General features: G+C 46.9%; 7 protein-coding genes across 23 annotated transcripts; 5 read left to right on the top strand and 2 right to left on the bottom strand.

The window, feature by feature from the left end:
* The first annotated feature begins 3,743 nt into the window (after nucleotides 1–3,743).
* Nucleotides 3,744–7,028, top strand: CLP1 (cleavage factor polyribonucleotide kinase subunit 1). 5 transcript variants are annotated; one of them, XM_043913909.1, is made up of 3 exons: nucleotides 3,744–3,913; nucleotides 4,672–5,319; nucleotides 5,942–7,028. In XM_043913909.1, exons 2-3 carry the CDS (start codon nucleotides 4,714–4,716, stop codon nucleotides 6,611–6,613), a joined length of 1,278 nt encoding a protein of 425 aa, XP_043769844.1. In that variant the 5' UTR covers nucleotides 3,744–3,913; nucleotides 4,672–4,713; the 3' UTR covers nucleotides 6,614–7,028. The 5 variants fall into 5 exon arrangements, with proteins under 5 accessions (XP_043769844.1, XP_043769859.1, XP_043769851.1 ...); XM_043913924.1 differs by having other exon boundaries at nucleotides 3,817–4,091; XM_043913916.1 differs by having other exon boundaries at nucleotides 3,818–4,126.
* Nucleotides 7,029–12,036: 5,008 nt separating this feature from the next.
* On the top strand, nucleotides 12,037–34,564 carry ZDHHC5 (zinc finger DHHC-type palmitoyltransferase 5). Of its 2 annotated transcripts, none has more exons than XM_043913968.1 (12): nucleotides 12,037–12,185; nucleotides 15,143–16,332; nucleotides 23,629–23,750; nucleotides 27,063–27,220; nucleotides 28,306–28,478; nucleotides 28,623–28,725; nucleotides 29,278–29,369; nucleotides 30,132–30,264; nucleotides 30,928–31,051; nucleotides 31,445–31,554; nucleotides 32,019–32,875; nucleotides 33,282–34,564. In XM_043913968.1, exons 2-12 carry the CDS (start codon nucleotides 16,229–16,231, stop codon nucleotides 33,445–33,447), a joined length of 2,142 nt encoding a protein of 713 aa, XP_043769903.1. In that variant the 5' UTR covers nucleotides 12,037–12,185; nucleotides 15,143–16,228; the 3' UTR covers nucleotides 33,448–34,564. The 2 variants fall into 2 exon arrangements, with proteins under 2 accessions (XP_043769903.1, XP_043769910.1); XM_043913975.1 differs by lacking the exon at nucleotides 12,037–12,185 and adding an exon at nucleotides 12,465–12,846.
* A 970-nt stretch (nucleotides 34,565–35,534) lies between these two features.
* Nucleotides 35,535–42,606, bottom strand: MED19 (mediator complex subunit 19). The gene is made up of 5 exons (XM_043913997.1): nucleotides 42,203–42,606; nucleotides 37,030–37,286; nucleotides 36,754–36,850; nucleotides 36,350–36,444; nucleotides 35,535–36,252 (listed from the first exon to the last, which is right to left on the bottom strand). Exons 1-5 carry the CDS (start codon nucleotides 42,468–42,470, stop codon nucleotides 36,184–36,186), a joined length of 786 nt encoding a protein of 261 aa, XP_043769932.1. The 5' UTR covers nucleotides 42,471–42,606; the 3' UTR covers nucleotides 35,535–36,183.
* A 170-nt stretch (nucleotides 42,607–42,776) lies between these two features.
* On the top strand, nucleotides 42,777–51,047 carry TMX2 (thioredoxin related transmembrane protein 2). Its single transcript, XM_043913985.1, has 8 exons — nucleotides 42,777–43,061; nucleotides 47,383–47,443; nucleotides 47,688–47,801; nucleotides 48,554–48,630; nucleotides 48,893–48,999; nucleotides 49,172–49,237; nucleotides 49,317–49,446; nucleotides 50,183–51,047. Exons 1-8 carry the CDS (start codon nucleotides 42,789–42,791, stop codon nucleotides 50,327–50,329), a joined length of 975 nt encoding a protein of 324 aa, XP_043769920.1. The 5' UTR covers nucleotides 42,777–42,788; the 3' UTR covers nucleotides 50,330–51,047.
* An 804-nt stretch (nucleotides 51,048–51,851) lies between these two features.
* On the top strand, nucleotides 51,852–53,625 carry SELENOH (selenoprotein H). Of its 3 annotated transcripts, XR_006342890.1 has the most exons (5): nucleotides 51,856–52,182; nucleotides 52,270–52,415; nucleotides 52,551–52,680; nucleotides 53,068–53,163; nucleotides 53,440–53,625. XR_006342890.1 is itself a non-coding variant. In XM_043914016.1 (4 exons), the coding sequence occupies exons 1-3, from the start codon at nucleotides 52,058–52,060 to the stop codon at nucleotides 52,649–52,651; spliced, it is 372 nt and encodes a 123-aa protein (XP_043769951.1). In that variant the 5' UTR covers nucleotides 51,852–52,057; the 3' UTR covers nucleotides 52,652–52,655; nucleotides 53,440–53,625. The 3 variants fall into 3 exon arrangements, 2 of the variants coding, with proteins under 2 accessions (XP_043769951.1, XP_043769939.1); XM_043914016.1 differs by lacking the exon at nucleotides 53,068–53,163 and having other exon boundaries at nucleotides 51,852–52,182; nucleotides 52,551–52,655; XM_043914004.1 differs by lacking the exon at nucleotides 53,068–53,163 and having other exon boundaries at nucleotides 51,881–52,182.
* Nucleotides 53,626–54,240: 615 nt separating this feature from the next.
* On the bottom strand, nucleotides 54,241–62,174 carry BTBD18 (BTB domain containing 18). 2 transcript variants are annotated; one of them, XM_043913959.1, is made up of 6 exons: nucleotides 62,090–62,174; nucleotides 61,611–61,744; nucleotides 61,329–61,441; nucleotides 61,074–61,194; nucleotides 60,276–60,443; nucleotides 54,241–56,303 (listed from the first exon to the last, which is right to left on the bottom strand). In XM_043913959.1, exons 5-6 carry the CDS (start codon nucleotides 60,397–60,399, stop codon nucleotides 54,241–54,243), a joined length of 2,187 nt encoding a protein of 728 aa, XP_043769894.1. In that variant the 5' UTR covers nucleotides 60,400–60,443; nucleotides 61,074–61,194; nucleotides 61,329–61,441; nucleotides 61,611–61,744; nucleotides 62,090–62,174. The 2 variants fall into 2 exon arrangements, with proteins under 2 accessions (XP_043769894.1, XP_043769890.1); XM_043913955.1 differs by having other exon boundaries at nucleotides 61,869–62,109.
* Nucleotides 62,175–67,826: 5,652 nt separating this feature from the next.
* Nucleotides 67,827–113,605, top strand: CTNND1 (catenin delta 1). 9 transcript variants are annotated; one of them, XM_043914024.1, is made up of 21 exons: nucleotides 67,838–68,058; nucleotides 90,685–90,801; nucleotides 91,962–92,224; nucleotides 94,215–94,286; nucleotides 95,020–95,172; nucleotides 95,570–96,105; nucleotides 99,826–100,289; nucleotides 101,175–101,358; nucleotides 102,167–102,284; nucleotides 102,706–102,859; nucleotides 103,243–103,260; nucleotides 103,711–103,779; nucleotides 104,526–104,653; nucleotides 104,756–104,906; nucleotides 105,619–105,811; nucleotides 106,142–106,256; nucleotides 106,802–106,889; nucleotides 109,418–109,480; nucleotides 110,253–110,356; nucleotides 110,782–110,868; nucleotides 111,130–113,605. In XM_043914024.1, the coding sequence occupies exons 3-21, from the start codon at nucleotides 92,030–92,032 to the stop codon at nucleotides 111,139–111,141; spliced, it is 2,904 nt and encodes a 967-aa protein (XP_043769959.1). In that variant the 5' UTR covers nucleotides 67,838–68,058; nucleotides 90,685–90,801; nucleotides 91,962–92,029; the 3' UTR covers nucleotides 111,142–113,605. The 9 variants fall into 9 exon arrangements, with proteins under 9 accessions (XP_043769979.1, XP_043769991.1, XP_043769959.1 ...); XM_043914036.1 differs by having other exon boundaries at nucleotides 111,133–113,605; XM_043914031.1 differs by lacking the exon at nucleotides 67,838–68,058 and adding an exon at nucleotides 69,933–70,334.
* The last annotated feature ends 25,094 nt before the right edge of the window (nucleotides 113,606–138,699 follow it).

Genomic DNA, 138,699 nt, shown 5'->3' on the forward strand with positions numbered 1-138,699 from the left:
GTGCTTCACGCACAGAGACACCCATGTTACATAAGATTCTCTGCTGGGCTCTAAACTTTGAGGCAGGTCCTCTGGGAAACTCTTCTCTGCATCCCAGGACTGCAATGCCAAGTGCAGAGCTTTGCCTACAGAAGATGCTCAAAAAAACAGCAGTTGAGTTGCATCTTCAGACGTTGTCCAAGTGTCTGGCTTTGGTCTCAAAGAGACCTGAGTTGGAATCCCAGCTCTGCCAATACACTTACCAGGAACCACTGGGCCAGTTACTGATAACCTGTGTGCCCCTGTTTTCTCCATCTGCTAAATGAAGCTAATGTTTACCACATGGAGTGTGAAGTAAAGTGAGATAATATGTAAACATCTAAAAAAAAAAAAAAAAGCCTGGCATGTGATAAGCAGCTAGTAAACAGTAGTTACTGGCATTTCAAAACAGTATTCTCAACTTGAATACCCCTCAACCCAGAGTGGATTTACTCTTAAATTCTGATAGCTCAAGAGGCACATGCCAAATTTGTGTCTTACAAAGAACTTCACATCTTTCTTGCTATTTTTCTGTCAGTTTCCAGTTATACTTCATTTGAGCCAAAATATTTCTCATAAAGTTTTGCCCTCTGCAAGTTGATAAAGTATGCAGACACAAACATACCCTCTAAGGTTAAAACCTAGATTTCTAACTGAGGTGAACGTTCAGAAAATGAAGTACTTTTTCACAAGGGGAGTGAAAAGTTAGGGTAGGGAAAAGAGGTTAATGGGAGGCAGTGCTAGCTGGGTATGAAAAATTAAAAGGAATTCTGAATATTTCCATCAGGGAAGATTCTTCGGTTTAAGGTACATTCTGAAAACACAAAGTGGGTATCTTGAGTGATGTTACCAGAGGTTTGGAACTGACAGGTAGCACCGAGTAAAGAAAGAAGAGGGAAATGCTCTCACCTGGACAGCAGATGAAGAAGGAAATGTAAGTGGAGGAGGAATTTGTTGAGGAAAATAGAAGGAAGTGAGAAAAAGGAAGGTGAGTAGTTTTTTAGGGCAAGGCTTGAAAGTGTAGAAGCAAAAAATTAAATGACCTCAGGAAGATGATGATCACAGATTCAGCTGGAGAGGAGAATGAAAAAGCCACGTGAGGGCAGTGTTATTTGAGGGTAGGTGGAGAGGAGTGCCTGGTGAAAGACAGCGAGGAAAGAGTGTGGGCAAGCACAGATGTTTCAGCGGGGTACCCTGACCCTTTCTGTGTTTAAGAAGCAAAAGGCAGAGCAGTCTCTAAATGAGGGGGAGGGGTTTCTTCTCCCTAAATTCAGCTTGAGGTGGCTATGTAATATCTAAATTAAGATGACCTTGGGACTTACCTGGCAGTCCAGCGGTTAAAATGCCACACTCCCAAGGCAGGGGGCATGGGTTCTGTCCCTGGTTAGGGAACTAAGATCCTGCCCACCACATAGTGCGTGGCATGGCCAAGGAAAACAAAGAAATAGAAGAAAGAAAAAAAAAAAAAAGATGACTTTTAGATAATTGGGAGAAACTGCCTCAAGGGAGAGAATGTGGAGGCAAAGAAACAGATTTGGGAGGTGGACTGCATGTAAACAGGAGAGGATGAGCTCACAGAGAGAGAATTTTGCAAATGGAAGACTAGAACTGGATTCTTTTTGTGTATGTGTGAAAATCGCTCAGTCGTGTCTGACTCATTGCTACCCCAAGGACTATATAGTCCATGGAATTCTCTAGGCCAGAATACTGGAGTGGGTAGCCGTTCCCTTCTCCAGGGGGATCTTCCCAACCCACGGACTGAACCCAGGTCTCCCACATTGCAGGTGGATTCTTTACCAGCTGAGCCACAAGGGAAGCCCTAGAACTGGATTTTTGAAGAATGGTGAGCAATTAGAGGATACTTGGTAGTTCACTAGAGAACTGATACATGCACCGTGAATGAATGAATGAATTAAAGCAAACCATCCAAGACAGATGGGCTTCCCAGGTGGTGCTCGTGGTAAAGAACCCGCCTGCCAATGCAGGAGGAATAAGAGATGTGGGTTCGATCTCTGGGTTGGGAAGATCCCCTGAAGGAGGGCATGGCAACCCACTGCAGTATTCTTGCCTGGAGAATCCCATGGACAGATGGGCCTGGTGGGCTACAGTCCATAGAGTTGCAAAGAGTCAGACAGGACTGAGGTGTCTCAGCACGCCACACACGCATCCAAGAAAGAACCGTGAGAAGTGAGGATGGCACTCTTAGAAAGTGAGGGCTAAGGTGGGGCCAGCGGGAAAAAGGCAACCCAGAAAATCTTCCTAGGCTTTTCCGCTGGGATTAACCATGTGAGCTGCACTGAAGGGAGTATTCATCTCTCCCTTTTTTTTTGTATTCATCTCTAAAGTAGGGATGACAGTTACAGCGTGTCCTTCACAGGATTCTCATGAGGATTAAATGGATTTATACCCTTAAAGCCCATAGAACAGTATGTGGCATCTAGTACTATGTGTTTGCTGTTAGAATAACTGAATTCAAACTCCAAAATCTTGGGTTTGGATACTAGCTTGCGCAAATCCCTCCACCTGTCTTAGTGTCCTCTCTCACGTGAAATGTAATAAAGCTGACTTTACAGGTGGCTGTGAAAGAGGACACCTGAAAGGACTTTGAAAAATGTAAACTACAAATAGATGGCCTTGTTATAGCTCCCCCTTCTCAATTTATAATAATACCTTAAGAGCTCACATCAGATGCATTCTATGTTACAGGCATTGGGTTTAGTGCTTTATATGCATTATCCTATTCATGCTTCAAAACAACTTGAAGATAAATTGTTATCCCTATTTTACAGTTAAAAAAACAAACAACTGCGTCTAAGCCTGTGATTTGCCCAAAGTCACACAGGAAGCAAGTGGCAAAGAAGATTCCCAAGTCCAAACGCATCAGAAGTGTATGAAGTGAAAGTGAAGTCGCTCAGTCGTGTCTGACTCTTGTGACCCCGTGGAATGTAGCCCTCCAGGCTCCTCCGTTCTTGGGATTCTCCAGGACATAATACTGGAGTGGGTAGCCTTTCCCTTCTCCAGGGGATCTTCCGACCCAGGGATCGAACCCGCGGCTCCCACCTTGCAGAGATTCTTTACCGTCTGAACGTATAGATGTGGCCCAACCTGTTGCTTGTGGGGTGAATGATTGCCCTTGTATAACCGTCAGAGATTTGGGGAGGGAAAGAGTCCCCAGCAAAGCTCCCCGCTTAACAGGAGAGAGGTTGTTGGGTAATGACTGCCTTGCAGAGTAACGGGAAGAAATTTATTTTTTATTCTTTAAGTAAAATGCTCTGTAATGCTCTCCAGGGGTCAAACACTGTGTCAGGACGGGGATGGCAGTCCAGTTAGTCTCTGATGAGCGGCTTGGCTCCCCTCTCTCCACCCCTAGGTCTCCTCATATCCACACAGGGCTCCGCGCCCCGCTTCCAGGCGACTGTGGGGCCTACATGGTGAGCCCCCTTCCCGGCCTTCCGCCCTTCCCCTTCTCCTTCCCGGGCCGCAGGTGAGCGGGAGCGACGGGGAGAGAGCCCGCAGCCACGGCGTCTCAGCGGCCGTCGTCCTCTCAGCCGGCCTGTCCCCGCCGCGCTCGGGGGCGTAACCACTACGCCTCCAGCTTCCCTCCCCCGCTGCTTGACGAACAATGACGGCAGAGGCCCCGCCCGCCTTTGACGTCATGGTCGGGAAAAAAAAAAATTGACTACAAGTCCCAGAGGGCCGAGCGGCGGCGCGAGCGCTCGCGCTCGCGACAGCTCTGGTACAACTACATCTCCCAGGGGCCCCCGTGAGGCCGCTCCTTCCCCACTGCGCAAGTGCGGAAACGCTTGTTTCCGGCGTGGGTCTCGGTGAGCCCGGGTCGGTGCTGGGCTTAGGTCCTGTCTCCTTGGTTTGCAGGTTTGAACTCGTGGCCGTACAGGTGAGGTAGTAGGTTCAGAATCGCAGCCGCCGCCTCCTTAGAGCCTGCGCAGATTTCAGTGCCTGGGGAGACTGGGCCGGATGCTAGACCTGGAGCTGCGATCTGGATCGGAGATAACTCTGCCGTTCCTTGGCGCATTCTGGTTTACTAATTTCTTTCTTTCCCTCCGACCATCCCGGTTAGTCCCCAGAACAGCACTTTGTGTGGGGAACGGTAAGCGCCTCCAGTTGACAGCGAAGGAGAAGGTTTAGAGGAGCTAAGTGATTTGTTTAAAGACACTGTTAGTGGTCGCTGAGCTGTTTCCTTGATGCTCTTTACTTCTGAGTGCCAACTCGGTGTTCTCTGCTCTGCCTCCAGATGGCTGACTCCCTTTTTTGTTGACCCCATGTTAGGGACTTGACATCTGTAGCTTTTTCAAGGCTAGAGTACCCGAAAGAGTGACAGTGATGAAGGGAGCAACAAAGGTGCTGTAATCAAGTCTGTCAGTATATAGGTATCTTTTTTTCCGCCGACGTCTGAGCCAGTTACTCACTCGGTGTTTTTACAGAGGTGCCTTTTGGTTGTCAAGCTCTATTTTAGGTACTGGAGTTACAGCAGCAAACCAAAATGCCCAACCCATACCTTCTAGTGAGGGTGGACAGACAATAATCAGATGTATAGTGGGACAGGTGGTGATGAGAGATAAGGGGGAAGAATAAAGCAAAGTAAGGAGAAACATCCTCTGGAGGATTTTCAACCGAGTCCTAACTTCTGTTTAGATCTGATATTGGTGTTCCAGACAAAGCAGCCACACAGGAAAGATGGGAGAGGAGGCCAATGATGACAAGAAGCCAACAACTAAATTTGAACTGGAGCGGGAGACAGAGCTTCGCTTTGAGGTGGAGGCGTCGCAGTCAGTTCAGTTGGAGCTGCTGGCTGGCATGGCGGAAATCTTCGGCACAGAGCTGACCCGAAACAAGAAGTTCACCTTTGATGCCGGCGCCAAGGTGGCTGTCTTCACTTGGCACGGCTGTTCGCTGCAGCTCAGTGGCCGCACCGAGGTGGCTTACGTCTCCAAGGACACCCCGATGTTGCTTTATCTCAACACGCATACGGCCTTGGAGCAGATGAGGAGGCAGGCAGAGAAGGAGGAGGAGCGAGGCCCCCGGGTGATGGTGGTGGGCCCCACCGACGTGGGCAAGTCCACCGTGTGCCGTCTGTTGCTCAACTACGCGGTGCGTTTGGGCCGCCGTCCCACGTACGTGGAGCTGGATGTGGGCCAGGGCTCTGTGTCCATCCCCGGCACCATGGGGGCCCTCTACATTGAGCGGCCGGCGGACGTGGAGGAGGGCTTCTCCATCCAGGCCCCGCTGGTGTACCACTTCGGCTCCACCACGCCCGGCACCAACATCAAGCTTTATAATAAGGTCAGCGGCCGGGGCAAGGCAGGGTGGACGGAGGGGGCTGGAAGCTGTGCAGGCGTTTGCTAGTTAAAACGCTCTGCCCCCTCTCAGTGGCTGTCGTTTCCATGGTGATAGGTTTTGGAAAAGACAGTTTCAAAAATAGTTCAACCTCAGATGGTAAATCGTTTCTACGGACCTATTCTTAAGTAGGTCCTATTCTTCCCTGGTGGCTCAGATGGTAAAGCGTCTGCCTACAATGTGGGAGACCCGGGTTCAATCCCTGGGTCGGGAAGATCCCCTGGAGAAGGAAATGGCTACCCACTCCAGTATTCTTGCCTGGAAAATTCCATGGACGGAGGAACCTGGTAGGCTGTAGTCCATGGGATCGCAAAGAGTCGGACACCACTGAGCGACTTCACTTCACTTCATTCTTAAGTAATTTATTACATTTCAACTTGGGCCATGAAACACCAGAGACAGGATAAACAACATAAATTGAAAACTAAAACCATGTTTTGTGGCCAAAACCGCAACCATTAGGAATGTCCTTTTTCTTGAACCCGATACCACTTAGGCTGACGAAGGATCATGTAGCCTGGGTTCGTTTTATGCCTTTTCTCCCTCACCTGGACCCTTTCTTCTGCAGATTACATCTCGTTTAGCCGATGTGTTCAACCAGAGGTGTGAAGTGAACCGCAGGGCCTCGGTGAGCGGATGTGTCATTAACACCTGTGGCTGGGTCAAGGGCTCTGGTTACCAGGCGCTGGTCCATGCAGCCTCAGCCTTTGAGGTGGATGTAGTCGTGGTTCTGGATCAAGAACGGCTGTACAATGAGCTGAAGCGCGACCTGCCTCACTTCGTCCGCACCGTGCTGCTCCCCAAGTCGGGGGGTGTGGTGGAGCGCTCCAAGGACTTCCGGCGGGAGTGCCGGGATGAGCGCATCCGTGAGTATTTCTATGGATTCCGGGGCTGTTTCTATCCCCATGCCTTCAACGTCAAATTTTCCGATGTGAAAATCTACAAAGTCGGGGCACCCACCATCCCAGACTCCTGCCTGCCTCTGGGCATGTCTCAGGAAGACAATCAGCTCAAGCTCGTGCCTGTCACCCCCGGCCGAGATATGGTGCACCACCTGCTGAGCGTCAGCACCGCGGAGGGCACGGAGGAGAACCTCTCTGAGACCAGCGTGGCCGGCTTCATCGTGGTGACCAGTGTGGACCTGGAGCACCAGGTGTTCACTGTTCTCTCTCCAGCCCCCCGCCCGCTGCCCAAGAACTTCCTGCTCATCATGGATATCCGGTTCATGGATCTTAAGTAGACATCAGCAGGCAGCCTTGCTGCCTGGAGCCTGGCGGCCTTCTGGCCATCACCAAGGGCAGCCGGGCTGAGGTATGAGACCCTCTTGGCGGCCAGGCTGCTCAGTAAATGGTGGACTACCAGAAAGCATATGTTCTACCTCTTAAAAACAGGTGGTGATCCCCTAACTCTTCCAATTGTGAACCAAAAGTTTCTTAGGTCACCTAAGGTGCCACTTGGAATGATCTCAGTTCCAGAGAAGTCCCCTTTCTTTCACTGTGCTACTACGTGGACTCATTTATTACCATTTTATACTCTGCATATACTACTTGTTATCTCGTTTGTCTGGGATGAAAGAGTGAATTCGAAGGACTCCTCCCAATAAAGTTCATACTTGGGAAAAAAAAAACTATTTTAATAAATATTTTTGGATATCACAGGAGTTGGTATAATTTTTTAAAGCTTGGTTTTTTTTCCCCTAAGCCTTATAGAAACATTATTCGAATGATTTATTACTGAATGCCTAGAGAAGAAAGCCAAGAGCCCACCTGTGAGCTAAGCAGGTGAATTTTTATGATGGTTTCCTTTTCCTCTGCAGTTGGGTAAATAGATCCTAAATCTGTTGGTCAGTGATGGGTTTACTATGAGGAACTAAACAGGTGGTGGTAAACTTGGGGTGAGAGTTCAGATTTACTATTATCCAGAGACAGTTCATTTTCTGTCAGCTGCAGCTCTCTGCTCTCTTTCCTGTTGTCTGTTTAATTGGAATCAGATCCCAAGTCAAAAAATAAATTTGAGCCTTCAGGTGATAAGCTGGGACAGCCCATTCTCTTTGATCTCTTGGAAATAATTGGTTTCCCTAGTTTGGACTTGTATTATTGAATAAGTATCATGATGACCTTATCCATTGATTCTTTCCACAAATTTTTATCATGTACCTACTATGTGACAGGGACCTTTCCAGATGGGGGAACAAGATGGACAGAGGCTTACAGAGCATACAGTAAACATAAAAAGTGAGGTGCTGTGCAGAGAGGCTTAAGATTGGGTGATAGGAGGTGGAGTGGACAGGAGGCTTTTTAAATCAGGTGGTCAGGAAAGGCCTCTTCTGAGCACATGTTTCGAGTTAAGACCTGAATGACTGTGTGCAATTGGGACAGAATCTTCCTGGTGAAGGAAGCAGTGCAAAACCCTAAGAAAGGAGCAAGCTGAGTGTGTTGGATGAAGTGAAAGGCCAGCATGGTGGGAGTGATATAGTGAGTCAAGGGGAGAGGGAAAAACTTGCGCTGGGTTGGGAGGCAGCAAAGACCAAATAGTGTAGGGCTTTTGTAATCCAAGAGCAGTGGGAGATGATGGGAGAGGGGTAAGAAGCTCCAATACTTTGGCCATCTGACGCGAAGAGCCGACTCATTGGAAAGACCTTGATGCTGGGAAGGATTGAAGGAAAAGGAAGAAGGGGGTGGCAGGATGAGATGGTCAGATACCATCACCTACCCACTCACTTGATGGACATGAATTTGAGCATACTCTTGGGAGACAGTCAAGGACAGAGGAGCCTGGCCTGCTGCAGGCCATGGGATTGTGAGAGTCAGACACGACTTGGGGACTGAACAACAACAACAAAAACACACACTGAGTAACTTACAAACATCAGAAAACGTTCATATTTCTGAAGGCTGGGAAGGCCAAATTCAAGGCACCAAGCGTAGTCAAGTTCTGCCGAGGGCTCTCTTCCAAGTTGCAGATGACCTGTTTCAACTGTGTCCTCACAGAGTGAGAGAGGCAGGCAACTCTCTGGAGCCTTGTTTATAAAAGCACTAATCCCATTCATAAAGGTCTACATTCATGATCTAGGCATCTTTCAAAGGTTTCATCTTCCTAATACTGGGGATTTCGGCATAAGAATTGGGTGGGGGCACAAAAATTCATACCATTGCAGGTGGTTGAACACAGGAATGGCATGTTTTAATTTACATTGAAAAGATTACTGCCAGGCAGAAAAATGGATTCTAGAGGCAAGAAAAGAAGCAAGAACACAATTTGGACTTTTGAGGTAGGGTCAGTGTGAGAATTAATGATTCAGAAGAGGGCAACAGAGTTGAGTAGATTGCCTCAGGAGATTTCAGAGGTAAAATTGATAGGACTTGCTGATAAGAGTGGTAAGGAAAAGCACATGGAATCAAAGGTGATACCCACATTTTTTACTTGAGCATCTAGATTGGATCTGAGATTGAGGAAACTTTGGGAGAGAGGATAAAAAAGTATAGATACTTTGAAAAAGTACCGATAAACTACACCAGAAAAAACTATGAGGTATTACTTGACATACATAGCAAAGTAACTTATTTGAAGTTTGGTGGTCTGGATATCTCATTGTTTTAGTCTAGATTTTACTTTGCAATACTTTTCAGAAGTGACTATCAGTTTAAATCTTGTGTTCTATTAAACATCCTTTCCAGGAAATATCTTGCACAATCCTAAGGAAAATTGGAAAAGAAAATGGAATCTCTCTAAACCCTGGGATAGTGATTATGCCACTGTCAGCACTCATCCAGCTAACAGCTTGGCATTCAGTAATCACCTTTGATTCCACGTGCTTTTCCTTGGCATTCAGTAATCCTAGGGGAGTGTCCTAGGGGAGTTTAGTACATGTGGTTGGTCAGTGGAATATCCAATGCTCATCCCCATTTAGCACTGTCTAACTAAGACACAAAACAATTTATAGGTTCTTAGACTGTTGAAAGTGGGAAAAGGAAAATGCCTAATTTGTGAACTTGGAGAAATGAAGTCTTAAAAGTCCAAGAAAAGGGACTTCCCTGGTGGTTCAGTGGTCAAGACTCCATACTTCCGGTGCAGGGGGTGCAGGTTCGATCCCTGACTGGGGAACCAGAATTCTGCAAGGTGTGCCATGTAGCCAAAAAATAATAACCACAAACCCAAGAAAAATATAGATAAATGAAATTTTATCTTTCCCTAAGGTAACAAGTTGGTTTACAAATAGAAAAGCCTCTACAAATATTTTATCTCCAATAATACCTTAACTTTACCTACCATAAGGTAGAAAGTTTAAAAAATTTTCATTTTTAAAATATACACAGTCATTAAGAGAACTCTACAGTGTGCTGCAAAAAATGGTAGATGAAGCCTTTAGCAAGAATGAACTACAGCCTGTTAACACATGCCATGCCAGAAAAGGAACTAGACTAGACCTCAGAAAACAGAAGGCAGACCTTCTCCTTTCCCTGGCCGCTTAACTGCTAAACATCAGAGCAGTTAAACCAGCAACATTTGACACCAAAGCCGAGGACAGACAGCAGGATTTAGAATCACACTTCACAGGTGAGAAACCTTGGCTTCAGAGAACTGGCTGGTGGAACACTTTTTTGAAAGACTATTATGTAATAGCCAGAGCAGAAAATGGCCTTGGTCTAAATCAGGAGAGAACATGGGGCCTTGCTCTTGGGTTCACAGCTGTGTAGGACTAATTAGGGCAAAATGTGGCGCTGAGATCTAGGTAGAACTGGCCAGCAGCTCCCCATGGACAGGACCTTCTGGAGAACCTTTTCCTTCCTGCCTGTATTTCCAGACTGCCCAAGATTAGGCAAGGGGGCTCCAGCCCCTGTGCTATAGCGAAACACTAAGGGAATTAAGCGAGGCTCAACCAGTCCATCCTAAAGATCAGTCCTGAATATTCATTGGAAGGGCTGATGCTGAAGCTGAAACTCCAATACTTTGGCCGTCTGATGCGAAGAACTGACTCATTGGAAAAGACCCTGATGCTGGGAAAGATTGAAGGCAGGAGGAGAAGGGGATGACACAGGATGAGATGATTGGATGGCATCACTGACTTGATGGACATGAGTTTGAGCAGGCTCCCGTAGTTGGTGATGGACAGGGAGGCCTGGAGTGCTGCCACCCATGGGGTCGCAGAGTCGGACACGACTGAGCGACTGAACTGAACTGAGTTTTAGGTGTACAGCAAAGTGACTGAGTTATACACATATCTCTGGTGGGTCAGATGGTAAAGAATGTGCCTGCAATGCGGGAGACCTGGGTTTGATTCCTGGGTCAGGAAGATCCCCTGGAGAAGGGAAGGGCTTACTCACTCCAGTATTCTTGCCTGGAGAATTCCATGGACAGAGGAGCCTGGTGGGCTATAGTCCATGGGGTGGCAAAGAGTCGGACACGACTGAGTGAGTGAACTGAACTGAAACTCTTACTCCAGGGGCCGCTGCTGCCTGCGCGCGCACTCCCGGAGCCTTCCTCCCATGGGTGGCCCTGGGGCCCCAAGGCTGGTGCCCGCTCTCCTCTCTCTTCTTCCCGGGCCTTTGGCTGGAGCTTCGCCCTTCCTGGTGGCTCAGCTTAAGAATCCGCCTGCAATGCAGGAGACCCCGGTTCGATTCCTGGGTCAGAAGAGCCGTTGGAGAAGCGATAGGCTACCCACTCCAGTATTCTTGGGTTTCCCTGGTGGCTTAGTTGGTAAAGAATCCGTGGGAGACCTGGGTTCGATCCCTGGGAGGGGAAGATCCCCTGGAGAAGGGAACGGCTGCCCACTCCAGTATTCTGGCCTGGAGAATCCCATGCACAGGGGAGCCTGGCGGGTCCACGGGGGTCACAAAGAGTCGGACACGACTGAGTGACTAACACTAACTCGTTCTCTAAACTGATTCTTCCCGTCGCGGCAGACCCTTCAGGCGGAAGCGACAGCCTAAGCCTAGCCATCATCCTGGACCTCTGCTGGTACCGGGGGACTCTCAGACTGGGGACGGCTCCGTCAAGATTGTTTTAAATAAAGTTTTCGCCGTCAAAAAGGGGCGGGGTGGCCGGGGGTTGGCCAATGCACGGAGGGGCTGAAACAGGAATACGCCGGGGCCCGAGGGTGATTGGTTACCTCAGAAGCCTGTCTGGCTGGTACCACAGTTATTGGGGGGGGGGGGGGGTTGGCGAATTCGGGAGGGTGACGGCTTGTTCTTGAGAACTTTCAGCAGACACATATAACTATATTTTGCTTCTGAGGATTTCTGTGTCTATACAGGAGGGGCGGAAAGCGGGACGCAGGAAAGGGGGATTACTCGCCCGGCCATTCCCCCATTTCTGACTCTCCCCAAGTACGCCCACCCTCCCCGGGCGGTCGCCGGCGGAGCCCGACGGCCCTGCGCGCGCGCGCTCTCGTGTGTTCTCGCGTGGCGCGGCGCTGTGCTCCCGCAGCCAATCAGGCCGCGAGGTCGCCGCGGTCGCCGGGGTGCGCGCGCACGCCCTAAGGCGGCGTGGGGGTGGGGGCCGCACGGTGAATGGGAGCGCGCGCGGGGGCGGGCGCGGCGGCGTGAGCCGCATGAATGAGAGAAAAGCGCCCTGCGCGAGACGCAACGCGCGCGCCCGGCGCCGGGAGCCAATGGGAGCGCGGGGAGGGCGGGCGACCCGGCCCTGAGGGCAACGGCCGCGCGCCGGCTGGTAGGCGAGCGACGCCGGGCGGGCGCGCGCGTCGAGGGGCGGGCGCGGAGCGTGCGGGGGCCGCGCGCTGCCTCTCAGAGGCCGGACGGCACTGCCGGGAGGCGGCGGCGGCGGCGGCGGCGGCGACGCGGAGCTGGCCGCGGGTGAGTGCCGGGGCCGGCGGCCCCTGCGGAAGCGGAAGTGCGGGGCTTGGGGGTGGGAGGGGAGCGTGACCTCCAGGGAAGGGGGACCGGCGAGGGGAGGCGGTGGGAGGCCCCGCTCCGTGTCCGGGCCGGGTTCTCCGCCCGCGGCCGGACCCTCGGGCCCCGGAGAAGGGCGACCGGCAGAGGCCGGGCCTCCCCTCGGCCGGGTCGTGAGGGGACCCCGGCCCCCGCCGCCCCCGGCCCGCGTCCCGCGGGCCCCCTCAGCCCCTGGGGGCACTGCGGCCGCCGACCGCGTCCTCTCTGTGTGGGCCGGCCCTGCCCCGAACGGCGACCCTCGGCGCCCTGGGCCCGGGATGGGGACTGGGCGCCGCTCTCTCTCTGCGTCTCAACTCTCTCGCCCCGCTCTGCTGTCCCTTGTTCTGGCCCAAGCCTCATCCTGTTACCTGTCCCCTCGCATCCGCCCGCTTCCATCCCTACCCCCACCAGCCCGGAGCTCCCTGCTTCCAGTACTTTGTACTTTTCACAAGTGGGAGCTCCACTGCGCTGGCCATTATTTTGCCTATAGGAATCCTGTGGGGCAGGAAGGTTGAAAGTGTTTCACCGACCTGGCCAAATGGAGACGTCGAAATGAGAAGTAAAAGTGACAAAGTTCTGGAAGGAGGTGTGGGATCAGATATATGTTATCCTCTAGACAGTGTCTGTGCCTTGGAGTTTTCACTTCTTGGTTAATGCCATCTTGTCTAGGTTGACCTTATATTCGTCTCCCTTATGATTATTATTTTTAATCCCAGGATCCCTTTGTACAATATTAAATCTCTTAAGAGTAGTCATTATCACCTAGTCTTTATAAAACCCACCTAATACTTGCAAGATTTGTATTGCCACGTACTTTGCTACCTCGGTTTATAACGATCACGCCCATATTAAACCTCTCTTTGACTGTTCAGCGGGTATCTTGACATGTGGATTATTCTTCATATACCGATAACTTTGCATTCGGATTTACAGTATTATACCACTTTATCTTAGCAAACAGGACTTGTGCTCTCAGTCATGCTGCCCAATCCATTCACCCCTTTAAGGAGGTACTTGTGTTAAGCCTTCCTTAAAGCCGTGAGACAACACATTCCATAGTTTCTTTTCTATATACGTGGTCACCTTCTATAGAGTACTCTGTGCCTGACGGTGTCATCCACGTGCTTGTCCACCTTTGTCTACTGGTATGGGTCCAGACTGCTGGTTCTGCTGAACCACACTCACCCTGCAGTCTCTTCTCGGTTACTCACAGAACATCCTTCTGTTCTGACCTGGTGCGACTTTAGTAGACCCAGTGCTTCCTTAGGTTTTGTCATGTCATTTCTAATATATATTCTCTAAATATCTTAGGCTGATCACTTTTGTTTCCCAGTACTGTCCTCCCCAAATGACCTGGCCTTTTATGACTCTGAATTACTTTGGCAATATTAGCCCATGTGACTTTTTTCCTGTCAGAAAAATATAATCTGAAATAACATATGGTATCTAAATGATATCGTACCCTAGATAAAATATAAGCAGCACAATTTTTCATCTTCTCTAATCTTTGAGGCTTTGAGAGGAAAGTTTAATAGTACTGTCTGCAAACTAAGAATTTGCTCCTCACTGTTAACAAAGTTACTGAGGCCTAAATTCAGAAAGTTGGGCTTTGATTCCTCTAGGAATCAATCTATTCTAATAATGCTGTGTGGCCCTCTAAAACTACATTTTGTGTGTGTGAGTGAGAGAGAGTGCGAGTGCATCTTGAAGGAAGATTTGTCTCCCATGCCACAGAAAGGAGGAAGTGATTGATTCCAGGGTACGTTCATATTTCACTATTCAAAACTTCTGATATTTTCATCTCTGTCCTTGGTATTAGGGAGATACCACACCTCTTGGATGGAAAAAAAAAAACCTTAAGTAAAATGTTTGGTCTGCAGATTCCAAGTTGTCTTCAGTGGACAGGTAGTATATTAGATGAGAAAGGTAGGAAGAGTTTGCTTTGGCAGAGGGGCCTGTGAACTGTGAGTTCTGAACCTGACTGCTTAGTAGATGGCTTCAGGCGTTCTCCAACCTTCAGTTTTATGGAGTGGGATAAGGAACTGTGTCATCAGATAATGTGAGTTAAGTGCTTTGACATCACTAGATGAAAAGCATCCCATACAATCCACAGTGTTATTTTGCTACTACCATCAACAGAAATAATTGCTATTCTTAATCATACCAGGGAAGGTGGGGTCCCTTGACTTCCTACTCGGCCAATATCAGCCAATATCGGAGCAGAAACTTGTTGACTTGGGAAGAGAAAGACCCGCCCCTGTGGTTGACTCAGTTCCTCTTAGAGGGCATCGCACCTTTCAGTGCAGGGACATTTCTCATCCAGGTCCTTTCACGAGTTATTTCAGAAGACGAAAAATTCAGCCTTTGCCTCTCTTAAGGTTGTAACTAAAAAGCATAGAAGGATAAGAGCGCGAGAGACATATGCAGAAAGGAAATGAGACTGACTGTCCTAATTTTGTCCTCCTTTTTTCATTGTAGCAATAAATATTCTCTTTGTTCAAAGGGAAATCTCTTTCCTAGGACTGCCCTTCTCTGCTGTGCCTTTGTTTGTTTTCAGATTTTGATATTCTTGGTATTTGTTACTGCCCATCGGTGTCAGGTGGGACAGGCCCCATCTGTGTCGAGAGCTAGTTCTCTGATGATCTGAGGCCAGGTGAAGCCATGTTTTTTTTTCTTCAAAATGAAGAGCACTTGGAAGAGGGAGGAATTCTGAGCCCACTGTCTTCCCAGTTCAGAGTCCTTCCCACATAAACATAGTGAAGTAGAAAATCATCTTCTTTCAGAGGGCACATTTTAATAGACTACCTTGTGGGGTTTTAGCCTCAATGTTCTGAGAAATGCCGTGAAAAAATTCTCTGATCAAGGTATTTGTTTTTCTCCAGGTGAGGCATCCTAACCCAGTTGAACTCTGTATCCAGAAAGCCCAAGATTAAAGAAGATCAGAGACACTGACTAACCTGGAAACAGGGACCTCTTGGGAATTTTGCTTTCATCCACAGTGACCTTTCAAAAGTATCATCAAGTGGAATTGCTTTTCTTCATCTTATTTTGCTAATTGGGAAGAACATGGCTTTGGGAATTTTGTGTTTCCCTTCAGTTTTGCATGAACTCTGCAGGAAATGGAGCCCTTGAAGGGTTTGGGAGTAACAAGAAGAGACTGAAGACAGACAAGCTTGCGCTCGTACACTCTCTCGGGTCTGTTTTCCCTCCCCCTTCAAAGAAAAGGATTTACAACTCAACCTTGTAACAGCTGCTGCCCAGCTTTAGCCATCAAGAGAAAGTAAATAAAATTAAACCACCACTGCCAGACGACAAGCCCTGAAGTCAAGGTGTGGGAGTGGTGGCGTTGAGAAAACTGCCTGAGAGGGACGAGGAGCGCAGTGAAGCCGGTTTCTCTTTAAAGCTGGCAGGGGCCCCAGGCCCCTCCTTGGATTGAACTAGAAATACAGGCCCCCCGAGCGCCGCTCGCCTCTGGTGGGAGTGAGGTGGTCGTGGCGCTGCAGTGTCTCCTCCGAAGACATTCTCCTCGCCAGAGGCGCCCTGTGCTCCCCCGTCCCCCCCTCTTCGCTTCGGAGGACCTGCCTCCCTCCATGTGCCGTCCCCTGGCCTGTCCAGCTGCCCGTGTTCCCCACCTGCGGCCGTCTGCATGTGTGCGGCCTCCTGTGTGTCCCCGGTTTTTAAACTGTACCGCTTGTGTTTCTTAATCGCTCCTTCTGCCTTGTTCTGGGGAGGTGGTGGTTCGTCATCTGGAGTCACCTTTCCCCCTCCCATGTGCTTTCCTTCCTGGGAGATCTCTTGACCTTTGGTTTTATTTGGGAGGGGGAAGGGTGGTGATTCTAAATTTTCTGTGTCCCTGGTCTCCTTCGGTCCTCCTCTCCGTGGTCGCCCTCGTCCCGTTTTCTTGTCTGTTCTGCCTCTGTGTGGGCCTGTGCTATGCGGCAGGGCAGATCTCCCAGCAGAGCTCCAACATGCCCGCAGAGTCTGCAAAGAGGTTCAAACCCAGCAAGTATGTTCCCGTCTCAGCAGCCGCCATCTTCTTAGTGGGAGCCACGACCCTCTTCTTTGCCTTTACGTGAGTTTCCTCCTGGCAGTGGTATCGGGCGGGGTGGGGAGGGGAGGGGGTATGTTTCCTCTTGAGTTTGGCTCCTTACTTGCAAAGCCAAGTGACTGGGAGTGTTTGAGGTCTAATACAGGTAAATGGAAACTGCAGAGGTGTGGTGAGAAGAGTTAAGGCCAGGCCCACCCTCTGCCTTCCCCGCCTCCCTTCCTCTGGAATCACAGATGTCTTCCTATTTTCCTACCCATTTTCATCATTAGATGATTCTGAACTAGAAAGGAAGTGGGAGGGAGTCACCAGAGAGGATGAAGCAGCCTCAGCAGTCAGTTCTGTGAGAACTGGACTCGACGGAAGGTTCGTCGAGTAGTCATGGCTTTTCCCCAGGTTCACTGAAGCTTAGATTTGCAATTGCGGGAACTCAGTCCTGGAGAATCTCAAACTCGATTTAGAAGGTCTGCCAATGAGGCGGTTTTGGCCTTTAGTGTTGCTCAGATGGTTTTCGTGGTGGTGGTGGTGGTGGTTTTAACTGCTGTGCGACATGCAGGATGGTTCCTGACCGGGGATGAACTCAGGCCCCCACAGTGAAGGCAGAGTCCTCCGCCCTCGGCCCCCGGGGAAGCTCTGGTTTTCTCTGTATTCTTCAGGGCCAAAGCTGAAGACGTGAAGGCCGCTGGGAAAGAGCAGGTTTCATTGAAGAAGAGAGTCCTAGGAGGCTTCCTTTAGTGCTTCCTGCTGAAGGGAATGGCAGGCATTTCTCCTATTCCATGGTCCTTTTAGGAAAAGCAGTTGAGTTGGCATTGAAAGACTTCCCACTTAGGATATTCAGCCTTTCTTAATCTGCTTGTTACTGGAGGGGATCTGAGTGATTTATCTTCATTCTTTTCCCTGTTACTTCAGCTGTCGACCACCTGGCGAGCATCTTTACTGTTACCTGTTTATAATTTAACATATACCAGGCTTCTGAGCCTTAAACTGTTGAGTCATTGAGTTGGTGTTCTAGTTGTAGCTCTTGGAACAATCAGAGCATGCTAGATATGCTGGGGGGCTGACTCTGCTGTGATTCAGGCCAAACCTAATTGTGGGGTGCTGGTTAGAGCCAGTGTGAGGTGGCTGGCAAGAAGAAGATGAATTGGAGTGATCGGGAATAAAAGCAGTTTGGACTCATTGAAGGATGACTGAAGCGGGCAGTTACTGTTATGGGGAGAAAGTAGAACAGAAATTAAGTCTGTGTTAGGAGGGAAGGAACCACCTCCCTCCAAATAGAGCTTCTGACGCCAAAAGGAATTCTCAAAACTGTGGGTTGTTTGACCAAAAGAGTAATAATGCAGATGTAAAGTAAATGCAGTGTTTTTCTATTTGGTTTTTAAACAAGGGAAGAATGAACCTGTTATCTAAGGTATGAGCATCATCCTGCTTCCCACCTCCCCCTCGGAAGAGCAGACTAGGTCACAGACTCTTTGGGCCTGAGCACACCTGTGGAGTCCCTCGGGGTTCAGCCCCGCCTTCCAAAAAGGAGGAGTGAGTCTTTGGTGTCCGGCTTGCTTTTGGTTTCTGCTGTTATGACCTCGAGGTAGAATTAGCGTTTTAACCGAGGGATGTTTACCTGGGATCTTAGTACCTTTATGGGATTTGTGGTGCTGTCAGGAGGGACAGGTTCAAGACTCATCTGACACCCTTTGACCCACCTAGTAGGGGAGGGAGTCTTTTCCTTTAAGAGGCAAAGCCTTTGGGAAGTGAAGAGACTGGGGACTGGCTCCGTGGTTTCTTTGAACCCATCCATTCCTGAGTTGGGGCGAGCAGAATCCTAGTTCTTAATTTGCTCCTTTGGAGCCATTGAAGTGTTTGGCTGGTTCTACCAGTTTTGCCACAGAGTTGTCCTGACATAGGCATTTTCTCAACTGATAGTTGAAGCTGTTTAACCTACTTTCCTGTTGCCTGGTGCCACAAAGTCAGGGGCCCTCCTTATTCCCTGCGCTCTCAGCTCTAGGAGAAAGGATTTTGGAGGACAGGGTTGACTCTTACTTGCCGTTGTTACCTCTAATCCGAAGTGAGAAGTGCCTTAAGGCTTCGCTCTAGTCCCCCCGGCAGGCTCCTTGAGCCACGGGTTCGCCCTGCCCACTTGGTGGGGACACGATGGCCACCCTGTCTCACGCCCCTGGCGCGCGTGGCTTCTGAAGCGCTCGTCTCTTCCCCTCCAGCTGACTGGAGCAGCGCCTGTGCAGGCAGATACCTGGCTTGAGGTAGCACTCTTTGCCCACACCGCCCTGTCCCTTCTGAGGTTCAGTTCTCCATTTAAAACCATAGACAGTCTAAAAAAGACTGCTTTCAGGTAGACGAGAGGAAGGCGCTTTTGGAACCAGCTCCTGCTGGGGTCCTGAGTCGGCCCCTGCTGCCGCCCTGCTCTCCTCACCAGGCTGCAGCTGTTCTCACACCGGGGCAGGCCCCAGGTGAGAGCTCCTTTGGGGCCTCCAGGCCTGGGAGGAGGAGGACGAGCCCTCCCGACTGGCAGGTGTAGTTCGTGGAGGCTTCCAGTAACTAGGCGCGGTTCACTCTCCGTGTTTCTTTGTCCAGCAGGGAAAGCGCGGAGCAGAAATTAGCAGCTGGGTGTGGTCAGCAAGACGTGAGTTCTGCTCCAGAGGAGCTCGCCTAGAACTGCTGAGGTCTTCCCCGTGACCCGGGTGCCTCTCATTTACAGCCTTTGTCCAGTACTGAAACTAAGCAGGAGCGATCGGGGACCCTGTAGTTCTTTACTCTCTCCACTGTTTGGGAAGTTGGGGGCCTGCTAAAGGAACCTCCCGGTCCCCATTAGGTAATAGACCCTGCATTTAAGGTCACCGGCCTGGACCCCACCTGGCTTCGCTGAGTCTCCTTTTGTGATGAGCAGCGGGCAATTCCAGGGGAGAGGAATAAGCCCTGTTTGGGGAAGCTGGTTCTGGTAAAGTCGGTTAGCTGTTGCGGGCCTCTGTCTTCTCTGTATAATGAGGAAGTTGACCTAGAGAGTTTATTTAAGCAATATGCCCCTTCCCCCCCCCCCCCCCCCCCCCCCCCCCCGCCTTCCCGCACTGAGCTCTTCTGTGGAACCCAGTATATAAAGTATAAGGGTAGGACTGCTCTGGTTCAAGAGAGGCTGGCGCCTAGAGGCCCAGACCCTGGGTATCTCCTCTTTTCCTTCCTGGGGACCCTGACCCTCCTCAGGGCTCCTAGCAATACCATTAGAAATAAGTCACTGAATCGTATCCTCTGAAGTCTCCTTGAGCTGTGGAGTTATGTCAGCTAGTGTCTGAGGAGTCTGTTTCTAAAACTGGCGGGGCAGGCCTGGGGGTAAAGTCTGGGCCGCGAGTCATCCTCTGCAGGAAGGGAAGTCAGGATTGTCCAGAAACCCGTGCTGGTCCTGCCAGGGCCCCAGCCGTGGAGGCGCTTCCGCCTTTCCCATCTCTGCTGCTCGCCCCTCCAGCGTCTCACCCGCTGAGTTGGGCAGCCTCGGTGACTCTCCCTGTGGGTTTCTTTTTCATGACTGCAGAGGTGCTGGCACCTGATTTGAGTGGGAGCAGCCTCGTGATCTAGGGCATTAATTGAGCAGTGGTGGTTCTTTTCCTTCCCACGTTGTTTTCTCATCCAGGAATACGTGCCCAAGTCCTCAGTCTTGTACTCGGCTGCTTGACAGTCTGGAGAAGACAGGACAAATCCAGTGTTTCATGAGAAATTTACCCACCTAGAAGGGAAGGGGTTGTTTTTCCGTGGAATCTTGAGGATCCCCCGGGGCAATAAGTGGGACGTTCTTTCTAGGCTTGCCTCATCGCCAAGGAACACTCCCGCATAACACTCAGAGTAGATGCTATGCGTGGCAGGAATGCATAGACCTGTCCTTTAGGAGCAAATACTTCTGTTGTGTTCTTGAATCTGGTACCGAGGAAGTGCAGTTAGGGAGGGAGGTGGGGCTGGAATGATAATTGATGATGATGGAGATGGTTAATAATGTTTTTTTGTTTGTTTCTTCTATCTTGTGAATGCTCCTATTAAACCAGCTAGTTTAAAAGGAATCGTAAGCTCTTCTCAGACATTGTCTCTTTCATTCTCTTATCTGTGTGATGTAGCTGACGTAACAAGCTTGCAGTTTCCTGTAAATTACCTAAGGCTACAATAGCAAAGCACTGATGAAGACAGGATTGAAATCCAAAGCTTCTTGACTCCTACTTTAGTTTTCTCACCAGGAATTTAATTTTACACACATATATAGATATATAATAGGAAGAGTTAGGGCTGGGGGACAGATTTTCAGTACTGTGAGTATTGAAACCCCCTCTTCCAATTTTGGAGAAGGAAATGGCAACCCACTCTAGTATTCTTGCCTGGAGAATCCCAGGGACGGAGGAGCCTGGTGGGCTGCCGTCTACGGGGTCGCACAGAGTCGGACATGACTGAAGTGACTTAGCAGCAGCTCCCAATTTCATTTGGCTTTGGAAACAGGAGTGCTGGAGCGGCGGGCAGAAGAACCTGTTCTCCCTGGGGTGGTGTAGGTCTGGGAGTCTCACCCATGAGTCAGCCAGCCTTCTGAGCGACGCCACTCCCTGCGCTCGGAGCTCTTTGATTACCGCCTTTGGCGGAGGACGAGCCTCAACAGCTCCTCGGCTCAGGCCTCGCCTCCTCCCATCCAAGGCAGCAGATTGAGACAGGCCACTTGGGGGGGTCACCTAGGAATCTGGCAAAGTACTGTAGCAATGGCAAGCCCCCCCTGGAGCCAGGCAGGATGTGGGATATGGCAGGGGCAGGCCCCGCTCTCAAGGCCTCTCCTTGGTGGGATGTACCCAACTTGGAGTGCTCAGGTTGGAAGCAGTAGTCTTTGATTTGAATCTAGGAGCAAGGCTCGCCCATGCCGTGGAGTTATTTGCATCTTTTCTAGATACTTGCCACAGTGGGGATTGGCTTTATTTTGGAACTTTTAGTTTTTATTTTGGAACAGAGATGGGAACTTTATTCTAGAGTCACACACTTCAGTTGGAAGGGGTTGATATTCAGAAGGTTGTAAGGGGTAAAGTTCATTATCCAGGGGCAGGTCGTTGGCAGGATATCCAAGAAATGGAGTGATTTGCTTTGTTTGGAAATGGAGAAACTGAGGACCGGATGGGGTCGGAAAGGTTGACATTAGTGATGGGGCCGATTTGTCCTTCTTGGTCAGCATAGTTTCACTCAGAGACGGAGGGACCCTTGCTTTTCCTGAAGCTCCAGAGGCCACAGTAGCCAGTTCTAGGAATGAGACTTTAAATCACAGGGACCTCAGTGTTCTAAGGATTTAATTCCTTTTTCCCTTCTAATTATCTTCCCAGGCTGTAGGAGTCAAGTGAGTCACCCTTTCTCCTCTTCCCTGGGCGGAAATTGAAGTGACAGCTCAGAAGCGGGGAGGGGCTCTGACCTGGTTGACTGGTTTTCAGTTTCTCTCTCTCCCTCCCTCCGTGGACCTAGGAGGTCACGCTTTGGGTGGGGCTGGGTGAAGACTCTGCCTTCTTGCTTGTATATTCCACCCCAAACCCTGCCAAGGTGTGGGGTCAGCTTTTTTGAATCAGCCCCCAGAGGAAGAGGCTTCCGTAGGAGACTGACAGAATAAAACTAGAGCCATGACTGGAGGTCTGTTTTTCCTTGAAATCAGTGCCTTTGCCCTAGCTTCATGGTTTTGTCTCCCAGTTAGGTACTGGCCCATCAAGAGAGGCGGAGTTAACTGATAGTTACTGTGCAAAAAAGCCTTGCATTGTGAATATTTACTTCAGTCTTTTTTTAATGATTGGCTAAATGGAATTTGAATAAATAGATGGTGGTGGTAAAGGCTTGGGAGACGCTTTGTGACAGTTTGGCCTCTTATCGTTAGTTTATCACTGTGTTGTTCAGTCACTCCGTCGCATCCGAGTCTTCTGCAGCCTCATGGGCTGTAGCCCTCCAGGCCCCTCTGTCCATGGGATTTCCTCAGGCAAGCATACTGGAGTAAGGTTTGCCATGTTCTTCTCCAGGGGACGTTGTCAGCCAGGGATCAGGCCCGCGTCTCCTGCATTTGCAGGCGGAGTCTTTACTGCTGAGCCACCAGGGAAGCCCTGTCATTAGCTTGTTCCTCACTGAGGAGCTCTGTTCTTTGAACGTCCTGAATCATCGCTCAGGGCTGTGCTTATTGTTTGGATGGAGACAGGTCCGCTCTCAGCAGAATCCACGCCTGCTGTGGATTACTTCTCCCAAGTCAGTTGCTGTCTTGTTCTGCTGGCATCTCTTTCCTTCAGTGAACGCTTCCTCTCCTTCCGGCTGGTCTGGGTGAAGGGGGACAAGGACAGATGCTGGCCTAATTCTGGAGATTAAGTTCTCAGCCACAGAGCAGATTAGGGTGTTTAGCCACTGTCTTGTAGTGGGAAGTTCTTCTGAGCTGAGCCGGAAGAGAGGGTGTTTGACACCAGGGACCCCGCAGGCAGCTCATCAGTTGTTCTCCTGACACCAGCAGGAACCATCCTCGGGGAAAGGGCGAGTGGGCTGCATTCCTAAGATGTCTGTCCTGACAGAAGCTGAGGGCCCAGCTCACTCTCGGTGTCAAGAAGTTCCCTAAAGCCTTCTCATGGTTTGAACTCTGGAATACTCGATATGTGTGGCCAGTTTCTTTTCCCTGCAGGATTTAGGGCCACTCTGATACGTTCTATCTCTCTCTCTTTTTTCTCTTCCACTCTTCTGCTTCATTTATTGATCTCAGGGTTTTGGTATCCTTCCGTATCTATGAGTGGTTTCCTTTGTTTACCCTGAGAACTAGCCTCTAGTTGAATAAAATTCTGTGAAGTATCTGATGAATGTTTGTATCTGTAATGGATCTGAAGAACCTCTAAGCAGTGGTGAGTGATTTGGAGCCAGAGAGGCAGGTGTTGTCCCCTGCTCTGGGCCAGCGTGCGGGTCAGTGGGGCATGGCTGAGGTCCAGAGGTCCAGGGGCCTCAGGCTATCCCAGAGCAGGACTGCAGCTGGTGTCGGTCACATTCTTAGTCCTCGCTCCTGGGCCTGGTTAAGAGGTGGTCAGGACAGAGGCCATGACACGTGGCAAACCACAGGGTAAGAATGAATTTGAAGAACACAGACTTCGGTGCAAGGGCGTATGAGTCTTGTACCTTGATCGAAAATGAGCATTTCCCTGGGAAACTAGACCCACTTGTTGGGGAGGATGAAGATAATTTGAGACAGCGAAGGTGAGCCACAGGAGATGTGTATGTAGGTGTGGGGCGCGCACACCTACACTTTAACACGGCCGCTGTTCCGGGTGTCGCGGCAGCCCCTCACTGTGTTTGTCGTCTGTGCAGCTGTCCGGGACTGAGCCTGTCCGTGTCGCCTGCGGTGCCCGTCTACAATGCGGTGGTGTTTCTCTTTGTGCTGGCCAACTTCAGCATGGCCACCTTCATGGACCCAGGGATCTTCCCTCGAGGTAAGAGCTCCCTCTTCTCTCTTGGAACTGCCTTTGAGAAAAATGAGTTTTGGCATACACGATTGGTCTGGAGCCTTTGGGATCTAGCATTTTGGGATGCTCCTGTAGTCTAATGGTGAAAAGCACGTCAGGGTTTTATAACTTTTAGGCCTGTGATCCACTTTGGGTCAATTCTGGTTTTCAGTTACTCATTCAGCAGATATTTATTTCAGGCGTATGGGTTGGGCATTACTGCTAGCTTTGATGATATCTAAGATGAATCAGAGAGTAACAGCGTGATACAACCTGTAGTGGAAGCATGAACAGGCTCTGTGGGACCTCGGGGAGGGTGCGCTTACCCTGCCCAGGTAAACGGGGGGATGCTGCTGGAGGGTGCGAGGGAAGACCTTCCCAAGTGGAGCACGGGCGGGGTGGGCCCTGTAGGCAGAGGGAGCCGCATGTGACTGAACGGTGACCAGGAGACAGAGTGCGGTGGGTGGGAGACAGCGCCGGGTTGGGTGGGGGGCAAAGGTAAACCAGAGCCAAGTGTGAAAGGCTGTGTATTACACAGATTACACTTCTTCCTTTGGACAGCAAGAGGTCTTGAACTGGAGGAATCACAGGATCAGATTTCCTTTCACAAAAGTAATTCTTGTAAGAACAGATAGATACCTTTTGGGAGGCTCCTGCAGTAATGCAAACCAGATGAACTTGAGTTCAAAGCTGGATTTACAGATTCAGACCCAGGAGAATGTTTCATGACTGATCGCTTGTTAGGCGAGAGTGAGAGGGTAAAGCAGTTTCTAGGCTGGCCCCACCGCTCCTAACTGAGAAGAAGGCTGGACACTGGTTCTTGTGGACTAAGACCCAGGTCACAGCAACGCTGAGCTATTTTGGACGCATGACAGAGCATCTCAGACACGCTGAATTTGAGATACTCAATGGATCGTTCTGGCTTCCCTCATAGCTCAGTTGGTAAGGGATCCACCTACAAAGCAGGAGACCCCAGTTCCATTGCTGGGTTGGGAAGATCCCCTGGAGAAGGGAAAAGCTACCCACTCCAGTATTCTGGCCTGGAGAATTCCATGGACTGTATAGTCCATGGGATTGCAAAGAGTCGCACATGACTGAGCGACTTTCACTTCACTTCAATGGGTTGCTCAGGTGCAGTTACCCAGTGGCAACTCAGTAGTGAGGCTCATGGCAGAGCCCTCAGCCATGCAGTTTTGTCAGCAGCAGGAGTGAGATTGTCTAGAGAAAGTAGAATGAGGTTAGGAAAGACCGGGTGTCAGCCTGACCAGCCTTGATTAATAATGAGCAGAGGAGAAGGAGCTGTTGAGGAGGGACTGAGCAAGAAGAGAAAGGAGGAGGAGAAACTGGACAGAGTGGGGGCTAAGGGAAGTTCATGAGATAGCTGATGGTTGGTGGTATCAGAAATTAAGTTCAGTAGTGTGGAAACTCCAAGTTGCCCATTGTTTTAGTAACTAAGAAATTAGTGATCTTAATAAGAATTGTTCGAGATGTCCCTTTTGTTCAGTAGTTAAGACTCTGCATGTCCACTGCAGGGGGCACGGGGTCGGTCCCTGGTTGGGAAACTAAGATCGCAGGGCTTCATGGCATGGCCAAAAAAAAAATACAGCACACACACAGGATTCTTTATTTTTTGGTTCTGCTGTGCAGCTTCCAGGATCTTAGTTCCCTGACCAGGGATTGAACCCAAGCCCCAGCAGCGAAAGCGCTGAGTCCTGACCACTGAACCACTGGGGAATTCCCAACAAGAACAGTTTAATTGTGTGTTTATGTATGTGGGAGAGAGACAGTTAAATTACCAAAACTGCAGTGTTTCAGAAGGCAGTGAATGGGAAATGAGGGAGCAGCGTCCGTGAGGATTAAGGTTATTCTTTCAAGAAGTTAAGCAGAGAACGCAGAAGGTGGAGTGTCTTAGGTGAGAGGGAAGGGTCTCGTTTGTTTCCTGATACAGAAGGCATTAGTGTGTCGGTAGCATGAGGAGGTAGAACCAGAGAAGAGAGAGAAACTGAAGTTGAGGAAAGCGGGTAATTGAGTGACCCAGAGGAAGAGATGCTGTCCTCTCCTGGTTGGAAGGGTGATGCTCACAGAGCTAGGCTGTTTCTGGAATAGAAGGCAAGAGTGAGGACCAGCATTGGTGGAATAAGGTAGAAAGAGAAATTGATGCTGACGGTTGTTGTTGATGACGTCTAATTTTTCTCTTAAATGTGCCAGTTACCTTATCGAGAATACTGGAGTGGGCAGCCTTTCCCTTCTCCAGGGGATCTTCCCAGCCCAGGGATTGAACCCAGGTCTCCCACATTGCAGGCAGATTCTTTACCAGCTAAGCCACAAGGGAAACCCACAAAACAGATAAATGTCACCTGTAATTTCACAGCCCAGAGATAACTACTGTTATATTGTCATATTTTTCCTTTCAGTCACTATTTTGAAGTGTATTATATTATATACGTATAATGTTTATACACACCATCACCTGTGGCACATATATGTATATCTGTTTTTGTTTTCAAAATGGGATCTTTTAGTTTTTGTAGTTCTTTACCTTGTACTTTTAACTTAGTTATGTTGTTAGCATTTCCCTTACTCAGTAAATTTGAAAACTTCACCATCACTTATTTAATTTTTCCTTCCCATAGGTATTTTTTTTTAGATTAATAATTTAAAGTAATGAAAATTGCGTACTGTAGATGAAGGCAAATAATGTTTAAGTTTTGAAGTGGGGTGGTGAGTTTTTTTTTTAATAGTTGATTTATAGTGTTGTATTGCTTTCTGCTGTGTGAGTTTCTGATAGCTGAAAATTGAAAGGGCATCCAGGTAAGGAGAATGTCTGGGACCAAGAAGCATCACTGACATGTACAGGGAGCCAGGGGAGACCTTTGGCCAATGGCTCTGTGCGTGGAGAGGAGCTTCACGCTGGTTCGTTTCTCCCTATTTGGATTGCTGTAGTTCAGTCGTGTACTTGTAAATACTGAACTGTTATGCAGACTCATTATATATGTACTTTGATATGTAAATCATCTATTTCTTTTGAAATATACTCATAATATGTAAACCAAGAATCTCAGCCTATCCATATCAGAGCCGCCTCTGAGTCATCCTCCTGAACCGCTTTTCCCAGTGTAGAATACATTACTTCCTCATTTCCACGGTGTTGTATAAAGAGCTGATCTCGCAGCGTTAGAGCTGCCGGTTCCTAGTCTCCCTCGCCGTTAGACCGCATTCCCTGAAGGCATATCACTGCGTCCCCAGTGCCTAGTACAGCTGCAGCACAGCCGTGTTCTCAGGAACTTTTCCTCTCTGCAGCTGAAGAGGATGAAGACAAAGAAGATGACTTCCGGGCGCCCCTTTACAAAACCGTGGAGATCAAGGGCATCCAGGTGCGCATGAAGTGGTGTGCCACCTGCCGCTTCTACCGGCCTCCCCGCTGCTCCCACTGCAGCGTCTGCGACAACTGTGTGGAGGTGAGCGCCGGCGGGACGCGGCGGCCCGCCCGCGGAGTCGGCCGAGTCCTGTGGGCTCCGGGCCGTGGCCGGCTCCCGGGGCTGTTCTCGCTCTGCCAGAGTGCTGGCAGCGATGTACGCGTGAGGGGTGGCATGTGGTGTGCTGTTGGGGCAGGGCCCCTGGGTGGGCAGGCGCAGGCGCTCCCACACCGGCCCAGCTCCTGGGCTACTTGTCCTGGTCGGTGTTGTCTCTGTCTCTCACACCGTCAGGCTGCTGAGCTCGTTTCACCACAGGTAGCCCCTGGGGACGCGCGGTGCAGTGCTCTGGGCGACCTCAGCGGCAGGGCTGCAAGCGAGCGTCCGTGCGTGCACGTGTGTACAGTGGGAGCTGACACAGCATGGGAGAGTGGCTATACGCGGAGAAAAATTAAAAAATAAACGTGCAATTTTCAAATTAAAAATGCAGAACAAATTGTACAATTATATTTCTCTTTCTGTCCTTCTGCATTCCTTGTCTTTTATTTTTAACCCTTTTCCCAGTCCATTTTTACTTGGCTATAAGCAGTTGCCTACTAGATTTTCTTTCTAAGCCTTTTTTTTAAAAAAAGAAAAATCTTAATGTATTTGCAAGCCTCTGATATTTGTCCCTGTCAGAGTTCCTTGGTCACATAGGATAAACTGAGAGATGGCCTTGGCCTTTGATCAACTTCTGGAAGGTCTTTGTTACAGATTGATGTCTTAAGTCACTTCATTCGTGTCTGACTCTGTGCAACCCTTTGAACTGTAGCCTCCCAGACTCCTCTGTCCATGGGATGCTCCAGGCAGGAACACTGGAGCGGGTTGCCATTTCCTTCTCCAGGGGACCTTCCCGCCCCAGGGATGGAACCCATGTCTCTTCTGTCTGCTGCCTTGGCCGGCGGGTTCTTTACCGTTCTTTCCCACCTGGGAAGCCCTACAGATCGATAGATAAACTGCAGGAGTCTGTTCTTACATTTTGCAACTAAATGGTGAACGTGATCACACATTGCTAAAAGCGGCGTTTAGTTTTGCTGTTGTTGACGGAAGTGGCGTCATGCGTGGCCCCAGCCTGCCTTGTTCGCCCACAGGAGTTTGACCACCACTGCCCCTGGGTGAACAACTGCATCGGACGCCGGAACTACCGTTACTTCTTCCTCTTCCTGCTCTCCCTGACGGCCCACATCACGGGTGTGTTTGGCTTCGGCCTCCTCTATGTCCTCTACCACCTGGAGGAGCTCTCCGGGGTCCGTACGGCCGTCACGTATCCTTCAGGGCCTGTGGGGCGGGGGCGAGGCAGGGAGCAGGTGGGGGCCCGTGGCGGCGGGGGCCACAGGGAAGGTGGCCACAGCAGGAGCCGGGGCGGGCCAGGCCGCGGGGCTCTGCTCTCCTTGACCGCTGGCTTCAGGATGGCCGTGATGTGTGTGGCTGGCTTGTTCTTCATCCCGGTCGCTGGCCTCACGGGGTTCCACGTGGTGCTGGTGGCCAGGGGACGCACCACCAATGAACAGGTAGGAGGAGACGTGATGGGAGGCCATGATGGGAAAGCGGGCTTATGTCTCTCAACCCCGGGATTAGTGTGTACTTTTTGTGATGAGGTGTCCACATTCCTCATGTAAGCACGAGAACAGGCCATGTCTTAGTTAATAAGCATTTATAGACTGTGTCCTTGGTACTGGACGACTTGGGCTCTGAGCCGATAGAAACAGTAAAGACCTGGGCCAGCCCTCAGGAAGCTTGTAGTTAGTTTCCTGCACATAATAGCAGCTAACCTTACCTGCTTACTCTTACATAGAGATCCCCACTTTCCATAAAGAAACTGATGTTTAGGGTCAGACAGGTACCGTGAGGTAGACCCAGAAATTGAACTGATGACCCTGACCTGAGTTCCCATTCGCAGTCACCACAGACACGCGCTTCTTTACGGCAGGATTGTGCGTTACTCATTTTTATGCCTCCCAGGTAGTGGGTGCACAGTGAGTTGTCACCGATGGGTGTTTTGGCTCCTGGAGGTCATGGTCCCCTTGTCTTGGACTGATTTGGTCCTTTTTCCCTCTGTCCAGGTTACGGGTAAGTTCCGGGGAGGTGTGAACCCCTTCACCAACGGCTGCTGTAACAACGTCAGCCGTGTGCTCTGCAGCTCCCCAGCGCCCAGGTACGCCTGCCCCGAGCTCCAGCGCTCACCCTCGGTCACACACGCCCGTCGTCTTCGGGTTGGTTCTGGGGTGGGGGGCTGCCTTTTAGGGTGGGTTCTCCTAGAATGGGGAGTGCTGAAGTGTCGACCTTCAGACCCTGTGAGTTTAGTGCATTCTTTATTTTTTTTTATATGAACTTTTAGTATTTTATTCATTTCCATAGTTTTACAGTATTAGTAAAAATATGGCCATTATAAATAAGTATAAAATGGAAGTTGATGAAAAAACCCCAAGTCTTCCTTGACTCCCACCCTCCCACCAAAAAACTAGCTAGTATATGGCAAATATCCTTTTCACACATTATCTTTAGGCATATATTCACTTTGTAGTGGTGGATGGTTTAGTCGCTAAGTTGTGTCTGACTCTCGCGATCCCACGGACTGTAGCCTGCCAGGCTCCTCTGTCCATGGGGTTTTCCAGGCAAGATTACTGGAGTGCGTTGCCATTTCCTTCTTCATAGTGCATTCTTTAGGTGGTACTCCCTTTGGAGAGGCGAGGATGAGATTTATTCCAGAGTGCCTCGAGCTGGGTGTGTCTGCCCAGAGGCCTGGCCTTGCTTTCGGTCTTGTACTTCATAGAATCGAAGAAATTAGTTCAATGCTGGTCTTCCCCTGGCCTTCTAGGACTGTTTCTTCTATCTGTAAAAGTGCTTTCCACAGGGTGGGCAGCCAATAGATAGTTCTGAATGACTGAATAAAAGCCCTCTCACTCTTGACACTCAGGTATTTGGGGAGACCAAAGAAAGAGAAGACAATTGTCATCAGACCACCCTTCCTTCGACCCGAAGTGTCAGATGGCCAGATAACCGTGAAGATCATGGACAATGGCATCCAGGGGGAGCTGAGGAGGACTAAGGTAGGGGTGCAGGGGGTAACGCCGGGTACCTCAGGGAGCTGCCCCCATGGCGTCCAGGGATTGCTGAGGAGACTGAGGTGGGAGTGCAGGGAAGTGAAGCCGGGTACCTCGGGGAGCTGCTCCCATGGCGTCCAGGGGGAGCTGAGGAGGACTAAGGTAGGGGTGCAGGGGGTAACGCCGGGTACCTCAGGGAGCTGCTCCCATGGCGTCCAGGGGGAGCTGAGGAGGACTAAGGTAGGGGTGCAAGGGGGTAACGCCGGGTACCTCGGGGAGCCGCATCCGTGGCAGAGGTGGAAGCTTGCTTTGTTTAAATCTCTTAATGTAGTTGCCACTTTCTGGTTTGTCGTAAGTTACTTAGATATGTAACTTCTTCTCCCATTACATTTTAAGTTTATTAACAGTAGAGATTGAGTCTATTCCTTCGCTTCTCTTCCTAGGACTTAACATAGAGCTTATGGATGGTAGGAGCTCAACAAGTAGTTGTTGCTGGAAATAAATGACAGAATGAAACCCTTGTTGAGGAAAACTTCTCTCTCTCCAGCACCATCCCCAGAGTGACTGGCTTCTCCTTGCCTAGTTGAGAAGCACATGACGACGCACCCCCCCCCCCTCAGTTTCGTACTTCCAGTTGCCCTGACGCTCCTTTCTGCCTCATTTCTCCAGTCTAAAGGCAGCCTGGAGGTAACAGAAAGCCAGTCAGCAGATGCGGAGCCGCCACCCCCGCCTAAGCCGGACCTGAGCCGTTACACGGGGCTACGGACACACCTCAGCCTGGCCACTAACGAGGGTGAGTGCGGCAGGAGTGAGATCACTGCAGAGATGGCAAGGGCTGGGGGAGGCCGCTGTGTTGTGACTGAGAAAACCCAGCAAGCGGTGCTTGAGCCACTTCTGCGGACAGCGGGAGGGGGGTTCCACTGAGCGCGGGCCGTGACAGGGCCGTCCGTGTACCGCCAGCCTCTGGACAGACCGGAGAGCGTCCCAGGGTCTCTGCGCTCACTCACTGTCGGTTCTGGGCTGGTCTGAGTCTCTAGTCTTCATTTCGGCCAACTCGTGTGTGTTCCTGGGCCTTCCCTTGTGCGCAGCATCTCTGTGCCTACCTCATCTCCCCTGTACTTTAAGCATCTGTAGCCAAGTTGAGGGCGCGGCTTACGAGGTGCTGCCCCTGGGCTCTTTCCTGCAGAGAGCAGCCTGCTGGGGAAGGACAGCCCCCCCACGCCCACCATGTACAAGTACCGGCCAGGCCACAGCAGCAGCGCGTCAGCCGCCATGCCGCACTCGTCCAGCGCCAAGGTACGGAGCACGCCCCCAGAAGCAGGGCTGCGGTGTCGGCCACCTGCTCTGGGGACACGGGGACGGGAGGAGGGCAGGAAGCACCGCAGGGAGAGGAGACACAGGCGTTTGCTCCGTGTCGGCACTAGGGGTGCCGAGTCTCCCTGACGTGTGTCCCTCACCCCAGAGGGGCCCTGTGGCCCCCTGGATGGGCGCACTCGGACAGCCTCGGCTCTGAGTTCAAAACAGCTCCACCGTCACAGAGAAGTTCCTTAACCTCTGTGCCTCATTCCCTGCGTCTTACAATGAGAGGTTATTTGTTCCTAATCAGAGATGAGCCTCAGGTTGAATGAGAGAATGCAGGTGAACTCTAAGCATGTTGCTGGCGCATGACACACACTGATTGTGACGGACTCCTTGGGCTCTGGGGCCTCGAGTCTGTTGCGGGAGGGGCGGCTGAGAGCCGGCTCTGCTTTCTCCCTCAGCTGAGTCGCGGGGACAGCCTCAAGGAGCCGACCTCCATCGCAGAGAGCAGCCGCCATCCCAGCTACCGCTCGGAGCCAAGCCTGGAGCCCGAGAGCTTCCGTTCGCCCACCTTCGGCAAAGGCTTCCCCTTTGACCCGCTGTCCAGCGGCTCGCGCTCCTCCAGCCTCAAGTCTGCCCAGGGCACGGGCTTTGAGATGGGCCAGCTGCAGTCCATCCGCTCCGAGGGCACAACCTCCACCTCTTATAAGAGCCTGGCCAACCAGACACGAAACGGGAGCCTGTCCTATGACAGCCTGCTCACGCCTTCTGACAGCCCTGATTTCGAGTCCGTGCAGGCGGGCCCGGAGCCAGAGCCGCCTCTGGGCTACACGTCTCCCTTCCTGTCAGCCCGGCTGGCCCAGCAGCGGGAGGCCGAGCGGCACCCCCGCCTGGTGCCCAGCGGCCCAGCGCCCCGCGAGCCCTCGCCTGTCCGCTATGACAACCTGTCACGCCACATCGTGGCCTCGCTGCAGGAGCGCGAGAAGCTGCTGCGCCAGTCGCCGCCGCCCGGCCGCGAGGAGGAGCCGGGCCTGGGGGACTCGGGCGTCCAGTGCACACCCGGCTCAGGCCACGCGCCGCGCACCAGCTCCTCCTCCGACGACTCCAAGCGCTCGCCCCTGGGCAAGGCGCCGCTGGCACGGCCAGCGGCCCCCCGGTTCGGCAAGCCGGATGGGCTGAGGGGCCGGGGCCTCGCGTCCCCTGAACCAGGCCCGCCCGCCCCCTACCTGGGCCGCTCCGTGTCTTACAGCAGCCAGAAAGCCCCCCCCGGGGTCCCCGAGACGGAGGAAGTGGCCCTGCAGCCGTTACTGACGCCCAAGTAAGTGCCCACGGCCTGCCTGCAGGCGGCCTCGGGGCGCCCGGTGCCTTCCAGCGCGCGCACCCGGCTCGCCCTGCCCGGGGAGAGCCCGGCCTTGTCCCGCGTCCTCTGCCTGCCTTCCTGGGCCTCACCTGTTGAGACTGAGGAGAGGGCGTTTCCCTTAGTCTTGTCCACCTAAAAAGCAGTTTGTTTGCCTGGGAGGAACTGAACAGTGTGGCTGCTACTGGAGAGAAGCAATAAATACGGGAGAGAGGGAAGCAGGCCGCTTGTCAACGGGACAGCAAGATGAAAGGGGGTGTTTGAATAAGAAAGGCGTGTGTGGAGGGGACGTTTTCTCTCAGCCTGTTTTAAGTGCGTCCCTTGGCTGTGTCGTGTCCCACGCTGACCCCCCTCCTTTCCTTCCCAGAGATGAAGTACAGCTCAAGACCGCCTACAGCAAATCCAACGGACAGCCCAAGAGCATAGGCTCAGCCGCCCCCGGCCCGGGCCAGCCTCCTCTCAGCAGCCCCACGAGGGGCGGCGTCAAGAAGGTGTCGGGGGTGGGGGGCACCACCTACGAGATCTCCGTGTGAGCCGGGCCGCCTCTGCACCTGCACCAAAGGGCCCCCGGGCCACCTCCCTCCTCCAGGGGCCCTCCCCTGCACGGACGTGTCAACGCCGATTCCGAGAAGAGGAGGGGTGTTTCATAGAGTGCAGGGGGGCTGGGGCCCCAAGACTGGGGTAGCATCCCCCCTCCACCTTTCAAGACCCTGCCCCCCTCACCCCCTGGACCAGACTCAGTGGACATTTGTGCAATTGCTCGCCCTGGAGGGAACCAGATCATTTTTAAACCAGAAATAATTTTTTTTATTATTGTTACGGATTCTATTTTTTTCCTCTTCTGCGTTACCAGGTGTGTGTGTACATATATATATATATATATATATATATTATAAATATCAAAGAAATTATATATCTATCCTGGGATGGGAAGGTGAGGGAGGGAGATGAGTCAGGGGCCCTTACTCTTCCTGCCCCTCAGACCAGCAGCAGGAGAGCAGACGCCACTGAAGTCTCCCTCTTCCCTGTGGTTCCTGCTCTGGGTCCCAGTTACCATCTAGGGACACAGCACCCCGAGCTGTTGGTGCTGCGTGGTCAGGAAAGACAGCGGGGGAGAGTCGGGGTGGGGTCTCTCAGAGGAGGGCTGGGAGAGGAGAGTTGTTTTCCAGGCTCAGCGGCACTTAGTCTCCCCTGGGGAGGGCGCCTCAGCCCTGAGTGGTGGGGGGGGGGGGGGCGGTCAGGAGAAGGGCTTGGCAGAGCTCCAGCAACAATATTGGGGTGACCCCCCTTCTTGGGGGAGAGGGAGCAGAGCGGGCCTCTCCAGCGGGCCCCTCAAAGCCCTCCTCCCCCGTTCACACGGTTAACATTTTTAAACCCAAGGCCGGGAAAGAAGAATCCAAAAAGCAATATTTCTCATCACATGCCAAAAACGGGATTAAGAGAAGGAGCAGCAGGCTGAGGCCCCTCCAGCTGTCCCTTGGGAGTCCCCCTCTGCCCACCTCTGTATGGTGCTGGGTAGATGGGATACCTAGGTTCTCACCTTCAAAAATAGGGGCAACCCCAGCCTCTAGACAGAGGCCCTTTTATTTTTTATTCTGATTAGCCATTTTAAACCAACAAGGAATAAAAAGAAATCCTGATCTAACCAGCCCCCCTGACTTGTGTTATTTTGTGTGCTAAAGGCAGGGTGACTGATCTCTGATGGGAAGCTACAAGGACAACCTCGTACGCGTCTCTGGTCCGGGCCCATCCGTAAGCAGGACTATGGGGAAGAGAGCCACTTGAGACAAAAGAGATCCTGTTTTTACTTAAGTGATTTCTTGTAACGACCAAAACTCTTTTCATTTCTAGAGTCTAGAGAGCTCTTGATTTTTGCCTACAGTCCCTTAACACCATTTCCTCTGGATAGTAAAGCTCCTTTTGGACGCAGCTAGAGGTGAGCCAGTGGATGATCACGGCGTGAGAGGGACGTAGGGGGCAGTGTGACATCTCATGCCACCTCTTCTGTTGAAAGCAAAACGCTGTGTCCTCATTTAAACAGGCACCCTTAGACCCTCATCTCAGAAAGCTGGCCAGAGCCCTTTCTTTTCCTGTCTGCAAGTGAAGTCTAAACCCTCCCTGAAACCCTAGGTTAACGCGAGTGGAATGAGTGGTTTTCCGTCTGCTGGTCTAGATCAACCCTGGCTCACACCAACAGACTTCAGCCATGTCACACTGGGCGTAGGTCAAGCTGCCGTCAGCTGGGTTTTCTCGTGGTTTCTGGACCTGCCTGCTGCAGGAGTTACTTCAGTTGTGCCGGTTCCGTTCAGCCGCTCAGTCGTTCCTGACTCTGCAACCCCTTGAACTGCAGCATGCCACACTTGCTGTCCCCTCTCCCCCAGCATTTGCTCAAACTCATATCCACCATGCCATCCAACCCTCTCACCCTCTGCCGGTCCCTTCTCTTGCCCTCAATCTTTCCCAGCATCAGCATCTTTTCCACTGAGTCGGCTACTTCAGGCTGCCTTTTTTTTTTTTTTTGCTGTCTTAGAAGCTTAGATAGGCAGTCACATCAGCCAATAATTTCACTGTCTTAAGGAGTGAGGAAGATCAAAAGTAGTTCTTATTATAAAGAGAACCATTTACCTTTGCTTGCCAGAAATTTATTTTTTTTAAAAAAACCACAGGGTTGACCAAGTAGCAACCTTGCTGAAATTGACTTCTGACCGTGGGTGCTTTCTCCTTCGGCTACCGAGTTTCCACATGAAACTGACCTAGGACACAGCTGGGCCGTAAGCGGGAAGGTCATCCAGGCAATGGCTGGCAACCTTAGGGGCAGGGCGTTAGCGTGCCCGGGGCAGAAAGGTACCCACTTCTGGACCCTGCTCCCCGGCTGCCCCGCGTGCTGAGGAGACAGCGTCACGCAAGGTCCGAGCCCCCTCAGACCTCAGCACGCCTTGGCTTATGCCCTGACTCCCACGGAAAGGCACTTACCTCCTCAAAGGCAGCCACACTTCAGCCAGTTTGATAAATGCAATTTTAAGAGAACAAAAATCCTAACAAACCAGACCAAGCCCTACATCAGACAAACTGCACACAAGAGGTGAACAGAAAGCTTCCTGGAAAGGGAAGAGGTGTCCGTGAGGAAGGGAGCCAGGCGGAGGCTGCCGGGAGCCCAGCCCGTCTCCCTTTCGGCTCCTCCGGCGGAGCGGCTTCTGCCTGCGCGCCCAGGCGCTGACCCGGGCCGGCTCCGGCCCAGCAGGGAAGTCCTAGCAGGGTCCGCCGGCCCCTTAGCGGAGGCTGCTGCTGCTGCTGGCCTGAGAGCTGCCCATCCCGGGGTGCTCCGGGCTGTGTCGGTTCTGGAAGGAAAGGAGGGCAGAGGAAGAGGAGGCGGCTCTCCCGAGGGCCTGGGCGAGACAGGGACTCACGGGCTGCCTGCACGGGCTGCCGCCATACCTTCTTCTTCTTCTTCTCCTTCTTCTTCCTCTTCCTCTCAGGGTCCTCTTCCTTTTTCTTTTTCTTCTTCTTGTGATCTGAATCAGATGGCGTCTCTGTGGGAGATACGAGGTGCCCGTCACAGGTCGGGCCCCAAATTCTGCTCCGCCAGAACTGGGATGCAAGGATAACCCCTAGTCGGGGGCCACCGCTTCTGTGCACGTGACCAGGACAGTTCAGAGGCACCACTGAAGCCCTGGCCCGAGTTCCCACCTGCCCAGGGGGGCCGCTTATGTCAGCTTCTTCTCTAAGGAGAAGCGGGGAGTCCAGGGCTCGTGATGAACTTAACTGAGCTTTTAACTCAGGAAGGTCAAACCAGATTCAGGGCGCACGGCTTCCTGGCTCGGAAAAGAACGGCTTCTTACCTGGGGGGACGGGGTCCTGGGTGCGGCTCTGTTTGTGCTTCTGCTTATTCTTCTTCTTGGGCGGCTGAATATGCATCAGGCGGCACTGCTCCGGCAACTGAAGGAGCGAAGGAAGGGCTGGGTGAGCAGAGGGCAGAAACCCCCCTTCCCATCACCTGCTCTGCTCCCATCATCTGCTCTGCGCAGTACGTTAGGGAGGGACAGACCCAGGAGGAACACCACTGCAAAGGCTTCGGGCCGCCCCCCTGGCCCCCTGCTCCCCAGGAGGGCACGCACCGGGCCGGTGTGCAGGCGGAAGCCAGCTAGCATGGTCCCTGTGATGGGATTGAAAGAGCCCCCGAGGATGGGGGGCTTCTCAATGAGGGAGCGCAGGCTGCTGTTGTCATGGGAACCAGGCAGATCAATCATGCCCGGCAGGTCGGGCAAGAAGTTGCTCAGCTTCTCCTTCACTTTCTTCCCACAGAATTTATTATAGGCGTGCTCCAGGCTGTAGTGCGTGATCAGGTTGGTGCTGCCCGTCAGCTCGGTGCTGCCTGGAGGAACGGAGAAGAGGAAGGAGGAGAGTGAGTTCCCAGACGCTCAGTCGCGTCTGACTCTGCGACCCCTGGCCTTCACTGTCTCCCGGAGTTTGCTCAAATTAATGCCCACTCAGTCGCTGATGCCACCCAACCACCTCATCCTCTGTCGCCGCCTTCTCCTGCCCTCAATCTTTCCCAGCATCAGGGTCTTTTCCAAGAACACAGAATTTTTTTTTTAATTCACTGACCTAGAAGGGAAAGTAAAAGACCATATTTTAACCTAAATAAGGAATCTTTTAAGTTAGAATTACCAAAAAAGAAGTTATTTTTGAGTAAGAAATAACAAGACTAAATAATAACATACAACAGACACTAAAAATTCTGTACTATAGAATGGAAGGTTGGAATGAGGAGAAAAAACAGGCAAAAATCCAAATAGGGCAGCGGTGGAAACTGCTTTAACCCAATGAAGCAGACACTCAGTCTAACCAGAGTAATAATGTATACAGTGCTTATAATCTGTGCTAAACATTGCTCTGTGTTTCATCAATATGCTAACGAGAAATTATACTTTTGGCTGTGACCAGAATAATATAACCTCACAGCTCAGCTACAGCCAAGCTTAAGGCCGACTATAACCCAGGGGTGTGAGTGTATTGCTTCCTTTTTTAAACTAGCAAGAAACTCGTCACCTTTACAGAGAAAAACAGATTTTTCTAGCTACTGCTGGTAACTTTCGTTACCACCACCTTCACTTTTACTCTTCTTATAATACCAAATATGACAGCTCTGCCTAGAAGAAAGAAACGTTTGATTAGAAGTTGGGCAACTAAAATTGTAATCCCTTATGTGCCTGTTTCTGCTTATCTATGGAATACAGTAAAAGCTATCATAATTACACTTAATTTTTTTTTCAAGGTTCAAATAAAACATATTGAAAAGTATAAAGTGTGTACGTGGAAGGCATCATCGGTATAAACATTTCATGGCTGACTTTCTTCAAAGAACTGCTGTTGTTGCTCTTCAGTCACTAGGTCATGCCTGACTCTTTTTGAGACCCCATGGACCACAGCACGCCAGGCTTCTTCCCTGTCCTCCACTGTCTCCTGGAGCTTGCTCAGACTCACGTCCACCGAGTCAGTGACGCCGTCCAACCACCTCATCCTCTGCCGCCCTCTTTTCCTTGTGCCTTCAATCTTTCCCTAGCGTCAGGGTCTTTTCCAATGAGCTGGCTCTTCGTATCAGGTGGATGCGTACTGGAGCTTCAGTATTAGTAAAGCTTCAGCTTCAGCATCAGCCTTTCCAATGAACATTCAGGACTCATTTCCTTCAGGATTGACTGGTTTGGTCTCCTTGCAGTCCAAGGGACTCTCAAGAGTCTTCTCCAACACCACAGTTCAAAAGCATCAATTCTTTGGTGCTCAGCCTTCTTTACGTCCAACTCACATCCACACATAACTACTGGAAAAACCACAGCTTTGACTAGACAGACCTTTGTCAGCAAAGTGATGTCTCTGCTTTTTGGTACGTTGTCTAGGTTTGCAGTAACTGTCCTTCCAGGGAGCAAGCGCCTTTTAATTTCATGGCTGCAGTCACCATCTGCAGTGATTTTGGAGGTCAGGAAAATAAAATTTATCACTGCTTCCACTTTTTCCCCTTCTATTTGCTATGGAGTGATAGGACTGGATGCCACAATCTTAGTTTTTTTGAACGTTGAGTTTCAAGCCAGTTTTTCCACTCTCTTCTTAGTAATTTAACTAGGGTCCAGTGGTGAGGGTAGAAATATCTAACCTACAATTTCATAGTCTAGTTATGATGAACACTCAGGGTACAAATGACAAAAGTGACTTGTTTATAATCATTCACTTGAGAAAACTCAGCTTCTGAGCTATCAGCCCACTGAGGGCTGAGAAAAATGCCTTGTTCATTCATGTGTCACTGGTGCTCAATAAACATTAAATGAACAAGTTATTTTTCCTATTGACAGGCCTAACCCTATTCTATTCCCTTGTCTTCCACGCCAGCTGTCTCTGGAGTGGTCCATGTAATGGCAGGAGGCTCAGGGACCCAGTACTTCTCATATCAGCACTGCCTCCTTCTGTTTTTCCCCACTTTGTGGTTTTTTTAAATTCTTTAACCTAAAAGAGTCCATCCAATGTTCCGTTTTGCCCATCAGTTCTATGAAGATGATTTATAAATCTCTCTCCTCATTCCTGACTCCACTCCTGAAAACTAATCTTCCATTTCCAACACTCTCTTAATTAATTCATTGCAGATTCAGTTTTCTTTCTTTCCTTTTTCTTTTTGGCTGCACCAGGAGGCTTATGTGATTGTAGTTCCCTGATCAAACCCCTTGCAGAAAAAGTATGGCACCCTAACCACTGGACTATCAGGGAATTCCCTTGATTTTTTTTTTTTTTTAAACTCGAAAAAATCTTCCCCACCTCTCTCATGGTTCCTTTATTTTAGTACATGGCACCTGTATTCTCCAGATATCTTTAGAAGCTGTACTCAGTTCAAAAATCTTAACGGTTTCCCATTCCCTCAGGAAAAAGCTCAAATTCCTTCGACTTGTATTCGTGGTTGAACATATAAACGTCTTACTGAAACATCACTAGCTGGGATCAAGACTGCTGGGATAAAGAGCAACAACCTCAGATAGATGACACCCCTCTAATGGCAGAAAGTGAACAGGAACCACAGAGCCTCTTGATGAGGGTGAAAGAGAGTGAAAAGGCTGGCTTAAAACTCAACATTCAGAAAACTAAGATCATGGCATCAGGTCCCATCACTTCATGGCAAATAGAAGGCGAAAATGTGGAGGCAGTGACAGACTTTATTTTCTTGGGCTCCAAAATCACTGCAGATGGTGACTGCAGTCATGAAATTAAAAGACGTTTACTTCTTGAATGGAAAGCTATGACAAACCTAGACAGCATTTAAAAAAAGCAGAGACATCATTTTGCCGATAAATGTCCATAGAGTCAAAGCTATGGATGTGGGATGAACTGAAAGACAACCTCGAGACTAACATGTCTAAAATGACTCTTGATTTCCACCTCCTCAAACTTGTTCTTTCCTGACCCTGTTATTCAAGCCAAAAATTCGAAATCATCCTCAATTCCTCTCTCCTCCACTTCTATACTCAATCCTTCATTCCTGTCAGTTCTACCTCTAACATTTATCCTGCATCCATTTATTTCTTTCCTCCATTGCTATCGCCTAGAACAAACCACCACTTTCCTGGACCACTAAGTAGTAACGTTATTGAAAGGGGGATTTTTGCAGAAAGGAACACAATAATTAATTCAGCTATTTCACTACCTACTTTGCATTATTACATTCAATAGTCACAGCTGACACACCTGTAAAGTCTTCTTCAGCACCATGAGTTTCATTTTCACTTTCCATATCAGAAAACAATCACTAAGATTTTTTGTCTCTTTGTTGCTCTAATAGTCCCATTGTATGAATCAGAACTATATTCGGAACAACTAACATCTTCTGAGACACTAGTAAATATGCTGCTCGGACAATAAGAGAAAGTATCTGCATAAAATTCACTGAAAAAGTTTTCTTCACTCAAAACTTCATGATGTGTCATTTTTTAAAATTTTATGAAAATAAACTTATGTTTATAAGGTACACAAGGTTGGAATAAACACCTAACAGAGCAAAATGTGAATGATAATGTCAATCATATGTTGTATAATGAATCCTTGATCAATTTTAAGCTCTAACAACTTCCCACGGTGATGTTAATGGTTTCACTCTAAAACATATCTTGACATGATTCTGGTCAATAACATGCTAAAATCTAAATGTCTAACACAGGCCTCTGCCTACCACTCTCACTTTATCTCCTACCACTCCTCTGTTCACTCAAGTTCAACTGATCTTCTGTCCCTCAAACATTACAAGATTTTTCTCACATTGGGGCTATTGATTTCAATTTTTTTTTTGTATCCAGTTATCCCTCCTCCCACTCATAAATGGCTAGCTCTTTCTCTGAGCTTACATTTTAACTCACTCTAAAGTTACCTACTCAGAGAGAGCTTCTCTGATCACTCTAGCTAAAGCAGTTCGGCTCCCTTAAATCTTTATCACATTTTTTCCCCCCTTACAGCCATAACTGCTATGTGATTTCACCCTGTTACCTTTTGCCTCCTCCATGGGCAAAAGGAAACTCCCAAACAGGCAAGGATCTTGTCAGCCTTTTTCACAGCTGTATCTTCAGTATGTACAATACCCCTTGGTACACAGAGTAGGTGCTCAACGAAATAATTTTCTGAATCTAAGAATCTGGATAAATTCTATTCACTTGTTCCAAGAGATGAGGAAAGGACCAGGCTCAGAGAAAAAAGGAAGGCAACATGCACCAAACCAACAGGAATTCGGAAGCAGATTTGGAACTAGGTCCGCAAGAATGTTAAATCAGGACTCTCAAATTCCAAACTCGAGCCGCTCAGTCGTGTCCGACTCTCTGCGACCCCATCGACTGTAGCCCGCCGGGCTCTTCCGTTCATGGAATTTTTCCAAGCAGGGATACTGAAGTGGGTAGCCTTTCCTTTCTCCAGGGGATCTTCCCGCCTGAGGGATAAAACCCAGGTCTCCTGCATTGCAGGCGGATTCTTTACCGTCTGAACCACCAGAGAGTAATTTTTTGGGAGTTATAAAACCACCGTCAGGGTCAGAGGCAGGGCGGAGAGTGAAAGGCGGCCACGGCGACCCATTCTTCTCATTCCCAGTCCATCCCGAGAATTCCTGTCGTGCCTTTGGCCGAGAATTCTCAGTCCTTTCCGACACAGAGCTCCGAAATACCCCCAAGCGCCCCGCGGGCTACCCCTCACCTACCTCGGCGGCTAGGAGCCACGCCCAGCCCCACCTCGCGGCGATCTGATTGGCCGGCTTCGGCCGGGCCTCGCACTCACCTGGAAGCTCCCTCATTAGGTAAAAGGGGCCGCAGCCTGCCGCCGACTTGTCGCTCCCGGGAGGGGCCGAGGCGGCGGTCGGGGGCGGGGCCGGGCCCGGCCCCCCGCCCGGAGGCGGCGGCGGCGGAGGGGGCGGCTTCCCGGGTCCGAAGCCGAGTGCCGCTGGCGGAGGTGGCGGATCAGCCTGGGCGCCGAACAGCGCCGTGAAATTCTCCATCGTTCCCTCCGCCCCGGCGCCGTCCCGGTGTCTGGCGTCAATGATCCTCATTGGTTAATCTTTTCACGGGGTACCGCCCTTTTCCTCCAGGGGCCGTTTACCATTGGATTGCCTCTGGCCCTGCCTACCTTCTTCCGGCAAGTACTTCCGTCGCCTTCTGAGAACGTCCCGGAAATACTCCTTAACTTTATTCTGCGAGGCCTCCGCTCGCCGCAATCGCTTAACCAATGAAATGACTTAGGTAGAAAAAACGACAGCTAGGTTAGCCAATAACATATCAAATCCCTTGCTCACTTTCCTTAGCTGCCGTAGGGGCCAATCAGAGATCTAGTTCCGGGCCCAGAGGCGGGGTATCTGACATTCGGCCCAATGGAAACCTTCAATGGTGAGAGAGGCGGGACCAGACCTACGGAAGCCGAAGAGAGCGGCCGGCGCCTCGGGGGGGCCGGAAAGATGGCGGTCCTAGCGCCTTTGATTGCTCTCGTGTATTCGGTCCCGCGACTTTCACGATGGCTGGCCCGACCTTACTACTTTTTGTCAGCCCTGCTGTCTGCTGCCTTCCTGCTCGTGAGGAAGCTGCCCCCTGTCTGCGAAAGTCTCCCCACGCAACGCGAAGACGGCAACCCGTGTGACTTTGACTGGGTGAGCGACCCCCGCCTCAGGACCCCACGACCTTGACTGTCCCCGCCCTGGTGGTCGCTGTCGGGAGCCCCGAGGCTGACCGTTTTGAGAACGCCTCAGGTTCCGAGCCTCTTAGCGGACTTGCCAGACTACTAAGTGTAGGGCGTGGGTTGTCATCGAGCCTAAACCTCCTCTTGTTTAGGGTGAGAAAGCGGCCGGTTAGCTCGCCCAACAGTCTGAGCTTTCTGCCTTTTGAGTCCAAGCTCCTTCCCACCTCCCAATCCATGCTCGACAAGAGTCCTCCCCAAACTGGGCACCCGCACTGTCTTCGTGTTGCTCGTTATGTAAAGCCTGTTGAGGGACCGGTGAGTTGTAGGAGGCAAGTTGTATGTGTAGTATTCTCGTTTTATTGATGAAGAAACTGATCTTGGCGTGGATAGGATACTCGTCCAAGGTCACACAACTAGTGAGCGACGATGATTTGCAACCACTAGGCCATGGTAAACAGCACACAAGTCTTTTCTTAAAATGAACAGTCTCAGAGGGAGGACTGTGTGCTGGGCCCTGTGCCGCATACTGGGGATGTAAAAATAAATAAAACTGTTAGGCTTACTGAAATGGAATTGTAAAAAAATAAGTTGTAAAGAAATCTGTCTCAAGCCTCTTGCAGTCCTTCCTGAGCTGGAGTGGAGGGACCACTCAGAAAAATAACTTGAGGGGCTTCCCTGGTGGTCCAGTGGTTAAGATTCTGCACTTCCCTTGCAGGGGGCCTGGGTTCCATCCCTGGTCAGGGATGTAGGATTCTGCTTGTTTTGAGGCAAAAAAAAAAAAGGTGTAAAATAAGTTGAAGCTCTCTGCCCTCTGCTGGATAGCCATATACATGTTTTTAGAAAAGACAGTCACCTGAGTTTTTGTCTTTTTTTTGAAAGCCCGAAATGAGTCTTGATCTTGAACAGAAGCTGCTTCCTTACTTTTATTCTTCATCCCACAGTTTTTCATACTCTATCCTGTCCCAGTGTTATTAATTAGGTCAGATGTAGCCATCTTCTTCAAAAGATCCTATCCCACTTGAACCAAAATAAGACTCAAACATGTAAGTGGACAGAAATAAAGATTTTATAAAAGGGACTTTTTATGCAATTAATTTCTCTGTGTACTCTTCCCTAATTATATGCAAAATATTGTAAGAATTCATGTTTTCTTTTTACTCTTTTTTTTTTTTTAAACTATGTAGTACTTTTAACTGTTTTCCTGGAAAATCTGTGTTTTACTCATTTACCCTGGTGATTTGAAGTTACAATATATTAAGGTAAATAGTGTTAGCAAGGATGTGACTTCCCTGGTGGCTCAGCAGTAAAGAATCTACTTGCCAGTGCAGAGACTTGGGTTCGATCCCTGTGTTGGTAAGATCTCCTGGAGAAGGAAATGGCAACCCACTCCAGTGTTCTTGCCTGGAAAATCCCATGGACAGAGGAGCCTGGCAGGCTTCAGTACATGGGGTCGCTAAGAGTCAGACAGGACTCAAGTGAGTAAGCACATACACCCACAACCTTTGAATTTGAGTAAGGGCCAAGTATTAGATAACAACAAGGAAGTAGTGTTAATTTTGTTAGATATGATAATGGTGTTTTAGTTTGTTTTAAGAAAGAAGTTCTTATCTGTAAGGCACCTGTACTGAAATCTTTACAGTTGAAATAATACAGTTGCAATTTGCTTTTAAGTTTCTCCAGCAAAAGAAATGGGTAGCGTAGATGAAATCTTCGGCCATACTGGCAAAATATTACTATTGAAACTGAGTATTAGGGGTTTACTAAGGTATTGTAGGAGGTGGAAAATAATTTTCCCTTTACCCTTCTGAAGTCTTGCTTGAGACTACTGTAGTAAAAGATTAAAGTCAGTTAAAATAACAAATTTATTAACATGTGTAACTTGTGTACATGGGATATACCCAGGGAAAAACCAGTGACAGAGGCTTAGAATTCCAGCTTATATGGCATCTTCAACAAAGAACATAAATTTGTGGAGAAATGACAGGATGAAGACAGAAAGAGTTTTAGGTTTGCAGGAGACAAAAATTGGAAAGGTAAACTAATGGTAGATAAAGCCTCGTTTGTTACATAGCTCACTCTGGTGCTATCTCCAGGCTGATAGCATCTAAAGTAATCTTCCAGATTAGTTTTGTCCTTGGTAGAGAAGGTAAATTTTTGTCCTACTCTTAGACATGTAAGGGAAGGGGATGGAGCTTTTCTTTATTCTACTTCTCCTTAGTTGTCTTTAGACTCAAAATAATCCTTATGCCAAAATGGCATACTTGGGAGTGGCATATACTGCCACCCTTCAGTATCCTCTCTGATTTGGTGTATGTTTGAAAACTTCCTTAATAAACAGTTTGAAACAGGGCTACACTGGTTACTCAGACAGAATCCACCTGTCAGTGCAAGAGACGCAGATTCGATCCCCGGTCAGGGAGGATTCCCCTTGCTGTGGAGCAGCTCGGTCGGTGCTCACAGCTGCTGAGCCTGCGCTCTGGAGCCTGGGGGCCGCACCCACTGAGCCCACTTGTGGCATCTACTGAAGCCACGTGCCCTAGAGCCTGTGCTCCACGACGAGGGAGGCCACTGCAGTGAGCAGTCCGTTCATCCCAACAAGGGAAAAGCTCACCTAGCAACAGAGACCCAGCACAGCCAAAAACAAATACAGATAAAATTATTAAAAAAAAAAGAAAGAAAGTTTGAAACAGTGAATAAACAAGCAAACAACCAAGGGAGCTCTTGTTTATGCAGTTATTCTGGAACCCAGTCTCGTCCTGTCTTCTCCTGATGGCCTTGAGATCGTCCCAGCATCATGCCAGCAGGGGGAGAAAGAAAGCTGTCCTGCAAGGACGTGCATCCCCTTTCTTAACTGCCTGGGCACAGAAGTGGCGTGTCACTTCTGCTCACAGTGCGTGTGAGCTGGAGTGCTGGTCACACAGACCTCCCTAGATGCGGAATGTCCAGCAGGAAAAGGAAGTGAGGTCTGGAGTATACGTGGCTGATCTTTACCACAGACTCATTCTCTGTCTTTAGAGTATATTCCTTGTAGACCTGTCTTTGGTCTCCTGATTGGGCATAATTCTCTTTTTAAAGCATCTTTCCATAATTATAAAAGCCACTTTTAAAGCCAGTTTCATTCTTGAAAACTCTTCCTAATTTCTACTCAGAATATTTAGTAAGGTTTGTCATATTCCCTATCCACCCCCCCCCCCCCAACTTTCGATGTCCATTTCTAAATCTAGTCAGTTGCTTTTTGTTGGAGATTGAGGCTAAAAACCTGGGTCTCTGATTGCTGGCCGTAAATTGCAGTTAATTGGTTCTGTCTGAGATGATTTGGATCCTGCATGACTAAGAGAAAGGAAAGCCTCAAACCCCCCAGTCTCCAGAAGGCCCTCCCCTGTGCAGTCTCTCACAAAGTCCTTGTTACGCGTCTTTGCGGTCTTCACTCTGAAGTTACCTCGTTTGTGTCTTGTCATTTTTATTGTCTGTCTCACTTAACTCACATGGAACTTCCCTTCTAGAAGGTGAGAAAGAACAGTAAACTAGTGGTACTTAAAAGTACCTTTGAGAGGTTTGAAAGGACTCCTTCAGCTCTCAAATTTATTCAAGGTGCATGGATTATCACTGTGAATATTAGGTGGAGAGGAATGTTTTAACTTAAAACCAAACAAATGGAATAACCGTCTGTTGTATTGATGGATATGATTGAGAAAGTTTACCTGGAAAAGTTTCACTTTACCAGGTCACACTGAGTTGATTGTGGTATCTTACAGTTTGACACCATACACTCTATGTAACTCTTTCTTACTTCTTATCTTCTTTAGTCCTCAGTCAGGGGAGTCCGTGCTCCCACGTTAAGTGCTTTGCTGAAAGGCAACAAGCAGTTTGTGGTAGGGGTAGAATTGGAACCTGGGTCTTCTGACTGGTGTTTTCCCCACTACCCCTTGTGCCTGCTAAGTCACTTCAGTCATGTCCGACTCTTTGCGACCCTATGGACTGTAGCCCGCCAGGCTTCTCTATCCATGGGATTCTCCAGGCAAGAATGCTGGAGTGGGTTGCCATGCCCTTCTCCAGGTGATCGTCCCGACCCAGGAATTAAACCGCCTCTCTTGTGTCTCCTGCACTGGCAGGTGGGTTGTTTACCACTAGCGCCACCTGGGAAGCCCACACTCTCCTTAGCTGAGTCCGGTTGTTTCTCTCTGTTACGGTTCCCGGTTTGCATCTCTGTTGGTTTTTCTCACACATGTGGCTCCCTAGTCACCGCAGTCCTTTCCGTCCATGGCCTTCCTGACGCTCTGACTCTGTTGCAGAGAGAAGTGGAGATCCTGATGTTTCTCAGCGCCATCGTGATGATGAAGAACCGCAGGTCCAGTAAGTGGCACTTCCTGTGTCTCAGGCTCTCGCGGTTCGGACCGACGACCTCTGGAGTCCTTCACTCATGCTACGAGCGGGGCATTATTTGGTGAACTTGTCCCTCATTCTGTGCCAAGGCTGAATTTGACCTTAGACTTTTATCCCCTTCCCCCCTCCCGTTTCAAAGTGTTCCAAGGAGAGGGACCAATAGTAGAGCATGGGAGCACGCAGCCCAGCCTGACCTGACACTTCTGTGTTTCAGTCACCGTGGAACAGCACATAGGCAACATCTTCATGTTCAGCAAGGTGGCCAATGCGATTCTTTTCTTCCGCCTGGATATTCGTATGGGCCTGCTTTACATCACACTCTGCATAGGTAAGGAGACTGAAGACTTGGTTGTGGGAACCAGACTCCAGCAGCAAACCAGGCTCTCCATACCCGTCTTCCATAGTTTACACCTCATCAACTGTGTGAGGCTCAGATGAGAAGGACCTACAGAGACTGTAGTTTAAAAGGAAGGGAATGTGTCTCTGTATGTCTACAAAGTGTACTCTTTGGTACTTGAAATCTTTAGGTTGGTTTGAAAGTAAGTCCCCTACTCAAGGCCTTATATGTTTCCTGTGTTGACTTTAAAATGCACAACATGAGAGCTGCAAGTTAAGCTTTAATTGGGGCACAGCAAGGACTGCAGGCTGGGAGACAGCACCTCAGTTAGCTCTGAGAGACCGCTGCAGAGAGGCAGGAGGAGAGGACATTATGCGTGTGATTTTGGCGAAGGGGCAGTACGTGCAGTCAGCATATATTTTTTCTAAAAAGTGTGTGCTAGTCTCACGAAGCTTTCTGCCAGTCACAAGAAACCGTTGTCACCATGAAGGATTTTCTAGATATGAGAAGATACACAAATTGGGCTCATAAAATCAGCTCCTGAGAATATTTAACTATCGGAAGACCTGTCCTGCCAGTTTTTCCCTGAACACAGGGTGCCTCATTTCTGCTCTCCACCCTGAGCTCCTTCAGGGGGTGTTGAAGGTCGGCAGCTGCGGGCGCACATGACTTAATCCTTATAGAGGTAGATGGCAAGTGCCACTCTGTAGGTAACACCTGTGATGTCCTTTTTCTGTGTTTAGTGTTCTTGATGACATGCAAACCCCCCTTGTACATGGGCCCTGAGTACATCAAGTACTTCAGTGACAAAACCATTGATGTGAGTAGCCTTCTTCCCTGTTCCTTGGGTCCCTTGGGGGAGATTTTGTCATTACACTCACTACTCAGAGGAACAGCCGTGCTTCAGAATGGAAGTCAAGGGCACTGGTTCATTGTGGGCTCGAGGAGAATCAAGGGCACGGTGGCTCATGGTGGGGTCTGCAGAGGTGTGGGGAAGCTGAGATGAGGACCTCGGTGCTAGAGTCTGAATCTTCCAGGGGCCTGTGTAGTCCACTTCACCGTTTCCTCTCTGTGTGTGGCAGGAGGAGCTGGAGCGGGACAAGAGGGTCACTTGGATCGTGGAGTTCTTCGCCAACTGGTCCAGTGACTGCCAGTCATTTGCCCCTATCTACGCTGACCTCTCGCTCAAGTGAGTGGGACAGAGGGAGGGGTGGTCGAAATCGTCCCTTCCCTCTCACTGGTTTGGCCTTGGTTTTTGCACACTGCAACCAGAGGCACTCCCGACCCCAACCTCAGATATCTGTATCTCTGCTTCATTGATTCATTCTCTCTCGCCATGTGAAACAATACATTCCGCTCAGGTACAACTGTACAGGGCTGAATTTTGGGAAGGTAGACGTTGGACGCTACACGGACGTTAGTACACGGTATGTGAGGGCCTGGGCAGGGGATCGCTTGGGGGGATATACGCAAATGCACTTACAGAGAACCTTCTGGATCCTGCAGGTACAAAGTGAGCACATCACCCCTCACCAAGCAGCTCCCTACCCTGATCCTGTTCCAAGGTGGGAAGGAGGTCATGCGGCGGCCGCAGATCGACAAGAAGGGCCGGGCTGTCTCTTGGACATTCTCAGAGGTATGTGAGCGGGCAGGTGGTTTGCAGGAGGGTGTAGAACAGGAGGTCAGTTTGGAGCCCACCCTGGGTTTGATTCCTAGTTCTGCTACTTGCCCACAAGCTTTGAGAGTGTGAACTATTTATTAGGTCTCATTCATGGATTCATTCAGCAAATTATTCTACCATGTGTCAGACATGCTAGTAGTAGGGAACGATTATTAGTTAAGATTCAGTCTCGGTGGCTTTTGTCCTTATAGTCTGTTTCCTTGGCAGTAAATTGGAGAGGGCAACATTTAGCTTACAGGTTTTGTTTTGCAGATTACATTAAATAATGTAGCTATAATTCTTGGCACAGTGACTGGCACATAATAGGTAAATATTAATTGACTTTTTCAGGTACCCATAAAAAGGAGATCTGGGTTAGATTCCTGTCCTTTGCTTCCTCCCTTTCTAGACTGTAAATACAATTGACCCTTGCACAAATGAGTCAGAACTGTGTGGCTCTGCTCGTGTGGATAATTCTCAATAGTAAAAACTACAGTACTGCACGATCCATGTGCTTGGTTGAGTCCACACACATGGATCCACAGATTGGGAGGACTGGTTACGGAAGGCTGACTATAAGTTATAGGTGGATTTTTGACTGCAGAAGGGTTGGTGCCCCAGCCACACTGCTGTTGAAGGTCAGCTGCACTTCTTCCCAGATGCTGCTCTCCCCTCCGACTTCAACCCTGATGCGTGTGTCCGTTTTGCACAGGAGAACGTGATCCGAGAATTCAACCTGAATGAGCTCTATCAGCGGGCTAAGAAGCTGTCAAAGGCTGGCGATAGGATCCCTGAGGAGCAGCCTGTGGCCACGGGGCCCACTGCTGTGCCAGATGAGGAGAGCAAGAAGGACAAATAGGATCCCTGCTGCAGTCCCAGGCACCTCGGAGGCTCTGCCCTTTCTGTAACCACAAGCCTTGCCTGAGGCCTGGGCCTTTTATTTATGTTTCCCCTGTTTGGCTGTGCCTAGATGGGGCAGGGTATCGCTTCTGATTTTTAAGAGGCATCCAGGGTGATGACAGGTACCCTCTAGGAAGGCCCCACTGTTGCGGCCGGCTGTTTTACTGGAAGGAGGGAAAGATCTTGTCTGGTGGAGGGAGAAGGCTTACCCTCCAAGCTGGGCCAGGGCGTCAACTGCTGTGTGCTGCCCGACATCTCCATCAGGCTCTGGTCTCATTATTCCTCACGGTGGTGCCACGCAGCCTACTTAGACTAGATTAAACCCTAACATAACAGGCCAAGGTGCAGAGTTAGTGCTGAGATTTTCCCTTCATGGAATCTTACTTCTTTAGGCCCTTCTGGCTTAGTCTGTGGCCTGTATTAAAAAAAAACAAAAGGTATAAGCCTGTGACCTGTCCCAAGGAAAAAACCTTTAACCACAGACTTTTCTCTTTGAAGATTACTGAATAATCTACCTATTTTATGAAGATCGGGAGGAAGGGGAATGGAAGTTTGAGACTTCCTTTGTGTGGTGGGCCCTGGAGGAAAAAGCCCCTGGCCGGGGGCTCACCTAACCCAGCTGCACCCTGCCCACACCCAGTTGATGGTTTTGCTCAGTAAAGAGACTGATAATTAGTTTTGATTGTGCCTTTGTGTGTTATTTGTGCATTAGAAAAGCCAGGCAATTGCAGAGGACTTTTTCGTGTTCTTCATTTCAAAGGCCATCCTGGTGCGTTCATCAGACGCTCGCACAGGTCCCCAGGATTGTGGACAGCTGCTGACTGTCTGCAGGTTTGGGTCTTCCCTTTGTCGGTGTTAGTCGCTTAGTCATGTCCGACTCTTGCTTCCCCATGGACTAGTGTGCCAGGCTTCTCCGTCCACGGGATTTCCTTGGCAAGAATACTGGAGTGGGTTGCCATTTCCTTTCTCCAGGGGATCTTCCCAAAGACATAGCTAGGCTCATCAAAATCTCAGGACCTTTGCATGCATTTTAAAATGTTCCTCAAATAGTCTTGATATTACTAACACCCTACCATCCCACTTGAAAATCAATGATGTAGACAATATAGTGAATTTACTTAGTATTTATTCATATTAGTTAATGAAGGATCCTGAATGATTACCGTCGTTAGATCTAAGCAGTTAACTTGGAAGAAGCTCAAAATGAACTGGAGATATAATATTGGCTTGGCTTTAAAGACTAGGAAACAATCCAAGCTTCAAATAAAAACCTTGCCCCCGTAACAAAGTTTACTTAACCCCAGAGTTAAGCTATACACTCGGTCTGGGACTGATCCGTGGGTCCCAGGAGCGAAGTTTTGGGTAACAGTCCTGATGGACACCGCGGAAGCTGGCGCCGCGGTTACAGAAAAGCCTGCGTGAAGACTTGATTGTTTTCACAGCGACCCGGCCCCCCAGCCGGGTGGTTGGGCGCGGCGCCCCGCACTTCCCCGCCTCTGCGCGCAGCGCGGCTACGCCCGAGGCCCCGCCTCCAGACCACGTGTGCGCCCTGCGCCACGCTTTCCGCCGCTTGAGAGGTTTCGCGCCGGGAGCCGAGTTCCTGGACTGCGGTTCGGCGCTCGGAGCGGGCCTGGCCTGTACCCGGTGGCCGCGGCTGCGTCCTGTCCCCAGCCGGGCCCCAGGCGCCATGGCGTCCCGCGGGAGGAAGCGGAAGGCCGAGGCGGCGCTGGCCGCAGCGGCCGAGAAGCGGGAGAAGCCGGCCGGCGGCCAGGATGGGGGAGTGGAGGGGCCGAGCGTCGTCATCGAGCACTGGTGAGCGGCCCGGGGTGCGGCGGGGCGCGCGAGGGCAAGGGCGCCGCAGGCCGGGGCCCGGCTGTGACCTCGCCTCTCTCCCTGCAGCACGAGCTGACGCGTCTATGGGCGCAACGCCGCGGCTCTGAGCCAGGCGCTGCGCCTGCAGGCCCCGGAGCTGGTGGTGAAGGTGAACCCCGCCAGGCCGCGGAGGGGCAGCTTCGAGGTGACGCTGCTGCGCGCCGACGGCAGCAGTGAGTGCGGGCCGGGCGCGGGGGCCGGACCCCGGGCGGGGCAGAGCGGGCCTCCAGACCGCCGCCTCCCGGTGGCTTTGGGGAACGGCTGCAGGGTTCCAGAGCCGTTGCGCTTCACGTGGCCTTTCTTCCCAGGCGCGGAGCTCTGGACGGGTCTTAAGAAGGGGCCCCCACGCAAACTCAAGTTTCCGGAGCCTCACGTGGTGCTGGAGGAGCTGAAGAAGTACCTTTCGTAGGGAGGTGGGGCAGAAGGCGTCTCGCTGAGGTTCGAGATGGCAAATGGGGAGGGTGGGGGGAGTGGGCTGATCGTGGTGCGTCTGCTGGCGAAGCAGCCCTTCCTGTTAAAACCCCTGATTTCACACAGGACCTACATCTACATACCTCGCTCTGCTCTCGAGGTTTCCTCTAGTGGGAATACCTCTTCCCCTTTTTCCTGGTGGGAAAAACTGAAGTTGCTCACCCCCCAACCCCCCGCCAAAAAAATTTCTTCAGTGTGCCCTTTGCTACAACCTTCATGTTTCATTCCAGTGTCTTTGAGCTAAGGCGTGGAATTCCGTTGGTAATGTAAATGACTATGAGAATGCAAATTGTGTCCTTAGAGGATGCAGAGAACTGTGGCCCTTGGAGTATGGGCCGATTTTCTGTTTTTTAGAAACACACCCCCTCACTTTCCTGTAACTCCCGCCGATGCCCTCATTTGTGTGTGTGTGGATTCTCCTCTTCTGGCCAAATCTCTGTGTAGTTTCAGGTGCGCCTCCTGCCCCCGCGTGTTACCTGTATGTGCTGCCGGCCCTGCATGGTGGCGCTGGCACTCCTGGTCGCAGGATCCAACCCTGTCTTTGTCCTGAGCGCTGCAGACGGGGCTTTGGCATGTTGTCAGGCACTTGAGGTTGAGTGAGATGGGGGCGGTGTGTGTGTGCGCAACCCTTGAGCTCTCCTGGATCTGTGTGTGTGTTCATGGTGGAGGGCTGGCTAGGATTACCTGGATCCCTTCTCTAACTCTTTCCCTTTGTCGTTTTCACAGCCTCTGTCCCTGGTGATGCTGGAGCATTTATGACGGGACATGGTCAAACTTCAGTCATGTCCCTGAAGCTGTGGTTTCCTTCCCTCCAGAAACAATGGTTCAGTTGTGAGGCAATCCTCTAGTAAGACACTGAAAAATTCTTGGATTTGGTTTAATAAAAATTAAAAGGATTTGAGTTGATATAAAGCCTGAGTCATGAAGTAAATTTATTAATATGGGAAGGGGTGCCTTAAGCCAGCCTTTTGGGATTGGTCCTTGTATTCCTCATAGCTTGACGTCACCAATTAACCTGGGTCTCCTATGGTCCTTATTAGAGCATGGGCAATACTTGTAAAAACTATGGGGGGAAAGGAAATAAAAGGAACTATTTTTCTCACCTCACTTCTCAGAAGTGATGGTGCAGGACATCTTCCCAGCCCTGTGGAGCTTTGGGCCACACTTCCCATGCTGGCAGTGACTTAAGCCATACACCCCAGGTACTAGTGACTAGCTGACTGGGGAGGCCGGCTTTGGCTGTCACCTATGACCCACTAGAGTGGTGACCACACAGCGTATTGTTTCACCTGTCACTAACTGGAAGACAAGATTATAAAAGAAGTAAGGGGATTCCAGTTCATAATTTTCTACCTATGGAATGACTTGTGCCTGGCTCCAAAAGCCTGGGGAGGGAAGGAGAACTACAGGTATGCCTGCCTCTGGTGCTAAGAGGACAGGGACATATGCTGGCCTATCGGTGGGCCTTCTGTTAGCCAGCATGTCCCACCCTCTCAGTCCCTGTGACCCGACCTCCCCGCTCTGCTACTACGTTAGTATATCTACCTCTGTTTCTGACTCTGAGGAAGGGTCAGGCCACACGGAGAAGATACTCGTAGGTACAACCCCCTCTGATAGTGAGTCTACATCAATCTCCTCTTCAGGGCTGGCAGGAAGTGGACCCACCCACTCAGAGTTGCCAGATCCCTCCTTGCCTACCTCTGGAGCTGGGTATAATACCTCATCCATTGATAGGGACACTTCCAGGCCAGTGTCCACCCAGTTTGAACAGGGAGGCGAGAGGTCTCCATAGGACCTTTGGGGAGGGTCAAGGGAGTCCATGTGGAGAAGTTTGTCTGTCTGACCTTCCAGTGGCTGGGAGCTGCTAATTTCCAGGTCTGGAGTCCAAGAGCTTCCCACTGAAAACACCTCCTCCCCCTCACTTACCTCGGAGGGCATGACAAGGGGGCTGAAGGGCTCAGCTGGCTCTTTGTTCTCAGAGGGCAGGACTAGGGGGCTGAAGGGCCCAGCTGGCCCTTTGTTCTCACCAAGAGGCTCCTTTTCCAGTTCTGTGAGCTCCCTGGGCCAGAGCTCCACGTCCGGCAAACACCATTCTTCCCCTTCGATCCAGGTCTTGCCTGTTTCTGTCAGGTGGTAACTCGGGGTCCTGCAGCCCTCAGCCTGGGGACTCCCCAGACACTCCACAGGCGGCTCGATGTCGGAGCCGCAGAGCATGAAGTCCAGGATCTCCTCCAGCTCGCTGGTGGCGGCGGTGCTGGTGATGCGGTACTCCTCAGCCTCGCAGGGCTGCCCGAGCAGGGCTGGGTTGAACGTGTAGGGCTCTCCGCAGTCCACGTCCAGTCCAGGTTCCTTCCCCGCCAGCTCTGGGCTGGACCCAAACTCGGACTCCTCCGCTGGGTGGTCTGGGGAGCGGCCGGCAGAGAGCAAAGTGTCTTGTAGCCTGGAGCACACGGGGGAGTCCTTACACAGGTTTGCTCTCGAGGATGACAGGTCTTGCTCGTTACCTGAGGATGGCTGTGTCCCCAGAGGCTCCCCTAAGTCTTTGAGTTCTGGGATTTGAGGGCTATCCTGAGAGATCCTGAGGGGAGGCTCCTGAACTACCTCCCAGCAGGTCCCGTTGACAATCTTGCGAAGCTTCACTCTCCCAACCTGCCCCTCCTCCGCAGAGTCTGGGTGAGGGGCCCTGACTTCGGGGCTCCGCTTCTTGCTCCCACCTGTCTTCCCAAGACCGGAGGTGCCTGGGCTGCTCCCGAGGGGACTGGCTCGCCCCGTTTTCTGCTTGTCCTCCGGCACTCCCTTATTGGTGCTCTTCTGCCGCCACAGCCGCCGGCCAGGGGCTGTGGGCACTGAGCTGGGTCCGCTGAGGAGGCTGGCGGGCTTGGACGTGCAGACATCGGGAGACGGCTTTGAGCGGCTTAGCTTGATCTTCCTGGGCAGGAGTCGCTCGTCAACGGAGGTGTACAAGCTGGGTGGGGAGAGTGCCATAGGACCGTGGGCGGGGCCACTCCTGTTTTCTTTGGGCCCCTGACCATGGCTCGATGGTGAAGCCCTTGTTTCTTGTGCAGCTGGGCAGGCCCTGGCCTTCCTCTTGAGCAGGAGAGTGCCAGATGAGTTCTCCGGGTTCTGTCGGTGGTTCTTCTCCGGGTGCCCCTCCTCCTTCCCCGAGGACTTCAGTCTCGCTGCCCCGAGAGGACAGGGCGTCTGGGAGACAGGCAGGGGAGCTCGAGGCCGGCGGCTGGATGCCACCACCCTGGCAGAGACTGGCGCGGGGTTGGGAGGATGCAGGCATTCCCTGTTCAGCCTTCGGCCCTGAGGGGCCTTCACCAGCTTCCCACCCTCTAGCTGAAGGGACTCGAGCTCCGACACGCGGAGCTGGCGGGCTGCGGAGAGCACGTCCTGGGCCTCTTCTCCAGATAGCTCCATCTCGGAGGTGTACAAGAAGTCCACCAGCTTCCTCAGGGTCCTGATCTTCAGGCCCCCCAGCTCGAGCACCACCTTCCGACCCTGGGCTGGCCTCTCCCGCTCCAGGCGCTCTGTGAAGAAGGGGCTGCAGGCTGACAGGATGCAGCAGTGGGCTGGGACTGCCTCACCTGGAGGGAAACCCAAGTACCTATCTCAGGCCGACTGGCAAGTTCATGGGTCAAACACAGCCGCTACTACCTGAATCTGCTGTCCCTTCTCAGTTTCCCTCATGGAAGTTCAAGTAGGAGAAATTTGTTTCTTCTGCCTACCTGGAAGATTCTGCCATTACCCAGCTAACTCATTTTTTAACCTTAAAGATTTATTTTAGGCTTTCAGAAAGCCTTCCCTAACCCTCTTCCGCCATACCGTTTGGGTTAGCTGCACTGTAGCTATCACAGCATTCAGCTATTTGCATTGGAATTGTCCATCTCCTTCACTACACTTCTAAGCTCCAAGGACAGGGACCTTGTCTGTCTGACTCACTGAAGAATACCCAGTACTGGACACAAAGTAGGGGATCAAACACTTGCTGAATAAATGTTTCTGACTCACCCAAGAGTTTAAAAATTTGTACAGAAGCTGCTTGTGATCTAATAAAAACCATGAGCTTTGGATATGGATAATTAGGATAATCAGGGGCTTGCTTCCCTCGAGGCTCAGACAGTAAAAGATCTGCCTGCAATGCAGGAGACCCAGGTTCCATCCCTGGGTCAGGAACATCCATGGGGTCGCAGAGAGCTGGACACGACTTAGTGACATACACCTTTCACTTTTCAATCAGGGCTCAGTTCTCTCCTGAAATCTCTCCACTGCCTGGTAGCCACTGTCCTGAGCCCCCTTCTCATTTTATGGGCACTTCCGGGGAAATTTTCCCCTCTCCCATGGCTTCCATTAGCAAAGGCTTGCTGATGATTCCCAGATCCAACCTCTGCCCAGATACCTCTTCTGAAATACTAGGCATGCCCCAGCCTGCAAGACTACATGGATGTCCCACAAGTACCTCCAATGCAACCTTTCTAGAACGTAAACTCACCATTCCCCATACTTCCAAACTTCCTGCTTTTTACTTCAAAATAAGATAACACATTTACCCAATGGCCCAGGCCTGAAAACAAAAGTCATATTTGAGTCTTCCTTTTCTCTTACCCACTGCATCTAATCAAATATTAAGTTTTCTTTAAAAAACAAATAGCTCGAGTCCTTATTATGTGCCAGGCACCTAAGGCTCTTACCAGAATTGATTTTAATCTTCACTGCAACCCTGTGAGGTAGTTGTTACTACAGATGAGTAAACTGTAGTGTAGGCATAGTGTAGTAATGTGCAAAATTAGTTAAGCATCCGGTCCATCACTTCATGGCAAATAGATGGGGAAACAGTGGCTGACTTTATTTGGGGGGGCTCCAAAATCACTGCAGATGGTGACTGCAGCCATGAAATTAAAAGACGCTTACTCCTTGGAAGGAAAGTTATGACCAACCTAAACAGCATATTAAAAAGCAGAGACATTCCTTTGCCAACAAAGGTCCGTCTAAATCAAGGCTATGGTTTTTCCAGGAGTCATGTATGGATGTGAGAGTTGGACTGCAAAGAAAGCTGAGCGCCGAAGAACTGATGCTTTTGAACCGTGGTGTTGGAGAAGACTCTTGAGAGTCCCTTGGACTGCAAGGAGATCTAACCGGTCCATCCTAAAGGAGATCAGTCCTGGGTGTTCATTGGAGGGACTGATGTTGAAGCTGAAACTCCAATACTTTGGCCACCTGATGTGAAGAGATGACTCATTTGAAAAGACCCTGATGCTGGGAAAGATTGAGGGCAGGAGGAGAAGGGGACAATAGAGGATGAGATGGTTGGACGGCATCACCGACTCAATGGACATGGGTTTGGGTGGACTCTGGGAGTTGGTGATGGACAGGGAGGCCTGGTTCATGCGGTCGCAAAGAGTCAGACACGGCTGAGCGACTGAACTGAACTGAAGGAGCAGGGACAAGATTTGAACCCAAGGCTACCTCAGTCTATGTTCTTAACTGCAGCAAGTTTTGTAAATTCTTTTTGTTGCTGTTGTTCAGTCACTAATTTGTGTCCGACTCTCTTTGACCCCATGGACTACAGCACACGGGCTTCCCAGTCCTTCACTATCTCCTGGAGCTTGCTCAAACTCGCCCATTGAGTCAGTGATGCCATCCAACCATCTCATCCCCTGTCAGCCTCTTCCTCTCATGCCCTCAATCTTTCCCAGCCATCAGGGTCTTTTCCAATGAGTCAGCTCTTTGCATCAGGTGGCCAAAGTATTGGAGCTTCAGTTTCAGCATCAGTCCTTCCAATGAATTCAGGGTTGATTTCCTTTAGCACTCACTGGTTTGATCTCCCTGCTGTCCAAAGGACTCTCAAGAGTCTTCTCCAGCACCACAATTTGAAAGCATCAATTCTTCGGTACTCTGCCTTCTTTATGGTGCAACTTTCACATCTGTATAACTCTTTAATACTTCTCTTTAATAGCTCATAAACCGTACATTTCTTTCTATTCTCAATGCTTTAGTTCAGGCCACAATTCCCTTTCTCCTGGATCCCAAAACAGCCTCCTATCTGGACTCAATAACAATCTAATAATTCCCCTCATTGTAGCCTGAGTCCTATTTCTAAAGCAGTTATGACCTTCTTCTTAAAATCCACAAGTACAATTCCAGTGTTCTGAGGACAAGATCAACTTCCTTGGTATAACACTTCAGACCTGCTAATTTCTCTAGCCACAGCTCTGATCAATACACTTCTTACAATCTGTGCTCTATAGCCATAATGAACCACTTGCAAACCTCTGGTCCATACCTCTAAATCTCTGTACATGCCGTTTTCTCTGCCTGGGAAAATCCTTCCCCACTTCTTCCTACTTCTATTTGTCCTCATCTAAGAGGTTATTTCCTCCAAGAAAATCTCCCTGACCCCCGTCTCCCAACCTCCTCAAGTCTGTGAAGTATGTGCCTCTTTTGAGCTCCTGTATCAGCCTATATCTACCCCAATGGTATTTATTATACTGCCCAGTTATCTGAATGCACTGGTTATTTGAATATCTCCCCCTTTCATGGTTTCCTTATAAGGATGGACTTTATTGTCATATATACTATGTGCCCATGCTAGCACAGTATACTTTTTTGGTTTACTTTGAATAAAGGAATGAAGCGAAACTCTTACTAAGAGAACCAACAGACAAATCACTTAAATCACTGTCTCAATTCGCACATCTGTAGAACTGGAACCATACAACATTCTTTATCTCACAAGGCTGTCATTAAGAATCAAGATGAGAACTAAACTACACTATATGTACTTGGTAAACTGGAGAGTGTTACACAATGTTGGTAATGAAGAAAGTGAACTAGTAAGAGAAGAAGTTACTTGCTTGGCAAAACAATAGGAAAACAGGGCTTCCCTGGTGGCTCAGTGGTAAAGAATTTGCCAGCCAGTGCAAGAGACACAGGTTCAGTCCCTGGTCTGGGAAGATCCCACATGCCGAGAAGCAAGTAAGCCATACTATTAATCCTGTGCTCTAGAGCCCAGGGACCCATCTACTGAAGCCCATGCACTCTAGAGCCCATGAGCTGCAACAAGAGAAGCCACTGCAATGAGAAGCCTGCACACTGCGATGAACAGTCCCCACTCACTGCAACTAGAGAAAAGCTGGTGCAGCAATAAAGACCCAGCGCAGCCCCAAATAGTAAAGAAATAAAAAAGAAAACAGAAAAATACATAATAGGACCATCTAATACTTACATTCTCCTTAGTACATTAAAAGTACCTTTCTAAGTGTTTTACGTACGTTAAACTCAATCTTCACAAACATCCCACTACCACATTACCCACATTTTACAGAATCCTACACTTACGGCACTTTATAATTAGCTCATTTTTTTTTTTTTAAGAGAAGGAGTATAATCTCACTTTCACTTTTGAAAAATGTGCCTGTCCTAGAAAAAGGTGTTTACCAAATAGGACTTAAAGGCAATCATTACACACTTTCCTGGTTTTGTCCTTCACTGCCTGGCCCTAAAATCATTTTCTCTTAGTCTATGGTGAGTTTTCAATTGAGTCCCTACTAGTCTCTTACCTTCTGCCTGCAGAAGGACATCACAGAACACACCACTCTGTTGCTGGTGATAAAGCTGCAGAAACGCTAACCGCAGGAACCGGGGATTCCTGTACAGGATTTTGGGACTGGCAGGAGAGCACATGTTGGTCTCTTAACAAACTTTCTGGGTTTTCATGGATCAGATTCCTGTGGGTGAGATAACACCTTTCAGAGGCATGGTCATACCTAATTTTTTTCTTTTTATCTTTAAAATGACAGGGAAATTTTGAAAGTAAGAGACAAAAGCATGAATTGAGGAACCATAAACCCAGGAATTGTGCCCCCAAGGGTATCTTAAGAATATCCTAGTGGTTACAGGTGGGAGTTCATTGATAGCCTTAGATTTGAATCTCAGCTCTGTTATTTATTGGTTTAGTTGTATAATTGCAGGGAAATGATCTAACTTCTCTGAGTCTTACTTTTCTGATCTAGCTAGGAAATGGGAATTATAATACTTCTGTACTAACCTCATAAGGCTGTTTGAGAGATTTAATCAGTTAATTTCTACCAAACTGCTTAGCACTGTGAGTGCCTGGCACAGAACTAGCACTACAAAAATGGACTTCTTGTTATCCTTAAACCTTCCTTATTCATATTACCAGGGACTCAGCGCCTACGGTGCTGACTACTCATATTCTTCCTGAGCATCACATTTCTGAGTTTCATGGGAATACTTCCCACATTTAACACATTTTAACAAAATACTTATTGAGTATTAATGATCTCTAAGAAGTCATACACGCCTTATTTTCTCCAAGCTCACTCTATCACACTAACCAGCAGAGGGTGCACAGCAAAGAAGAGGACCTGCTGGACTTGGTGAGAAGGTCTCCAACCGAAATGAGAAGACTGCCACCCTTGGTTCAGATGTTCTTGTCCAAAGGAAGCCTGTTTCCGCCTGGAAATTGGCACAGAATTTAGTCTTCAGGTTTGTCGATCTGGTTAACTATCTGGCTAACAGTGAAGCAAGGATGATTATGCTAAATTCTACCCCTTCCCAACACAAGCTGGGTATTCGGAATTCAGGCTTACTACGTTTCCAGTTTTCTGTATTGAGATCCTCACACGCTGCACGGGTGGTGTTCCTTTCCTGGCATGCAGGTTTCTGTCAGGTGGCACCAGGGCTCCAAACGGTTCACGTCAAACTATCGGGAAAGAAAAGAGTGGAAAAGGTAAATTAAGAAACCGTAGGTTCAATTCCATCCCAGCCAGAGACACGGGAGTGGAGGATGGCAGCGGTTTCAAGGGCCCAAACGTAGGCCCTGGGGGAAACTTTCCGACCCACCAGCACTGGGCCTCGCCCCCAGACCCAACCTGGAATAGCTCCGCGGGAGGAGATGCTCCTGCTCTCGGGTCCTCGATCAAGCCTGCCTTGCTTCCTCCCACACTCCAGCCTGGCGCGGGGAGGCTTAGCAAAGCTGCACAACGGCGTCCCGAGGTCTCCTTTCCTGTCCAGAAGCAAAGGAATCGGGGTTGGAGGAGCGGGGAACGCAGGGCTTCAGGGAAGGCCCTGCAAAGCGGGGTGCCCCTCAAGCTCCGAGCGCCCCGGGCCCAACTCCTCTGAAGAGAGACCTCTTGGCGCGAAGGTTTCTGGGAATGGAGAGTGCGGGTCCCGGAGGCCCGAATCCAAGGCTCGCCCTCACTGTCGCCTCCGGCCGCACGGGCTTTGCAGCCGCCCCCCAGATGCCCTCGTCTTGCCGCGGGCCCCGGCACACGCGTGCACCGGGAAGCGGGTGGGGGTGGGGTGTGGGGTGACAGCGAAAGCCTGAGGCCACGCAGCCAGCACCACACACCTCGCGCCAGTCCTCGCGCACCACACGCACGCACGTCGCAGACCCGACGTGCTTCCTCCTCCCCCAGCCTCGCGGGTTGACGCCGGGCGAATACGTCATCCCCCATTGGCCAAGGACCCTCAGACAGCCAATCACAGGGCGAGGGGCGCTTTGGGCGGGAAGCTAAGTCTCGAGGGACTTGGGGGATGGGGGGGCAAGAGCGCTCCCCCGGCGAGAGACAGGGGGAAGGTACCGCCAGTAAGGGATTCTCTAGGAGCAGGCCTCATCCTTGGCACCCGGTGAAAACAAAGGGAAAAGAGGCTTCAAGGAGGTGGGAGGACACCTCCGGCTTCCTGTGGAGGAGGATGCTGATGGCCTCGGTCCTGCTGAGAGTGCCCCAGGCGTAATGAGGCCAAGGCTTCCGGATGGCGCCAGTCGCACCTGGTCCCACATGTCTCTCATACTAGGTGGCTCCTGAGGCCAGGAATGTTCTGGAACAAGGTCCCTGGGCTGCCTCCTGATTTCAGGTTTGTGATAGAATCCACCCCAGACCCACATCTGGGAGACCTGGTGACCCGAGGCGGGGGGCAAAACTCTATCCGGAGGGATCTCCAGTTTTGAGGTATTTAGTGCACCTCCTGGCCGGAAACATGCTGTGAAAACATGAGGTCGAAAATTAAATGATCTCGAGATCACGCGTTCTGAGAGCACGCCAAGCCGCGTTGGAAAGCCACACAGCAGCTCTCTGCCGCGTGCGTGTTAAGACCTGGGTTCCGGCTTCAGGTAGCTGCCCGGTGTCGTCCTGCGCTGGCCGGAGCCGGCCGAATCCAACGCCACCAGGGACAAAGTGTGGTGCGGTCACCCGGCCGGAGGCAGGAAGGACGGTACCTGAGAGAGGGGGAACCTGTCCAGGGGCGAAGCGGAGAGGGGTGAGTAGTACTGGGCGCTCAAGTGTATCTTGATTGCTATCTTACATCTTTTCAAAAGGATCTGAGGTGGTTGATCGAAATATGGGGCGGGGCATGGGTTGCCAAGTCAGGTAATCTTTTCCCTAATTTGAGCTCCCTGCCCTTGAGATGGAGAAAGAAGCAGGGAACAGAAAGACATTTGGGGTTGCCGTCATATTTTGAAGAGGTAGCAGTTCGTGAAAGGACATAAAACTTCGCAGGAGGAGGACAGATTTTTAGATGCTGCCAGCGCGTCACACACACGCACACACACATGCACACACATGCACACGAAAGCAAGCAAGGGAAAAAGGCGGAACAATGCTTGTTTGCAGCATCTGTTACTGTGGAAATGGAGCCTTGACTCGGCAGGTGCAGTACCACCGTAGGTGATTCTATGGCGTTTGTCAAGAAAATATAAATATTGCATTCTCTCAGAAATATATTGTTATCAGGATTAGACTAATTTTCAAGAGGTAGAGAGGACTCACTTATTTTTGTTTGCTTGTTTTAAGTGCAACAACAGTTTAGTTAAATCTTGTGTTAGTCGATTTTATAAAGGGAATGAAAAATGGCCATCCTACCCAAGGCTTCAAAAATGGCGAACTTAGGATGGTAATGTGTTGCCATCAGAGCGGAGAAAGAAGTAAAAATGTTTTGTTTTCCTTTGTATGGGTAGCCAGTGTTTTTTTTGGAGTTGGATTTTTAAAAATTTCTTCTTCTTGGCATTTATAGTTTTAGGCTGTTTTAGAAGTAAAGCCATTACAGCACAATGCTCTGCCCTATATAATAATTTTAACATTTCTTTTTTAAGTACAGTTTTATTTTCATGGTTCAGTTTATGATATCTTTTCTTTGTGTGTATGTGATGATGGTTGTGGGTGGAGAAGTTAAACTTTGAGAGTTGTAAAAATGAGTACTGAGTGTAGTCTTCCATGCATTAAAAATGAAATGAAAAACAGAAAGAAAAAAGAAAAGAAAAAAAAAGCCTCCAATAAAAACAACCCTTTTTCTCTGAACACATCCATTGATTTCTCTCCATTTTTACTGCCACTACTATAGTCAGCTCCATATCACTGCAACTTGACTTTCAAACTAATTTCCTTGCTTTCACTCTTCCCCGGACTTTAATCCATTTGTCACATAAGCAGCCAGACCTTTTCACAACGTTGATTGGATTATGTCATTCTGCTGTTTAAAATTTCCACAGGCTTTCTTTCACCTAGAATAAAATCAAAACTCCTTTCTCTAACCTATAGATGCCTTTATACTCTGATTCCCACCTATACCTCCCTCATTTCCAACATGTTCTGCTGGATCCAGTGTATTTCAGCCCCGCACTTCAGTGCTTTGGCATTAGTAGTTACTATGTTCATACTTTCTCAAGGTTGACTGCTTCTTACCATTCAGATTTCTCCTTAAATGTCACTTGTCCAGAGAGTTTGTCCCTGACATCCAATCTAGAACAAGCCACAAGTCCTTCTCATCAGTCTGTTTGATCTCTGCATAGTGTTCCATTTGACATCTTATTTGTTAATCTTCTGCAATTTCCCCTGCGCCAGCTAGAATGTAAACTTCTTGAGAGCAGGATACTTGTCTGTCTCATCATCCTTGACGTCCAGAAGAGTGCATGGCTTACAGTAGGTGTTCAGAATAACCCAAAAGGAACAAGTCTTTTTATTTTCTATTCAGTGACTATAAACAGTTTTTCCCTCAGTGAATGTTATTCCTTATGATTCTTTATTTGAAGATGGCCGTTTCAGATAAATTTAACAACTTTTCATCACTGAGTTAACATTTTAAATTTGTATATAATTTTTTAAAAATTTATTTCTTATTGAAGGATAATTGCTTTACAGAATTTGCTGTTTTCTGTCAAACCTCAAAAATTTGTGTATAATTTTATTTTGAATGTTATCTACAAATTCATTAATGTTAAATGACTTGTCCAGGATTATTTAACTAGTAAGACAACAGACTTCATTTCATTATTCGTGTGTTGCTAAATATGATATACAAGGCTGAGCTCTGGGAATACACTAGAAAGATAATTTTTATGCCTTCATGGAGCTTATCTTCTGGTGGGGGAGACAGGAAAACACACAGACACATACGCATGAAGGAAGGAAGGAAGGCAAAATATTTGCAATCTGTTAGTGATGGTGTGAAGGAAACGAGACTAATCCATCTCTAGAAAATCATAGCTTATTCTAGAAAATGGCTCTCATCTAGGAACCAGTGAATCAACAAACTGGTTGATTTCTGGTGTTGTTTTCCTTTGACAATCATCTTTGGCTTATAAACTTGCTGTGCAGGACTAGGAGTAGATGGAAAGTAGAGGTAAAAGATGTGATAAGGTAATTGGAAAGGATTGTTAGGCAATGAGAGTTAAAGGCTGTTTGTTTCTTTGTCAAATGTATTCAGTTCCCATTCTAGTTTGTTTAAAGCCCATCAGACAGGTGCTGTGATGTCTGTTTGGCCTTCCAGCACTTCTGAGAGAAGTTCTTTTTGGCCACATGAGACCAAATGAGAGGGTCTATGAGACTGTAGACCAAATATGAGGGGGTGGATAATGATCAGATAAACTTGATTGGAAGGGCACTTTCATGCTGAGGAGTTGAATTCCAGTTTAGATAGATAAGGAGTGTCAGATTATGGTTAATAAATGTTACTTTAATGTATTGGATGAATAAATATGGATCTTGAAAACAGATGAGGAGCTTGGCCTTTATCCTGACCATAGTGTAAGGTAATGGAAATAGCATAGGTTTGGCGTTAGACTGATAAGGGTTTACTCCTTAGCTGGATGAGCTCAGGCAAGTTTCTTAACCTTGTTGAACCTTGATTTTCTCATCTGTAAAACAGTGGTAATACTGTCTCCATGGTGGTGTTTTAGAAGTTAGGGATAATGAGTGCAAGGTGCCCTCACATGATGGATGCCTCTCATTCGTTGCTATTTTGGGGCAATGTTGAGCTATTGAAAATTTTTTGGCAGGGTAGATATTGATAATCATAACTTATTGAGTTTACACTGTATGCCATGTATTATTTTAAGAACTTTATGTGTATTTTTTTAAGAACTTTATGTGTATCTTTCAATAGTCCTATGAGAGAGATATAGTTATTATCTCCATTTATAGTTAAGAAACTGAGTCACAGAGAAATTCTATAACTTTTCCAGGGTTGCACAGAGTGCAGCATGTGTGTGCTGCTTGCCCAGTCGTGTCCAACTCTTCGTGACTCCATGGACTGTAGCCCGCCCCAGGCTCCTCTGTCCATGGGATTCTCCGGGCAAGAAGATGAGTGGGTTGCCATTTCCTTCTCCAGGGGATTTTCCTCAACCCATTCTCCTGAGTCTCTTGCATTAGCAGGCAGATTCCTTACCACTGCGCCGCCTGGAGAGCCACAAAGTATGTAGCACATTTACTTGATTAGGTATACTTAGGAGAAACGGTTGAAGCCAGTCAGCCTTACTGCAGAACCTATGCTCTTAACCACTATTTTAAATTATGAAAACTTAAAAAAATTAAAAAAAAATAAATTATGAAAACTTTATGAAGATTCATTTGGTAGCCGTCTTCAGATTTTTAGATTTTTCAGTAAGAAAGAAAAAGGAAATTTTCAGTTCATCATTATCATTTTCATATAGTTAATGACCATAATAGTAAGCATAAAAAAAATTTCAATCTCTGCCCTTCATGGCCTAATAGTCTAAGAACATATTAAAGATAACTCTTAATGAGAAAAAGAATACCTGTTATAATCCTTTATTTAGGTAAAGTGTAAAGAGAATGTATGAACTAGACCTTCTTAAGCCCGAACTTCACAAATGAATTGAATTTTCTTGATGTGAGAGTTTCTTTTCCTTACACGTGCTGTTGTCTCCAAATATATCACTTGTTTATGGGATATCATTTATTATGCCTCTCAAGCCCACGTTATTTTGATTTGGGGCAAATAAGAAGACTGATTTTCTTCAACAGCCTAGTGGATTCAGCTTCCTTCTAGTTGAAAGTATGTATGTATGTATGTATGTGAAAGTAGCTCAGCTGTGTCCTACTCTTTGCGACCCCATGGATATACAGTCCATGGAATTCTCCAGGCCAGAATATTGGAGTGGGTAGCCTTTCCCTTCTCCAGAGGATCTTCCCAACCCAGGGATAGAACCCTGGTCTCCCGCATTGCAGGCAGATTCCTTACCAGCTGAGCCACAAGGGAAGCCCAATTGAAAGTATAGACACTAAAAATGTTAAGTCGAAGTATTTGTTTTCCTAATTAACTCTAATGCATTTAAACCAAAATAAAATTGAGAATTTACCTCAGATATCCCCTACCATCCCAGTCAACACATTGTAGCCCTGTTTATAGTGTTTCTTGCTCCTTCCCTTCCTATCTTCCTGTGGGAAAATGCTTTGGGGTAGAAAGCAACAAACCAAATAACAGCAGGCAAGGAAAATCAGCTCTTTTTTTTGCTTCCCCACCCGGAAAGGAAGGAGGGAGCAAGAACTCCACCATCAAAGAGAACCGTGGTTCTTAGGCATGCCATTCTAGAAAGCCCTTGTTCTTTCAGCTCCCTTCCCCGACTCCTCCCAGCTCTGCAGTAATTCCTTAGAGATTATATAGTCTCCACTTTAAATATAAATATATATATAAAACTTCCCCCTGTCTCTTTTTCTCCTCCTCTTGCTTTTTTTCCCCTGTTTCCTATAATAAAGTTTCCTATTGGATAAAATCAGCTCCCTGATTTATGCCTAGCTCCTATTGGAAGTTCTCAGGGGCTGACATCACTTAGGAAAGCGAGGGGGTAGGGCTGCCAGATCAGTTTGTCACCACCCAGGCTCCCTAGCCTTTGGCTGGGTGCAACTTCCATTTTAGGTGTTGGATCTGAGAGAAAAAAAAAGAGAAAGAAGAGCAGGAAAGATCCTGAAAGGAGGAAGAGGTGGCGAAAAAGCAACTACCTTACTGGATTTGTCTTTCTCAGCACATTGACGGAGCCTTGGTTTTCTCTCTTAAAAGAGTGGTTTTCAGAAGTCCACATTTAAGGTGTGTGCCTTTTTAAAAAATATGTGTATAAACGGGTAAAGCAGGATAAGCCAAGTTGAATTTTTGTCTTACGTTAACCGAGGGAATTTGAAAACGAGAGGGTGTTTTATGCTGACGGGTAACTTTTAAACAATTATTAATTTTTCTTTCTACTTATTTGGGGGAATTTTGGTATTTTATCATATTTAAAGCAAAGCAAGATATTCAAAGCCCAGAAACAAACTTCTAGGTCTAATATAGGGAGATGAATAGATTCAGAGGGGTGAGAGCTGGTCCATAAATTTACATTTTGGTGTGGTCTTTGATTGTATGTGTTTTTTTCTAGGTTAGGCTAACAAACTTCTGTTTTCAGAGCCCAAACCAAAAGTTGGTTTTTTTTGGCATGTTGTGTGTGGGTTGGGAAAGGAATTTGTCCGGGTCGGAAGCTAGTTATACAAATGGTTCTTCATATGTTTCAAAACTTTTTTTTCTCCCTTTTATTATTAAATTTGTGAAAATGGGAAGTTGCAGGGAGCTTTGCAGCTTAAATAGTGGTATTTTTCCCCTGGAGAGTTTGAACGGCCCAGATCGATTTCAGCCCTGCTGTTCCTGGGTGGATCCCTCTTTTACTTTTTCAGGTGTGGTGGGTGGGAGCCTCTTTCGCCTTCTAGACTTAGCCTCCCTGCTTTACCTTGTAAAAGAAAACAAATGGATCCTTGGTAACTGGACTGCCATCCCCTTCCTTCTGAAACTACCTTTGATGGCAAAGATTTGTGGAGGTATTGTATGTTCAGTCTGCATATACAATAATGTTTGGTTTACGTGCTTAAAGGGATAAGGAAACTCTAATCATGCGTTTTAGTTCACCTGAGTAAAGTAGCACACAAGAAATATTTTCAGCTTTGCGCTCTCTGAAAGAGGCTTGGATTAAAAAAAGGTTAGGCTAAAACACTTAATACAGACTCTAGTGTTTAGGATGCATTTGCGAAAAAACAGGGGGAGTTCTTATTTTACCGTCTGAGCCACCAGGGAAGCCCCTGAATTCTTATTTTTAAACCAAACTGAAAGTTGTTTTTTGGAGGTGCATTTTTGATTTGGTTAACTTGCTGTGAAATCAGAAATCTTTTAAGATCTGAAGGCCCATGACTGTGCTTTTGTATCTTCTATTTAATCATAAGATTTATTTTTGTTTTGCACATACATTCTTGCAAAAATACTAGATAAGCATATAGCCAGCTCCTCAGTAGCTGAAAACTGGACGTTCTCTTCCTTCTCCCTTTGAAAATGCGAATCATCTGAAAATTATAACTGCAATAGATATTGTCCTAATTGTAAGAGGATGGTCCTTAATATGTAAGCTGCTATTAGATTTAAACTGGTATGTATCTATAATAATACTCTGATTTTGAACCGCCCCCCCCCCCCGCCCCGCCCCTTAATTCTTTTTAGACTAGAACACTTCCTTGAATTTCTTTTTCAGGACAAGAATATTTCTTTTTTTTTTTAATTCTTTTTTTTTTTTCATTTATTTTTATTAGTTGGAGGCTAATTACTTTACAATATTGTAGTGGGTTTTGTCATACATTGACATGAATCAGCCATGGATTTACATGTATTCCCCATCCCGATCCCCCTTCCACCTCCCAAGAATATTTCTTGAAAGATGATTTCATTCTTGTCAGGTTGTAGCTTCAGAGGAAACTGAACTTTGTTCCTTCTTTTAATCTCATTTATGCAAGGGCTACAGTAAAATTTTAATGTTTGGATCATCTAATTATAGCAAGTGCACTTAAAAAGAAAGAAAGAGGACAATGTGTATTTTTTGCTGGGCTGTAGTTATATCATTTCCAAATTTTCGAATGCTCTCTTCAGCCTTGACTGCAGCCTAGGGGGTTTCTTGGTGGATCTTCAGAGGATTGGTCATGTTGCTGCCAGAGTGTCAGTTTCCCACTCAGCCTTTAGGGGGAGGGATGAGGGAGTCTGAGCGAGTACAAAGGCAGTTTGAAAATAGGTTCTGGGTGACTGAGTGGTGGTGGTTTGGGTCCAGCTTTAAACACTGGGCTTTGTATAGCTGCAGTGGGCATCCTAGTTACATAGCATCCAAGGACTGTTTCCACGAACTGAGGCATTGTTTTGACTGGTGTGTGCTATTAGAGCCTTTTGAATGATGAGATGGAAGATTCGTCTTTTACCTCACCTCTGCTAGTTCTTCCAGGAAATAGAGGAAGAGTGTGAATAAGTAAATCTTTTATTTTTTGTTTTGCTCCTCATTTTGGTTTGGGGGTAGAAAATGACAAGTAAGTATGAGTTCTGCAGATTTTTCCTTTCCTTGTTTGACTCCTATGTGCTGTTGGTTTCTTTGTTATATGACTAAGGTATGTTCTATGTTCCAGGTGGGGGCCTCCTTTGGGTGTTTAGAGTCTTAATGCCTTTCTTAGGGTTCAATTATGGAGAGTCACAGGGGTTAGAATGCGTTCTTTCAGCTAGGATAAAAATGGGGACTGTTGGAAATCTTAAAAAGAAAGCAGCTCTGAGTAATTGCCATTTCAGCCTTGGGTTTATGAGGTAGATGATCTCTAGAGATGAGTGAGAGAGGATGGATGCAAATAAATTAAGCATAGATCATTATTCAGTTGGAATAACAAAATGATTAGCTCGGTATAATTTATTGCTTTCTATTTTGGTACTTGGTGGTCCCCTGTTACTGAGTGCCAGCCCTCCCTCTCCCGCCCCCACCTTGTTTTCTCAATGGGTGCTAAGCATTTTGCATGAACATATTTACTTAATTTCCTACAGTAACTTTCTGTTTGCTGTTTTTGGTTTATTTTTTGTTTTTTATGGAATTTGAGCCTCAGAGAAGCTGAGGTTTGCTGAAAATTTCAATGCTTGTAAGTGACCAAGGCCAGGATTAAACCCTGTCCTGAGTATAAAGTTAGTGAATTTAACCACTAAAACACTGCCGTTCTCCAGAGAGAATAGAAATAAGAGCCAGAACTAAACTGAGCCCTTGCTAGAGGCAGGACTGTTTCATCTTGATGAAGGCCAGTGCTCGCTTAGATTTCCTGCATGCTCTGAGGTAGAGTAATGTATGTAAAAAAATCCATTTTCCGTAAAGCTGTAAGGAGCTAGATATGTTAGAATGGATATTATCTCAACCTTTATTACAGGGATCTTTGCATATGCACACTATTACTGTCCTGTAGTTCTTAAACCTACTGGAAATGTCTCAAACTTTATTTGATTGTCAGTGAAATTTCTTCCAGGGAATTTTCTGACTTGGGTTTGCAATGAATTGCCAATTTGCAGGGAGAGGTTTGTAGCAGGTATTTCAAATAATGTTTATCACACTGTATTACAATTGTCTGTCTGTTTTTTTGGTCTTTTCCCCTATACTGACCTGCTTGAATGTAGAATACCGTCTTATCTCTGTATCCCCTTAGCACCTGTCTAAGTGTCTGGGATATATTGAGGTGCTCAGTAAATATTGGTTAAATAACACACTATGGGAATCAGTGAGGGACTTTTGTGGGGAAGGCTGAAAGGAAGTTGAGATGGGAAAAAATTCAACAAAGATTAATAAACTTGCAATGTGATTTTGAAATTTAGTCTGTAGTTTTAACCTTTTATACATTGCCTACCTTCCATTTTTAAATACAGATTTTAGAAAGAATTGAAGGTTTAAAATTTGGATTTTTCTTTAATCCTGTTTCTTTTCTGGGCAAGCAGTACAAATAAGAGTGTAAACAGTAAGGACCCTCGGCAGTTCATTTCATATTATAGGCAGCTGTTAACTTCAGACGCTGAAACCTTCTGTGTAACCATTTTCTAGAGGGGAGGAACTGCCAACCCAGACTTATTAGGGCATGAGCAGGGAAGTATTGCTTTAGCTGTGTTGGAAGTAACTGGTTTTTATACTTGTTAATAAAAACATAAAAAGCTTGAAATGATTGTTTGAACATTAGTGCTTCAAAGAAAGTATGTCCAGACATCATTGTTTTTTTTTTTTTTTTTGTCAATTCTTTGGCTATGAAACTAGGAGATTTTGTTCACAAAAGTGTATTGGAAAGTTTGTGAGTTTAAGAACCCAAATTAATTTTCTGGGAAATTAGGAATAATAGTAAGGAGAAATTTGCCTAAACGAATGAGCCATAGGTTATTACTATGTGATTTCATGTTCTCTTTCCTTGCAAAAGGGGTTAAATGCTGTGAGATGCTGAAATAGGGATTGCTCTGCCTAAATGCAGCTGCCTCCAAGGTTTGTAATAGAGGGCATTGATATCCCCTGGCAGGGAGATTGTAAAGGCGGGGAAGAACGACTCTTCAGTTAGAACTATCCACTGGGATATGAGGGTATGGATTGATTTGTATTTAGTTTTATTGTATACTGTATTTTTGGAAGTCCCCCCCCCTCCCCAATTCTACTTGGAATTGCATGTTATTGATTATTAAATGTGGACCCTGTTCTCAATACTTAATGTTTATTATTCTGGTTCAGGGACAGTGTTTCCCATTTTAAGGCCATTTTCCTCTCCAGTGAGTCCTTAAACCTGATTGGAGTGATGTGGGCATTTAGATTAGGCATGTAGTGGGGACATTATAAAAATTCAGAGTTTTGTTTTCTCAAAGTCTTCTCTGATGGCCTACAGATAATTTGGTCACAAAACATGTCCCATTATAGATGATAAAACTTGTTATTTTGAAAACATTTCAGACTTTAAGAAAAATTGGAAGAGGAGCACAATAACTCCTGTATATCCTTCATTCACCTGGATACCAGTTGTTAAAATTTTGCCACAAATGCTTTATTATTTTGTATTTTTTGGTCAATATACTGACCAAACAGGGAATTTCCAGTCTAAGTGAGCCACACATACAGACGCAGGGCAGCGTTGCATGGTGAGAGCCTGGACGCTGGAGCTGGACTGCCCCTGTGCAAATCTACCACTTAACCGGCGAAGTAACCTGGGAAGATTGTGTACCTGCTTTACGCCTTGAGCTCCTGTATGTGAAATGAGGACAATGATATTAGCTGTCGCATAGGATTGTTGTGATGATGAAGTGACTTACTACATGCAAAATTCATAGGAAGTTGCCTGGCTCATGGGAATACCTCGTTTTTGCTATTAGAATGGATACTTTGAATGAATTCAAACATCATTTGTCTGATTAAGTTTCCTTTAAGGTGTCGTAAGACCTGAGACTCTGTGGTGGATATAGATGCTTTTATTACAGAATAAATGGGTATCCTGGATGAATAAGCTTTTCTTTCCTTCTTTTTTTTAAAAAAATAGACAAAAAGTGCCTTTAGCGATAGGCAAGTTTAAGTTGTGGAGGCAGGGTTGTCCAAAATACCGGTGCTGTGGGAATGGACAGCTCTTAAAAAGGGAGGCGTGAGTGAGGGAAGAGAAGCTGGTGGCAGCCAAAGCTGTTGCAGTATACTTTGCAGTAATTTCTTAGGAGATTTGGGTACTTTAGGGGGAAAAACAGCAATACAACTTTCTCCCATCTTTTTGTATCTACAGGAGACAGAACTCTAGCATCCAAGGGTAAACTTCCTTTAATTTTTTGGTAGAGAGTGGATTGAAAAAGCTTTGTTTGGGTTTATTATTCTTAACTTCGGACCAGATTCTTTCCCTTGATGTCTCACTTGTCCAACCAGGATTTTGTAGGATAACGTTAGTTTTGAATGTACAGGAAGCAATTGTACAGTGATGAAGGTGGTTTTTTACTGTCTTCTCTGGAAATAAACCTCACTTTTTTATGTTCAGGAAACATCATTTTCTATTTTCAACCCTTATTTATGGGACATTGGCAAAACTGAGACATGTAGAGATTTTGAGTTCATCAGTGCTTCCTGTGAGACGTGTGCTTCTGTGAAAGTGGTCTGCTCTTATATGTGGAAGAGCTAAACTGTGGCCTGTTAGAAATAGGCATGTGTTAACTGCAGCCTTGTCTGGAAGCTTTTGGTTTCTTCCAGCCTGTTTTTCCTTCCCTCATACTAAATAACCCATGAAACTAGTGTTCTGAAAAGTCTTTACACTTAATTTCTGTTGGCACTCTATAGCTTCCTATCATGACTTCTCCACCCAGCTCTCCGTAGTTAGTTATTTTTAACTGTGCTGGGTCTTTGTTGCTGTGTGTGGGCTTTCTCTGGTTGTGACAAAGCAAGTTGGGGGGGTTGCTGTCTAGTTGCAGTGTGTAGACTTCTCAATACTGTGGCTTCTCTTTTGGGACCATGGAGCCCGTGGGCTCAGTAGTTGTGGCTTAGTTGCCCCTCGGCCTGTGGGATCTTCCCGGACTAGGGATCAAACCTGTGTCCCCTGTGTTGGCAGGTGGATTCTTATTCACTGTGCCACCAGAGAAGTCCTCCGTGGTTTTTGAAACCCACATTTCCCTCTACTGTTTTCTCCTTCTCGTTCGCTTTCCTCTTTTTATTTGGTGTCTCCTTTATCTTTTTGCCTCCCCTCTCTTTTTCCCCTTAGGTTGGTGGTGTTCATGGGCATCAGTTTGCCTCCCTAACACTTAATATGGAAGAGATTTCTAATTCTTTTTTTTTTTTTTTTTGAGATTTCTAATTCTTAAAACAGAATAAATTGTACTCATGTGGTGAAGGTTCGAGTATTAGGATACTGAATTTGGTTATTTCAGTTAGGTCTAGATTAGGATTAATTATTATGATTCAAGAAGATTGAGTTCTAATTCAGATTAGGTCCCCCCCCCCCATTTTCAAATATCACCCACATTTACTAATTACTCATTTTTTATTCAGTCGACAGTAGAGCTGAAGATACTTACTTTTCCCAGAGTAAAAGTAAGTCACTTATGGGATATGTATCAGTTTTGTGTGTGTTTCGCATGTTGTTCAATATTGAATGCGGTTGTGTATTGAGAGGTCTCTTTGTGGAGTAAAGATATTTGTTTTAGGGAGCTTATATTTGAAAAACCAAAATATATTCTGGTGGTTGAGGATATAAGGCATTGTTATAGAAACTAGGTCAACTTTTCAGTACTTTTATCAAAGCACCTACAGTTTCCGTTTCATTGCAAGTGAAGTAAATCTCATTGAAATAAAGTAGCTGGTGTATATTCAGTACACTTTTAAAATAGAGTGATCTATTTTAAAGGAGAAATTGGTGCCAATCTGATTTCTTTTCACTGTTTCTTTGTTGGAATGGGGGAGGCTCTGTAACTTCGCTTCTGTTTAGTTCTCTGTTGACTGCTTTGTAAACCAGGGCAGAATTGGCCATTTGAATGTCTCCCTTGCTGAAGGTCAGTCAAATCTGCAGGTGAGACAACTTGAGACCACCCCCATTGATGGGCCTAACGTCACAATTAGAAAAATAATTGTAGAAAGAAAATGAAATAATGTTGATTTACTTTTCTAAAGTTTAATTTTTTGCGTTCACTGAAAAAGTGAAACGTCTTCATTTGAAAGAGACCGAGAGCCTGCTGTGCACCAACTGGGACTCACAGAGCTCTCATTCCAGTTGGAAGAGATAGGCGTTAAGTGAGCAAGCAAATACCCAGTAAGTCAGAGTGTGATAACACTATTGAGGGGAAAATAAAGCCAAATATGTAGAGTGGTGAATAAGAAGTGCAAGGGTTAGGAGTGAGGTTGTTTTAATATGGAGTAGTCAGGGAGGGCCTCACTTACAAGTTACGTTTGAAAGAGACTTAAAAGAAATTAGAATGAAGTCACACAGATAAGGGTACAAAGTGCAAAGGCCCCGAGAGACTGGTTGTTACCAGCAAGCAAGAGAGATGGGGGCAGTAAACCCTTTCAGAGAGGTCCAGTGAGTGTGTGTTGGATATAAGCGGAGACTGTATAGGACCTCCTTCTGCACTGTACAGTACAAAGAAGTCTTCCTCACTTCAGACTCCAAAGACAACAGCTGATAACAATTTTTTGTGTATGCTTTATTAGGAGTTGAGGCAACACCTGGCCCAGCCTCCATCTTTGTCCCATTGCAGGATAGTCAGCACAGAAATTGCAAAGTAGCAGAATTTGCATAGGTGCATGACCCTTGTCTTGGAGAATGATAAAAGTAATGCAGCTATTTAGAATAAGCTTGTGTGTGTTTGGAAACTGAGATCAAAATTTTCTTCCCTAGAGAAATCTGTTTCTCCACCATTTGATCTACAGAGTCAAATTTCTATGAACAGTAGAAATGACAGCCTTCTTTTTGAGTACATTTGAGTACATTGAGGTTTTTTTTTTTAGTACATTTGTTGAATTGGCTTATGACCAAATATTATGCCTACCCCGCTTATTTGCTGCTTTTGTTTTGCTCACTAGACCAAAAGCTCCTGCTCTGTCACAGCCCTGATCACTGAGATTACACAGCTTCAGGGGCCATTTCATAGGTCACCATGTCCATATTACTGTCTTGCACATTAGGGGATGTGGTCAGTTCTCATAACTAACTGTATGTCTGTTTTCCCTTTTTATGTATTGATATGTATAAGCAGTAATGGTGTTAAAACAGAGGCTGAACCCCTTGGTTTGGTTGGCTTTGGTAAGATTGAAGAAGCACCAGCTGTTTAGTGATCAATGTTCTGTGGCACCCCCATAATGAAAAGTAAAAGGAAAAAAAAAAAAAAAAGAAAAGTAAAAGGATAGTGATTCCCAGAGGAGTTTTGTCTTGAATCACTCATTCTTACTTTCTCTTGCAAGATTTCTTGTCTTGCTAGTCTGTCCTTCAGTGAAAGAGTGGCTCTGTCTTGCTCTGGGTCTCTCTCTCAGTTTGGAGTTTAACCCTAGAGCTTGACCTGGTTGCCCTCTATTCTTCCCTTTAATTTTACCTATCTAGTTGTCATTCTGTTACCTAGTATCATCCTTGGGAGATGCCCTCAATCAGGAAACTTTTTTTCCCTCCTATCCCCTTCTCCTTTGGACAGATAACTGTGTATCATCTTGCAGGAAATACTCTGGGCAATCAGATTCCCCACATTTTGGAGTTGCTTTAAATCACTGCTTTACAGATGTTTATAGTTGTCTTGAAAGTAAGTCTTTTGATGCCATTCTTCTTTCCTAAGTCTGGTGACATGCTTCCTTGTGGAAATATTTCTTTTTATGCTCCTTCTAAAGACATCTTACTACTCACTTGCTATTCAAAGCAGAAGTTAAAGTGACTTACTTGGATAAGTGTCAGAGGTAACACGTGAATCCAGAGTTTCTGGTGTTTCTATTATGTTGTCAACTGGGCTAAAATTATCTAGGGTCTTGAATGTTAGATTTAGGACTTTGGACTTCTTTTGGGATGGAATGTGGAACCAGTCTTAGGAAATGTGGCATAGCTCTTTGTTCTTTGGAGGAAAGTTAAACTGAGTCATTTGAAACAATAATTGGGTTTTCCAATCTGCAGTGTAAATAGGGATATCCTCCACTGTAGCAACTCAGGATTCCAAAGAAGTGAGATAGTTCTTCCTTTTAGGTTCTGAGCCGGGAATATAGCATTTAATATTGTATCTTTCTGGCCATCTATATATTTAATTCCATACTTTCAAAGGAACTTTAATCCAAATTGAATAACGAGCTGTCTGGTGAACAGTAAAGCAGGTCCTCTCCTTTTGGGAGAGGAATGTGGTGGGCAGAGGGTTGTCAGGGATAGGCCAGGATGGTGGTTCCCAGCAGCTGTCAGAACCTCTTTGAGAGCTTTTTACGAAGATGAATTCTGAGGCACCTAGATAGTAAGGTGTGAAGACTGGGGATGTAGATTTGGGAGATATTTCTAAAAACAGCTTCCCAGGTGATTCTGATCACTCAGGTTTGAGGACCACAAAATCGGAACATTTGAGTGAAGCTGAAAGAGGAGAGTGAAAAAGTTGGCTTAAAGCTCAACATTCAGAAAACTAAGATCATGGCATCTGGTCCCATCACCTCATGGGAGATAGATGGGGAGACAGTGGAAACAGTGTCAGACTTTATTTTTGGGGGCTCCAAAATCACTGCAGATGGTGATTGCAGCCATGAAATTGAAAGACGCTTACTCCTCGGAAGGAAAGTTATGACCAACCTAGACAACATATTAAAAAGCAGAGACATTACTTTGCCAACAAATGTCCATCTAGTCAAGGCTATGGTTTTTCCAGTGGTCATGTATGGATGTGAGAGTTGGACTGTGAAGAAAGCTGAGTGCTGAAAAATTGATGCTTTTGAACTATGGTGTTGGAGGAGACTCTTGAGAGTCCCTTGGACTGCAAGGAGATCCAACCAGTCCATCCTAAAGGAAATCAGTCCTGGGTGTTCATTGGAAGGACTGATGCTGAAGCTGAAACTCCAATACTTTGGCCACCTCATGTGAAGAGTTGACTCATTAGAAAAGACCCTGGTGCTGGGAGGGATTGGGGGCAGGAGGAGAAGGGGATGACAGAGGATGAGATGGCTGGATGGCATCACCGACTCAATGGACATGGGTTTGAGTGGACTCTGGGAGTTGGTGATGGACAGGGAGGCCTGGTGTGCTGCGATTCATGGGGTCGCAGAGTCGGACATGACTGAGTGACTGAACTGACTGGACAGATCTATATGATTTCTCAGATGGGTGGTTACTCAGTATGAGAAGTAGAGGAGACTGGTTCATGGTAGTTAGTGGATAACTGGAAGCTTTCTATCTCTGTATCCCCTGTTGTTTTGAAATGACAGATGTCATTGTCGGATTTGGGGATTCTGCCAGCGCTTAGTATGGGGTGGAGGACTTGCCTCTTAGGGGGAAGGGAAACTTGGACCACATCTCCATTTCCCTTCTCCATTTTGAAATTGTGGAACAACTTCAGGAGAGGATGTTAACATTGAAACTCAGCTGGACAATTTGTTTAAAACTCAGCAGGAAGGGCCAATGTTACTTCCTGTCTGAAAAGGAAGTGCCGGCTTCCTTCCCTTCCTCCTTGGCTAATGCTGGCCCACTCAGAATATGGCTGGGGGAGGGGCTGGTCACAGTAGTGCTTTAACTGGTATCGTGCCTGGGGAGATCAGGTTATATCAGTGTGGAAGAGCAGAAGGGTTTGTTCCCTTCTTAAAACACAGAGATGGATGCTGTGTGGACTGCTTTCTACTTGACCTTATGTAATAGCTTTGTGCTGCGTTTGCTGTTGCAGTCCAGGAAGCCTTCCAGTCTCCAAGACATTATTTTACATTAAACCTTATACCTCCCCTGTATTCCCTGACATTTGAAAATAGATGAAGGAATTGGAGGGAAGAAACTGAAATCCATTTGATACTGAGGGGTAGGTAGTGGAAAGGAGAGCATAAATGGGCAGAGGGGAGTGGATGACAGAAGTTTCATATTTTTAAATTGAGCCAAGAAAGCATTCCTTGTAAGTGGGGCCAGTTGGCACTCTTCCTGCTATTTTAGTTCTGGCTTCTCCTTCCTACTGGCCAGTCAATTGTATTAAGTGTTTGATGTGAGTTTGAACTGTGGTCTCGGGCTGGGGGGAGGGAGGGTGGGGGAAACAGCTGGTGCCCTCATCAAGCTGTCTCAATTATGCTTCTTTTCAGGGTGTTTAGGGGGAGGGTGGAATTGGATGTGTGTTAGCAGAGTCCTAGCAACTCTCAGTAGTGGGATTGGATTCTTGGGCACTTTTAATGCTATGTGGGATGTTGGCTAGTTGGAATGTAGCAAAACCTTTTCCCAATCACATTCTTTTCTCTGCTTCCCCTTCTTCCAATTCTTTCAGCTTTGGGCCTGACTCGTAGAGAAAGGGGTATGTGTGAAGTTATATAGCAAAACAGATTCGTACTTTTCCAACCATTAAGTATTCAGCTTAAGTCTTGGTCCCTTCCATTGACTTTCTCCTTACTTATTTGTTATTTCTTTGGTTGGGTTTTCTGACTGTAAACAGCCAGAGGTAGGAGTAGAAGCAGGGCCTTTGGTGAAGTGCTGAATTGCGATCAGTTGGCTATACTGGTCTGTTTCCCTCCCTCACATTGTGGGGTGACTGTATTTCTGAGTCAGCATGCATTTTCTGTCTCACCTGCTCAATCTGAAGCAGAGAACTTGCTGAGTATCCCTTTGGAGTAACAGCAACTTTGATACTGGTGTGTCCGGTTCTCTGTCTGGGGTGTGTGTTTTTTTAAGTATCTTAAAACACTTAAAAAAAAGGGGGGGGTATCTTAAACTCTCCTACTGTACTGTTTAATACTAATTTTTTTTTAAGTTATTCCTGAGTTAGTTTGGCTTAGTGCTATGTAAGAGATTTTAAACTTTGTGTGTGTATACCTCAGTGATAGAGCTTGCAGTGGCAAGGCTCTGGTCTGAAATACAGGGTGAAGCTGAAGTTGCTCAGTCGTGTCCGACTCTTTGCAACCCCATGGACTGTAGTCTACCAGGCTCCTCCGTCCATGGGGTTTTCCAGGCAAGAATACTGGAGTGGGTTGCCAGATCTCTTCTCCAAGAGATCTTCCCAACCCAGGGATTGAACCGGGGTCTCCGGCATTGTAGGCAGACGCTTTACCGTCTGAGCCACCAGGGAAGTCAAACAAAGCTAAATATTCTTTTTTCTCTCCAGCCCTAGAATGACTTGACTATTGTGTGTATACCTGCCCCACCTCCTTGTATCTGGTTGTATCATAGCCAGATATGGACTAATTCATTCTAATTGTGTTTTAGACTTATCAATTTTTGCATCAACATGTACCATCCAAATCAGGTTTCCGCACAGGGGGCTTCTAGCAGAGCCAAGGAGAAAGGAAGGGGAAAAGATGAGAAATAATAGTGTGTTACTAAGTCAGTTGCCTGGAACGTCCCCCTGGTTTGAGAGCTCTGTGCTGTATGTAAACCTTGTGCAAGGGGAATTGAGCCCTGGGGGCAAAGGGTGTTGCTTTGGATTTCTAGAATCTGGTTAATAGGGCTTGACTTCTCTCTGCATCTTTGCTTCTGGAGTTAAGGGCTAACACCCAATGGGCTTGTATAAGACAATAGAAACATGTATCATTTATCCCATTCTCGGTGTGAGCTGAGGGCTCTTATTAGGGAGCGAGGCTTTCTTTCCTGATGAGGTGGCAAACCTGCCGCCCCTGATCCACTCCAGGGGGAGCAGTGAGCAGGAAAAGCTGAGTTTGTAGTGTGGGCCTTTTCTGCTGCAGGAACTCCCGTGCAGTCCCTAGAAGACCTCCCTTCGCTCCCTGGGGAAATAGAGAGCTGTGCTCCTCGCGTCTGTGGTGCCTGTTCTGCTTCCCGCAGGGTGGAGTCTGCTGTCTTTTGTTTGTTCTCTCTAGGGCCTTTTAGAAAGCAGCGTTATGCTTGTGTTTGAGTTTGAAAGACTGTGAAAACAGTAGAAGTGGGTGGTGGAGAAGGTGATAGAGGATGTGTCCTAAAGTAGTGTTCCCAGGTGGGAATGTTCTCTTGACTGAATTCGGATTGGTGATCAGGTTGCCATGATGAAGCTTTCTGTGAGATGTACATACACAGCTGAACTGAGTATAACACCAGCAGTGGCTTTAAAATCCCCAGCCCCTAAGTGAAGAAACTAGCCAAGAAGGAACCTTGACAGTCGCCCCAGCCCCTCTGAGCCCTGAGGTCCTCACACAGTATCTTTCTGCCGATTCTTAAAGGCACGAGCTTTGTCCCCTGTAGCTTGGGGCAGGGAGGAGGGTTGTTTTCCCTGAACTTGATAAGGAGCTGCGCGGCGCAGAGTGGGAGCTCGGGGCTGGCGATTGGTAGACAGGATGCCCTGGAATGCGGTTGGCTTGCAGCCCAGAATCCAGCACTTTGTATTTGTTTGTTTCTGGGAGACTGTGGTCTGGTGCTACTGTGACAGGAAGTGAGAAGGCTGGGAGTGGGGGAGCCGAGAGGGGCGATGTCTTTGTGGTTCTCCTGTGAAATCTCTTTGTCCCTGGAGAGCCGCTCCGCTGCCGGGCTCTACTGAGAAGAGAGCAGCCTTTGTGTGTCTAGTGGGTCTCAGGGCAGCGAGCTTCTCCGAGGGCTAGGAGTGTGAGTTCTGACTGGCCTTTTGCATTTAGCACTCGAGTTAAATAAATGGCTACCATCTCTTAGTATTGGGGATCTCACTGACTTTTTATGTGTGCCGCTACTATTTATAGATCTCTAGGCTTTAATTAAGGAAGGAATATTAGAAGGAGGTAGATGTTTATGTTATGTTATTCACGGTATATATTGCAGATACGTTGTTGAGTCTGAAAAGGATAGAAACAGGCAATTCCTTTTTTTTTGATATAAATTTATTTATCTTAATTGGAGGCTAATTACTTTACAATATTGTAGTGATTTCGTCATACATTGACATGAATCAGCCATGGGTGTACATGTGTCCCCCATCCTGAACCCCCCATCCCATCCCTCAGGTCATCCCAGTGCACCAGTCCCGAGCATCCAGTCTCATGCATCATAGAAACAGGCAATTCCAATCGTCCACACAGAGCTGGAGAAACCTACTTATTAAAAAAAAAATTGTCTTTGTGTTTGTTCATTTCACTGCGCCGTGAATGCGGGACGCATTTCCCCTAACCAGGGCTGGAACCTGGGCTGTCTGCATCTGGAGTGTGGCGCCTTTAGCACTGGACCGCCAAGGGAAGCGCCCCCACCCCCGCCCCCATTTTTCAGTGTTGAGAGGTGCTGGCAGTTCTCTGCACTCTAGTAGGCAGTGGTTGGTCGTTTTCAGGGACTTCCCCCCTCCATCTAGACTGAAACAGCACCTGTGGGGCCCCGTCCCCCACCCCACCCCCGGCTTCTCCTTGTTTGTGTTTTCCCCTGCCTTCCATTCCAGCTGTGAAACAGGCATCTCTTCTCAATTTGTGGATTGGGTGGCTGAGTCTTCAACTTCTTGCCGAGCTGGCTCGTCCCTGAAAACACACACAGGCGGCCTTTGATTACCCAGGAGGACAGCTGCCCTAGAGGCAGATTGCTGACATACCGCTAGAACAATCCCTCCCCTCTGTTCTGATACTGGCTAGCACAGTCTTCCCCGCTTCTAGTTCCTTCTGTTTTCTCTCCCACCTCCGATCTCTGCTATTGGTTTAGTGAGGTGTCACATTAAAAATGGTAGAAGGGATGTTTGTTGCTAGATTTTCTTTCTTGAGCTGTGCTTAGAGAATGTGGCAAGTAGCCAGATTTCAACAGCAGGCCTTTCAGGGGAAAAGTAGGTGATTTTGTACAAAGTAATACTTCTTTTGTTTCTCTCAGCTTTTCTCTTTGAGTTCTTGTTCCTTTTAAAATAAGAAAACTAAGGTATTTCTCAATTCTGGCTATTCTTCTCCAGAATTGAGTAAGGTCTTGCTCTTTAAAATGAAGGCAATACCCAAAAGTTTAGATGCTTCCACCTCATCCTTTGTCATCACTCCTCCATCCCCTCCCCAAAAGTTACTTTTGGTCACCTTCTGTACTTGAATTACAATGACTTTTAACCACAAGAAGCATAGAAAGTTCATATTCATTCAGTCTTTCAGGGGGAATGAACATGGACTTGGAGCAGAAGAGATGTGTTTCTGTCACTCACTAGTTGTGTTGACCTTGGGCAGGAAACGGAATCCTTCTTATGTACAAGTTTATTCTTCTACAGAAGGGGCCGATGCTACCTCAGAGGCTGTTGGGAAGAGTGTGTGTGTTCACTTACAGGCAGAGGTCCGTAATTAATAACTCAAAACTGTTCTCTCACTGGAAGGTCGGATTTTCTTCTTTTAAGAGAGAGAGAAACATTTCCTTCAGCCATCTGCCCTGTGGCTGAAATAGGAGCTTCACACCCCTGTGATTTCTTCATAGACTCACACTTGTCTCTCTGTTGCTTGTGTCAAAAGAGGCGTACTCTAAACCTAATGGAACGAGTGTCTTGTTGCTCATTTTAGGGCTCAGGGCTTTCTTAGGAAGCTGGACTGTAGATATGATTCAATTACATGCTTTCAGCTTTTCCAGGTCATCTTCAAATAATGGGCAAGAGAGTTGGTGGGAATACCAGAGATAGAAAGTTAGGCGGTTCGGTGAGAAGCTGCCACTTTAAAAAAGGAATGTGAGCTCAAACAGTTGGGTGACCTCTAGTAAACCTTAAGGTTAAGCTTTTTTCCCGTGGATTTTTTTTTTTTTTCTTAGCCTATGGTAGTGAAGAGTGTAAGGTATCCTAGTTAATTTTAGGATTTCTTTTTTATGAGACAGAAGTTAAACTGTACTGTTGCGTTTTGACTAGACTTTTCCTAATTTCCCTTTGTATGCCGACCTCCCTCTCTTTCTCCCTCTTTTTGTAGAATGGAGAAAGGCATTTGGCCTCCCCTCCCTTCAGTCTGACACCTCCGTTTTTTTTTTTTTTTTTTTTGGCCCCTCCTTCTTATCTTTGTTTCCTTATCGGCCTCTCCCTAAAGCTCTGCTTTCTCCTTATAAGGCTGGCTGAGGTGCCCCGGCAGGGTTGCAACAGGGATACAGGTAAGTAACTCGATGTATCTCAGACTCTCAGGATTGAGAGGAAATTCAGTGTTATCTGTCCCAGTGGAAGGCCTTGGAGAAGCACGTGGGCAGTGGGGGAGGAGAAGGAGGCAGCTTGGCCTGAGAGATCAGAAGGACCTGTTAGACCAGTCCTACGTGTGTGTCATACACCTCCAGAAAGAAGCAGGTTTTGTTCCTTTCCATACCCTTTCAGGCCTGGGCCCCCTCAGTAGACGAGAGCCACGCCCTTACTTTGCTTCAGAGCCAGCCTAGCATTTAGCCATTTTAGTATGTTACGGTTTGGGGGGTTCCCAGAATACTTGGGAGGGGAAAAGAGCAATAAGAATGTTCCATCTGGTTTCTGAATTTAGGGTCAAGATGGTGGAGATGATTTTTTTTTTTTTTTTCCTTTTAAAGTCACAGTAAAAAACATTTAAATCCTAGAACAGGTAACTAGAATATTTAAGGTGTCCTAGGCTCAGACGGTAAAAGCGTCTGCCTACAATGCGGGAGGCCCGGGTTCAATCCCTGGGACGGGAAGGTCTCCTGGAGAAGGAAATGGCAACCCACTCCAGTACTCTTGCCTGGAAAATCCCATGGATGGAGAAGCCTGGTAGGCTACAGTCCATGGGGTCACAAAGAGTCGGACACGACTGAGTGACTTCACAGTGACCTGTGGGGAGAAGGCAAGGGTAACCCCCACTCCAGTGTTCTTGCCTGGAGAATCCCAGGGACGGGGGAGCCTGGTGGGCTGCCGTCTATGGCGTTACACAGAGTCGGACACGACTGAAGTGACTTAGCAGCAGCAGCAGCAGTAGCAGTGACCTGTAGAGATTGCTGGCTCAGCTGCCTTTTAACAAGGAGTATTTCTTAAAAAAAAAACCCCAAAACTTTTCATATATTTATTTTCCCTTTTTTTCTCGGAAACTCCAATGAGATAGCATGATCACTGTTAACCTAAGAAGAGGTTGATTTACCAAGACTCCCTTAATTCATTAGATTTAGGTGGCGCTAGTGGAAACGGCAACCCACTCCAGTACTCTTGCCTGGAAAATCCCATAGATGGAGGATCCTGGTAAGCTACAGTCCATGGGGTTGCAAAGAGTCGGACACGACTGAGCGATATAACTATAACTAGTGGAAACAGACACCTGCTTGCCAAGGCAGGAGACTCGGGTTCAATCCCTGGGTCAGGAAGACCCCTTGGAGGAGGAAGTGGCAGCTCACTCCAGTGTTCTTGCCTGGAGAATCCCATGGACAGAGCGGCTTTGCGGGCTCCAGTCCACGGGGTCGCAAAGAGTCAGATATGGCTGAAGGGACTTCGCGTGCACACAGTGGCGGACACGGTGAGACCTAGTCCGTCCTTGTAGACTCCTTCGGTCAGCCTTTTGGGTGCTCTTAAGTGGAGAAGCTGGGCCTGTCATAGAGCAGGCCACAGGGAGCAAGGAAGCTGCTAAATGCTTCCGGCAAGTCAGGTTCTGGAATATCAGTTCTGTAATTCTGCGAAGTGCCCAGTTGGCAGGAGATTGTGAAGTGAACAGAGTCCTCTCCGTCTTATTGCAGATCCTGTCCAGGGTTTGAGTTATCATAGGAGTGAGTCTTTCCAGCAGGGAGAAATACTAGAATTGTTCTGACTGAGCTTTGAAATGTTCTCAGTTCAGATGGTGGAACTTCAAGTGGTGGGTGGGGTGCTTAGACTTTGGACTTTGGTATAAGCACTGTCATAAGAAGCCGTAGAAAACTACCGACAAAATATATTCCTTTTGATTTAAAAATAAAGTGCAGATTTTCTGTTTGTGTGGTTGAACTGGACTATTTGGTTTGAACTTGGCAAATGAACAGTCAAAGCAAATAAATACCTTTACGTGTCTAGAATACCTGTGCTTTTGGTTTGATTATGTTCTGTGGTGTTACAGGTGCTGTGTTTTATTGATGTGTATTCCTCAGTAGACGGCTCAGTCTGTACCTTCTAAAAAAGCAGTATGGAATCCCTAGGATGATGTAGTTTTTCCTTATCATTGTGTTTAGAGGGAGGAGATAACTTTATCTTTGATTCTATAATGAAGGAATAGAAGGGAAGAGAGCTGCCTTTGAACGTGGCTACAGAAGATAAAACTTCTTTTTTCATGGTTTCTTCCAGAGCCCAAAGATTGTTTTGTGGGGTTTAGAGTTTTCCATCTGAAGACAAATAATCTTCCTCTTTCCACAGAGGTTTACATGCCTCATTTTGGTCATTTCTTTGGATATACTTAGCTGAATTGTGTGGAGGTCGGAGAGAGGTTCAGAGTCACCCTGTCTATAGTTTTACATATCTTATAAAGCTAAACTCTGAAAAGTAACAAAAAGTAAAGCTTACATGGGTTTATATATAACTTCTCCAAGGTCTCACGATCTGGTTTTGGCAAAGCCAGGTCTTGTACTCCAGGTCTTTTGACTTCTGGTCTGGAGATTAATCCTGCCCCCTCCGCTTAAGAGTGTGAAGAATCCCTGTAGCCTGTAGTTAACAGAACTACAGCTAGTGGTGAAGGGGGGGCGTGTGCGGAGATGAGTGGTTTCTTCAAACGCCCTACCAACACCTCCAAAAACCTTAGTCCCTTATGTTAGCTGTTTGTAGTATAGTTCAGTGGCTCAGTCGTGTCGGACTCTTTGCGACCCCGAGAATCGCAGCACGCCAGGCCTCCCTGTCTATCACCAACTCCCGGAGTTTACTCAAACTCATGTCCATTGAAATGTCGGTGATGCCATCCAACCATCTCATCCTCTGCCATCCCCGTCTCCTCCTGCCCTCAATCTTTCCCAGCATCAGGGTCTTTCCCAATGAGTCAGCTCTTTGCATCAGGTGGCCAAAGTATTGGAGCTTCAGCTTCAGCATCAGTCCTTCCAATGAATATTCAGGACTGAGCTGCTTCAGGATGGACTGGTTGGATCTCCTTGCAGTAGTATTAGTAGCAATAGCTTTCTGTGCGTCAAGACATTTTCTGAGTACTTGCCATGGATTGTCTCATTTAATCCTCGCAGCCATCCTGTGTGTTTTGTTTCTCCCTGTTTCTCCATTTTACAGAAAAGGAGCCTGAGGATTAGAGAGATTTGCCCAAAGTCATATAGCTAAGAAGCAACAGAGCTGCACACAGACAGTGATTCCAACGTTGATATTCTTTCTTTTTTTTTTTAAAGTTGATATTCTTAACCTCTGAAAATTCTAATTCCAAACCGTTTCTGCAGCCAGTCTACAGCAGAACATCATCGTGGTGATTGTGTTTTAGGCAAGTGACTTTTTTGCCCTGTTACCTGGTTGACATTGTTGAACTGTTTGGTCTTTCTGGTATCTGACTTAATTCAACTTTTTGTTTTTGGTTTAGAATCTTATAGAAGAGATTGGATATTTGCTGTTGTCCTTGCTTGAATGTGGGAACCTTGTAGGTTCAAGGTCTATAGGTCTTGGCTTGTTAAGAATAAAAAATGTTATTCTCAGAAGATCTAGTGACAGGTGAATGGCAAGTTTCACCTGCTCACTTTGCTTCCGTCCCCCACCTTGGGACTTCCTTAGTGATCTTTTTTTTTTGGGGGGGGGGTGGTGCTTTTACCGCATGTCTTGCAGGATCTTAGTTTTCTGACCAAGGATTGAACCTGAGACTGATAGTGAAAGCCCCAGGGCCTCATCACTGGGCCATCAGGGAATTCCCAATGATCTTTTTTTAGTGAGAACAAGTGTAATCCATTGAAAATATTAAGTAGCAAACTGGTAAAGGTGTTGGCCTGTAGTCTTGACGCTTTCCTCACTCTTAACCGCCAAAATTAGTTAATGGTTTGCAGATTCTGGTCTCTAGGATAATTTGTTTTTTATGCTGTGTATGTTTGACAGGAGACTCAAGTCTCAAGAGTTGTGAGGTGATGTACTATATAGCTTACCTAACTGCTTCATTCTCTTCCCCCACATATGCTTTCCTTTTCCTCCCATTTATTTATTTTTTTAATCCCACTTCTTTCTTATATGGAGACATTATGGGTAACCCTTTAACCTAAAGATAAGTAGAAACTTTTTCTTTTCCCTTTCTCCTTTGATACTTGGGAATAAAGCTCTTGAGTTGTAGGAGAGAGGTGCTGGACTATCATTTTATATTGGACTAAGTTCAAAATTTGCTATTAACTGAAACCTTGGGTAATTTCTTCACCTGTAGCCCGTTTTCTCATTTGCAGTAAAACTTCCTTAGAGTCCTTGGAAGGATTGCCAGGATAATAAATGTAAAACACTCAGTGATTGTTAGTTCTTTTCACCTTCCCTTTCTCCTTGTTAATAAACTGCTAAAGCCTCAAGTAGGGAATTGAGGGTTGATTATAGCAGATGTGTAATTCTGTGATGGCTGCCAGGCGCTGAAGAAAAGCACCCTACGTCCCAGAAACACTGGTCTAGGTGGGACCTCCTAGTAAACAGTGCTAGAGTAGGGAAACCAGCTCATCCACTCCTTGGAACCCAGGTATGCCCTTGATCCGGTTAATTTCATCTACTAGTTCACAAAATAGTTTTAGGCTGAGGCATTATCATTAAGTAATGTAATTGGAAGATAGAAACTAACTCTTGAAACAACTTAATACCTCACATTTATATAATGTACGTTGTCTCAGCTGCCCCTCGCTGCGGCTCTGGGTTAGGTTGGGCTGGCGGTGCTGGCACCTTGGAGACGAGAACGTGGCAGGCCTCGCTGCCGTCCTTGGCTAGTGGCAGAGCCGGGACGGGGTGTGTCTTCTGAGTCCAGTTCTGTCCTGCAAAGCTCTGCTTCTGCCCTGTTCCGGGCAGAAAGCCTCCCCCATGCGTTTAGTCCTAGGAATCTGATCTTCTCTTTCTTAACGTTTCCAACCTCTCCAAATTAGGGCCGGGTGGTTTGCTCTACAAACCATGGAGATGGGAGAAGCTAATGTCTCCAGATCCTGCTTTCCAAGTTGGATCCCTGGGTAGAGCCCCACTACCCTTCCTAAAGTTGTGGGGGCAAAAGGCGACGATTTTATGGCAGACTGACAGTTTCTCTTTGCAACGGGAATGTTGTCATTGTATGCTTGATAGTAGTGGTAGTTTGGTCTTTTATTAGCAAAGAAGATTACAGGGTGGAGACTGCCCGAGTAGTAACTACAGTTTCAGACAGTTCAGGCCGACCTGGGAGAAGCTCAGAGTCCTCTTAGTATGGGAGGTTCGTAGATCATTGATATAGTGGGTAAGCGCAAGTGCTTAAAATTAAGTAATAAAAATGAAAGGGAAGAACATATTTTAAAAATAAGACTGTTGAGTGGCCTGTTGGAATGTAGGGGATTGAGAAAGCGACAGCGGTCTTTGAACTTAGAGGAAGAGCAGGAGTCGGTAAGTGGCTGTGGGAGCCCAGAGCGCAGGCTGAGGACCGCATTTCTGGGCTTAGGGCCTGGATCCACTGGGAGGAGTCTCGGTGACGGAGAATTAATTAAGGAATCTGAAAAGTGAAAGTCGCTCAGTCGTGTCCGACTCTTTGTGACCCCAAAGACTATACAGTCCATGAGATTCCCCAGGCCAGAGTACTGGAGTGGGTAGCCTTTCCCTTCTCCAGTGGATCTTCCCCACCCAGGGATTGAACCCAGGTCTCCCACATTTCAGGCAGATTCTTGCCCAGCTGAGCCACTGGGGAAGCCCAAGGAGTTTGTTGGGCGCCTGTTTGCCAGCTCCTCTGGATACTCTTGCTTGCTGAATGCTGCCTATACCTTGAAGCAGACAGGCCCGAGCGTCTTGGTAGGGCCCTGGGGAGCGTGGGAAAGGGAACTGAAGCAGAAGGCGAGCCTGGCTAGTCCCCACACGCCTTCCCCAGCACGGCTGTTGCACTGGTTTCCCAATGTCTCTGTGGGCATGCTGGGACTGGGCTCTGACGTTTCTGCCTCAGGGGTGGGGAGGAGGGGGAAGGATGTTCCAACAGCAGTTTTTTTTTTCCTTCCCAGTTTGGTTGCTGGGAACAGGGGGTAAATGAGTTTCTATCCACATTATAACCTGCTCCTAGTGTTCTACAGAAGTACAGGTAGAGAAACGGACATGGCCACAGAATCCAGGTTTTATTGAAAACTACATTCAGGGTCCGCGTATTTGAAAACAGCAAAGTCCAAAGGGCATCTGTAACATTTAGCAATTCCAGGTCATGTTCTAAATTACCCCCATTCCTAGATTGTTTTTTCCCCCATATCTGCCCTTGCTCCTTTTTTTTTTTTTTAAATATATTAGATATATTTTATTTTCCTCTCACTCCTGTTTTTCCTCCAAATATTCCTACAGCTCTCTCCTTCCTGCTCCCTCCTTGCTGTGGTGGCTGGGATGCTTCTCCCATGATACTTTGGATCTAGCCTGGGCTGTTTTCTGTTAAACCAATCAGTTGCGACCTTCTCTTAACAGGTGTGTATAAAATATGTTTATTAACAATAAAAAAATTTTAAGTGCTTTTTTTCTGGAGGGGTTGATGAAAGGGTGGGAAATAGAGGAGAGGGTTTATTCTGAAGCCCACCTTTCAACATGGTACATCTGGGACTACCCAGAAAGTCTGCCGCTGCCAGCTTGCGAGAGAGAAAGCCTGCTCAGTACAGCAGCCTGCCGTGGTGGCCTCCACCTTCCGGCCAGCCCGCAGTCCAGGCCTAGGGTGCGGGCACGCCTCAGTTCTGAATGACCACTGTCCGTGGTGGCAGTCACACACACATCCTCGGGAGGTGCTTGGGTGTTTACCTTTAGTTGGAATAAGTAAAGAGGTAAAACTGGAGCCCATTTTAGAGCTTTCTTCAGGATGACAGGGATGGAGGAAGTCCCAGCTATCGACTAAAGGTTAGCCTATGAACTGCTTGAAGGGATACCTTTATTATAGTTTCATATGATGGCTCCTTTTCCTGCTCCACAAGGAGATGTGGGGGGTCACTGAAAACGGTGCCTTTTTACAGTCTTTTATTCTGCTGCCTTCTTGTCCGTTAGCCAAGGCACACATTCTGCCCTCAATATTGTAGTATAGTTTTGAAAAGTAGAAAAAACCCCTTTATATATGTATTCAATTTGAGGGCCTTAGTTTTATTTCCTGCCTTTGATGGTGGGAATGTTTTTTTTACTTCTCCCATTTCTTATTGGTGTTTTAACTTAGCATGTTCGTTTAGCATGTTTTGCCACCACTGCCACAGTTTCAGTGTTGGGATTTGGGAGACGTGAAATAAGACCTGTCCTGCCCCTCTGTCTGGAGAGGTGGCTTGCCCCGCAGGACCCTGAGCGCTCGTCTGTGGTGCGGAGTTGCAGCTCCACTAAGAGCCTGGCTTCAACCTCGTGTGTGGCTGCGGTCCTGAGCCCCATCCTCTCCCCCGACAGTGTAGGGCAGGGTCTGGCTGCGCCTCTGCTTGCAGGGGCCGTCGCAGAGGGTCGTGGGCAGAGCACCCTGCTTGTGCAGGCGCCGGTGGCGGGCCCAGGCTTGGTGGCGGCTCTCCTTCTGCGCTGCGGGCGGACAGGGGCCTCTCTGGCTCCGGGCGAATCGTGCGCCGCCTCTCTGACCGGTGCCCTTGTCTCCTCTCTCGCCTCCCCGGTAGTGTGCAGTGGGGGCCTCCTCCCTCCCCTCCCTCAGTGGGCCAGCTCCTCTTGCCCTGCCCTCACCTCCATGGACGACTCGGAGGTGGAGTCGCCCGCCAGCATCCTGGCCTCCGTGAAGGAGCAGGAGGCCCAGTTTGAGAAGCTGACCCGGGCGCTGGAGGAGGAGCGGCGCCATGTCTCGGCGCAGCTGGAGCGCGTCCGCGTCTCCCCGCAGGACGCCAGCCCGCTCCTGGCCAACGGCACGCTCACCCGCCGGCACCAGGTAACTCTCCGTCCGCCAGGCCTGCCCGCGAACGCGGGCCCCTCGGGGAGGCTGCTCCCCGCAGGCGATGGGCGTCCCGTGCCCGTGCCCCGTGATGGCCTCCGCAGGGCGCTTGGTCCTGGTTCAGACAGAGGACGTTGCTGCTTGCCGCGTTGCCTGGACTTCTCTCGAAGCATCCATCTGACTTCCTGTCCGCCGCAGTGGGGTTTCTGGGTCGGGATGCCCGTCTGGTAGTGGCAGATCATATAATTTGAAGCTGTACTCAAGTTACTTCTTTTTTTTCCCTGGTTTCCCCCTTCCTCCCTATCAAAAATTCAGGAAATTAAATGCCTGCTTAGTGGTTGGGGAAATTGGACATCTTGCATCTCATTCTCCCTCAGAGAACAGTTTGCTCAGAGGCGTGGCAGTGTCGGTAAATTGTGTATTCCCAGTCCACACTCTTTTTGTTGGCTGTGCCAGTCATTTTTTGGAGCAGGGGGTCATTGGTAATTCTTTTGGTTAGACTTGGAGAGGGAGCATCATGCTGCTGTTTAAGCCAGATGACCGCAGGAGCCAGTGGTCTCTGGGTTGGCTGACTGCGATGCGACTCTGAAGTGAGTTGGTGATTGAAAGGAGAAGTATCTTCTGTTTCCTATGGTTTCTGTAGTCTGACTCTGCCGTGATGTAATCTGTCTGAGGTTTTGTCTGTGTGTGTGTGTGTGTGTGTGTGTGTGTGTGTGTGTGTGTGTGTGTGTGTGTGTGTGTGTGTGTGTGTGTGTGTGTGTGTGTGTGTGTGTGTGTGTGTGTGTGTGTGTGTGTGTGTGTAGTGGGCATTGCCTGATAGACTTAATCTTAGGAGATCCTGATGGGAACCGAGACCAGTGCTCATGCTCATGATCACTGACTAATTTTTGAAATGGAGAAGGTCCCTCAGGCTAAAGAGGTTGTTGAGTGAGAGGATATAATTTCAATTGGGGATGACCAGGAATTTGGAAGCCATGTGTTTGCAGTGCTTCTAGGATTTCTACAGGAACAAGAGTAGAGGGTTACGGTTGGAGGGGAATATACTGCAGAGGAGGGCAGGACTGCCCGGCCTTGGAGGTGGTGGGGAATTCCAGGATTTAGTACATGGAGTCTCTCTTTTTATTTTTAACTTCTGCTCAGCAATGTAACCACACCCTTCCTTCTTCCTGAAAATAATGTTTAACTTCCTTTCCCTACAGCATTACACGTCCCATGTAATGGGAGTAGGGTAGGGGAAGAGTCTCTCAAAGTGGCTGAATCTCACTGTATACATTTTGAAGGGGAGTAGTCAAATGTGTTTTTACGTAGTATAAGGTCATTAGATTATTTCCTGCTGCTTCAGACGGAGCAACTTAAGAATGCCTTTTTTGAATGTGTTCTGTGAATCTTATAATTGGTGATGAAAGTATTGAGACATTTGTTTACTTGAAGGGGGTTGAGATGCTTATTTTCTTCCTGCTTGGAAAGAGAAGCTCATATCTCTTGCTTCCTTCTTTATAAAGCTGCCTGGTGTGGGAGTTTCCCGTGGTTGTAGAGCGTGAAGATGCGTGAAACAGGGAAGGCTTTTGGAAACCCCCCACCCTAGCTTTTCCAACTTTCCTATGTTTTTATGGCTTTCCAAAAAGATTTCACGGGGAACTTGCCTTATTCAGAAAAGATTTTTGAGTACCTACTATGTACAGGCACTGTTGAGGGCACTGGGGAGGCACTGAGCAAAACTGACCAAAGCGCACAAACCCCTCTGCCCTGATAGCACTTACATTCCTACGTTCCAGAGACCCAGGCCACCCGAGTTCCAGGCCCAGTTCCGGGTCTGAGGTGCCGAGTCTAAGGCGTGATGTGGTTCTTTTATCTATACTGACAGACGACTCCAGGCCACAAATGCCTTCTTGAAAGCCCTTTTCCTGTTTGGAAAAAAGATCATTTGTGTTTGATAGAGCAAAAGAAGGCCACAAAGTGAATTGTCTTCTTGTGGGCTCTGTTTCAGAACGGCCGCTTTGTGGGCGATGCTGACCTTGAGCGACAGAAATTTTCAGATCTAAACCTCAACGGACCCCAGGTACCTCTTTTGGTTCAAGGTCTGGGTTGCTTGTTCATATCTTTTTTACTCTCCCAGCTTGAGAGCATATTGGTGTCTTCTAAAGTACCTGGCACGTTGTAAACTCTCGTTAATTACTTTTCATTTAGTGGAAAAAAATGAAAAAAAGTAGAGCTTCAAAGTATATATATGGTTTTATTTTGGACTTAATTATATTGGTCATTGATTTAGTATTCGATCCCTCAATTACTGCATCCCTTTTCTAGAGTGGGCGTGGTTCTACTTTGCAGAAATCCCTACCTAAAATCTAGCTGGTCTTGAGCCCTAGGCATATCTGAAAAATAGCATTGAGCTATTCAGAAGATCACTCTTACTGAGGTTTTCTGGTTCCTCTTAAAGGTTCTTATTGGGTGAACTTTGTTTTATTTGAAGGATCACTCAGATACAGATACAGCTGCTTTTCACACAGTTCATGTTCACTTAGATGACCAGAACTGGGAAGTTATATCTGCTGTCTCTGCCACTGGGAGGGTGTTGATGTAGCTATAGTTAACTCAGTTCCTGTTTGTTAAGTGAATGGGACTGGGAACTTCTGCCCTTTTGTACAAGTTGGGAACGTGGGAACAGTCACTCCTGAAAACGCTGGGCCCACAGAAGATGCGTCGTCTTGAAGGAGACGGTGCTGCTGGTTGGGATGGAGCATTAGCGTACATGGCTCAGGAGTGGCTCTTCCCTTTTTCTCTGTTCCGTGTAGGATCACAGCCACCTTCTGTACAGCACAATCCCCAGGATGCAGGAGCCGGGGCAGATTGTGGAGACCTACACGGAGGAGGACCCTGAGGGCGCCATGTCTGTGGTCTCCGTGGAGACCTCGGATGATGGAACCACTCGGCGCACAGAGACCACAGTAAGCTGAGACTTGTGTAAGGTCTGGGGTGAGGGCGGAGGTCGTCCTCTGGCCTTTATGAAGGGGAAGGGCTGGGCAGTTCACTAGGGTGGAGGAAGGCCATGATCTGTAGTGAAGGCATAAAGAAAGTGCTCCCCGGCTAGACAGGGAAGAGAGAAGAGATATGAGAAAACCTAATGGAATGAGGAAGAGTCAGCAGCTTTCCTTGAGGCGCAGTGACTGCCAGTGCAGTTTTCCTGCCTGTGGACTTCCCGGAAGATCGAAGGGGAGGCGGTGAGATTGCTCGGCATTTCTAGGGAAAGCAAGCTGGGGACAGAGGGTTATTTCTTCGAGGGCTCTAGAGTTTAAGCTTAATTTGTTCACGTCATTAACGTTCCTTTTCTTTCCTTACTCGAAGGTCAAGAAAGTGGTGAAGACCGTGACGACGCGGACGGTGCAGCCAGTCCCTATGGGGCCCGACGGGCTGCCTGTAGATGCCTCGTCGCTGTCGAACAGCTACATCCAGACTCTGGGCCGTGACTTCCGCAAGAACGGCAACGGGGGCCCTGGTCCCTACGTGGGGCAGGCAGGCACGGCCACCCTCCCCAGGAACTTCCACTACCCGCCCGACGGATACAGCCGCCACTATGAGGACGGGTATCCCGGGAGCGGCGACAACTACGGCAGCCTGTCGCGGGTGACCCGCATCGAGGAGCGGTACAGGCCCAGCATGGAAGGCTACCGGGCGCCCAGCCGGCAGGACGTCTACGGGCCGCAGCCCCAGGTCCGGGTGGGCGGGAGCAGCGTGGATCTGCACCGCTTTCATCCCGAGCCCTACGGGCTGGAGGACGACCAGCGGAGCATGGGCTACGACGACGCGGACTACGGCATGGCGGCTGACTACGGCGCGGGCCGGCGGGCGGGCACGCCCTCGGACCCGCGGCGGCGCCTCAGGTGGGCAAGCAGGCGGGGCTTAGAGGGCTCTCAGACAGCGGCAGGGGCAGCTCCTCCTCTTGGGGAGCAGAGGCAGCTGGGGGCCCCCCTCCCCGCGCCTGATTTTGTGGGAGACCATCCTAATCGCCCCTCTTCTGAGTTTACTAAATACTGAATTGGTTTTTTTGGTCTCCTTTTCATTGTAAATATCATGTATTGTAATTATAGAAAACAGCCTGTGACAGTTAAATGGTCTGTGTCCTGAGGAGTGGCCTTTGGTTCTATGTCAAGAGTTTCTTTATTTTCTGCCTAAGATTTGACACCCCGTTTGGAACCTGATATATGAAGCTATAGAATGTTTGTTCTTGTGAATTTCTTTGGTGTTAAGAACAAGCTTAAGGATTTTAGGCTTTCAGGGGCCGAATAGACAGTTGAAAGTGAAAGTGTTAGTTGCTCAGTCGTGTCCCACGACCCCATAGGCTGTAGGCCGCCAGACTCCTCTGCCCACGGAATTCTCCAGGCAAGAATACTGGAGTGGGGGAGTGGGTTGCCATTCCCTTCTCCAGGGGATCTTCCCGACCCAGGGCTGGAAACAGGTCTCCTGCACTGCAGGCAGATTCTGTACAGTCTGAACCACCTGCAGGTACATATATGTAAGAACCCTCCCTATGGTGGTTTAAATTTGAAGTTAAAAACCTTGATCTCACAAAAGCCCTGACCCCTGGGGCTTGGCTTCTTACTTCTGACATTTGATTGTGGCGTGAGATGGGCTGGCTTCACTAGCGGGGGGCACTTTACTGACACCCTGAAAAGCTCACTAGTTCTGCCTGTACTGGTCATACCTGGGGATTCTTTGATGACGTGCAGAAGGCCGTAACTGACATGTGGACGGGTAGATGGTTTACACTGAGAAAATGCTTTAGAGTGGAAGCTGCCAGACCTTTTCTGAAAAACGGAAAGTTAGTTGCTCAGTCATTTCCGACTCTTTGCAACCCCATGGACTGTAGCCTGCCAAGCTCCTCTGTCCATGGGGGTTCTCCAGGCAAGAATACTGGAGTGGGTTGCCATTTGCTTCTCCAGGGGATCTTCCTGACCCAGGGATTGAACCTGGGTCTCCTGCATTGTAGGCAGAATCTTTACCATTTGAGCTATCAGGGAAGCCCTAAACCTTTTCTATAAAGGACCATAGAACTAATTTAGTCTTTGCAAATAATATATTGTTTTTGTTGTATGTCATTGTTTGTTTTACAACCTTTTAAAAAAACCTTTTAAATCAACCATATGAAATGATATGGTTAGATAGCATGACCAACTCAATGGGCATGAATTTGAGCAAACTCTAGGAAATAGTGGAGGACAGGGGAGCCTGGCATGCTGCAGTCCTCGGGGTCGACAAGAGTCCGTCATGACTTATTGACTGAGCAAAAAAACACACAAAAAATATGAAAACCGTTCTTAGTTTTGGGGTTGATGGGGCCCATGGGCTGCCAACCTTGTTTTAGAATAAATCAGAGACAGTGTTTTCTGAGCAAAGAGAAAGAAGAAGAATTAAAGGAGAAGATTTACGGATGTCTTAATGGTAAGAATATCTTACCAGCTGTTGCTGAATTTCTGTGTGAGGTCATGACTTCCTAAAGCAGATGCCTTGGTGCTCGTTTTACTCATATTAGGTAGCTTTGCTTAGCAGCAGACTGGGCTGGGCCCCGGCTAGAGGCCCCATTATCTCAGCCTGAGTCACTCACCTTTCAGGTATCTCTTGGACAGCAAATCCAACTCCCATGTGACTCATGTTTTATTCCTGGGGTGTGTGTGGCAGGTCTTCGCTGCGCGCAGCATGAGCAGCAGCTGATGACAGCCATCCCCGAAGGAGTCGGCTTGGGCGACAAGTGTGCTTTTCCTGACTTCCTCGCTAGTGCACTGACTGGGTCTCAGTGAGTGCTGGTGGCCAGGTCATTCTCTGTTGTCCCTGGTTGGGGCAGTTGACATAAAGAAAGGGTTTGGGCTTGGTTCTTGGGTTTATTCCAGGGTGGCACTGGACTTGGAAACCTGCTCGACTAGCCAAGAACATTTGCTGCTTCCTGTTCTCGGCCTCGGAGAGTAACGCAAGGTCAAGTGAAAACAGGAATGCAGAAAGATGAGTGGAGAAAGCGCTGAACCCGAGACCTCGGTTCTAGCTGTGCCTTTGCCATTAGCTGTGTAGCCCTAGGCAAGTCATTTAATCCTTCTGGGCACAGCTTTGTTATTTGTAACGCAAAGGAAAGAATGTCATGACCTACTTGTAAAAGTGACCAAAATTGTGTGGTGATTGTTTTGCAATTGCTTTATATTAAAATAATAATAAAAGTAAAAACATCTTCAGCACGAAACCAGAAGAGCGCACCATCCATTGATAAGGAACTTCCCTTAACATTCTTATGCTTTTCTTTTGTGTTCTTTTTCTTACACACGACCTTATTTTTCCCTCCTGAAATGGAATCTTACTTGATATGCTGTTTAGTAGCCTACTCTTAACACTTAGCTATATAACCTGTGTATTTTGTTTCAGTGATACTAAAAAATAGTGATTTTTTTTTTTAAACTGACTGCTTTGTCCATTTGAATTGTGTTTGAGTGGTTAACGTTGACAGCTCTGAGGCAGGCCCTCTGTTCAAGCTAACCTTGAGGGTTTGGTGACAGTGGGAGTGGTTTTGTGGAGTAAACAAGAGGCTTATTTGGAGTGTTCCACACAATGGACTCTCCCCTCTCCTGTGGGAGCCACTGAGTGAGATGAGCTCGCAGATAATGGGTCCTTCCTTCCTGGCTGTTATGAATAAATAACAGTGTGACAGACTCACCCCCTAGTGGTGGTCGGCAGTACGAGTAGGAATCGTATCTCGGGTTAGGTATTTTTCTTTACCTTCAGTTGCTCTGTCTCTATTTCTTTTCTCAGTGGTTCGGCATCCCAAATGTGATGGTGGCCAGGAGTGTCGATTTTGAAAGAACTGCAAGTGTTGGCTTTAGAAATTGGAGACTAGAAATCCTGTCTCAGACCCATTAGTTGAGTAGCAAAGAGGACCTTGGGGTGAACTGTGCAAACTCCTGTTCACGCTTGTAGCTCGTCAGCACCAAAGCTAAGTCCTAAGTGAGGTAGCCCGACGTCCCCTACTGCTGTTACTCTCAAAACAGAGACTCTGTAAGAACCTCACTTTCTCTCTCTCTGTTTAAAAAATAGTTTCCAAAATAGGGTAAGGAGAGGCTTAAAGGTGAAATGTGTTTAAGAGTCTTACCCCATCAGCTGTTTTCTGTGTGTAAATGCCTCAAGAGAGCTGGTCTCAAACGTTGTTCGCTGATTTCTCTGCTGCCAAGTTCATTGGTTTCATTAACTCTGCTGTCTGAAGGTTTATTTCAGTGTTTATCTGGAGAACTTATTAGGTATCAGGTATCATTCAAGCACTAAGCAGTCAGGATTTGGATCTTTTTTGTGATCAACTGTCCAAATGTTTGTTGCTCCTCTAAGCTAGTAAACGTCACAGAAAAAAATGATAGCTCTATTCTAATTGCAGATGCCTTTAAAACGATTGTCTTATCTCATTAACAAAAATTGATCAGTATATTCTTTATGCAAAGGAGAGATGAGATCTAGTATACCAGAGCTGGGGTTCTTCCTTTCTTGAAGATGAGGGGTAATGGGAGCTCTCCAAAGAACCAGACATGACAGCTTGGTGTATTCTTTTTTCTCTCTCGGTCCTTCCAACACCGCAGGAGCTATGAAGACATGATTGGTGAGGAGGTGCCATCAGACCAGTACTACTGGGCTCCTCTGGCCCAGCACGAACGGGGGAGCCTGGCAAGCTTGGACAGCCTGCGCAAGGGCGGACCCCCGCCCCCCAACTGGAGACAGCCGGAGCTGCCGGAGGTGATTGCCATGCTGGGCTACCGCCTGGACGCGGTCAAGTCCAACGCGGCCGCCTACCTGCAGCACTTGTGCTACCGCAACGACAAGGTGAAGACCGACGTCCGGAAGCTCAAGGGCATCCCAGTGCTGGTGGGATTGTTAGACCACCCCAAAAAGGAAGTGCACCTTGGAGCCTGTGGCGCTCTCAAGAATATCTCTTTTGGGCGTGACCAGGATAACAAGATCGCTATAAAAAACTGTGACGGCGTTCCTGCTCTCGTGCGCCTGCTCCGGAAGGCTCGAGACATGGACCTCACCGAAGTCATTACTGGTGAGTTCCAGGCCCGAGGGGAGCCTCTGGGTTTAGGGTCAGAGATTGTGCAGGCTTTTCCAGATTTTAAACACTGGAGTGGGTTGCCATTCCTTTCTCCAGGTGATCTTCCTGACCCAGGGATTGAACTTGGGTCTCCTGTACTGCAGGCAGATTCTTTACCGTCTGAGCCATCAGGGAAGTCTGATTTTAAAGCATTGTTTGCTAATGTTTTAAACGCAGACGATTTCGCTTAAAATTCCAGATTCTTGGCTTCTGTTTTAAATGTACAGGAACTGCTAATAACGGACCTGTTTTACTACCCAGTAGTTGGTCTGAGGTGATGGGGGCATGTTCCATTAGTGTGTGTTGAACACAACTTTGTGGATCACAGTCAGCATTCCAAGAGAAAGGAAAAGAAATAGCACAGATCATTAGTTCTCAGTCGGGGGTGATCTTGCCCCCAGAGGACGTTTGCAGTGTCTGCAGGTATTCGGTTGTCATAACTTGGGGAGGTAGGTGGTGGGAGGGAGTGCTATTGGTATCTAATGAGTGAAGGCCTGAGATATACTCATTTAATGATGGGTGGGATAGCTCTCCACAAGGAAAATGATCTGGCCCAAAATGTCAGTGGTGGTGAGATTGAGAAATGGGTGTAGCGAGCCCAGAAAGTATTGCTTATAATAATTATTGTTTTATGAGGCCTTACTTTATGATGTGTGTATTTGTTTTGAGCCATAATGTAAAATATATTATCAGAAGTAGCAAACTAAAGCTTGAATATCATTACAAGGTATTTGGTCATTGGGGAAGACTGAGAAATGTTGGGAAAGGGGTTTCTCTTTGGCATTCTTCAGACATACTGTCTTGGTGCTGGAGAACTGTCTGATGAGTGGTCTCTGCCAGGAACCCTGTGGAATCTCTCATCCCATGACTCCATAAAAATGGAGATTGTGGACCATGCGCTGCACGCCTTGACGGATGAAGTGATCATTCCGCATTCAGGCTGGGAGCGGGAACCTGGCGAAGACTGTAAGCCACGCCACATCGAGTGGGAGTCTGTGCTCACCAACACAGCTGGCTGCCTCAGGTACCAGGAGGGCTGGGAGCGCGTGAAGACTGAGCTCTTAAAGACTAACTTAAGTTGCTTTCAAAGCATGTTTAAGTCCCATAGTCTGTCATCCAGGCTCCATTCCTGTTTGTATTGCGTACCATGACCCCATCCTCTGTTTCTGCCTGTTGCTACCCGCTTGCATACCATATATGCCTTGTATGGTTTACTTGCGGTTCCCACACATCTTCCTCACTTCTGTGCCTCTTTGACTTTGTTAATATAATTTGTTCAAAACCAACAGTGTAAGGCCGTTGTCTAGTCCTGGGCTTGTGTGTGTCTGTGTCTTTAATTATTTGTATTTCAAGTCGGCCTGTGATAAATGCAGCAAATGGATACAGCATACTGGAAGGAGAGCGTGGGGAAGAGTCCTTCCCCTGTCTGCAGGGTAGATCTGCTTATTTATCTTTTGAGGCCTGACTCAGGTGTTTTTATTCCATGAAAGTTCTCCTGAGTTCTTTCTCTTGTATCCTATAAATGTGCAGTACATTCTTTCTCTCTTTGGAACATTCTCCTGTGTGCCCTGTCCCCATTCTCCATTTGTACTTTCACGTGAGCAGTATCTGTTCTGTCTTAGGTTATTGCTGTTGGTGTACTTTATCTATGCACCCCCTTCCCTGGCCTGAAAGCAGGAACTTCAACTTTCTCTCAGCTCTGGTGCCTCCCCTATAACAGATGCTCTTTATTTGTTACAGTGGAAAGGTAGTAAGGAGGCTTGTAGAGACAGGGGTACTAAGAGAGGGTTTCTGAAGTTCAGTCATCTTGAAGCTTCCCCTTTTCACCTCAGGAATGTCAGCTCGGAGAGGAGTGAAGCGCGCCGGAAACTTCGGGAGTGTGATGGGTTGGTGGATGCTCTCATTTTCATCGTCCAGGCTGAGATTGGACAGAAAGATTCGGATAGCAAGGTAGGTTAGTGGGTAGGCACCCATAAGACAGACTTTCAAATAGCGCTAGATACCTGTACTGGCCTCCCCCTCCTTAAAGTGGGTGTTCGCCTTAGAAGAAAACCGTTTCCCTGAGAATTTCCTCTGCCTACGTATTTTAAGGCTGTTTAGCCGTACTTGCATTTTTTTCTAATTGGGGAAAAGTCCGTGTGCCGTGGAGTTTTATGTCACACAGCAAAGGGCAGCAGAGACCTTTGTTAGCCTGGGGCTGAAAGGATCCTGAGAAGCCTGGGGGCACTGAAGAGGCATGATGAGAGAGAATGAGTTGAGCTATGCTTTTGAGGATCACTGTTTCTATACCTGAATCATGGAAGCATGTATGTGCTAGAAAATCACTTGTCATTCTGTTCTCTCACTGGACCTTTTATTTTGTGATCCCAAGCTTGTGGAGAACTGTGTTTGCCTCCTTCGGAACCTGTCGTATCAAGTTCACCGGGAGATCCCACAAGCAGAGCGTTACCAGGAGGCACCTCCCAACGTCGCCAACAATACCGGGCCGCACGCTGCCAGCTGCTTTGGGGCCAAAAAAGGCAAAGGTGAGGCTTGCTTCCCTGTCCCCTGCTCGCTCGGGCAGGCCGGGGAGAGGAAGGTGCTTCCAGCCGTGCGTGTGGGCCGCTTGCTGAGCAGCGCTGGGACCTGCCCAGTCAGGGCTGTGTCTGCCGCTGCGTCCGCTGTGCCGTGAGCTTCACGCTGCGGGTGGTGGTGGTGGGGGGCGGTGTCAGCACCGGTAGCTGGGCAGTGAAGGCTGAGGACCCAGCTGGTCTGGGGCCTTCTCCCTGCTCCTCCTCTGTTTCCTGGGTTTGTCTTCTCCTCTGTGCTTCCCCGCTTATTTTCCCGTGACCCTGTTGACATCTCTCTCCTGCGTTTTTCTTCCTTCATTTCTCTCCTCTCCTTTCCACCTTGGGTGACGCACTGGAAGATGAGTGGTTCTCCAGAGGTGAGTGGAATCTTTTAAGGTGCTTGCCTACCTCTAATTTGCATGTTTGGGTTTTAGCTTCCCTGACATTTCCTTGCCTAACCCTTCCCTGTGGATGCATGTAGGAAAATTCATTTGAGGAAGGCCACTGAAACGGGCCGCGCTCTGCTGAGCGCGTGGCTCACAGCACGCTGTTTCTGGGCAGCAGCCCCTGTCACCAGAACTGAGGACGGTGGCAGCAGTAGCAGCCACCCTTACCTCACCCAGCTGCTGCCCGTGTGCTGTTCTTGTTTCTGGGACAAGCTGGGGATCCTGTCTTTTCTCCTTTGTTTGTTGTTTTGTCTTATGCTCCTCTTGATGCATCTCTGATGGAAGATTCTGAGCGAAGAATAAAGAATATACTGAGTGGACTCTTCCCTTTCTTAAACTTTTTATCTTTCTCCCCCCACTTTCTTTTTTAAATTTCCAAAGGGAAAAAACCCACAGAGGAGCCAACAAATGATACAGTGGATTTCCCTAAAAGAACTAGTCCTGCTCGAGGTAAGTTATCTTTTTCTTCTCAGGCTCCATGGTTCTCGTAAACATCATCCACAGATAAGTGTTTGGCAGCCTACCAGTAGGTTATATAGTGCGTTCACTGTTCTGTCCCCCTGACTTAAGGAATTTGAAGTGATGATTAAAGTATTTGGAAATTTTTAATACTATAACAGTGACTTTCAGAGGACTTCTTGTTATGTCAGTTATTCAGATTATTTGAGGGTAAGGACCTGATGGTAGTCTAGACCAGGAACTTTTTATGTTTATCGATATAGTGAGTCCAAAATTCACAGCTCTCCATGGATATTAAAATGTAGATGTTGTTAAATCTGTGAGAGACCCTTTGACTTAATCATAGTTAAGGTGAGCAGAATGACTCAGTTAAGTTAGAAATAATTCATTTGAAATGAGGAATCTTTAACTCTTAAATGCTATCGATGAGGAAATGAATCCCTTGAGTGCTGGGCAAGGCCAAAGAACTGTGGCTAGGGAAGAGACTAGGAAGGAGAGAGGAATTGTGTATGAGTTGATATCTGTTCTTCTTTTGCCATGGATGAATTATCCTTGAGAAGGCATGTAGTCCAATCTGAGTCTGCTCTTGGGTGGGCGCGGGTGTTCAGAGACCCTGCTGGTACAGGAGCAGAAGCCCATCGACCCAGAGCCAGTCGCGACGCTGGGCTGTGGCCAGCCAGAGCCCGCTGTGTAGGCACTGCTAAGCACGCTCTGCCTGCTTGCCCTTTCTTGTGCAGGCTATGAGCTGTTATTCCAGCCGGAGGTGGTTCGGATATACATATCACTTCTCAAAGAGAGCAAGAATCCCGCCATCCTAGAAGCCTCAGCCGGGGCCATCCAGAACTTGTGTGCTGGGCGCTGGACGGTGAGAACCTTACACAAAGCTGATTCAGGGGTGGAAGGACTCAGCTTACTTGTCTGCTGTCCTTTGTAATCTGTTCTGCCTCTTTCCACGTGCTGCTTGTAGTATGGTCGATACATCCGCTCAGCTCTTCGTCAAGAGAAAGCTCTTTCTGCCATTGCTGACCTCTTGACCAGTGAACACGAGAGGGTCGTGAGAGCTGCGTCTGGAGCCCTGAGAAACCTGGCTGTGGATGCTCGCAACAGAGAGTTAATCGGTAAGGGGCTGGCTATTAGCCGCCACCCAGCGTCTGGCAGAGCGCCTTTCACTCAGCAGGCACTAACTCTGTCTGTGGAAACAGCTGAGGAAGAATCCTGGCCCTCCATAGTTTGTGAATCTGGGGCATTAGAGAGGGTTATATTTTAATGGTTCTTGGAAAGAGAAGAGGTGATGACTCTTCAAAAGTGGAAAAATAGTATCTTATTTGTAGAGCATTGTACTTTGTTACTAGGGATTGTTAAGCATATCTGTGTGTTCTCATTTAAATGTCACCATTTTACAAAGGTACCTTTTCTTGTTTTTCTTTTTTTTTAATAGAACAAGAAAACTGAGAGTCAGGACATTAAGTAATTTCTCCAGAGTTAATAAAACAGAGCCCAGTTTTTGTTTTTGTAAAATTCACAATGACTGTCCTATTAAACGGTAGTAATCAGTATACCATTTTCATGAAGATATCTGACTGGACTCTGTAGCATATTTGACATAACGTATCCAGATTGTTTTAGCGTGGCTGAAGGAGAGAATAAGCAGACAGATAGGAAGGACAGTGCGTTCGTGGCTGTCCGGCCCTTTGCCCCTCTGCAGTGTCGTCCTGCAGGAGCCCGAGGCTGGTTCTCACGGACGGTCCCTGTGCTTGATGCGGTCAGCGCAGCGCGCGCTGGGCTCCTCAGACTCTCCCTGTGTACATGCCTCCCGTCTTACCGCTGTAGGTAAACATGCCATTCCTAACTTGGTCAAGAATCTGCCAGGAGGGCAGCAGAGCTCTTCCCAGAATTTCTCTGAGGACACTGTGGTCTCTATTCTGAACACCATCAACGAAGTTATCGCTGAGAACTTGGAGGCTGCCAAAAAGCTCCGGGAGACCCAGGGTATTGAGAAGCTGGTTTTGATCAACAAATCAGGGTGAGATTAATTAACACTTAACCATCCCAGCTGGGAGCATGTGAATACGGGCTAGGGGGCTGGGGAGGGACTTTCCCCTGTTGATTTCCCCTTATTTACATGTAAAGAGTGAAGGAGGTACTGCTTTTTTTTCTGTCTTAATGATTGATAAGACTCTTCCATCAGACAGTTTTTTTTACTGTTTGAGTTAAAATACAGCACTCGGTGAATACCTGATCTTGCCCATTTGGGGACTTATATTCTTATGTTACATTGTACTAGGAAGGACAGGTTCTCAGCTTCTTTCCTGGTCTTACATTCAAATTCCATCTGGTGTTATTTCCCTAAAAGGAACCGTTCAGAAAAAGAAGTTCGAGCAGCCGCGCTTGTATTGCAGACAATCTGGGGATATAAGGAACTGCGGAAGCCACTGGAAAAAGAAGGATGGAAGAAATCAGACTTTCAGGTAGAGTGACTTGGGACCGAGGCTTTCACCTTTCTCCCCTTGGTTTCAGGTGATGCTTCTGTCTTTGGTTCTTCTGTTTCACTGTCACACTGAGTCGACTTTTGACCCACGTCTCTGTGTGTAAAGAAGTCATTTATTTTCTTTTCCCCCCAAATGGCGCCTGAAGCAGTCTTGGTCTTGCGCTGTGTCGTAGCGCAGCGTGTGTCGTAGCGCAGCGTAAATGCTGCTGGCAGTGTTGAACGGTGGCCTTTGGGCTCTTCTCCAAATCTGTCTCAGCCCTTGGAAGGAGTCTGCCGTTTTCTGAGACTGTATTTCCTTTTGATAGTGTGAGTGTTTGGTGCCTTTGTAATCGGTCAGAAACACAAGTCAAAGCCCTAATGTCCTGCTTTGTTTCACTGTGTGGGTGTTTACTTAGCCCTTGTGAGTCAGCTTTTGGTAAGAACTGTATTTGGGAATAAGGCCCTGAAACTCCGAGCCCATTAGGGAGTAGGACATGGGTGAATTCGGTCCTCTGTGACGTCACTGCATTTTATGTCTGCCTCCAGGTGAATCTGAACAATGCTTCTCGAAGCCAGAGCAGTCACTCCTATGATGACAGCACGCTCCCTCTCATTGACCGGAGCCAGAAGTCAGGTACAGGGTCTAGGGGACGCACCTCTGCTTTATTCCACCTCTGCTCTTCTCTCGTGGGCCTGCTATCTGACTAAATACGATACGTATTGTTTTCTGAACAAGCTTGTCTTTTGGTGGAGGAGAGTTATACTTCACCGCAGGATTGTAGCACGGAACTTTAGAAACTAAGAGCGTGTCAGAAGATGAGAGAGTTAGCCTGGGTGTGACCCCCCAGCTTTGCCTGTGGACTTCAGATGACCGGAGAGTGAACCCTGCTGTTTTCTCTACTTACGTTATAAATTTAAGATGTGCAGCGTAATGATTTGACATATGTATATAGAGAGCCCCGATTTAACGATGGTTTGATCTGTGATTTTTCAACTTGGTGGTGGTGCAGAAGTGATGTGCGTTCAGTAGAAACCACACTTCAGGTTGAGTTCTGACCTCTTCCCTGGCCGGTGAGACACCGCGGGCCACTCTCACACGGGCAGCAGCGGCGTCAGCCACAGAGCCCAGTCAGCCGTGCGGTCAGGAGCGCGAGCGGAAACCGAAAACCGAGAACCGCTCTGTGCCCAGACAGCTGCTCCGCCGTTCGCTTTAAGTGCCGTTTTCAGTGTATCATCTTGTGGGATAGTCGGCGCTTTATCGTCAGGTAGGCTCTGTTAGATGATTTTGCCCACCTGTAGACTGATGTAAGGATTGTGAACACGTGTAGGCTGGGCTAAGCTATGACGTTCTGTCAGCCTAACGGTAGGTTTATCAGGATGTAACCCTATCATCAGTCTAAGGGAGATCTGAATATTGCAAAAGGATTATTCTTCCCTCTTAAATTTTCATATAATACCAAGTAGTATATGTTTACTGTTGAAAAATTAGAAAATATAGGCAAACCAGGAAAGGGACAGCAACAAACACCACTCACTTCTGTCATTCAGAGATGACTCTGCTATTCCGGATTATATCTGAAATACTGCCGTGTGCGCAAACAGGTTTTCTTCAAAAGACAAACCATATATTTTGTTTTGTAAAGTGATTTTCACTTGTGTCTTTTATAATCCTTATTGTCTTAATGACACTGGGATTTTGCCTGAGATGTGGTCTGAGGATCATCAAATCTGTTGACATTTGTGCTGACGGTACAGAAGCATGGACGGTGCTTGCTTCATTGCTGGGGGCTGAGCATAAACCGGGGTGGTGACACCAAACCACGCCCGCTGCCGTCGTCTTTGTTGCCATGTGCTTGCCGTTCCGAGAAGAGCCAGTTTGGGGAGGGTGGGGGAGAAAGCCCGTCTCCCTTAAGAATGTAGTTGATGGAGCTGTGACAGTTACTGATTTTATTGTTTCTGTCCTTGAGTGCTCTTTAATACTCTGCACTGATACGGGGGTACCCGTGGCACCCTGTGGCGCACCAAAGCCTGATGGTTATCTTGAGGGGGAGCACTTGTGCTGTCGTTTGAGTTACTAGGTGCAGTAAGCCACTGGTTGTTTTTTTTTGGAAACACCATTTTTACTTAAAAATGACAGACATTTTCTTGAAAATGAATGCAGAGAGCAGTTTGGGAAAAAGTAACTGACAAGTACTTGCTGCCTAAATTTTCAAGTGAAAATTTTAATTTTGGAAGACTTGTATGTCACTGTGAGCCTGATAAAATCCCAATACATAATATACTTTTTGATGAAATTTTTGATGGTTTTAGTGAGCGTGATTTTTTTGATATATCATGAAATGTGTTAACTTTAGAAGATCTGCGTAACTCTGTGAACCAGTATATTTTCCAGGTGACCAATGCATGATTTTCAAAATCACACAGGGTTAATTGATCCATTCAAAGTACAAAACAGACCAGTGGGTTTTAATTTAACAGAAGATGAAGAGAGCATTGGTTTGGATTCAGATTGCACATTGTTCTGACCTTAAAGAAAACTCTACTTGTTGAGTATTAGTATACTATCAAAGAATAGTCACCATCATCTGAAAACACTTAAAATTCTCCTCCCTTTTCCAACTCCTTATCTGTGTGAGGCTGGATTTTCTTCCTACAGTTCATCCAAAATAACATCCCAACAGACTGAATTATACAGGCAAATATGGGACTCTAGCTACCTTCTCTTAGGCCAGTTTTAAAGATGTGCAAAAACGTAAAACAATGCTTTTTTTTAAAAATTAAAAGTATGATTTATGTTAACATGGAATAGGTTTATTGTTATTTTTAAATGAAATGAATATTTAAAATTTCTTCACACCATAACTGTTAATACAAGTAACCTGCACCAATGAACACTCTTTGGATCCTCATAATTTCTAAGAATATAAAGGGGCTTTGAGACCAAATAGTTTGAAGCCCGCTGGCTTAGAGTGAATGGTTTCTTATATTAGAGTCTGTAGGAGAGGGATCTCTTTTATTTAGAGCTTGGCACTTGTGGGTGGTGCTCAGTAAAAATTTGATGAGAGGGAGGGGGGAGGAAAGACGACTGAGAGCGCTTTTTATGATGAGTGTGAATTTTGAAGAGTTGGTTTTTGACCTGGATAACTTTCTGACTCTCTATAGATAAGAAACCTGATCGGGAAGAAATTCAGATGAGCAGTATGGGATCAAACACGAAATCATTAGGTAGGTGATTGATTGGTGCCTAAGCCTGTGGAGGAGCAGGTCACTGGGCCGAGGACTGTCCGGCGCTGCGCTTCTCTCCAGCAGCCTCGGTTTGCCGTCCTCAAGAGTGCTGGCTGCACACTGCACTGGAAGGGTTCGAAGGCGTTTAGTAAAACCTGATCTGTTTACCTTTCCCTACATTTCCAAATGTTCAGAGGTTAAAAAAAACCGCTTTGTGCCTCTGCATCACCACAGAATCTTCTGTGTCCCTGAACTGCGCTCACGGCCTTTCGCAGTCTGCCGCCGGGTCTCTGCCGCCCTGCTCTCCGTGTCCTCTGTCTCAGCCCACCTAGTCCCCTTGCTGTCCTATCTCTCCACTCCTTACTCTCTTTATTTTGCTCTTGTAATACCTCCTGTTGGAATGCCCTTCCCAACGGCTTTCTAAATTGTCTTCATCCCTAAAGGCTTGGCTGAAGTCCTGTCTTCTTTGTTAGGCCTTGCCTGACTATTGCAGCTCACCTCACCTCACTGTCTTCTCCTAATTCCAGTACTCTGCATAGACAGATCTCCTCAGTTTAGCTTTATTATTACTTGTGGTATATATTGCCCTCCTGGTTAGATATAAGTTTTTTTATGTCAAGGACTGCCAGACCCTAATGCCTTCTGGGGCATTTGGTAAAGTTCAGTGTCCAGAGGTGCCAGATTCCCATTTGTCTACTTAATGCGTATTTTACACTAGAGGGGAGCACCATGTCTCTGTGTACGTTTTTTTCTTTCCTTTTTTGTAAACTAGATAACAGCTATTCCATGCTGAATGAGAGAGGGGACCACAGCAGAACACTGGATCGATCTGCAGATCTGGGCGAGACGGAGCCGCTGAAGGGGGCGCCCCTGATGGTAAATCCTCTTCATGGGCTGTGTCCTGCTAAGGCCAGCTCTGTTTTGAAGCCTGCATGTTCTGTGAATTAGGAAAAAAGTCTGTAATGAAAGATAGCATCCTTTTCTTGAAGCATTTTTTTTTAGGGAAAAAGTAGGACTTTTGATTCACGTTGAGATTTCTTGGGCCATAATTCTACAGTGGTCGAGATGGGAGAAGCAAGGTTGTTGTGAATGTATTGCGTGTATGACTAACGCCGACTGATCTATCCTCACAGTACTCGTTTTCTATTCCTGCCTTTTCTCGAAAATCTTGCCGTTCTCTTACGACTATTGGCCTCGTTTTGTTTGAGTTTACAGATGTGGGGGCTTTCCCTGGGTCTGGCACTCATTCGTGAGGTTCCTGTTTTCTTACTCTCCTACTAACAAATCGCATGTGTTCACAGCAGGACGAGGGGCAGGAACCTCTGGAGGAAGAGTTGGATGTGTTGTTTGTGGATGATGAGGGGTACCCCATGTCTCACCCCCCCATGGTATGTCCTCTAGCCACCCCCAAGGTCATCCCCGAGGGATGAGGACCCTGTGTGCCAGCAGTTTGCCAATCATGCCAGTCTGATCACTCTCAGCCACGTGGGGCTTAGGGGCGCTGCTTCTGTGATTGTCACCTCTTGAGAGGCCACTAGTGATCTGATTTTCCATTTACGCCACATCCTTCCCTCCAGATTTGTTCAGCTGTCTTTTGGTTCTCCTTATTCCCAACTGTGCTAACATGTCTTTTCTTTTTTTCCCTACAGCAGAAGATTTAGCACCACTCTATCCGCTGCATCTGGGCTTATAATATATGTACTTTTATTTTTTGGTGGTGAAATGGACTGATGATTTTCCCTTTCTTCGCTGGACTGTTGTGCCAACTGCCAGGCTGCCTCCTGCCCTGATGGCCCTAAGTGGCTGCCTTCTTTCCATCAACTCCTAACGTCTTCCAGTGAAGCTTAATTATCCCTCTTCCCTCCTCCAGACCCTTCCAGTCACTCCCAAGAAGCCTGACTCAGTTACAGACATATCTTGAGAAACTGCTGCAGATTAGCTCTTTTTGCCAGCTCTCCCTGGAAATCTTGGCCTTGTGTGGAGGGAGGGAGAAAGTGGGACTCTTCACTGGAAGCCTTGGGAAGAACCGGAAGTTACATACTATACATGCCGTGTCCAGCAGTCTGATAAACTGATGATTCTTAATCAAGATTTTTGTTTTCCTGGTGGGGAAGGGACCTTTTTTTAAATTTTTTTTTTTTTTTGAGAATGGAAAGTGTGAGCTCTTCTTTTATTCCTAATGACTATTTTTGAAGCAAAGAAGGCCGGCAGCATTGGCACATCCCGCTTGGCAAGGGCCCTTGAGTAAGTGGAGGTTTCCTAGAGGGGAGAGTAGGACGCCTCGCCCTTCTCCTCTCCAGGGCGGGGCCATCCAAGGACCTGCAGCCCCCATCTCTTCCCCAAGCCCCCTGCCAACCCCGGCTGCCGCGGCTGCCCCTGCCGAGGCCGCCCTGAACCCTCCTCCCCCAGTCCGTGGTAATGTCGGCTGACTCGGTCTGGCCCTTTGCAAGAGGCTGTAGAAAGAGGAGAATGTGTCAAGGAAGACTTTTTTGGGTGTGAAGGAGCAGAAAGATGTCTTCTGGGGAGGAGAAGAGCCTCTGGGAGGAGCTAGTAGGAATGTACATGATTTATTTAGTCTGAAACTGGCAGGAAGCTTCCCCGCTGGCTCCCCCCACCCTGCTTTCTCCTCGCCTCACCCCTGCAGCCCTGCCCTGCCCCCGCCTCCCCCCTGGACTGGCTGGCTGACTAAAGGACGTGATGTACATACTCCTGCCCCCTCTGCCCTGAAAAGGTGGGGTTCGCCCCTGGCTCTGCCTCCTCTTTGTGCCTTTGGCCTGGGGTGCATCTCCTCCTTCCCTTCCATGTGCCTTTCTTTGCCTCTGCAGTCTCATTTCTCATGATTTTGCAAATTATACTTTGTTGCTTTCTGACCTACTGTTGGCCCCAAATAGCAGAAAGAGGAGAGGGGACCTAGAGACCCTCCATCTCTCCACTGGGAATTGGAACAGCCTCTGATTTTAGCCATAGAAGGTTTTTGCTCAACTGTATATGTTGGGGTTTTGCAAAAGTCCTGTTCTGATGAGTCTCCAGATGAGGTTGGTTGCCCAGGATCACCTTCATCTCTGAAGGGGTTACAGGGAAGGCGTGTCCATCCCCGCCTCCCGCCCTGGCCCCGCCCCGCTCCTTCCCTCATCCAGTTAGTGTATATTTGCAGGTTGTGCTAGAGGAATCAGCTGCTATGTGGTTGATTTTTTTTTTTTTTAAACCCTGTCCCTTATTTACTTTTTACTCCTTCCCTCAATCTAAAAGCTGTTCAAATGCAACTGGAAATCTTTATTCTCCTCCCTCCCCCTTCCCTATATTGAGGCTTTGGGGTAGGAGAAAAGTGCACAACCCACCACCCTCCTCCCCCCTTTCCCTAAGCATTACAGTTCCTTATTTACCCCTTTGCCTCCTCACACTGCTTGCCACTCCTTTTCTGGCAAAAAGGAGCCTCTTCCCTCTGGCTCAGTGGACTGCACAGGGGGGGCCGCCCCGCCCAGGCCCGGCTCGCTCCTGGTTTCTCTCATCTTCTGCCCCTTCCCTGGTGCTCCTCTTGTCGGCGGGGTGGGTGACAGCAGCCATGGGCTCTGGGGGCCTTTAGCTGTTTTCCCTTTCATTTATAAAAACACTAAACATTCAGTTTCAGAGAACCAAAAATCCCACCTTCCCACCGAACACTACTAAGGGGCTGTCTTCTGCTCCATTCCTTTTCTGTTTTTCTTTCTCTCTTGTTAATGCTTTTAAAAACAAATGAGTTTTTTATATAAATAAAGTTTTTAAAGTGTGTATGTGGGGGGTCTGTGTCATTTCTTCACTTTAAGCTGTGTCTCTTCTCTCCTGTTCATCTTGATTACTTCATTATATGTCAGTGTCCTTTTTCTCTCCAGAGCACCCAGAAGGGGATTGTACCAGGATGGATTTATTTTGAGCCCAATCCCAGCTCTTAACAAGGAACATTCTTTTAATTATATATGAAACACTTTTCCTCTGAAGAATCTTAAAAATTAAATGTAGAGTATGGGAAGCTTATTGCTTAACTTACAGATCGGAAACTGAAGTATAAAGAATTAATACATTTCTTAGTCACTGGAATTCTTTTGTGACATCTGACAAAACTAATGTTGAATAAAGCTCTGCAATACATGACCGTCTTGAACATATTTATGAGTAGAAGATTAGAAGCTACCAACTCCAGCTGTCATCCTAACAAGTATGGAAATGTAGAATTAAAAGGCTCACTGGGCCATGAGGTTGCTTCTCGGGCTGTCTGCCATCCTTTAGTAAGATGGCCAGGGGCAGGCCTGTCTCTTCCTCCATGTCCTACCAAGTAACATGTGGGTGGGTAGCAAATGCTCAGATCACCAGGGGTTGTCTATACTGTAGAGGCCAAGGATTAAGGCCTCCGGAAAGGGGCCTTGTCACCTTGTTAAGATGAGAATTGATGTAAAATGCTTTTTGTATGCCCAGTCTTTAGATTAAAAATGTATAGCTATTTCTGGTGATGCTCATGTCTCAGTTTTGTTGAACTAGGCCTTGGGTGTGAGAACTTCCTTGGGCTAGTAAGACATGGACATCTTCTCGCTGTGGCTGATAACTTTTAATGCTTGATTTGTGTCCGGCAGTTGTTGTGTTGGGAAGGTGACGCACAGAGCCGGGAGGCGCTCCGAGTTTGCCTTAACGGAGAGTTGGTAGCCCTGCTTGAGCGTTTCTTTTCAACGTAGAAAAAGCTGGCTGTTGGTGAATAGCCTTCATTTCTGTTATATTTATTATCCACTGGCATGGAGCTACACACAAACCTTACTCTCCTCTCCCTGGATTGGTCCATTTGTTTTATCTCATTCAATAAATGTTTCCTCAGCATCTTCCATGTATCAGGCATTGTTGTGTACACCAGATTTAGATGAGAGAATGAAACAGGTGGACCCTTTCTCATATCGATAGCAATCCATGAGAATCTGTGCTGTTTTTAAAAAAACATTCCTCCGCCCTTACCTAAAACGTGATGTTAAAAAGAATGACCCATAGAGTCCCTATGTCTTGTTTCTTGACACTGATTGAGGAACGCTTTTGAAGCCTCTTGGTGTCTCTTAACACCAGCTTTAGGAATCCTGTGTATTTTGTCAAGATTTGCCAACTTACTCCCTGATCTTTACAGCCTGAGTTTTTATTCCCCACTCCCACCAGAGGTGGTAATAGGTTACGCCCAGCCGCCCTTCTGCCTCAGTGATGCTTTTTTTGTGAACATGTTTGTGAAGTAGTGAGTCTTGCTGTGACATTCTTTCTGACAGAGCTCAGAGCTGTGACCTCACTTGGCCGCTGGTTTCTTCCTGAACTAATGCGCTTTGTTATCAATTAGAAATATTTCACCCAGGAAGAGCTAAGAGCCAGTTATTCTCGACTTATTTTTCACTGTTTATCTCTGAAGTACTGGATAGTAAAGATTTATCTTGGTATTTTCATAGATAGTTGTAGACCACCTACACCTAGTCTTACAGATCAGAGCAAGTACACAGGAATTACCTGGGAAGCTTGTTAAAAATGCAGATTTTCGTGCTGCATTTCCAGAAATTGCTTCAATAGGTGGGACTCAGGAATCCTGAAATCTTAAGTAACCTAGGTTACTCAGATGCCTGTGGTGAGTTAATTGCAACTTGAGACACTGATCTGAAGACTTGCTTAAGATTTCAGCCTCAGACTATAATAGAATCCAGGACGACTGGCCTCAGCTCCACTGGCAGTAATACTAGTTTCATGGTGGGTGTGGTAACAGCCACAAAAGAGTTCATTGAGGAAACAATGTTTATCTCAAAGGTATGAATTGATGACTGTAGAATTTGAGATACTAGTGACAGGCTGATCCATTGCGTGTAGGTAGGAGAAACTTCTTTTGCAAAATCATGTCATCTCTGCTGATGGGAGATAAACTTCTCCCTTGATATGGGGCCCTCCAGAGCAGTAGAGAATTCCCTAACAAATTTTAACAGAAGGGTCACTTCTGGCTACAAATAGAGTATCCCAACTGGGGAGCAAGTGGCGGCATTGACCAAAACCAGGGAGATGTGTCTGGAAATGTAAATCACTCCCAAGGATAGCCTATCTAAAGAAAACAAAAAACATTCTAGGAGCAAAGTTTCTTTTTTTTTTTTTTGCTGCACCACGTGACTTGTGGAATCTTAGTTTCACAGAGAATTAAACCCAGGCAATGGCAGTGAAAGACTGGACTCCTAACTGCTAGAAATGATCAGGGCCTACTACCCACAAATGGGTTGAGTCAAGAGCTTTATACCTGTCGGTGTAATTGCAGGAGACTTTAATATTGTAAGCATGTGGCAACCAGCTATTTAGCTGAGGAAAAAAATGCCATGCTTCTCACCACATATGGTTCTATCTTTATTGTTTGAAAAGGCAGATTCTTCCAGTTTTATTTAGGATACAAAAGGCATTATTATCTTGCTGTCTCTCCCCAGGGGTTTCTAGTGTTCATGGAACGTAGTTTGAATGCCACAAGGCATTTGTGCCTGAGGAAAAGAAATAGAATATTCATGGTAATGTGCTGGGCACCTCACTGCTCTAGTCTCCATTTCAGTCCTTTGCTCCATCTTTAAGACAAAGTTAGCACTGGCCTTTTGCAAACTTGGCACTCTGGTTCTTTTTACAGCCCACTCTTGTCAGACTCAAGGGTCAGAAGAATGTAGTGTGTATAGCTGGAACTAATTCAGGCTTCTGTTTTTTGGCATTGTGGATTGGATACTCTGGAAAGTACTTTCAGCAAAAACAAGATGCCGGGTAAAATGTATTTGTTAAAAAAAATAATTATAAACATTGCTGAGTACGCACAAAAGTAAGAAATTCATAGATCTTCAAAATGCAGGGAAAACTGTAGGAAGTAAGCGACAGCTAGAGCTAGCTTTTGCTCTGCTTTTGCCGAGCTCAGCAGGCTTTCAGTACCCGTTTAAGTTACTCTGGAGAGAATGTTGTGTTGTGCTCAGTAAGTCACATCTGACCCTTTGTGACCCTGTGGACTGTAGACCATCAGACTCTGTCCATGGAATTTTCCAGGCGAGAATACTGGAGTGGGTTGCCATTTCCTACTCCAGGGGATCTTCCTGACCCAGGGGTCAGACCCATGTCTCTTGCATCTCCTGCAATTCCTGCATTGGCAGACAGATTCTTTACCACTAGCACCACCTGGGGACAATAACAGTGGAGGGTATGGGAAACAGGAAATGAATCTAGAAGGTGATTCCAGGTGAAACGGGTACCCTCAGGGTAAAGGGCAGCAAGGAACTTCCTTTGTCTGAACTTGATGGCATTGCCCTAAAACTGGACTCACCTCTTGGTGGGAGCCCAGCCAAAAGACAGCCAAGTCAAAGGTCTGAAGGGAAGATTCCTGCAGTGAGGAAGAACACCAGGGATCTTGCCCAAAGCAGTGTCTCTCTGAACAGCAAAATTAGGGAAGTTTTAAGCTAAGGGTACCTACGTCTTCATGAAGGGGTTTGAGCATGAGAATTCCTCCTAGAATTGGGGCTAGATTTGACAGAGTCCAAGCTTTAGTTGACTGAAGCCAGTTAAAGTCAACTTCATCATCCCTTGGGTTCCAGTTGCTCTGGTAGTTGAGTGCCCTGAAAGGGGAGTGGGGGTTAAATTCTGAAAAACAGCTCAAGAAAGAGCTTCAGGCTATTAGAACTGGGAAGTCTCTACAACTGATGTATTACTTTTGCTATTGTTACTTCTCTTGCAGGATAACAACTGGTTCTTCTGTTCCTTTTAGGTTGTTAATACTGTGACCTGTTCAAGGGTAAGCATAGTGGCCAGGCGTAGGTCACCAAATGGCTTAGGCCTGAAATGGCCTCTCTTATGTCGAAAAGCTATCTCTGGTTCTTTTCCAGACCGCCCACTCTGTCTTACAGTTGCTTGTGCCTTCAGGTGATTTCCAGAAGCAGATGCAATCCCTTGAAGGCCTCAAATCCTGTATATAGACTCCCCAAACACGAACGGCCCAGCTTAAAGATTATAAGATGCCTGAGAATAAGACACCACGAGTGGAGAAGGGTCCAAAGAGAACTTTTTGATTAATGAACTAAAGTCTGATGGTAAGAAATGACAAAAGACAACCCAGCAGATGTTTTTGTGAAAAAAGGAGCCGTTCTGCATTAGAAGCGAAAAGCACAAATTTGAAGTAAAAGTGATTAAGTTGATTGGAGCAATTGAGGGGGTTCTACTGAGTTGGAAGATCTCAGGAAATTATAGAGAATGCTGTCCAAAGAGATGGGAAGGAAGCACGGAAGACAGCGACAGGTTGAGAAGCAGACAAGAATAAGATCTAGTGTGGTATGGAGCTCCAGGAGACGAGGTAATACCCAAGGAGGTCATCGTTGGTACGTTTCAGGTTTGATGAAAAGCACTGAACCTCAGTTTTACCAATCCCAGTGAATTCCAAGCAAGATAAAAAGCAACTCATCTAGAGACTGAGGTGAAATTCTCTCTTGAGCAGCTAGAGGTAAAATGCAGACAGACATTAGAAACCAGCCCAGCTGGGTGACTTGCTAACATCAACAGTGAAAGCCAGAAAACGCTGGCGTTCTACCTTGCATCCTGTTAACAAAAGAACGGTTCTCATGGAAGCGGATACTTATTAAAACTTTTTTTTTTTAAGAGGGCTAATTAGAAACGTTTTCAGACAAAAGCAGAGTTTGCATAGGTGTTAATAATACAGGATTCTTGAGGCAGAAGGAAAATGATCTTATATGGAAAATCAGAGGCAAGAAGGAACAGAGGGTTGGTAAGAGTAAGTTAGCATTAACTGCAAAAACAGTATACAGTTTGTGGAAGGGAAATATGGACTACAATGAAAATACTGGACAATAGCACATAACTTGGGGTGACCAGAACACTAATTTCCATGTTTTCATATTCAGGAGGAAAGTGAGGATATTGAGCAACTATGGCTTTTGTGAAACATGTTAGCTAGAATAACCAGTAAAAATATAGAGCATACCGCCTTCAAACGAGAGAGGAAGAAGCCAAGAGGTGGATGGGGGTCAGATCTGGCCCTTCCTCTGATGGAACAGTCTCCGCTTCCAGGGCAGTGGTTACAGGGAGGGGTGAGGAGCCTTCCTCTAGGACAGGTCAGGGGGTGAGGAGCCTTCCTCTATAGGACAGGTCAGGGGGTGAGGAGTCTTCATCTATAGGACAGGTCAGGGGGTGAGGAGCCTTCATCTATAGGACAGGTCAGGGGGTGAGGAGCCTTCATCTATAGGACAGGTCAGGGGGTGAGGAGCCTTCATCTATAGGACAGGTCAGGGGGTGAGGAGCCTTCCTCTATAGGACAGGTCAGGGGTGAGGAGCCTTCCTCTATAGGACAGGTCAGGGGGTGAGGAGCCTTCCTCTAGGACAGGTCAGGGGTGAGGAGCCTTCCTCCAGGACAGGTCAGGGGGTGAGGAGCCTTCCTCTGTAGGACAGGTCAGGGGTGAGGAGCCTTCCTCTGTAGGACAGGTCAGGGGTGAGGAGCCTTCCTCTGTAGGACAGGTCAGGGGTGAGGAGCCTTCCTCCAGGACAGGTCAGGGGGTGAGGAGCCTTCATCTATAGGACAGGTCAGGGGGTGAGGAACCTTCCTCCAGGACAGGTCAGGGGTGAGGAGCCTTCCTCCAGGACAGGTCAGGGGTGAGGAGCCTTCCTCTGTAGGACAGGTCAGGGGGTGAGGAGCCTTCCTCTGTAGGACAGGTCAGGGGTGAGGAGCCTTCCTCCAGGACAGGTCAGGGGGTGAGGAGCCTTCCTCTAAGACAGGTCAGGGGGTGAGGAGCCTTCCTCCAGGACATGTCAGGGGTGAGGAGCCTTCCTCTAGGACAGGTCAGGGGGTGAGGAGCCTTCATCTATGGGACAGGTCAGGGGGTGAGGAGCCTTCCTCTGTAGGACAGGTCAGGGGTGAGGAGCCTTCATCTATAGGACAGGTCAGGGGGTGAGGAGCCTTCCTCCAGGACAGGTCAGGGGGTGAGGAGCCTTCCTCCAGGACAGGTCAGGGGGTGAGGAGCCTTCCTCTATAGGACAGGTCAGGGGGTGAGGAGCCTTCCTCTATAGGACAGGTCAGGGGGTGAGGAGCCTTCCTCCAGGACAGGTCAGGGGGTGAGGAGCCTTCATCTATAGGACAGGTCAGGGGGTGAGGAGCCTTCATCTATAGGACAGGTCAGGGGGTGAGGAGCCTTCCTCTATAGGACAGGTCAGGGGTGAGGAGCCTTCCTCTATAGGACAGGTCAGGGGTGAGGAGCCTTCCTCTATAGGACAGGTCAGGGGTGAGGAGCCTTCCTCTAGGACAGGTCAGGGGGTGAGGAGCCTTCCTCTATAGGACAGGTCAGGGGGTGAGGAGTCTTCATCTATAGGACAGGTCAGGGGGTGAGGAGCCTTCCTCCAGGACAGGTCAGGGGGTGAGGAGCCTTCATCTATAGGACAGGTCAGGGGGTGAGGAGCCTTCATCTATAGGACAGGTCAGGGGGTGAGGAGCCTTCCTCCAGGACAGGTCAGGGGTGAGGAGCCTTCCTCCAGGACAGGTCAGCGGTGAGGAGCCTTCCTCTAGGACAGGTCAGGGGTGAGGAGCCGTCCTCCAGCACAGTTCTGGAACACAGTGTGTGCAGAACAAGAAGAGCCAGTAAAGTGTAAGAAGGGGCAGAGGACAGGTCCAAGATAATCTCCATCAAAGCAAAGTTAAAATTTAAATAAAAATTATTTGCTGGCTTGTGTGTGGATTGGTCAGCCTGATTTAAATTCAGAAGTTCAGGCCATAATATTTTTATACCTTGCTGACTGAACTGCTGACTCCTGGAGTCCTTCAGGGTATGGAACCTTAGTTTTCATCGAGGAAGAAGAGTTAAAAGGAAATGGAATCAAAGAGACAAGAGAAAATTGAGTCCATACCCTCTGTGTTTCCAGACCCCAGAGCAAGATCCAAATAAATAGCATAGAAGATCAGAAGGAAAAAATAAATCTAAAAATGAAACATCAAGGCAAACCCTACTCTCTGCTGCTTGTTATTTCTCTTTGCCTTAGGAAACCATGCAGCTTCTTAAAAAAAAAAAAAAAAAATTGCTCCCAAGCCAGAGAATTCTCTAGTTTCATCACCAGCATTCTAGGAAATGAATTCTCCAGTTCTTTTTGTCCTCTTTCAGGACCTACTTTCCTTTTTTAAATATTGATGTGCCACCTGGCTTCAAATTTAGCTTGCTTCTGACTTGGTGATGGAATTCCCAGGAAAGACCTGGTTCAACCTGATTCTCGCCATATCTTTGTATTTTTTAAAAGGTAGGCCCCAAGATCTTCTCGTGGTCTGATTTAAGTTTGATGGCGGACACTTGGTAACTCAGCTCCACTCCACCTTTACTTGTAATGTGTCTTGAATTCTCCTCTTGTTCTAGTGATGTTGCTTTTTAACTTGTATTTTATATAATGTCACCTATATAATGACTTTTCTAAAGTGAAACCCTGCACATATTTGTTCAATAAATACTTTAGGCAGATGCTAGGGCCAAGGCCATTTCTCTTTTGCGCCCCAGGGCTAGAGGCATGAAATTTGTGAATCCGTGAGATAAGTGTTATTATAATGATATGTTTCTAGCATTAGAAAAAGGGTGAGCTCTGCTGGGAGGGAGGGAGGGCAACGCTTCACTGAGATGATGTTTAGTTTGGTTTGAAAGGATAGCTAGCATTCCATCAGCTGGAGGAGATGTGTCATGCAGGGCTGACAGAATAACGCACAGAAGTACTGAGGTGTGGGCATCCTCGTAGGTGAGGGGAAGTTTATTTTATAAAAACATTTCATCTAACAAATGGAGTGATTGAGATATCGCCATTTTGCCATCCTGAATAAATAGATCTTGGGCATTGACGATCAGCCGTTGCTAACATCACAAAAGGAGAATCAGATAGCATTACAAAGTGGTTTTTCAAAACCAAAGTCAAAACCAAAGTCAAATTGAACCTCTCTTATCTGATTACTATTTTATGGGAAATACAGAAGATGTGGGAAATGTTAAAACTACACCATGGGGATGCAATTAGCAAAATGGGTTAAGAATTACAAAACAAACGACCTAATTTTTAAAATAAGTTAATTGCAAGAAGGAAAAAGATGGAAGCATGCATACCTATAGACTGAAAGATAACAATCTCTAGATTAAAAGACACAATCACAATGCATGAAACTTAATTGGATCATGATATAAAAACATTTTATGAGAAAACTGGAACACTAGTTCAAATCTAGTGTTCCTTGAACATTAGATACTTGGTTTTACTAAGGGGTTATATTTTAGATGTGACACTGGTATTGTTGGTTATAATTAATTCCTTGCCACACTGAGCAATGTCATGAAATTCTAGTGGAAGGAATGTTAGGAGGAAATGTACTTCCAAGTTGTGTGGGGTAAGACTGAATGTTGTGTAATTGCTATGATAGGGAGGTAGAAACGAAACAAGATTGGCTGTGAGCTGATAACCATTAAAACTGGGTTGTGGGTAGATGGAGGTTTGTTATAATATTTGATTGGGTTTTTATGTATGTTTGAAATTCCTTGTAATCAGAAGTTTTGACACAAAGTGAAAAACAATTTGGGAGCTTATTGCTCTAGGTGTTTGCAGCACAGGGGTGCAGAGAGAGTAGCAGGAAATGGTACTGGGGAGGGGGGTGGAGGCACAGCTGTAATGCTTGGGTTATAAGGACTTTTGCTGCTGGAAGGGGGCCAGTGGGTTCCACACCACCCAGGACCCCTAGGGTTCTGTGGTGTTGCCCCCAGAGCAGCCATAGGGACGGCAGAGTGGGTTCCACCCAGGACACCTAGGGTTCCGTGGTGTTGCCTCCAGAGGGGACATCAGCTCACTGACGCATTTTATTAAGAACATTTTGTTTCTAACTTTTTTTAAATGAGGCTTCCAATTTAATAAATTTCATTTAAAAACAGGATTCTGAAGCTTTAAAAATCTTCTCTAATAGGGGAACAATTAAAGACTATCCCTTGAGCTCTAACGCAAAAGACTGGAAGTAGGGAAATGAGCTATGAAACTGCTGTGATACCACAAACGGAGTGAGAAGTTTGTTTTCAGGGGAATTTAGTTAGTGAGAATTTGATCCAGGAGGCAAACTTTTTTTTTTTTTTAACTTTTTATTCTATATTGGAGTATAACCGATTAACCATGCTGCGATAGTTTCAGTGGACAGCAAAAGGACTCAGCCACACACCTACGTGTTCCCCTTCTCCTCCAGATTCCCAGGAGGTAAACCTTTTATGATAATAATTTGTGATAGTCGTTTCCCAGGCCGCCAAGGACGATGAGGAGGGTGTGGAAGCGATGCTCCCCCTTCTAACCGAGCCGGTGTCTCTGAGCATCTTCTGGAGTGCCGGCTCGACCCCGTTCTCAGCAGCGCTCCAGGAGGCCTCCTTGCTGAAGTCCCGTCGTCTCCCCTCACAGCCTCTGGCCTGGCCCGGCTGTGCGCCAGGACTGGTCGTGTCGGGGCTAGGAGGGCGGCCTCTTCCGTCATTCCTGCCCCTTCGCGGCTGAGCTGTCTCAGGTGTGCCCCCCACCTGCTGCTGCGGGGACGCGAGCTTCTTGCAGCAGCCGAACTGCAGACTGAAAAACCCAGCGGGTGACCACCTTTTCTTCCCCCGTCTCCACAACCTTGGGGTCTCCACTGAAGCAAACGCGCTGACCTCCCCCCGTTACTGTCCCCTGTAGCTGATGGCTCCCTGACCCCTTGAAGCCACACATCCACCCACCACACTCCTGGGGCTAATAAACCTAAGCTGCTAACCGTCCAGACTGACAGATGAAAATGATTTCGGTTCATCCTCAGTCTCCTCCAGCTCATGGACTTTGACTTCGTTCCTCTTTAGTTTTGTTTGGTTTCTAAGGGCTTGTTGGCTTTTGTTCTTTCTTTTTTTAAATGTTGCCCTTGCCCCTCTGACTTAACGCTTGAGTGAAGCTTCCCCAATTTTCTTCGTGCTCATCAAGACAGGTCTTAGCCATCTTGAATCACATGACTCCCTGAGAATCTGATGATAGCGATGACCTTTCTCCAGAAAAGTGCACACACACACCGCGTTTTGCCTATAATTTCAGAGTTTTTAAAGCTGTGCTCAGTGTACTGGGAAGCCTTTTTGGTGGTGGTGGTGATGGGATTGCTTGATAAAAATGCAGTGTTCTTTGGTTCTACCCACATCTATTAAATCAGAATTTTTGGTGGTAGAGCCTAGGAATCAAGAATTTAAGCAGTCTCCCTGGTTAATTCTTAAGTGCGGTAACACTTGAGGAAGTGTGATCTAGAGACCCAGTTTATCTTCACCGTTTGTCTCATCTTCCCCTCCCCGTCACTTACCTGTGGCCACAGGGGTCAGACTGGATCCTGGTCCTCTAGGGCTGTAGTGAAGCCGCCCCCTGCCTGCACCATTGTTGGAGAAGCTCTGGAGTCTGATAGTGGAGTTAGGTCTCATTTCCAGGAAAGTTCTAAACTTAGACAGCTGAGTCATGTCCAAGGAAGCCTCTTTGCTCCCTTTCCTTTGGTCTTAAGCCCATTCTCTATGTATTCGCTTTCCCCAATCCCGAGTGGAAACGCCCCTGCTTCTGGAGACGCAGATCCCTGCCCAAAGCAAGGTGTCCTGGGCTTCTGCACGTTTGCCTCATCTCAGACGCGTCTCTCCTGTGCGTAGCCGGTGGTTCTGAGTGAGACGGCCTTGTACATGGGGTAGAAGGGTACAGGAAACAGGTTTGCGAGATTACTCCTAAAATGCTGGCAAGTCCAGGTACATTCTTGAGGTTTAAAGCTGGTGACAGCGTAGAGAAGGTCACTGAGGAACTTGGTTTTGACTGATTGTTTTTACTGGCTTTAAGTATTTTAAAAAATATCATAGTTAGAAACAATTTAGAAAGTACAGAAAGTTGTGTATGTGTGTTTTTTTTTTTTTTTAAGCAGAAGCTATATAGGTCAATTATAATCTTGGGTCCTGTCATCTAGAGGCATGCTTCCATCTAGATTTTCCTATTAAAAAAAAACATAATAGAGCTTATACAATGCCAACAACACAGTTGCCTGCTTCTCTTGTCTCACATTGTTTTATAATATTTCCCAGTTAATTCTTCAAAACCATATTTTGTCTTTGGTTTTCATGGCTGCATAGTATTTAATCAAATGGATATACCATTATTTATTTAACTTTTGCCCAGTTGTTGGATACTTAGGTATGCTACTTACGTATAGTATTATAAATATGCTGTAACAAACACCTTTGTGCGTAAATCTTTGTCATCTGGACTATTTCCTCAGAAGAGGAATTTCTGGGTCAAAAGCTAAGAGGCGTTGTCAAGGCTCTTGATACACTGGAACTGAACTATTTTCGAGAAGGGCTGGCTCGACGGGAATGTCTTAACACATGCAGAAGTTGCGCTGCCTAATGAAAATCCTTCAGAGGGTTTGCATGCAAGCAGGGTACTACAGTGAAGTGTGGGTAAACAGGGTCAATGGAAGCAACCCCTGTTCTGTCCTGAGGAGGAGGAGGTCTGTTCTGTTAATATTAGAACAAAATCCTGCACCACATCCTCTCAGAGGCTCCAGGCTTGAGTAAATATTACGTCAGAGTTTTGGACCGTGAACCCCAACCCGGGTTACTGTTGGCATGCTGAACTCTCAGGAGACTCGCCTCCTTTGTACTTGTTCTTTCTGCCGTGGCTACAGTGATTTCCCCTTTGGCACCTCTGCTCAGACCACTGCTGTCTTTTTCCTGTGCTGTTCCTGCCTTGAAATGGCAATAAAGGTTTCTTCCTTCGGCAAGTAGAAGTCCTCATTGGCCAACTCTGGATCCTCGACTCCAGTGATGACCCTCCACCCACCCAGTCCTGCTCAAGAGTGGCTTTACCCATCTGCTTTTTCCGTTTCTTATAGTTCCCTCCATTCTAGAACTCAGAGACTGGGCTAGGGGATGGATGCAAATAGATCTCCAGTGTTCTGTCTTCTCTGAGATTTCCTGAAGTTCATTTGCTTATTCAGTTCAGTTCAGTCGCTCAGTCGTGTCCAACTCTTTGCGACCCCATGAATCACAGCACGCCAGGACTCCCTGTCCATCACCAACTCCCAGAGTTTACTCAAACCCATGTCCATAGAGTCAGTGATGCCATCCAGCCATCTCATCCTCTGTCATCCCCTTCTCCTCCTGCCCCCAATCCCTCCCAGCATCAGGGTCTTTTCCAGTGAGTCAACTCTTTGCATCAGGTGGCCAAAGTATTGGAGTTTCTTTCAGCTTCAGCATCAGTCCTTCCAATGAACACCCAGGACTGATTTCCTTTAGGATGGACTGGTTGGATCTCCTTGCAGTCCAAGGGACTCTCAAGAGTCTTCTCCAACACCACAGTTCAAAAGCATCAGTTCTTCTGTGCTCAGCTTTCTTCACAGTCCAGCTCTCACATCCATACATGACCACTGGAAAAAACATAGCCTTGACTAGATGAAACTTTGTTGGCAAAGTAATGTCTCTGCTTTTTAATATGCTGTCTAGACTGGTCATAACTTTCCTTCCAAGGAGTAAGCGTCTTTTAATTTCATGGCTGCAATCACCATCTGCAGTGATTTTGGAGCCCCCAAAAATAAAGTCAGCCACTGTTTCCACTGTTTCCCCATCTATTTCCCATGAAGTGATGGGACCAGATGCCATGATCTTAGTTTTCTGAATGTTGAGCTTTAAGCCAACCTTTTCACTCTCCTCTTTCACTTTCATCAAGAGGCTTTTTAGTTCTTCACTTTCTGCCATAAGGGTGGCGTCATCTACACATCTGAGGTTATTGATATTTCTCCCGGCAATCTTGCTTATTGGGTCCCCCTTTTTTGCCTGCTACAGCCCAATTAATCAATGAACACATTTCTGAAACTTTCTAATGTTAAACCATTTGATAAATTGTAAGATTTAGATTATCTTTTGACACAGGTGATAAAAACTTGGGTACTCCCACTTTCTCTAACCAGTTGCTTGGCCGCAGTTTAGTCTATGTACTCTCTGGGCCCTCAATTTCCTCATCTAGAGAGTGAGTTATTCGGGTATTGTCATATTTAGGTTTCTATCACTGCAGCAACTAGGGACACAGAAAGCTAAGACTAAATAAACTGGGTGATGAGTATATCATTTTGAATTTGTAATTCAAAATGTTAAATGAGTTAGCACAGAAATAGGTCCTTCTGTACATAAGACTCGGAGAAGGCGATGGCACCCCACCCCAGTGCTCTTGCCTGGAAAATCCCATGGACGGAGGAGCCTGGTAGGCTGCGGTCCATGGGGTCGTGAAGAGTCGGACATGACTGAGCGACTTCACTTTCATGTGCTGGAGAAGGAAATGGCAACCCGCTCTAGTGTTCTTGCCTGGAGAATCCCAGGGACGGGGGAGCCTGGTGGGCTGTCGTCTAAGGGGTCGCACAGAGTCAGACACGACTGAAACGACTTAGCAGCAGCAGTACATAAGACTATTATAAAACATCACAAAGCAGAGGGAAGAAAAGTCAGCAGATGGTGGTGAGATGATGGAGTTAACAATTAGGAAACCTCTCACACCACATACTTCATTTACTCAGGTTTTTTAACTTACTGTTTTGACTGTGCGGAGTCTTTGTTGCTTTGTGTAAGCTTTTGCCCTGTGGCATATGGGATCTTGGTTCCCCAACCAGGGATCGAACCTTCATCCCCTGCATTGGAATGTGGGTTCTTAACCACTGGACCACCAGGGAAGTCCCCATTTTCTTAGATTTTAAAGTTATATCTGAATATATTTATATTTTTAAAGTTATATTTAAAAACAGGCGAATATTGGATTTTGGGGAGAAGAGCTTGCAAACTCTTTGGGAAAAAAGTAACAATATGTTTTTCAGTGCAGTTAGGGTACAGAGAGCTTCCAGATACCCCTCACTTACTGTCTCCCTACTTACCCCCAGTCCTCTTCCCCCAAATCAGTTTCCTCTGTTATTAATATTGTGTATTCATGAGCCAACAGTGGTTGATACACTGTTATTAGCTAAAGTCCATCATTTATATGAGGGATCCCTCTTTGGGTGAGTTTCTCTTTCTGTGGGTTTGACAAATGTATGGTATTTCCACCTCTACAGTATCCCATGGGAAGGTTTCACTACTTGAAAAATCCTCTTGAGTTGCTCTAATCCCTTCCTCCCTAGTCCTCGGCAGTGGCTGTTTTCTGTTGTGATTTTGTGATTTTTCTGGTTGTTTATCTTTTACTGCCTCCATAGTTTTGCCTCTTTAAAAATGTCTATAGTTGGACTCATGTACGTTTTTCAGATTGTCTTATTTCATTTAGCAATATGCGTTTGTTTCCTTCTTGGCTTTCAATGACTTGATAGCTTTTTCTTTTTTTTTTAATTGCTGAATAAGGCCCCCCCCACCCCCCGACCCACTCACCCTCTGTGATGGCCCACAACTCTGTTTGTGGAGCGTGTTTGCCTCTGAATATGAATAAATCCACTTCTTACCTAAAAAAAAAAAAAAAAAAAAGAACAACAAAATTATTGAAAAAGATTCCATTGTACGAATATACCATGGTTTGTTTATCCATTTACCTATTAAAGGACATCTTTGTTTTTTCAATCAATCCTAACCTCTCGGGAAGCTTCTCTGAAATGTCAGATCTAGTCAGTGTCTGCCCAGACCTCAATTCCTATATTTATTTCAACCAAGCAATTTAGGCTCTAACTATACAGAGGTAACCCTTGGACAAGGTGGGGTCAAGTGCTCCGATGCTGCTCACAGTAAAAGAATAATCATATAACTTTGCAGCTGTCTCTCTATAGCTGAGTTTCCACATCTGCAGACAACCAGCCGTGGGTTGTGTTATACTGTGGTACATATTTATTGGAGAAAATCCTCAGAGAAGTGGACCCATGCACCGTTAAACCCATGTTGTTTGAGGGTCAACTGTATTTTCACGTTAGTCTCTAATAGTTTTACATGATTAAAAAGCATCAATAGATTATGAACTTTTTAATAAAATTGAAGTATGGTTGACATACAATGTTTTAGGTGTCTTACATAGTGATTAGATGTTTGCATGCATTATGAAACGGTCAGTGTGGTAAGTCTAGTAGGCATCTGTCCCCATAACAAGTTACTAAAATATTATTGACCATATGCCTATGCTGGAAGTCATCCTTGTGGCTTATTTATTTTATAACTGGAGGTTCATATCTCTTAGTCCCCGTCACCTATTTATCCTGCCCTATCCCCTTCTCCTCTGGCAACTAACTACCCATTTATTCTTACTGTGAGCTTGTTTTTCTTTTCTTTTTATTGTTTTTTAGATTCCACACATAAGTGATATCATGCATTATTTGTCTTTCTCTGTCTTATTTCACTCAGCATAATGCCCTCTAGATCCATCCATGTTGTTGCAAATGGCAAGATTTTTTTTTTTCAACTTAAGGCGCATCCATATCTTGGCTATTGTAAATAATGCTACAATGAATATTGGTGTGCAAATAAATATCTTTTCAAATTAGTTTTTTGCTTTTCTTGGGAAAGTATTCATAAGTGAAGTTGCTTGATCAGATGGCAGCTCTATTTTTAATTTTTTGAGGAAGCTCCAAACTGTTTTCCATAGCGTCTGTACCAATTTACATTCCCACTAACAGTGCATGAGGGTTTCCTTTTCTCTACATCCTCACCAACACTAGTTGTCCGTTTGATGATAGCCATTCTGATAGGCGCGAGGTGAGATCTGATTGTAGTTTTGATTTTAGTTTCCCTGATGATTAGTGATGTTGAGTATCTTTTCATGTGTCTTTAGCCATCTGTATGTCTTCTTTGAAAAAAGGTCTATTTAGGTCCTCTGCCCATTTTTAAATCAAGTTTTTTTTGCTGCCTAGGTGTTTTTTCTTCTTTTCTTTTTTCTATCCATGGCTTGCAGCTTATGGGATCTTAGTTCCTTGGCCAGGGATCAAACCAAGGCCCTTGGCAGTGAAAGCACAGTCTTAAACACTGGACCAGCATAAAGTCTCCTGATGTTGACTTTGATGAATTCTTTGTGTATTTTGGATATTAACCTCTTATTGGGTATATCATTTGCAAATATCTTCTCCCATTCGGTAGTCTGCCTTTTTGTTCTGATAGTTTGCTTTGCTGTGAAAAAGCTTTCTAGTTTGATGTCATTCCATTTATTTTCACTTTTGTTTCCTTTCCTGAGAAGACAGATCCTACCCCATCCCCCACCCCTGCCAACTGCTAAGACTGTTGTCAAAGAGTGCACTGCCTACATTTTCTTCTAGTAGTTTTATGGTTTCAGTACTTACATTTAAGTCCTTAGTCCATTTTGAGTTTATTTTTGTATGTAGTTTATTTCTGGATTCCCTCTTCTGATCCATTGATTTATGTGTTTGTTTTTGTGTCAGTGCCTAGCTGTTTTGATTACTGTAGCTTTGTAGTATAGTTGAAACCAGTAAATGGGATGCTTCCCGATTTGTTCTTCTTTATCAAGATTGACCTGGCTATTTGGGATCTGTTGAGTTTCCATGCAAATTTTAGAATTATTTGTTCTGAAGTGAAGTCGCTCAGTTGTGTCTGACTCTTTGCGACCCTGTGGATTGTAGCCTACCAGGCTCCTCCCTCCATGGGATTCTCTAGGCAAGAATACTAGAGTGGGTTGCCATTTCCTTCTCCAGGGGATCTTCCTGACCCAGGGATCGAATCCAGCTCTCCCGCATTGGAGGCAGACACTTTACCCTCTGAGCCACCAGGGAAGCCCAAAGTTTTGAATAAAGCTGCTGTAAACATTCATTCATGCAAGTATTGTGTGGACATAAGTTTTCAAAGTCATTTGGGGAAATACCAAAGACCGTGTTTATTGAATCATATGGTGAGAATGTGGTTAGTTTTGTAAAAAGCTGCCAAACTGCCTTCCTCAGTGCCTGTGCTGTTTGCGTTCCCATTAGTAATGAGCAGAGAGTTCCTGTTGCCCTACATGCTCATCAACGTTGGTGTTGTTGGTGTTTTGGATTTCACTCATTCTAGGAGCTGTGTAGGGGTGTTTCACTGTTGTGTTAAGTTGTAATTCCTTAAGTGCTTATCTCATATCTTTATCTGTCACTTGTATGACCTCTCCTGTGAGGTGTCTGATCAGGCCTTTTGCCCATTTTTAAATTGTGTTGTTTGTTTTCTTATTGTTGAGGTTTAAGATTTCTTCATATATTTTGGATAATAATCCTTCTTCAGGTAACTGTCTTGCAAATATTTTCTTTCAGTCTGTGACCTTTCTTTAATCTTTTTTTTTTTTAACTTACAAACTTTTAAGCCATGAAAAGAAATTAAAAAAAGAAAAGACACACTAGATTACACCAATATTTAAAATTTCTTTATGCAAGCAACCAAGATAAAATGACACACACACAGAGTAGCATAATTATAGCAAAGTTGACAAATGGTTAATGTGTTTATTATACAAAAAGTTCATGTAATATATACTCAGAAGACTTTATTACCATAAATTAATGATAAAAAGTTATACAACTAATAAATTTATGGAAAACTGTTTACTCTTGCCAGTAATAAAATAAATGCAAATGAAAATGATAATAAAGTACTCTCACTTTAGGAGCTTATCAAAGTAGCCAAAAATTTCCAATGCTGATAACTAATAGTGTGCTGAAAGATGTTCATACATTGCAGAGAGATGTCTAAATTGGTAAGTTCAGTTCAGTTGCTCAGTTGTGTCCAACTCTTTGCGACCCCATGGACTGCAGCACACCAGGCCTCCCTGTCCATCACCAACTCCCAGAGTTTACTCAAACTCATGTCCTTTGAGTCGGTGATGCCATCTAGTCGTCTCATCCTCTGTCGTCCCCTTCTCCTCCTGCTCCCAATCCCTCCCAGCATCAGGGTCTTTTCCAATGAGTCAACTCTTCACATCAGGTGGCCAAAGTATTGGAGTTTCAGCTTCAGCATCAGTCCTTCCAATGAACACCCAGGACTGATCTCCTTTAGGATGGACTGGTTGGATCTCCTTGCAGTCCAAGGGACTCTCAAGAGTCTTCTCCAACACCACAGTTCAAAAGCATCAGTTCTTCTGCACTCAGCTTTCTTTATTGTCCAACTCTCACATCCGTACATGACCACTGGAAAAACCATAGCCTTGACCAGATGGACCATTGTTGGCAAAGTAATGTCTCTGCTTTTTAATATGCTGTCTAGATTGGTTATAACTTTCCTTCCAAGGAGTAAGCGTCTTAATTTCATGGCTGCAATCACCATCTGCAGTGATTTTGGAGCCCCCAAAAATAACGTCTGACACTGTTTCCACTGTCTCCCCATCTATTTCCCATGAAGTGATGGGACCAGATGCCTAGGTAACTTTTAAAGAAACAGGAAAGTCTGACTCATACACAAGATAAAAAATAGGCAACAGAAACTGCCTGCTAGAGGGAGAGATGTCAGACTTAACAAAGACTTCACAGGATTCACTGTAAATACATTCAAAGAGCCGCAGGAAGCCACACGCGCAGCAGTGGAAGGGGCACGGTGACAGTGACTTACTGCCTACAGATCCACAGAACTCCAAAGCGGATCACAGAAAGAGTCTAACGGAACGAGGGAAGCTTTAAGCAAAACAACGAGAAAACTCACTGCAGAGGACCAAGAGTAGATCTGAACTGGATAAAGAGAGAATTAGTGAACTTGAAAATAGGTCAGAAGAGACTGTGAAATCCAAAGAATAGGAAAAAAAAAATGAACAACATGAACAGCACCTCAAGAGAAATCTGGACGGGTTATAATAATATCAGACAATAGATTTAAAACAAAAATATATAACTAAAGACGGACATATTATAATGAAAGAAGGCCCCATCCATCAAGAAGACATAACAACTACTGTATATATATTTATATTTCTAACAACAGAGTCCCAGAATATAGGAAGCAAAAATTGACAAAAGTAAAGTGAGAGCTAGACAATTTGACCATAATCGTTGGAGACTTTAATACTTCACTTTCAATAATAGAACAACTAGCCAGAAGATTAACAGGAAATAGAGTTGAACAAGATAAACCAGCGAATCCTAACAGACATCTACAGAACGCTGTGCCCAGCAGTAGCAGAATATAGATTTTTCTCATGTGCACAAGGAACATCCTCCAGATAGACAACATGCTAGACGATGAACCTCAGTAGCTTTGCAAAGATTGAGATTAGTTAGTGTTCTCTAACCACAATGAAACGAAATTATAAATCAATAATGGAAAGAAATTTTGGAAATTGACAGATAGGTGGAATTAATATACTCCTTAATAATCAATGAATCAGAGAGGAATCACAAGAAAAATTAGAAAATACAAGATGAATAAAATTGAAGGCACAATATAATAAAGTTTATGGGATACAGCTAAAACAGTACTTTGAGGGACATTTACAGTTATCAACACCAATCTTAGAAGAATAATCTGAAATCAATAACTTAAACTTCCAAAGACATTTAAAGGGAAAAGATGAGCAAAAGCTAAAGCAAACAAGAGAAACAAATACAGAGTGAAAATTAAATAGAGAACAGAAAAATGATGGAGAAAAATACACAGACTAAAAGTTGGTTCCTTGGAAAGATCAACAAAATTGACAAACTTAGTGAAACTGATTAAAAAAAGGAGAGCAGACTGAAATGACTAAGAATAAGAATAAGGGGACATTATTACTGACATAAATCAGCAGATGCAGAAAGAAACATTTGAGAAAAATACAACACATTTTCTTTATAAAAACATTCAACAAATTAGGAATAGAAGGAAATTTCCCCAGTCTAATAAAGGACCTCAATGAAAAACTCATGGCTAATATAATACTTACTGGTGAAAGAGTAAATGATCTTCCCCTGGAATAAGCAAAGAGAAAAGGACGTCTGCCCTCACAGCTCTTATGGTACTGGAGTTTCTTTCCAGCGATTTTAGCAGTGAGGGTGACGAGCACTGATGGAGGTGAGGGTTGGGGTGGGAAGAATGAATCCAGATTTTAAAATAGGAAATAAAACCATCTCTCTTCACAGGTAATATGACCCTGTATTCTTAAGAAATCCACCCAAAACTGTTAGAATGATAGAATTCAGTAAGTTAATAAGATATAGGATATACAAAAATCAATTTACTTCTACCATTGAATCACACACTTAAAATGAGTGAAATGTATGGTTTATGGATATCTCAATAAAGTTGTTAAAAATCAATATGTTTATGTACACTGCAATGACCAAAGTGCAGTTAAAGAAAACAAATTAAGGTCACATCAAAAAAGAAAATAAAATACATAGGAATAAATTTAACAAAGAAGTGCAGAATTTAATCTGAAAATGACAACATACTGTTTAACAAAATAAAAGATCTACATTCACTGAAAGATGTACCCTGTTCATGGGTAAGAAGTTTTACTATTTTTAAAAGAACAATACTCTCCAATTAGAGTCTACAGATTTAACTCAATCCTTATCATAATTCAAACTGGCTTACTGGCAGAAATGGAGAAGCTAAAGTTCATATGGAAATTCAAGAGACCAAGAATAGCCAAAACAATCTAGAAAAAAAGAGTTGAAAGACTCACACTTACTAATTTCAAAACTTAGTACAAAGCTACAGCAATCAAAACAGTGTGGAAGCTGGCACAAGAATAGGCATATAGATCAATGAAATAGAATGGAGAGTTCAAAAATAAACCTATGTATTTATGGCCAATTGATTTTTGATGAGTGCCAAGAGTTTTTAATAGAGAACAATCTCTTCAATACGTGGTGCTGAGACAATTGGATATCCACATACAAAAGAGCGAAGTCGGATCTCTACCTCACACTATATACAAAATGAGCCAAAAATGAATCAGAGATCCAAATCTAATAGCTAAAACCTAAAAACTGTTAGAAGAAAACATGGAGGTAAATCTTCATGACCGACAAGCCTCAGAATGGGAGAAAATATTTGCCAATGAAGCAACCGGCAAGGGATTAATTTCCAAAATATACAAACATCTCATGCAGCTGAATATTAAAAAAAAAAAAAAAAAAACTGTAACAATGAAGTCAGAAAATGGGCAGAAGACCTAAATAAACATTACTCCATAGAAGACATACAGATGGCCAAAAAGCAATGAAAAGATGCTCAACATCACTAATTATTAGAGAAATGCAAGTTAAAAGTACAATGAGATATCACCTCATACTGGTCAGAATGGCCATCATCAAAAAACCTACAAGCAATAAGTGCTAGAGAGAACCTCCTTGGTGATACAGTGGATGAGAATCTGCCTGCCGATGCAGGACACATAGGGTTGATCCCTGGTCTGAGAAGACTCCACATGCAATCGGGCAGCTAAGCCCGAGTGCCGCCGCTGCTGAGCCCGTGGGCTTCAGCCACGGAAGCCGGGGTGCCTGGAATCTATGCTCCGCAGCAAGAGGAGCCCCCGCAATGAGGAGCCCGCCCACCACACTCAAGAGTAGCCCCTGCTTGCCGCAGCTAGGGAGAGCCTGCGTGCTGCCAAAAGTAAGCTAAATAAATCGTTTAAAAAACGCTGGAGAGGGTGTGGAGAAGAGGGAGTCCTCCTACACTGTCAGTGGGAGTGAATGTTGGTCCAGCTATTACAGAGAACAGTATGGAGGTTCCTTCAAAAACTAAAAATAGAACTACCATATGACCTAGCAATCCGACTCCTGGGCATATATCCAGAGAAAGCCATAACTTGAAAAGATACATGTACCCCAGATTTTTCATTGCAGCACCATTTACAATAACCAGGACATGAAAGCAACCCAGATGTCCACCAACAGAGGAAGGGATAAAGGAGATGTGGTGTAGATATACAATGAAATACTACACAGCCATAAAAAAGAATAAAATCATGCCATTTGCAGGGACGTGGATGGGCCTAGAGATTGTTTTACTGAGTAGAGTAAGTCACACACAGAAAGACCAACACCATGATATCACTTATCTGTGGAATCTTAAAAGGATAAAAAGGTACAAATGAACTTATTTACAAAACAGAGGTAGAGTCTTGGATGTAGAAAACACACTTATCATTACCAGGGGATAAATGAGGTAAGGCTATAATTGGGACGTTGGGGTTGACATATACACACTGCTACATATGAAGTATTTAATTAATAAGAACCTGCTCTCCAGTATAGAGAATGCCACTCAGTACTCTGCCCTGGCACATATGGGAAAGGAATCTTAAAAAGGACGGAATATATACGTGCGTGTGTAACTGATTCACTTTGTTGTGCAGCAGAAACTTACACGACATTGTGAATCAACTCTATTCCAAAAAAATTAAAAAAAATCTCCGTGACCTTGGATTTGGCAATAGATTCTTTTTTTTTTTCTGCCCCCTCTCCTGCCCCACCGGCCCCCGGCAATGGATTCTTAGATATGGCACCAGTAGCATGAGAAACAAACAAACAAAAAATAAAGACATTCTCAGCTCAGGTTGCCACAACAAAGTGCCATGGGCTGGGTAGCTTCAACAAGAGAGATCCATTCCTCGCCGCTCCAGAGGCTGGGAGTCTGGGTCAGAGTGCTAGCAGAGTCAAGGTCTGGTGAACGTTTTCTTACTGGCTTGCTGACAGCTGCCTTCTCACTACGTGCTCCAAGGAAAGAAAAAGAAAGAAAGGAAGGAGGAAACGGGAAAAGAACAAGTGCTCTGGCATTTCTTCTTACGAGCACATCCATCTCACCACGAGGGCCCTTCCTTCACGACCTCATCTAGATGTAATTATCTCCTGAAGGCCCCATCACCTAATACTATCATATTAGGGATCAGGGCTTCAACATCTGAATTTTTCTGGGAGGAGCTGGGAGTGACCAAAAAAAAAAAAAATCAGTCCATATCAATAGGTAAATTAGACTCCATCAAAGTTAAAAAGTTTTGTGCATCAAAGGACACTTTCAAAAGAATGAAAAGACATCTTATTGAATGGAAGAGATATTTGCAAATTGTATTATCTACAAAAAGACTTTGTATCTAGAATATATAAAGAACACATAAACTCAATAATGAAAATAACCCATTAATAATGGGCATTCAATCTGAATATACATTTACTCCAGAAAAGATATACAAATGGTCAATAAGCACGTAAAAAGATTTTTTTGGTCATCAAGAAAATGAAAATGAAAATCACAGCAAGACATACCACTTCACATTCATGAGGATGTTTTTAATGGTGAAAGACAGATATGAACAAGTGTTCGTAAGAACGGGAGGAAACTGGAGTCATCAGACACTGCTGTTGGGGATGTAAAATGATTCAGACACTTTGGAAAACAGTCTGGTAGTTCCTCGACAGATTAAACATGGGGCTTCTGTATGACCCAGCAATTCTATTCCTAGCGAATTAAAAATATGCATTCATACTTGTCCATGAATATTCCTAGCAGCATTATTCATCATAGTTAAAAGGTCAAAACAATCCAAATGTCTGATAACTGATGAATGGATACATTAAATGGTGTGGATCCAGTGGAATATTATTCAGCCAGGAAAAGGACTGCCCACAGCCCACTGCCCATACTCCAGCGAGGGGAGAGGAAATGGAATGGATAACTGATCACGCCTACAAGATGAAGTCTCCATACAAATTTCAATGATATGGAGTTTGGAGACCTTCTGGGTTGGTAAACACATCTACATGTTGGGAGGATGAGGCACCCCAACTCTCCAGGGACAGAAGATCGTGTACTTGGGACCCTGCTGGACCTTGCCTTATGTGTCTCTTCTTTGGCTGTTCATCTGTGTCCTTTCTCATACCTTTTAAAAAGCATTTGTTTTTTTGGCTGCATCGGACCTTGCGTGTGGCGCACGGGACCCCTGTTGCTTTCCGTGGGACCTCTCGTGTGGCACACGAGTCAGTAGTTGCAGCTCATGGGCTAAGTTACTCCTCGGCATGTGGGATCTCCGTTCCCTGACCAGGGGTCAAACCCATGTCTCCTGAACTGCAAGCTGGGTTCTCAACCACTGGGCCACCAGGGAAGTCCCCTTCATACCTTTTATTTTATGATTAACTGATAAACGCAAGTCAGTGTTTCCCTGAGTTCTATGAGCTGTTGTAGCAAATAATCGAATCCAAGGGGGAGGTGAGGGTGGTCATGGAAACCTCCAATTTGCAGCCAAGTCAGCCTGAAGCTGTGGCGAACCTGGGGACTACTGCTTGGTTTGGTGTCTGAAGTGGAGCGCAGTCTTGTGGGCCCGAGCCCTTACCTGCGGGGTCTGGGCTAACTTTGGCTGGTGACGTGTAGAACATCTAGCTGGTATCACAGACAATCGCGTGGTGTGCGGGGGAACCCCCAAACACCTGGTATCAGAAATTTTGTGAGTGTAATAGTGAAGGAGAGACAAAGGAGGAGGAGAGGTGTGGACTTTTGTGCTTAGATGAATTGTAGAATACGGGAATTACGTTTGGATGAAGCCATTACAGGGCTTCCCTGGTGGCTCAGATGGTAAAGAGTGTCCTGCAAGGCAGGACCCGGGTTCGGCCCCTGGCTTGGGAAGATTCCCTGGAGAAGGGAATGGCTGCCCACTCCAGTGTTCCGGCCTGGGGAATCCCATGGACAGAGAAGCCTGGAGGGCTCCAGTCCATGGGGTCAGGAAGAGGCAGACACCACAGACTGACTAACACTTTCACAACTGTTAGAAGTAGAATTGCTTTCATGGTTTCCACCTAGACAACTGAAGATAGGTGAGGGTGAACAAAAATGGAATGAATCAAAATCCAGGTAATCATTAGCCTTTATACAACCGGTCCTTTCATATATAGCGGCACCTCTGCACTCCCTTCGTATACCAAGTTTGACTTTTTTATTTCCGTAGACAACCATTTTATGCTCCTCAAACTGCTGCTGTCTGTCAGCCGACAGTTTCACCTGAGTCGAGCTGCCGTCTAAATACGGCAATGTTTGTGTAGCCACTCCAACATTTTATTGTATATTTACCCTTATTTATAGAAGTGTAGTGGAAAACGGAAAAATCAAGTGCCGATGTTAATGATTTTACGACCGAGACAAAGAAAGATACCATTGGGTATGCCAAAAAAAGTAAATTTGATGCTTATTGAATTTAAGTAAGTTTGACAACTGTGTTCAATTATGAAGGAGAACAACAAAATTTAAAACACATGTACAAAATGTTGTACATATATTTCCAAAGTTTGTGGCTAAAAGATAAGGTGTAGTGGTGGAGAAAATGTGTCAATGTTT

The sequence above is a fragment of the Cervus elaphus genome, chromosome 1 (assembly GCF_910594005.1).
Source record: "Cervus elaphus chromosome 1, mCerEla1.1, whole genome shotgun sequence".
Lineage (NCBI taxonomy): Eukaryota > Metazoa > Chordata > Mammalia > Artiodactyla > Cervidae > Cervus > Cervus elaphus.

Coding starts and splice junctions, on each gene's coding strand:
- ZDHHC5 (XM_043913968.1), top strand. CDS start 16,229: ATGCCCGCAGAGTCTGCAAAGAGGTTCAAACCCAGCAAGTATGTTCCC. Junction 31,052..31,444: donor CAGCCTGGCCACTAACGAGG/GTGAGTGCGGCA, acceptor TCTTTCCTGCAG/AGAGCAGCCTGCTGGGGAAG. Junction 32,876..33,281: donor CAGCCGTTACTGACGCCCAA/GTAAGTGCCCAC, acceptor TTTCCTTCCCAG/AGATGAAGTACAGCTCAAGA.
- CTNND1 (XM_043914024.1), top strand. CDS start 92,030: ATGGACGACTCGGAGGTGGAGTCGCCCGCCAGCATCCTGGCCTCCGTG. Junction 95,173..95,569: donor CTCGGCGCACAGAGACCACA/GTAAGCTGAGAC, acceptor CCTTACTCGAAG/GTCAAGAAAGTGGTGAAGAC. Junction 96,106..99,825: donor GACCCGCGGCGGCGCCTCAG/GTGGGCAAGCAG, acceptor CCAACACCGCAG/GAGCTATGAAGACATGATTG.
- CLP1 (XM_043913909.1), top strand. CDS start 4,714: ATGGGAGAGGAGGCCAATGATGACAAGAAGCCAACAACTAAATTTGAA. Junction 5,320..5,941: donor ACATCAAGCTTTATAATAAG/GTCAGCGGCCGG, acceptor TTTCTTCTGCAG/ATTACATCTCGTTTAGCCGA.
- BTBD18 (XM_043913959.1), bottom strand. CDS start 60,399: ATGTGCTCTCCTGCCAGTCCCAAAATCCTGTACAGGAATCCCCGGTTC. Junction 56,304..60,275: donor TGTCCTTCTGCAGGCAGAAG/GTAAGAGACTAG, acceptor GTTTCCCTCCAG/GTGAGGCAGTCCCAGCCCAC.
- TMX2 (XM_043913985.1), top strand. CDS start 42,789: ATGGAAACCTTCAATGGTGAGAGAGGCGGGACCAGACCTACGGAAGCC. Junction 47,802..48,553: donor TTACATCACACTCTGCATAG/GTAAGGAGACTG, acceptor TTCTGTGTTTAG/TGTTCTTGATGACATGCAAA. Junction 49,447..50,182: donor TCTCTTGGACATTCTCAGAG/GTATGTGAGCGG, acceptor CGTTTTGCACAG/GAGAACGTGATCCGAGAATT.
- MED19 (XM_043913997.1), bottom strand. CDS start 42,470: ATGAGGATCATTGACGCCAGACACCGGGACGGCGCCGGGGCGGAGGGA. Junction 36,445..36,753: donor CCAGGACCCCGTCCCCCCAG/GTAAGAAGCCGT, acceptor TATCTCCCACAG/AGACGCCATCTGATTCAGAT. Junction 36,253..36,349: donor AGGAGAAGAAGAAGAAGAAG/GTATGGCGGCAG, acceptor CTTTCCTTCCAG/AACCGACACAGCCCGGAGCA.